This window comes from Strongylocentrotus purpuratus, unplaced genomic scaffold, assembly GCF_000002235.5.
Source record: "Strongylocentrotus purpuratus isolate Spur 01 unplaced genomic scaffold, Spur_5.0 spur5_scaffold_4, whole genome shotgun sequence".
Taxonomy (NCBI): domain Eukaryota; kingdom Metazoa; phylum Echinodermata; class Echinoidea; order Camarodonta; family Strongylocentrotidae; genus Strongylocentrotus; species Strongylocentrotus purpuratus.
This window is the reverse complement of record NW_022145610.1, coordinates 20,891,478-20,994,351: the sequence shown is the minus strand read 5'-3', so window position 1 is coordinate 20,994,351 and position 102,874 is coordinate 20,891,478. Positions and strand designations below refer to the sequence as shown.

Sequence of the window (102,874 nt, the reverse complement as noted above, 5' to 3'; positions counted from 1 at the left end):
GATAATAGTTATGATAATAACACTGATAACACGCAGAATCAATTGAAACAATGGTGTATCGATTTTCTACTAAAAAAAAACACCATACACCTGTTTCTCATAGTATCTTATTAATATATGTCACTCCCCGACCAAGATTGTTGTCGTAAATGAAAGCCAGTTGTTTTGTTTTAAATGGTGTTCTTTTTATATAATTGTAAATCGCGTTTGTTTGTGTATATTTTGTCACCATTCATCTGTCAGTGTATTACATGTGTGTATATATATAATACCAGTTTACACAAAAATAATAAAATCATTGCACCAATCAGTATTGATCAATGCCTTTTGATGTTTCATGTCTATGCTTACCCCACTTTCGAAACAATAGACCTAAATATAACCGGTACGCTGAATTTACATGTAGAAACAAACACTGTCTTGATCATCTTCGTTATTTATTTATTATCAGAAAGCCTATTATCGTTTAATCAGAAGAACAAACTTCTGGAAACACTGACGTAAACAATAAGTCATGGCTATAATGTATATAGTATCGTGTAGATACGGGGAGCGCGTGAAGCGATCCTTTAACCCCAAAACTTGAATACCAAGACAATGGAAGTGAGAGAGCTAGGAGAGAGGGAGAAAGGGAGAGAGAGAGGGGGGGAGAGAGAGAGAGGGGGTAGAGAGAGTGAGAGAGAGAGAGAGTGAGAGAGAGGGAGAGAGAAGAGAGAGAGAGAGAGAGAGAGATGGGAGAGAGAAAGAATGAGGGGGAGAGAGAGAGAGGGGGAGAAGAGTAATAGAGAAAAATGAGAGTGAGAATCGAGAATGAGAGAGGGGAGAGAGAGAGAGAGAGAAAGGGGGAAGAGAAATAGAGAGAGAAATAGTGAGAAAGAGAGAGGGGAAAGAGACAGAGGGGAGAGAGGAGGGGAGGGTAATAACATTAGCATTCGAAGATGATGGCAAGAGCACCTTCTACGTTTACTGGAATAACAGTAAGATACTAAAAATATGATCTGTACCATTCTCTCACTCGACAAAGGGGTTATTTAAGAATTTAAAAAGTACGAAAATGACTTTCAAGAAGTCACCCCATCAAGGAGAATTTGAATATCCTTCTGCATCACCTATGTCTCTGTCTGTCTCTGTCTTTCTCTATCTGTCTCACAATCCCTCTCCCCCCCCCCCCCCCCCCCCCTCTCCTCTCTCCTTTTTTCAGTTTCTTTTTATCTCGTATTCATCTCTCCTCCTCCTCCTCCTCCTCCTCCTCCTCCTCCTCCTCCTCCCTCCATTCTCCAAATCTCCGATTTTCAAATCCCCACCAAATAATTTCATGTGCAGACGGTGACAGCCTATGGCTATATGTGCAACTAGTCGTTGTATGAGGAGGGCAGAACATATAATTGATCGATCTTACAAAAAAAAGCAACATACACTCACTGAAAATCAATAAATCGAAATCATCCTCCGCCACAGTTTAAAGCTGTTTCATAATACGATCAATACTTGTGAAAAATCTAAAACCATAATGATCTTTTGTTAGATTTTGGAACGGTACTTTATATTGATTCGGTGAAAGTAAAAAAAAATGCCCTGTATGGCCATGCATTATGGCTCTAGGCATGGGCACACAGAAGATTTTTTTTTGTTGGGGACCGGGGGGAAATTCATTGAATTATTGATAATTTGTTGCATTTTCTTTGTTATTTTAATTTGTGGTAACTGCCCCCTACCCTAGCCCCCGCTGCGTACAGTCATGGTTCAGTGGCAAAGCAATGGCCTCGTAACTGTGAGGCCCCAGGATCAAAACCGTGTCGATATGCTATATTAGTGCCCTTTTATGGGGCATTAATCCTCTTCACTGTCTTTTATGACTAAAGGGCGTAGGTCCTCTAGTTGATAAGCATAGTAGCATACACATGCTTTAGCAGTCGCGCAAAACAAACACTGGCAAATTATTATTCAATAAAATCTGAGAATGTATACTATTATCTAGACCTATTAGGAATAAATCATTGTCAAATAATTCCATAAATTGGGGTAAAAAAAATATTCCAACGTTATGAGCGACAGTGTAATTTCTAGATAGACTGCGCTATAAAAAGGCCTATTATCATTATTATTATTATGTTCATCATTAGTAATTAGTGCGCCTCAGAATAGAATTTCTAGATAGACGCCGCTCTAAAAGGGCCTGTTATTATTATTATTCTTATTATTATTATTATCGTGTTCATCATTAGTATTGTCCATGATTTGTATTTCGCTGTCATTGTCGCCATCTTGAGACGGGATATTACCGTTATCCCAATGATGCGTGGAAACAAAATGTTCACAGACATCTTTATCTAAGTTCGGTAGGATATGTGTCAATAAATATGTAACGTAATCAATTCTGTTCGCGCTTGACAGACATATTCAAACCACTATGATTGATGTATCTCGGTAATTGACACCTAAAACTAGCAGACCCCGGCCTTCCAGAATGGGTATTACTTTTCAGTTGAGTCATGGTTTATAAACAGAGTTGTTATTTTGAACCACATGGTAGGATAATGTTTGAAGAGCATTTTCGAGCAAACTATCTCCTTACCGGTATATTTTCTCACCTTGGTTTTTTCCTTTTCCTTATTTCTCCCCTCACCCTTACCTCCACCCCACCCCCCCCCCCTCTTTTCTTCTCCATTCGTCTGTCCGAGCTAGCAGTAATAACTCCATGCTCGTAGTTATCGATTGACTTTGTACTGTACGAGCTAGCATGCTCACATATCCTCACGCTTCAATATTCTATTGTAGAGAATTGTAGGAAACGTTATCTAATCAGACGCAGAGGCATGTTTCTATTTTTTAAAGAGCCACAACGCAACTATATATGTGCGTGGCTGAGGTTGCTAATTTTCATACAATATCATTCTGTATTGTGTGCATCCGGTAGGGTTAGGTTTGTGTCTATTTTTAGAAACATTCCTCTACTACTGATTGAGTAATGACTATACCGTTTTAACGACCTTTTTTAAAGCCGGCCTGCAGTCTGTTTTGGGGTGAATTTACAGACATTCCCTACAAGATGTCCTGTCAACGTTCGACGTTATCTCTTCTTCGCATCGTTCTATTGGTGTTCATATCGATGGTGATTGTACTCATAGAGATATCTTCGAAGTGGCTGCCACATCGAAACTTTAAACATGATCATCCCACTTACAAGGTAAGTCCCTATTACATTATTTAACGTTCTTGCCGCCTGAAAACAAAACATGAAGGATATGTCCGTCGGACATTATTAATTGAAGTGACTGTCACATCCATGTATAAGGTCAGTCCCCCGAATATTACCTTAGTTCGTGCTACTAAAAAAAACTTTGGAAATTATCTAGGAGTATAAGTCCAACGAATATTACTTGAACTGCTTGCCTACTTTTTAACTTTAACTCTTTATGCGCCACTTAAAAAACCCCCCTGTGCCACATTCTTTTAGGGTCACACATTTCGAGGGAATCTTTATTGACTCTGCTGAATCAAGAGGCTATAACTCTTCACTGGATGATCATGATGAAAAATATTGTGCAGCAAAGTTGTAGACCGGAAAACGTGCTTTTCGATGAACCGTCATTTGTTATATTTTGAATTATCATTTTTATAATAATCATAATTATATAATGTTTAATTTTTCTTATTTACGGCAGTTTTTTATCCCTCTAGAATTTCTTATTTAGCAATGATAAGACATCTTCAAATCGAATCTATTAGAAAGGTGGACTTCTTACCTTTCTTTACATACCTTGCTCAAGTATTCTAACAATTCAGAAGGTTAGTATTTAGGTTGTTGAAGAAAAGAAGTTCAATAGGGAGAGACTTGAAAGTACCCCGCTCAGCCACCCTTGACAATGGGCTAATCTGCCCATTGAAATCCCTATTACCCCAGGTTATTGTCAATGTCCGGTTTAGCGGGGCATGAAAAGGGACGTCGTGGGGATGTTTTTCTTTGTTGTGCCATGATAAGTCAATAAGAAATAAGAGAATGTTATTGATTTTGCCCACTGGTATGAGCATGTAAAAATGGTATAGGCATAATATATTATATGTGATATACATGACATAATCAGCATCTTATTGAAATGTCTCATTATGAATGTTCACCGCATCTGTTCTCTCACCTTCTTTACCCCTCAATAAAATTGATTTCAAGTACACTGTTGCTCATAACGGTGGAATATGTTTTTTTATCCCAATTTATGGAATTATTTTAAAAATAATTTAAAAATACTAGATCTAGATAATAGTATACAGTCTCAGATTTTATTGAATAATAATTTGCCAATATGTGTTTTGCGTGACTGCTAAAGCATTTATATTATGCTACTATGTTTATTAACTAGGGGACCTATGCCCTTAAGTCATAAATGACAGTAATGAGGATTAATGCCTCACAAAAGGGCACTAATATAGCACATCGACACGGTGTTGATCCTGGGGCCTCACAGTTACGAGGCCATTGCTTTGTCACTGAACCATGACTGTACGCAGCGGGGGCTATGGTAGGGGGCAGTTTCCATAATTTAAAAAAAAAACAGAAAATGCAATATATTTTCAATAATTTATTGCATTCTACCCCGGTCCCCAACATAAAAAATCTTCTGTGTGCCTATGCCTTGAGCCATAATGCATGGCCGTCCAGAGGATTTTTTTATGTTGGGGACCGGGGTAGAATGCAATAAATTATTGAAAATTTATTGCATTTTCTGTTTTTTTTTAAAATTTATGGAAACTGCCCCCTACCATAGCCCCCGCTGCGTACAGTCATGGTTCAGTGACAAAGCAATGGCCTCGTAACTGTGAGGCCCCATGATCAACACCGTGTCGATGTGCTATATCAGAGCCCTTTTGTGAGGCATTAATCCTCATTACTGTCCTTTATGACTTAAGGGCATAGGTCCCCTAGTTGATAAACATAGTAGCATAATATACATGCTTTAGCAGTCACGCAAAACACATATTGGCAAATTATTATTCAATAAAATCTGAGACTGTATACTATTATCTAGATCTAGTATTTTTTAATTATTTTTAAAATAATTCCATAAATTGGGATAAAAAAAAATATTCCACCGTTATGAGCAACAGTGTACATTTATCACAGCCATAGATATACAAAGAAAGAATGAATCAATCTTAAAATATAAACTATATTGCATTGTTTTCCATTTACTTTATTGTGAGAGAGCTTATTATCAGAAATGATTGACGAGTGGAGTATGCAATGAATAAAATATGGAGAACGGACGTGAGAGACATTATGAGAGAGAAATAGTGATATGAAATGAAAGGACTTTACTGTGAATAAAGATTATAAGAGAAAGAGATAAAGATGACGGCAAGACAGGATACATATTGATACGAAAATAACAATAATAATGAGATAGAGATGACGGAAAGAAAGAGAGTAAACACTGATAGCATAAGAATGAATAAAGATAATAAGAGAAAGATATAGAGATGACGGCAAGACATAGGGTACATATAGATAGGAAAATGATAATAATAATAAGATAGAGATGACGGAAAGAAAGAGAGTAAACACTGATAGCATAAGAATGAATAAAGATAATAAGAGAAAGATATAGAGATGACGGCAAGACATAGGGTACATATAGATAGGAAAATGATAATAATAAAAAGATAGAGATGACGGAAAGAAAGAGAGTAAACACTGATAGCACAAGAATGAATAAAGATAATAAGAGAAATATATAGAGATGACGGCAAGACATAGGATACATATTGATAGGAAAATAATAATAATAATAAGATAGAGATGACGGCAAGAAAGAGAGTAAACACTGATAGCATAAGAATGAATAAAGATAATAAGAGAAAGATATACAGATGACGGCAAGACATAGGGTACATATAGATAGGAAAATGATAATAATAATAAGATAGAGATGACGGCAAGAAAGAGAGTAAACACTGATAGCATAAGAATGAATAAAGATAATAAGAGAAAGATATAGAGATGACGGCAAGACATAGGGTACATAATTATAGATAGGAAAATGATAATAATAATAAGATAGAGATGACGGAAAGAAAGAGAGTAAACACTGATAGCATAAGAATGAATAAAGATAATAAGAGAAAGATATAGAGATGACGGCAAGACATAGGGTACATATAGATAGGAAAATGATAATAATAATGAGATAGAGATGACGGCAAGAAAGAGAGTATTACACTCATAGCATAATAATGAATAAAGATAATAAGAAAAAGATATACAGATGACGGCAAGACATAGGGTACATATAGATAGGAAAATGATAATAATAATAAGATAGAGATGACGGAAAGAAAGAGAGTAAACACTGATAGCATAAGAATGAATAAAGATAATAAAAGAAAGATATAAAGATGACGGCAAGACAGGATACATCTTTCTTTCATTAGTTTTATTCATTCTTATTCTATCACTGTCTACTCTCTTTCTTGCTGTCATCTCTAGCTCTTTCATTAATTTTTATTCATTCTTATTCTATCAGTCTACTCTCTTTCTTGCTGTCATCTCTATCTCTTTCTTTCATTATTTTTATTCATTCTTATTCTATCACTGTCTACTCTCTTTCTTGCTGTCATCTCTATCTCCTTCTTTCATTTTTTTTATTCATTCTTATTCTATCAGTCTACTCTCTTTCTTGCTGTCATCTCTAGCTCTTTCATTAATTTTTATTCATTCTTATTCTATCAGTCTACTCTCAGGGAACACTTTTATCACTAGAGTCTTCGTCACTGCTCGATTCGTCGGAATCAGAGTCCATGCTCCATGCTTCCATAGTAACAAGATCTCGAGCCTCCTCAACACTAAACACACGTTGACGTTTTCCAGCAGGTGCCATCGTAACATCAGTAAAAAAAATCCAAAGAAAACCGCTAAATACACGGTAATTTCGAATGTAACACTATGAAGAAAAACAGTTTACCGGAAAGTGTGCGATGTATACAATGTAAACAATAGTAAACGCAACGCGTGGCTACACACTGCGAGCGGTATTATGAATGTCTAATTGACTCGTATACATCTGTGCAAAAATGCGAAGTTGGCACGCCTACGTCCGTGCAAATCGGCGAACAAAGCAAACAAAGAGTTAAAAACCCCACTTAGGTTAAATCCCCTGTGCTTTGCTTGCAGTGCTTGCTCACCGCTTTAAGACTTTAAAAGGTAATGGAGAAAATGTCCCTCGAACATTGATTAAAGTGTTTGCAACTTCAAGACTTTAAGAGATAATGGAGGATGTTTTACCTGAACATTCTTTGGCATTAGTGCAACTTCCAGGCTTTACAAATCAATAAAGGGGCAGGTCCCTCGTAGTGCATTATACAAACTTGGAACGCTTGAAAATTCAAGACTTTAGAAAGCATCTATAGGATAATCACCTCGAATATTACTTGGAGCTTTTGCAACTTCAAGGCCTTAAAGATTAATTACCTGGGATAAGTCCATCGTACTTGACATAGAGTCAGGTCGCCAGCCACATCCGAACTCAGAGGCATACCTCGACCTAATTGACCGCCTGGGGGGGGGGGGGGAGGCAGTGGCGTACCCAGTATTTTTTCAAGGGGGGGGTTCAAATCGGGCCCAAAATTTCGCAACGACTCAGCCAGTCGCTGAATAAGCGGGGGCGGGGGGGGGGGGGGGGGGGGGGGGGGGGGGGGGGGGGGGGGGGGGGGGGGGGGGGGGGGGGGGGGGGGGGGTAAGCGTACACTTTTTTTTTTTTAGAGTCCCAAAAAAATCGCAACGACTCAGCCAGTCGCTTAATAAGCGGGGGGGGGGTAAGAGGACACTTTTTTTTTTTTGGTCTCGAAAGTTTTTTTTTTTCTATTTATCCTCTTTCGAGGGACTTTATTTGTTCATATCATAAAATAACAGCTATTTACAACAGTGTTTAAATACAAAATTCATGCAATTGTAACATATCATACATAGTACAGAACATGAAACTAATGTGACATAATCACTAACTAAAATAATGAAAACATTTTTGTAACTTTTGTAACTTCGTTTGTATCGAATTTCTTTTGATTACATTTCATATTGAGATAGGTGCGAATTTCCACCTTTAATTCTTTTATCCAATATACAGCATGTTTCCTGTGCTTTTCACTTCCAAAACATTCTCTAATATAGTTCCTATAGATAATAAACTGAGCGAAGTTTAAAATAAGATTGACAAGATTCATTTCTCTTCTCTCTATTTCATAACCTATTAAAAGAATTTCTTCGTTCAAAAGGATTTTAAAATTAAACAAAGTATCAATTAATTTGGATACAATCTTCCAAAAAAGCGAAACCTTCTTGCAAGCCAGGAGAAGGTGGTTAGTTGTGTCTGGAATCTTACATATATCACATAGATTATTATTTTTAATCTTCCATTTACATAAATTGTCTTTACTGGGCAATATTCTATGAAGATATTTAAAATTAAACTGCTTAATTCTGTTGTCATTTATAAAGTAAAATTTATAATGGAGCAACGTTTTCCAGTTAAACTCATTGGGTAAATCAAAATAAGCGTTCCAAAAATAAATGCACGGCAGATTCTGTCTATTTTTTACTAACATCAAATTATAATAGTGTTTGGCTTTCATGACCGCTACATCAATGGAGTCACCTGTTACTATTTCTATTGTACTGGATTCCACTGCAGACGGTGGACTATTTACATATTGTAACCTATTACGTAATTTCTGCAACCAAAAATTCGGGAGTGCACTTTTTAACTTTGCCAATTTGAAGGCGGAAAGTAATTCATTTTCTTGAAAATTAATACAAATAGATTCAACTTCTTTCCAGATACCGTTAACTAAGACTTGTTTCACTTTAAAAATATTGTTTCTCATCCAGTTTGGAAAATACAATAACTCATTCATAGCTTTAATATTGCTATTATACCAAATCATTTCATTTTCAATATCTGTTACTTTAAACATATCAATATATTTCAATTCAGCCCAAGAACAAAACATGTCAACATAAAAGTTAGGCAACTGTTTTTTTCTACAAATACGAAACATATCGCTCTTTTTGCAATTAAAATGCAAACAAAGTGGCAAATCCCCAATTTTCTTGATCCAATATTTAAACAAAATTTTCCAAGCACTTTGTTCATCTCTTAAATATTTATGAATCCATGAAAGACGGAGTGACCGGCATTTTGACTCTAGGCTGTTCACAACGCAATGAGATAGCGCGGTCTATCGTAGCACCCCCTTTTTTCTAGCGCGCGCTAGACCGCGCTATCTCTCGTGGACCACCCCCAAGATCGAGGTGCTCTAGTGGCACGCCGTTTTGGCTCGCCGTGGCTCGCTGTTGGGTGGACCGAAACGACGTTGTACCTTCCAAACCGCAGAGATAGCGCGCGAGCCAAAACGGCGTGCCACTAGAGCACCTCTTGGGGGTGGTCCACGAGAGATAGCGCGGTCTAGCGCGCGCTAGAAAAAAGGGGGTGCTACGATAGACCGCGCTATCTCATTGCGGTGTGAACAGCCTCTTTGTCGATCATTCCCAACCCCCCTTCTACTTCAGGATTGTGACAGATGTTTCGTTTCACCTTTTCTGTTTTAGAATTCCATAAAAATGTGTAAGCCAGTTTATTTATACGTTTAATTATTTTAGAAGGGATCGGAACTGCCGTGGCAGTATGTACTATCTGAGACATAACTAAATGTTTAATCACAACAACTTTTCCGTACAATGTAAGTTTTCTCATTTTCCATAAATCCAAGGTATTCTTTATTTTCTCTACTTTACTTTCCCAGTTTAAATTTTGAACGTCAAAAGAATTTTTACCTACATAAATACCAAGACATTTTATAGGGTCTTCAGTGAAATGTAAATCTTCAACTTCATCGTCATTTATATTAAGTTTCATAAGATTTGATTTGGTCCAGTTAATTTTTGGTCCCGCATGTGCTCCAAACAGTGCTACTTCTTTCATTATTTCTTTAACAAATTTTACAGATCTAGTAATAATCGTCGTATCGTCTGCATATTGAACGATACGTATATCTTTAAAATCAGCTTGATCTTCATTGAAGTCTGGGACTTGGATTCCCTCTATTTTGGTCTCGAAAGTTGAAAATTTGACATTTGTCCGGTTGGGGAGGGTAAGGTCACCTTTTTAAGGTCAGCCATTGGCAATTTTTTTTTGTATTATTATTTTTTTTTTATTATTTATTAAAAAAAAAAAAAAAAATCTCAAAAGGGGGGGGGGGGGGGTTTCCAAAATAACATACATAAAATATACACATAAAAAAAACTCGAGGGGGGTTTAACCCCAAAACCACCCCCCCCCCCCCCCACCCCTGCGTACGCGCCTGGGGGGAGGTATAGGTCCCATCTTAATTCGATCGATATAGCTAAATGAAGCCCACCTATTAGGTTTCCTGGATGGCGTATGGGCGATCTCATAATGATTGGGGGGGGGGGGTGGGGGATGCAATTCTTTTAAAATTGTGCCTATATATTTCATGATTTTCCGCGTTCAATCGTACACTTATTGATTTATAACTACGATCATATGATTCAGTGGCCACATTTGTTTTTAAAGGACATACATTATACAGAATGGAATGATAAAAACAAACAAAAAACAAGATAGTGATTAAAACTACAATGGCAATTTATAAGAGCATGTGGGATAGGCAGAAAGAAGGGATTCCGTATATGAAAGGCTACCCCTCAACACACAAATACAGGGGGGAGAAGGAAAAAAGAACAGAACCTCATGTACAATCAGAATACAAATAACTACAAAAGTTTCGAAGTTGCCCTTGCTATTCTACTGTTTATTGTACTTATTTAAGAAAAATTGCTTATATTAAATAATGAAACGATTGAGAGATTTTTGATTTCATAATATCCAGAGGTATACTATTCCATACTACTGGTCCTTTAAAAATAATGTCCGTCGTTTTTATTTTTTGGGGAGGTGACAATTTAGGGAATTTCTAGTATAGCAATAAGGCACATCACAATTCACATTAAAACATGTTGACAACAAAATTGGCAGATGACCATTAAAACATTAAAACTGCTATATAAAAATTCTGCGTATCGATTACATTAAAAACTCCAAGTTTACAAAATAAAGGAATACAGTGAGCATAATATTTAGAATGAGTTATAAATCTTTCCGTATCTTTTTCATTACAATTTGCCCATGCGACCACACAGTGATTAAAATACGGTGATATTAAAGTATAATACAACATTTTAAAAATGTTTTTTTAGGGATAAAAGTGAACTTTATATAAAATACCGATATTTTTGCTATCTTATTGCACATCACGTTTATATAACATGCCACTTCAATTTATGATTAATTACAATACCTAAAAACTTCAGATTATCTACATGTTCAAAATGATAGTCATTTACTCGTTAATGAACGTTGTTAGAATCAAAAATTTTGTTTGTACAGACCATATATTTAACTTTATCGCAATTTAAAACCAAAATATTATACAAGGACCATTTTAAACGTTTCAAGAATTCTTGCTTAAAAACATCTTGTAAAACCCGTCCATCAGAATGAGACATAAAAAACACTTGCGTCATCAGCAAATCAAATGAACTTATAATTATCAGAAATACTGCACATGTCATTAACATAAATAAAAGAGGTCGAAGGATGGATCCTTGATGCACTCCACATCCAAGTATACCGGTATTAGACTTAACTGTATTTATTTGTAAAAATTTGGTTCTATTTTCTAAATAACTTTCAAACCAAAATAAAGTTACTCCACCAATACCATAATGATATAATTTTTCAAATATAATAGTATGATCTAATGTATCGAATGCTTTACTTAAATCATAAAAAGGCCCATTAAGATATGATCATTTCAAATGTTTTCAAAACGTTAAATAAAATTCATAATTGGCATGCAGTGACAATGTTGCACTTATTTAAAAACATAAAAAGGCGATTATATACTGCTCTTTTCATTTTTTTTTAAAGAAAACAGTGAATAGGCCTTTAGATACATGTCGATAATTGGAAACATTATCTTTAGTACCATTCTTTAAAAAAAGGAATAACCTTTGCAAGTTTTAATCGATTAAAAAGTTTTAACCTCTAGACAAAGAAATATTAAATATCGCACTTGAAGGACATCATGAACAACTTTTTCAATAATTGAAAGAAAATATTATGATCCAATGACCATAACATATATAGAAAATACATACACTAACAAAACTGACAAGGTTTGTATAAAACGATTGAGAAACATTGCATTCATTTTGCCTTTTAAAGATACGTCCGATTTGAGAATGTCCCGAATTGTACCCTTGATCTGGTCATTTTACAAGAGTGTGTATGTGTGTGTGTCTGTAACGTGTGTTTTTACAAACGTGAATCAGTCATATATATGATTGTTTACGTCTGGGGACCATCCGAAAGACGTGACTCGACCAGTCTCGAACCAGGGTCCACTGAGTCAGTATGTAGGCAAAGACAGTGAGTTGATGACCATACCAATGACATTACCGCTAGACCGACTCACATCTCCCCAAGACAGTTAATTATAACGTTTTATTTTGTCTGTAGAAAATGGTGTTCACCAAGCCAAATGAAACTAGTTTAAACTGGTCAAACGACCCGTTCACGTGTTTGTCACAAAGCATTAGCACAAACATTGCGCCGACCAGCAATGTCTTCTCAACGGCAGAGGTCATCAACGCCAAGGCATCGCATAAGGTCAACGACACTCTACAGATCCGCATCACAGCAAGAGATGTAAACAACGTCATCAAGACTTGCGGAGGTGACTACTTCCGGGTCAAACTATACACTGCAGAAACACAGTCATCCTGGAGCATTGACGTCACAAATGACCTGGGAAATGGTTCCTACATTGCTGATGTGACGTTACGATGGCCTGGGAAGGTTGCAGTGATTGTGACGTTGGTTCATCCCAGCGAGGCTTTGAGGGTTCTGCGAAGGATTCGAGACTTAGAGCCTGGTAGGACGGTCTTCAAGGGGCGCTACCTGAGAACTCTTGACTCTGGGATGGACATCTCTGAAGATGTAATGTGCCTACCAAAGGTCATCCGTAATGTAAGTAGTTCATCTCTCTTTCTCTCTCTCTCTCTCTCTTTCGACATTATAGCCTTCGTTCTGAGATGTACAACAATGAAAATGGAACAGAATAGTGCAAACAATTTTGACAAATATTTTAAATATAATTCTTGAGTATTATTTTGTTAATTTTCCTCGTCGTACAGCCCTCGACGAAGGCTATGATGTCGAAAGCTTGGCTTCAATAAACAACGGTGATTGTATCCATTTTTCCACAACGTAAAGAAGTCACGTCATGTTCCACAGTAAGATTTTACAATTAAATATTTATCTACACATACATTTATATGTATCGGCAATCTATATTCCCTTTTTGTGTAAATAACTGCCAGGGTTACAAAAGCTGTTTCTGGAATGTATCGTGTAAGACTTGCGACCTTTAGTACAAAACTATGGGGGCCCTTAATGGGGGAGGGGGATTCACTACTGTCTTAAACCTTTGCTTTTCTGAAGAAGAAAACAAATGAAAGCCCTATAGAGCAGAATTAAGATATCTTGCCAAAATCTGAATTATTGCTAAATTTATGCATATCAATTATGAGCCTACTTGTACGTACGTATATTAAATGTATGTGTATCAATTGTATATTAGTGTACGGTATAATGTGTATCAATTGTTGGTGTGCGCGTGAGAGTGTGTGTGCATGTATGTGTATTAATTAGAAAGTATCAATTTGTTTCGTTTTCCTTAATGCTGACAGCATTCTCTTTGTAACTTCACGGATGAAAGATTAGGCTATCCATGGTTCTGTGTAGCGCCCTCTAAAAATACTTTATCGTGTGATGACTGGAAGCTGTACGTAAATGATCCCAAATTAGGCGAGAAGTACACGATGAGGGCCGTCAGCAAGGAAGAGCTAAACATTTTCAAGATGTAAGTTATGCTTTTATTATGTCATCCTATTTGCAAAGAAACCGAGAAGAAAAGTTTGAGCCTAATAGCCTTATAATGCTCGGTTAATTCATAGCTAGCATCAGGGGCGTACGCAGGATTTTTTCAAGGGGGGGGGGGGGGTTTAAAATCTGGCCCAAAATATTTTGCTCCCGAAAATTTGAAAATCGCGCCAGCCGAAAAGTCGCTCAGTTGGGGGGGGGGGGGTAAGCGGACACTTTTTTTTTGGGGGGGGTCTCGAAATTTGAAAATTTGACATTTTTTTTCGCTGGGGGGGGGGGGTAAGGTCACTTTACGTTAGCCGTGGGCATAATTTTTTTTTTTTTTTTTTTAATTTTTATTTAAAACAAAAACAAAAACAAAACAAACAAACACAAAGGGGGGGGTCTTAGTTTTTTTTAGGGGGGGTTACACACATAAAAATACCAAAGGGGGGTTTGAACCCCCCCCCCCCCCCCCCCCCCCCTGCGTACGCCCCTGGCTAGCATGACAGAATAATCTAGACAGCGGAAGTCGCATCTGATTAGTCACTTATTAATGACATTGATTCTCTTTCCAGATAAATCAATTCAATTTCATTTAATTAAGTTTAAAAAAACATTACATATAACAATCAGATATAATACACAAAATAAACAAACATATTGGAAAAGGATATACAAATGAACTGAATAGGCTTCAGTCTGAAAGGAAATATAATCCTTATATAAAAGTGGACCCGTTTTTATAATAAAAAGTATGACAATTGCCGTAAGGAGTTAATTGTCCGGGGGTAGTTGCCCTGGTGTTTGATGTCAGGGATGAATTGTCTTTATTCTCATTCCAGATGACTCTGATTCTTGTCTTTATCCACCTAACCGTACCAGCATCGGCGGAGCTACAATGGGAGAGGGGGAGGGGATATGAGACAATTCCCCTTTGAACATTAACCCCCCGGGCAACTATCCCCGGTCAAATACCTCCCAAGAGCAATTTTATATAATTCAAAAAGTACCTTTATGTGGAAGGGGGATCCCAAACCAATTTACATCCCCCCTCCACCCCCACCCCCCCCCCCCCCCCCCCCCCCCTCTTCCTGCTCTCGTCACTTCCTCGTGGAGACCTCGTCCCCAGCGATAATCTCCTTGTAATTATCCGGGGGCTAATTTTCCTGGGAGTAAATGTCCTGGGGTAATTGTATTTCAGGGAATTGCCCTTAATAGGCCTTGCTAATATAAAATCATAACATATTATGTTATGCAGGGCCCGCTGGAAGAGCAGTTTCATAACTGAAGTGGCTACCCTGGGTAAATACAACGTTATCATTATATTATTATTATTATTTTCATAACACGGTGATTTTGCGATGTTTTTTTTTTCAATTAAAAACACATGATACATATTCTTGAACGCGTGCTCATCACATCATAAAAAAAAGTTTTGTTCTTTTAATTGCAGACATAAGTTGCCTATCAAACACCACCCTCCTCCCCTCAACGTAGTTGGGGACTCTAACAGTAAGTATAATGATCTTTCATTTTGAGAGAGTAATTTTGCATTGAAATAAGTTCCTGCATTAAAAAAAACCTAGGGAAAACGCGAAGTGAAATAAATCAGTAGTAAATATAATAGTCTTTTACTACAAAAGATAGAATGAATATTGGAATGCCAATATTTAGCTTTTGTTGATTAGTTTCGGGTTTCATGAGGTCTTGGGAAAGGGTCGAGAGTAATAATATTTTTTACGGGATATTATCACATTATATACGCGTATACTATAGTATAGAGGTGTTGTTCATAATTGCAATCCATTGTAATTTTTTTTTTTACTTCTAAAACCCTACAGGATGGAAGAAAAGCGTGTTTGCCTATCAAGATTCTCTACCTTCCTGCAGACCAGGACAACACTTACACAACCCTTCTCCTTCGGGCTTCTACAGCAATAACATCTGGTTTTCAGATCAATGCAAACTCCGTCGATTTACCAAAACAGATGTCTTACAGTGCCTGCAGAACAGAGCAGTTCATATTTTTGGCGACTCCACTGCTAGACAGTTCTTTTGGGAGTTTGCCGATAACTACAAACCTAATATTGTGGCCGGGAAGATACCAATAGATTTACGTAAGGGTTTAGTTAGGCCTTTATATGCTAAGGGTGCTAAGTTTAACATCTCAATAGATTTCAAATTTCACGGCTTTCCTAATCGTCCATCGGATTTTATAAGCAAGGAGACGATCACTTACATTGTCAATGAATTAGACGGTCTCAAAGTGGACTCTAGGTCGGTTATCTTGATTTGCGTTGGAACACACTACACGACATATCCATTAGAGATGTACGAAAAGAGAATGAGAGATATCAAGGAGGCTGCTCAGAGACTACACAAGAGAAGTCCTCAAACATTGGTAGTCTTCAAGAGCTCAAACACCCGAGAATATAATAACCGCCTTCATCAGTTGCACAACAGCGAGTGGTATATTGTGACGTTGGACCTAGCGTTGAGGGAGGTATTGAAGGATTCTCCAGAACTGGCCTTCATTGACGCATGGGATATGACCATAGCTCAGAATTCTAAAGACAGTGTTCATCCCCGTCAAGCAGTTCTCTCAAATCTGATTAATAATTTTCTTTCCTATATTTGTCCTGATGCGCCGAGTCCTCTATAAAACCATTTTTAACTAAGGAATGCTTAATTTGGTTTATTATTAATCATTAGTTTGATTTCGAATTAGGTATAATAGTGGGTTCTTATACAGTTATTAATTCCTACCAGGTAACCGTTTCCCTCACCTGGGTGGAAAGTGGCATATTTAGATTAATAAATTGGACTTTGGTGCCGCGGTGACCCGGGACGCGATCAACAGTCCGGTGACATATCGACTAGACCACGACATTCCTCCAGAAAGAAATCCTTACAATTAATAGCGCCCTTTCATGGCATGGGAAGTTCACATTGAAATTGGTTGTAAATAGAAGAAGCAAAAGTAGATAAACAGATCAATTGGGGTTCAGCCAGATGGTGTGAAGAAAAAGCATAAAGGTAGGTTTCATTGTTTGAGATTGTAATCGGTGAAACACAAATTGGCAACTCTGTGGCATAGACACTTTCAGAAATTCTCCCGTCGCCTACATAACGATTAATGTGCCAGGCTAGGGGTGTCACACAAATATTTGTATGCATTACTTTGTTGTGTTTGGAATCGGAGTGTTACTCTTTTTTTGTTGACGAGGTGATGCTGGAGAAAATCGGGTTTCCTTTTTTTTTACGAATAAGGTGTACACCTTATTACTGGCCATTCTAACCATGGAACCTTAGTTTCGAATTCACAAACTCTTGATGGAAAGTCAAGTGAACGACCGACATCACCGCGAGGATTCTATCTCCACTAGCATGTTCCAGGGTCCCATTTGATAATATTAGTCATCAATAGCAACCGCCGGAAGTTACCAAATCTGCTCACAGCCAATCGAATTCAATGATTTCAGTAGCTTATAACCATGACTTCGGTTTTGTTATTGATAACAAGGTTTGTGAAACATGATACCTTGCACACGATCGCAAACTACTCTCGAGAGATCAAGTCCAATATTAATATTCTACGGTATATCCCATACATATATACATAGTTTGTAATACGTCATTATAATGTACGCCCATTTCAATAGGTGTTGGAGAATGCGCAATATACTATTTTGGTAATGTAAAATAATGGCCTATTGAAATAATGTTTGTCCGACTTAGCAACAAATACTGTATGCAATTCGTATGCTGACTATTGAGATACAATTATTTGTAACAGGGGAATAAACTTATTTGTATCGAGGCACTTCAGAAGGATGCATGCATTAAATAGCCTATTGCTAAATTAGGTTGATTTTTCGATATTATTTCCATTCATGATCATGCTCTTGTTTCAAATGTATATCAGCATTGATTTAGCAGTTATTGTATCACCATATTGTATGACAGCTGGGATGGATGCATCACACTCTATGACAGACAATGGAAGGTGATTAGAGAAATTAGCATACCTAGGATTGGCAGCTCTGATGATGCTAGTGTGTACGTTGATATCCTACTATATTTACGTTTTCTCATCTTCGAGCACGTTAAAGGTACTATGTCCCATTTGCAGGCCAAAAAATGAAAAAGTTAAATTCCAACTGCATTTGAAAGATAATAATAATTTAGAACTTCCCTAAAAAAGGTGGGGCTTGAAAATGTCTTCAAGTGGGAAAATAACGACTATTAGTTGTCAAATCGACTTTAGGGCTATAGAGCCCAAATGTAATAGTCTTGATTTTCTGACAATTGTACCGAATGGTCATACGTTTTATGCTGCGCAAAGATTCAATCAGTTTAATCTTGGCCATCACAAGAAGTGGGTTTTTGATGTAGACAAATGCTCATGTGCCCTTTACAACTCTTTTCATGTATGTTATTACCAAAGAAGAAAGAAAGCCAGTGAGTCACTCGATAGTGTCTGACAGTGAAGTCTAGCAAGTAAACGGGTTTCCTTGCATAATTTGAATATGAGGACACTGCTAACGTTTAAATTTTACAGATAGGACATAAATGACATATTCATAATTCCTGCAAAGTTCTACAGCATTTGAGGTTGGCTGCAAAAGGGACATAGTACCTTTAAAGCAAGTGTTCGAGATGCGATTCATTTCACGAGGGTTGCAGGGGGCATACATTTATCCGGAAGTCTTGCAATCCTTCGGTACACTGCAGTGCAGCCGACATTACAATTAGTGACCATGTTTACCATTAATCAATTTTTACCAATCAAATTATTGTGTCTCACTGGTAATTGATGACTTAAAGACTGATGATGGATTTTTTAAATATAAAGAGATGGTATTAAACAAAGGCTTAACCGCCCAAAATATCAATGAACGCATTCGAAGTAGTTGTTTATTAAAATATGCATTTGTCAAAAGGTGAACAGAAGAAAAGGATTTCAATTTTGGTCGGTTGGTTTGTTTTACCTAAGCATGTTTTTGCTTGTAAGTAAGCTACGAGGGGATCAACGGCTTTTTATGTCCTCTCCAATGGACTTGGTTAAGAAGATTAATGCCCTACCAGAGGAAAAAAGCGCATTGACTTGGTTTCGAACCAGGGACCCACGGGTTATGAGACCACTGCTCTACCACAAAGCCATCGCGCCTCCTTCGTTCCCAATCTTGTGGAAGTTCGACTCATGAACCTTCCCAGGAGTTATCCGGAGACCCACATGACCAAGGATCTTCGGGCTCGTGGGTCCTGAAAAGGAGTCGTGGTGTATAGGACCGTCGTCGGACTTTGGAACACATGGTTCGCGGTTCGAATCCCACCGCGGCACGAATATCCTTTGCCACTCTCCAATCAGGTGTTAAAGGGACTTGGTAACATTGTTCAGATGAGAGAAAATGGTGCTAAGGTAGTGACTTCAATGCTAGATGTACAAGAGAGAGAGAGAGGGGGGAATAGAAATAGAGAGAGAAATAGTGAGAGAGAGAGAGAGAGAGAGAGAGAGAGAGAGAGAGAGAGGGAGAGAGGGGGTGGGTAATAACATTAACATTAGAAGATGATGACAAGAGCACCTCCTTCGTTTACTGAAATAAAAGAAAATGCTAAAAATATGATCTGTACCATTCTCTCACTCGACAAAGGAGTTATTTGAGAATTTAAAAAGTACGAAAAGGACTTTCAAGAACTCACCCCATCAGGGAGAATTTGAATATCATTCTGCATCACCCATGAAAATGGGTGAACGGTACATTGACATTAGGGACTTTTAGATTTGCACGACGAGAACGTGGACTGCTATGTGTGACATCCTTTTAAGGCAATGTGACCTCCTTCAAGGCACTGCCGGGCACTGCCGCCTGCCGGTGTCTTAAAAGGATGTCACATTGCCTTAAAAGGATGTCACACGTAGAAGTCCATGTTCTCGTCGTGTAAATCTGAAAGGCCCTAATATCTCACCGATAACGGCCAAGGCTGGACAATACATGAATTAGACGCAAATATATAATCCATCAGAGCACATATAGGTAAAAGCCCAGCAATGTGCCCCGTTGAGTATTTTTTTTCCTTCGGAATTCTGCACCCCCGCCCTTACAGAAATCCCGGATCCGCTTTTGTTACTGTTAATCATACCAGGGCAATCTGTACTGGTTGGCCCTACCCCCCCCCCCCCTACACACACATTCACACACACTTGCGCACACACACACACACACATCCCCCCTCTCTCTCTCTCTCTCTCTCTCTCTCTATCTCTCTCTCTCTGTCTCTGTCTTTCTCTATCTGTCTCACCGTCCCTCTTCCCCCTTCTCCTCTCTCCTTTTTTCAGTTTCTTTTTATCCCTTATTCATCTCTGGTCCTCCTCCTCCTCTTTCTCCCCAAGCACCTAGCTCCTCCTCCTCCTCCCTCCATTCTCCAAATCTCCGATTTTCAAATCCCCGCCAAATAATTTCATGTGCAGACGGTGACAGCCTATGGCTATATGTGCAACTAGTCGTTGTATGGGGAGGGCAGAACATATAATTGATCGATCTCACAAAAAAAGCAACATACACTCACTGAAAATCAATAAATCGAAATCATCCTCCGCCACGGTTTAAAGGTGTTTCATAATACGATCAATACTTGTGCAAAATCTAAAACCATAATGATCTTTTGTTAGATTTTGGAATGGTGCTTTATATTGATTCGGTGAAAATGGTAACGGATCCGTTCGTTTGATTTGCATGCAAGATATGCTAGAACTTTGATAAATAGGGGGTGCAAAATGTATGTTTACTTAGTTCGCTGGAAATATTTACATGATATACATGACTGTATAAGGTTATACATGAAAGGCACAATTTGTTATCGATTGTTATCAGGAAAGAAACCGTAATCAAGCGAATGTCACACGACGTTTCAAACTTCAATTGCCAATTGTAAGATCCCACTCCAGATAAATAACACACCGGTAGATTTTTATAATGTTTTAAAATGTAATGAGTGCTATCAAAAGTGGTTTTGCTCCTTGACCTGTGGCGCTGGAATATTATCTATCAGACACCATGTATATGTGCACGTAATCACGGCAGGCAAAGTAATGCAGATGACAATGATTGACATGTATTAGTCATATAGATAATTAGAAGCTCTATAAATACATTTCGATTTGATACAACACCGCATTGGATGACTCTAATAGCTAAACCCCCAAAGTCTTTAAGAGAAAAACACTCAATTTTGTCATTCCATTTTTTTTCTCTTCATTTTGTGAAATTATTTCAAATATCATTTGCTGACCAACTTTATTTACAATGTAAAGAAAGAAAAATATATAAAGAGTTTTTGACGGCGTAAATTTGTATTTAAAAAATGTTAATGAATACGAAAAAAAATGATTTAAAAAAAATTACTACTCTACCTCCCCCCCCCCCCCCTCCTCTTTTCTCTCTCTCTCTCTCCCTTTCTGTATTTGTATGTTATCCTTTTCTCTTTTCTTTCAATTTCTTTGTATCCTTATTTATCTATCCTGTTATCAATTTCCTCCTCCTTTTTTTACCTCATTTTTTCTTCTTACACTCTCTTTCTGTATCCTTATCCCTCCCCATCTCTCTCTTTTTATATTTATGTCTACTTCTCTCTCTCTCTCTCTCTCTCTCTCTCTCCCACACGCATGCACGCACACACACTCACTCGCATGCAAACACACACATACTCTCTCTCTCTCTCTCTCTCTCTCTCTCTCTCTCTCTCTTTCTCCTTTTGAATGTCATTCTTATTTGAGGGGAATTAACCCTTCATGAAACCTAATCTGAATGAAAAAGGAGACACGCAAACTAAAAATAAATACCGCTGACAATTTCGGAGTAAATCAAACCGAAATTGAAGAAATTTATGAATTTTGATCCCTTACGGCACGGGAATGTTCCATTATTTGTTGCTAACGATAGTGTGTTGCACAAGCAGAGAAAAAATTCCCATTCACTATACATAAATCATTGCAATGACCCATTTTCAGTTTTTGCATGAGGGATGATAAAAAAATGCATGGACATTATATTTCTACGTGTCATTCCAAGATGCAAAGTATTTTCCCCTTGATTTCCTTTTCTTGTTCTCCTTTTATGACATCATTATAAACCGCATTGCCAATTTGAGATTTCCCAGTTTCAGTAGCGGTCTCGACTTTCAAAATTTCACTTCTTTTTCTTTATCGACTCTTTCTGGGGGAAAAACATTCATCTTTGGATTTTTTTTTCGTCAGCATCCACCCAGCAAACATTCTGTGAATGGTTTATTCCTCTACATGATTAAAAACATGAACAAAAGTATAAAAACAAAGATTTTGATTTGAATTGTGAATTTATATTACATTTTTTATGATAAATTGGTAATCAAGTACAGTTGCAAAACTTCACCGTTCACAATAAAGTTGAGATTAAACGAGGAAGCTGTCAACTTCAACGGTTCATTCTAAATAAAATGACATAATTTAGGCATTCATCGAATCATTGTGCACGTTATTCGTGTACTCAAAGGGTTAAAATTATTTTGTACATGGTATGATTATTCGCATTTCCCTCTCTGTGGCTTGAAATATCAGTGTATGTGTGTAATTGCAGCTGTTGTCTTTCACATAGTTCCAATAAAGTGCGATAAATGCAGCGATCAATTTCTTTAAGATGACACACAAAGTAAAGCATTTCGAATTTCAGCTTCTCTATTTATCAGAATCGGAACTTAAAATAGCAATTCTGAATAAATTTGCCGACACAAAATATCTATTAGTTTGCTTAAATTTAACAGTTTGTTGAAGTATCATGAAGGCAAAATTTACAGAAAGAGGCTGATGATATAGCATCCCTACACTAATTAAAAATTATGCAATCAAACAAGTATTTGGCACAACAATTCCATCGTCAAACATGATATCATTGAAATGTCATCAAGTTTGGAGTATACGAAATGCATTGTTGTCAACTATAGATGGATGCAAATTACATTATGCAACACGAATGAATAACCGAATGTTTAGGGGGTGGGGTGTAAATTTATCATGACATTATGGTTTAAGCAAGCTAAATGCGATGTTTTGAAAATAAAAAATAAATCTTAATGTTTATATAACACGAATAACACGATATTCTCAAATTGCTTTAGAGATATCATTACTACCCCGTTCATCAGATTCATTCATGCACACAGTATGCACCATTTCCACTCCCTGTGGAGTACTCCTACCATTATGGTCACTGTGAGGTCATATGGCACCTGCAATGTGCACGACTTTAAAAATGTAAGATTACGGGATAAAAAATTGTTTGCGTATATTATATACAGCCAATAAACTATTTTACTCGAGAGGTTTAACAATCATATAACCGGCTAGTCTTATTCCAGGGCCCGTACTCAATAATTTTTAAAGCATGAAATTTAAAAACGTTTCCTTATGTTTTTGCTAAGAAAAAAGTCTTAGCAAAAATGTGATTTCTATAAAAGCATTGGGGCTAAGAATATCGCAATGAGAGTAAGTATATATTCTTAGACTTTATCTAAGAGAAAGTGCTTAGTATATGGCTATGGCAACTTTCTTAAACAACACAAATACCTAGACATTTTTCTTAGACTTAAGATAAACATCTTAAAGGTATTTTGGAAACGCCCCTCTCTCAAAAAATGAAATGAAAGCTCTTAATACCAATCATGTGAAATCGCATGTTTTGACTAATACGTGATGACACCAATTTTGTCGGGAAACCGCCTACTAATTGGTATATTTGGTAAATTATCATATCGATCCGGCCTGGATAGATATCGCGAATGCACTTCAACATTGAACATTTGGGCATATATTTCTGCTTTTTTTTGGAGAACTTAGGTTGAATATTTGCCATCTAAACCTCTGAAGGCAATATTTAAACAATATTGAATGGATATTTTGCACCCAAAACCCTTGAACTGCAATTTTACCACTACCGGTCTTTACCTTTAAAGTTTATTGAATACTTGCCCTGGTGTTCAATCAAGTAAAACAATTTCCGTCAAGATACAGAATGGTGTAACATTTCGTCTGGTGAACATAATGTACATGCGTATTTTTCATTAACACGTATTGGCGAAAGTGACATCAAACAATTGACACCGATGAATTCGGTTGAATTTGCCTTATATTTACGATAACAAAAAGTAAAGTTGACCAAGAGAAATGTTTTTGATGAACACTTTTGGCCGTTTAAACCGTATATAAGTGTCAACCTTGTCTAGATCTCTAAACATGCTGTGCTACATTTTTACCCATAGTCATGTTTTCTCAAAAAGGCCGCACTTCAACAAAATGCAGCAGAACTTCCCTTTCGGATGATTGTTTATTTCCAACATTCAGTGACGTAGCTACATGGTACCGTCAGCCCCCCCCCCCCCATTCACTGTTGTATTAGAAGCTATTTGTGCCTTTGGCGAATATTTCAGAAACGGTCAATTCCCGTTCTCTGTTCGTTTCATTGGGATCCCTCCACCTCAGGTACCTTGCCTGTCTGGCCTGTGAAAACGCGTTATCCGCAGGCGGCAACATGTGAACGGTCCTCAACGCACCATCGGGAGCGTACTTCTGCTGGTCGAACACGATATCAGGGTTTTCAATGATCTCCTTCACACGTTTCGCGTCGCGACCGAGAACGGCAAGGTTTAGTTCAGATTCCACGGATAGCTTTGCGGCGTCGCCCTTGCTGTTGTTGTTCCTACTGGAATCTTTTGAATCTTTAGTAGTGGCGTATTTGTTCTTCTTTTGGTCGTTTCGTTCCAAAATGGCGACTTGACTCTGTCGGCGGATGACAGTTGGTCGAGATGGTAGTGGAGTTGGGACTATCTGCGTGTTCGATATCGTGGGTAGAACGTCGTCGCGTTGAGTTAGCCCGTGATCGCTACCCATGCCATTCACCTCGACGTCTATGGGCACTAGCCGAGTGTTCGAAATGTCGAAATGTCCCCTTTTCTTTGCCCCCGGTGGAAATGTCGCTCTAGGACTAAATACATAGTCAGACGACGTAACGTCGACATCATCCATTGTTGGATGTTTGTCCTCGGGCTTTGACGTTGGGCTATGAACGGGTGATCGGCCCGGTGACCGAGCGCTTGCGATAGAGACTGGGGAAAGAGATCGAGTAAACATGTCTACTTTGAGCGACAAAAGTTTCTTCTGTTGCCCCTCGTTCTTCTTCAGTTCGTTAATTTTCGTTTTCGGGTCTCTTACTTCATCCTTGAGCCTCCTGGAGTCCAGCTCTCCTGTCAACGGTGTTGCCATGTACCCGATCTGAGGAAGTTCCTTATCTGGGTTCATACTCGAGCCCAACTTCGTGTTGGTCGTGTTCCGTCGTAGAACATACGGCGATGTCGCTCTCTGTGGCGATGTCGCCGTCGATATTCGTAGTCGTGTTCGTCGCTGACTCGCTCCTTTATCGTTGGCAGTCGTCACGAAACGACTCGACAGGAGTTGGGCATTTTTGCTTGCTTGGCTCATTCCTGCTTTTCCTCCTCCTTTGACGCGTACACGATCCAACTCTTCTTGCAATCTCATCTTCTCTCGCCGTATCGTCATCAGATGCATGCGTTCGAGATCGCGCCTCGCATCCGATTCCCGCCGAACCCGTCGCCCGCTCGTGGCTGTTCGTTGTCGATAAAAATCATCTCCCATTGTTAAAACCATATCAGAAAATACACTGGCAATCAAATAAAATCTATATTCATCCAATAAATATATCCAAATGCACTTGCATCTTCAAGCTCGCTGTAGCACATCAATCGGTCGAGGAACTGTCATCGGGTTTCCACTGACGTACACAAGACGGATGTCAAAACATCAAATCATTAAGTTAATAAAGTGTACATCAGCGTTTAAACTTAATCCAACAAGAAATATTCAAACATATTTCGTATAAGATTCAATAAAAATATCCTTCAATCGAGGTTCTATATACAACCGTCGATGAACTGTTCTGTCCACAACACCATATAACAACACTTAACGAATGCAAATCTGTTACTAAGATTAACAGTCGTCTGCAAAGAGGAGGCGAATAAAGAAGGCTCGACTCATGTGTCTCAAAAATCAATACTACTTGCTTCACTGATTTGCCGTTGATTCATCAAACCTATTTTTTCTTTACCCCCTGCTCTTTTTTTCTTCTTGAGTTCCTCTAATTGAAAAGCTCCTTCCAGGTGCCGCAGAAGACATGAAAGAGACTCCCTTTTTTTTTTGCTGGGATTCACTTCCTGTAACAGAACAGTCCCCGGTGAGTCGTGATGGCCGCGCGTCTCCGCGCGATATGAAGCTCCTCTCCTTTTCTCCGCACGCACTGACCTGTACTTTTCTCGCGAACAAATTTTATCGATCGCTGTTCCTCTTGAAGTTTTCTCAAGCAGACAGTGACGATATCATGTGATAATGGTGTTGCGAGTAGTTATCTGACACAGGGCTTAACGTGACGTCACAATGTCTTTCAACCCATGTAGCATGTTGACGTGTTAAAGTCAAGCAGCGTGATCAAAGTGAAGCTTGAAATTCTGTAGACGAAAGAAGAAAGAACAACAAAACATTGTCGATAAATTTAAATATTTAAGGGAAAACCTATGCCCGCCATGCACAACCTCTATATGAGGTTTAAAAAAGTATGTGCAATAATGGGCAAACATAAAACTTTAACAAAGATAGCCCTATTCAACTTTGGAAAATACCAGAATGTGAATTGATGCTTTTGTATGAGTTTATCAATAATTGTGATTATCAGTTTCTGACAAAAGTGCAACAAAATTATTACCAAACAATATTAATGCACAGCTCATGTCAATCGTAACATTATATATATATATAAATGAAATTTGTGGTATTGTTAATCGGGGCGACGATACATTTTTTTTTGGGGGGGTGGTAAACGCATCACCATTGATTAATGATTGATGAAACGAATTTATATTCCGTCTGTGTGTGTGTTTGTGCATAGCTCATATTTATTGCTGTATCATCCTGTTGCATTCTGAAATTATTATCCTTGCTTATGAGTTGTTTTTCTATTCTGCCCACAATGACTAAACAGCCTTAGCAGCTAATAGAAATACATTCTGTGATGTGTTTATTTATAACGATTGACGATAACGACAACTTCGGATTGAATGCCTGGTATCAACTAATACACACGGGTCAAGGATTCGAACTCTAAACATCTAGATTGAATGTCAACTCAATGAACTTCCATTCCATATTATCACAATGTTTAAGCTAGAAAAAGCCTATCGAAAAATATGTGCTACATCAAGATGAAATAGGTCGGGTCTTGGTGTGTATATCGCCTTCAAGTTTCGTCGAACTCTCAAGCTATAAGCATGGAACAGCAGAGTGTCACCCCTGTAAATTTATTCATTCATTTTAAAAACTCAAATTAAAAATCGAAACTTCAAAGGGCCAATGAGTGACAGTATTGATTAACACTTTTAACATGGTGTTATTAACCTCAATAGTGTTGAATCAACCATGATAAATGTGTTATCTACCATTTTGAGAATGATTTCACCCCTCGTCCCTTCTAATTAAAAATGTCGATTTGAACACTTCAGATTTTATAATGTGGCAGAGACAAAAAAAAGTGATCGGGTGAACCTAATTTAGCCTCAGAGCAAATTTTTCTTTCTTTAAATTGGTAGCAGGTTATGAGTGCGTATTATAATGATTTCATAATACACTCTATATAATACAAGGAGGCAGGGGCGTACGCAGGGGGGTGTTTTGGGGGTTCAAACCCCCCCCCCTTTGGTATTTTAATGTATGTAAACCCCCCTAAAAAAAACCTAAAACCCCCCCCCCCCCTTTGTTTTTTTGTTTTTTTTTTTTTTTTTTTTATTAAAAAAAAAAAAAAAAAAAAAAAAAAATTATACCCACGGCTAACCTAAATAAGGTGACCTTACCCCCCCCCCCCATACGTAAACAATGTCAAATTTTGAAATTTTGAGACAAAAAAAAAAAAAAGTGTCCGCCCCCCCCCCCCCCCCCCCCCCCCCCCCCCCCCCCCCCCCCCCCCCCCCCTGGTACAGAGAAAAGGATCTTGGGGGTTCGTTAGAATAAAGAAGACACTGCGCAATTGTCAATATTATAATCTGTATGACAGCAGGAATTACCATAATTTATCATCTGCATGCTTGTGAGGTTTTTTTTAATACAGTTTTTACCTCCCCCCCCCCCCCCCCCCCCCCCACCACCACCACCCTCCCCTCCCCTGTGATTACAGAATGCTCTCATCAAAAACAGCTGTCAAGAATCCCTATATAAATTACAAAGAATGTAATGAGTTTGATCCTTAACGTGTCCATGCAGTGTAAAAAGATGGCTCGGGTTGAGCTAGGGGTGTCACTTAAAGATATTACAAAGTTTTGGTATGGGGGTCATGAATTTGGTTCAAAAGAACAAATTGGAAACATATGCGGTCCTACAATAAATTATTCAGTGATCGTTGTCGCGGTTGAAATCAACTCTAAAGTGATGATATTGTAAATAATAAGCTCTTTATGTTGTATAGCTCCCTCTCAAGGTCAAGATATTAATTTAGCTATAAACAATGTTTCCTGACTAAAATCGACGAATTGGCTTATCCCGTTTGGAAATTACATATCACAAATACACATTCTGAGATTTTCATGGTCGCAGCTACCATTGTATGGCCGTAGGCGCTATTTGATATTTATCAAAATTTACCGGGAGCACCGGTAAATTTTTATATTCAATTTTTCTTTGAAAGCAGAAGTGTTTTAGGGACCAAATTTTCTGGTGCTTATAATACATCCACAGGGGCATCCAAATATATCAAAATTATAAAGAATCATTATCCAGCCAATTTTCCATATTTCCCAAAACTTTGTATTACCTTTAATGTAGAGAGAGAGAGAAAGCATAATGAACGAGCATAAGCACCAGACATTTTGTATTAAATGGAACAGCTGAAATTTTGAATTCAGTTGAGAGGCATTTTTTAAAATGACACAATATGAAAAAGGGGTGATAGGACGGTAGAAAATTAAAAGGGGGACGAGAGGGGAGAGATAAAGGAAAATATATGTCGAGCAAAAATATGAGAGATAGCAGGTGAGAGAAAAATAGTAAGCGCCAAGCGCAAGAAAGAGAGAAGAGGAGAGGAGAGAGAGAGAGAGAGAGAGAGAGAGAGAGAGAGAGACGGTTGGGGGGGGGGGGTAGGTTGAAAACCCTGTTGAAATGGGAACGAGACACAGAGGGAGGGGGAAACGTAGGATGAAAAAGAGAGAACATAGACGATAAGCGAGAGAAATTAAAATCGAGGGTTAGATAAAAAGAAAAAAAATAGAAATGAGCTCATAACTCCAAATAGTCACGAAATCCTATCCCGATTCATTTTTAATTGATAAGACTAAGAGGCTCATCAAATTCTAAAGACACGTTTCAGTCAGTGAAGTGGCAGTATCTATACCGATCAAAATAGCTGATACAGTATGTAAACAAAGCCATGAAACAATGGCGATTATTTGTTATCTCTAATATAAAGTGTCATAAAGGTTGTATCACTTATTTGCACAGTATTGTATCACCTTCAGTTCTATTTATTTATTTATTTATTTATTTATTTATAATATTTAGACAGGGTGACTCATTATCACCAATAATGGTGGTGGTGGTGGTGGTGGTGGTCTTTCATTACATTCAGTTATCAAAATTCCATAATGCTGGTATTGAAACTTCAAGTCCACTCCAAAGGGCACGGGAATGAGGATTAAAGCCTTCCTAATAAAAGCAAATACGCAGCAAATTTTGTTAATACTTAATTTCGATCCCTGGATCTCCCGGTTACGAGACCACTTCCCTACCACTTAACCATCGCGCTTACAAATCTCTAACATTACAGTGACTCTTTTCTTTCCACGCACATGCTTCACAGACAAAGAAAAAAACGAAAACATAAACAAAACACAACAACCATGATAACAACAACACAAACAACATCAAAGCACGAAAACTGATACATTACCGCTCTATTGATGTTTATAACAATTTTCGATAGTTACTATCTGTGAAGGGATCTGTGCATATCAGTCCAATCGATGTCATACTAGATATATCTACAAAACCTTTTAAGCCTGCACTGTTAACTTGCTTAATTACCACTGTTACTTATAGGATTTAGATCGTGAGAAACTTAGTATCATATTCTACGTCTTGAAGAATGACGATTTTTAAGTGGTTCGAAAGGTCAGAAGTAGTGATTTTATGGAAGAGTCAATAATATTATCGACTAATAGTTTAGATAAGATCTATCCTGTATTGATACAAGACAATATGATTCTATTGTTCATGATGTAAGGGGAAAGACTGGGAAAGATACAGAAAATATATATGATTTAATGCTGAAAACGATGGCATTGACTGAGTGTTTCATAAAATGTACCGAAAGGGTTTTTTATTTCAGCATCGATCTTTACTTAGTTATCCGCATTTAAAATATGAAAACCATTTTCCTGCTGAAGCCGTATTACTCTACGTCATAATACCTGAATCTACGTCATAATTATAAGCCCCGAGAGTTTGAGTGCGTCTTCAATTATTGTCAAGCAAGCCCCATGCAGTTATACTATTGGCACTCGGTTACCCTCCGCTGGACACATACAATTTAACTAATTAATCCTACTCGGGACCTTGCATGAGAAGAGTAGGCCTATACGGTCAGATAGAAGCATTAGTATACAGCGGTCCTGACAAGATCTCGCATTACATCAGAGGAAGATGTTTGGGAGATAAAGGTACCATTTTTAATTACATTCTAATACGTTCAGGAAGGGGATACTGTCCCCTACCTAAGTCCAATTCGGTTCATTTTAAAATGTCGAATTTTTGAAAAGAAGAAACAATTATGGATACCCTAAACAGCTAATCATATAACTTCAATATTTTTTGCAATTGAGCTCAACTGCAAGTTGTAATAAATTTATATCTAATATGGTAAAAACGAACACTGAAGACGACTTAATTCTGTAGACACATGAGGACAAATATCATGGAATCATTTTTTTATTTTGTCGACCGAAATTCCCATGGTAGGTCTAGGCATACCTGAATCCCAAATTTATTTATTATCAATTATTATATATTTAGTGATTAATTTGAATCTGTATCTATTTGGTATACTGTTTTTCCCCTCTCTCTCTCTCTCTCTCATTCAGGGTCATTCCTGACAAGCATTTGCTTTCCTTTTGGTCTTTTCCATAATCAAGACTGTATTTTAATTTGTATGTTTTTATGGCTATGGTTAAATAAAATATCTTGAACCTCGAATCTTGAAATTTCCCCATTTTAGGAAGTGTTGGGTAAATTCAAGTTTCTAATTATCACGGCTGTTTTGTTTCGTTTCTGGTACCCAATATTCATATCACGCTTTAAAAAAATATAGTTTTAATTTATATGCCTACCCAAAAACACATCTCTTTGAATTCTTTCCCTCCGGCAAATAAGACACATTTTTTATACTATATAGACAAGAAACCAGTACGAGCGACCACTGTGATTTAGAATACATCCCGTTACCTGGGTTATACTACCTTTTTATCAATCCTTGTTTACTCAGAGCCCCAATTATGCCAAATGACCGTCATTTAGTCGACGGGACGAAGGAAAAGAATAAAAGAGACAAAGATATATATAGAACCTGTCATAAAAGTTAGGGTGATTCTTGCACAGAATAATTACTTGCTGACCCAATGGACGATCAAGGATTCTTTGACTGAAGGAAGGGGGCAGAATAACTGTGTGTTATCGCATTACTCAGAACCATCAGTACATCATTCTATTTATACAATAAAATGAATAATGTTTTTTTTAAAGGGGGGAATGGTTCGGAGTTTGGCAGAGAGCATTTGTTGTATACTGTGAACGGAAGGAAAAGGGAATATACAAGGAATATATGATTTACAAGCTTAGATTTTTACTATAGATTCTCCCATACTTCACCACAAATTCTGTTTGTCTAATTTCAGTTTAATTACCATGCACTTGTACTTATATCTACGTACGTTATTTCGACTGTTTTATTACTGTCATGGTCTGATGTTATTGTATGTATTTTTACACCTATTGAAAGAATAATTGTTTTAATTCTTAATATTTATTGCTTAGGATTTATGTAATGAATGTGAATGTAAAATATGAAAATAAACTAAATTCAAACTCGAACTGAAATAGCACACGCGAGTATTAAGTATTTGACGATTTCGATGGGGGACAATAGCCCCCCCCCCCCTGAAACCCCCGGAGCCCCCGATTCCGCTACGTCCTGTGATCAGTGGATGGTCGTTGATGTATTAAGCGCTATATAACAGCGGAATGTTATTATTATTTTATTATTTGTATTAATCACTGACTTAAAAAAAAAACTCCGACAAATTATAACTACGAGTTCATGAGGAAGTTATACGCTTTATACACAAACGATACGAGTAATTCTACTTGCTTTCATGTGAAGAGGTTCCGGTAGACGAAATGGCTGAATAGTTTCCTGTTAATATACGGGTATCGTATAAAACGCTGAAGTGTGTATCTAGACGTGGAAATGCACAACCCTTTTGCACTTTGTAGCATAAATTTTCGAGGCTTTCTGTTTATGGTTGCTAGGACACGGCACATGTTTAATGCCGGTTTGGTGAGAACTGTAGATTGGTGTCAGTTTTTTCGCATCTATCACACTTCCTCATATATAGTCATACGAATTATATGGCAAAAAGCATTATATAAATTGTCCATAAATAGACGGTTGAAGATTTAAGAGGGAACGGCAAAGTTCACTTCCCAGTATATATGATATCCTATTAAAACTAAATTTACAACCAACTTTAGACCTCACGCGTGGTTGATGATGCCATAATATAAGAGATAAAGTGCGTCGCGAAAACCCTTTTAATATATCTTTCAACACTTTTAGTCTACAAAGCTGTGGGTAAAGTGTCTCCGGATTGATGTACAGACCTTGTATAGTGTTTTAAATGTAATAATTTTCATAGAAGTAAGCATAATTTTATATCACATGTCTTTTTTTTAAGTTAAATTTAAGAAAAATTATCACATTATCATTTATAACACTCTATGTTTAGCACGGTAATGAAGACTTTTTATTCATGGAAAAGTCTCCAAGTTTCAGTTATATCCAATAATCATTTGAAATGCTTGGTTAGGTTTTTAAACTGACATTCTCTTTAGCTATATTTCATATAATGGGTGTTGGAATTAGATATGGTTAGATTCCATGTAGCCACTTACCATTATATGTCACTTTTAGCTAATGGAAGTAAAAGTCACTATGACAGAAAGGGAACTATTTATTGGATTTATTTAATAACGTTTATAAAAGAAAAGAGTAAGAATGAGCAACGTAAATTAGAACAAATATAATCATATCAACTTACCAGAATCATATTCGCTTCTCAGCAACTTGATTTGAAAGATTTCCAACGCAGTTTTCTTCACTGTCGAAAACTGTATCACATCTGCACATCTGCACATACGTACAAAACGTTATCGAGGCCGACATGTCTAACTATTTACTGTTCGGCTTTTATTTCTAAAATATTTGCTCTGCAGAGTTCTTAAGAGGGCAAGCCTATGCTAAGCTCATTCTCGCTGTAAAGTCTGCCAAAGTTCTCCGAACTAAAAAACAAAAACACACGTGTAGGCCTTCATATATAATTAGTCGTTGTTTAATTGTTCAGTATGCTGATAAATAAGCTTCTTTGGGTACATACAATCCAGGTATGGGTATATCTGAGAAACTTTCTTTGTTATTGCAATTTTCACGAATAATACATGGCGAGAGGCAGTGTCGCGTGACCCTTTCTATAAAAGCTTTTAACGATTGCCTCAAAGAATTAGTCGTTATTTGAGTAGAACGTGACGTGCTAGAAATTCACTGGCGCGGTAAAGAAGAAAAAAGCGTGAAACAGCAAATCCCTAGCAACCGCTTGTTTTAATGATCGTCTGGTTCGGTAGGCTTACTCTACGGTGGCGGTATTGTAGCCGGTATTTGGGAAGAAATCAAATGGGATTTGTTTGCTTTTGAAATGGCGAATGTCGTTCTTAAATGACGTGTTAACCAAAGAATGAGGAACATGGGGTCTTGGAAATGAATCCATATAAACTGTTCAATATGCGTCAGAGGGGCAGAGAGGACAGAGGATATGCTCCTAACTGGAATTTAGCTCAGTTCTGTGAAACACAGTATCAATGAACCTAAGTAATATAACATGGCCCCGGACCAGTGATTCTTTTGTCATGATACCTTTGGGGTATAAAATATTTTCAACGCAATTGAGAATCTAAAAATAATATGTTATTCTTTTATATACATCGTACAAAGGCATGAATTGCGTTAATATTTACGAGCTATAGAGCCTACTCATAAAACTGGTACGTATAAATTCCAATCATGCAGCGCAAATTTGCGGGGGGCACACACTCTCACGTCACAATAGGTCATGAGAGGAGGGGTAGATGTAATAAAGAATACATTAATAAGAAATTAATACAGTTAAAACATGTTTAGTTATTAACTAAATTATTCACACCCTTACCATGCAAGTTTCGTAATTTTTTAAGTATGTGAAAAATTGAATTGTCATGATTTATGTTCCTTGAAAATGAGACATATTAAACCATACATATAGAACATAATTCAATAATTCCGTCTTTCATTCTTGAGTAACAAAAAACCATATCAAATTTACAAAGGGTATATGAATGTTTAGTTAATTGTTAACTGTAAATATATATAAGTACAACATGATAACATGATTATATTGATCATTTGATCAAACATGATAATCATGTTTAATTCATCACCATTATTTGGTACAGAGTATAGCCACTCGCAAAAATGAAAGCATGAATAAAAAGAAAGAAGGCAATTACAGCAACTCATTCTCCTCTCTCCGAGTCGGCCATTCTATGACAGTAGTGTTTTTATAAGAAACCGTTACAAACAATGATGAAGCTATACGGGGGGGGGCTGGGAAATGCGCCCCCCCCCCCCCCAACTTCAAATGAAGAAGAAGCAAAGGAACAGAAGGGATAGAATGGATGAAACGGGCATGTGAAAAGAATACTAAAGAACCCATGTGCACTCCCATATCCTTCCCCGATGAGAGGCATTATAAATTGGTATATCATTTTCCGAGTGTAACAGGTGCCCCCCCCCCCCCTCCTTCAGTGGCTGGACCTATGCTCAAAAGTAATACATTGATCAGGGTTTGTATAATTAATGCGTCATATTGTTATTCACGTCTATTCTTAGTGTCATGATTTTCTTTTCTTTTTTATATTACCCTGAAATGAAAACAAATACTTAAACAAATTATCAGAGTATAATGTGATAAAAGAGAGGGGGAGAAGGTGGAGAGAGCAAACACGATAAAGGGGGAATAAGAAAGAGAGAGAGAGAGAAAGAGAAAGAGGGAGAGAGGCTGAAATAGAAGGATATTATTCAAATTAAACATTTCCACTGCAAAATTACTGCTTATGTTTTTCTAGTTATACTTGATTCAGATTATGCACAGAAACGATTATCATAAAGTTAAAATATAAAATAAGATATATAAAGCATGGATAAAAATAAAACTAGAAGGAAGGATGAGTGGAGAAAAACAATGAGTTTTGTGCAGGAGAGAATATGCACAAGGACATGTAAACAATTTTGGACACAGATACATTTGATTAATTGAATGTCTACATATCGATTATTTTATTACTTCTTCAAAGAATAAACAATGTAGACATGCAGACGTACATGATATTTTCATACTGAGTATTGCAAAAATTACTGGCATTGTATAATTTCTTTGATTTTGTTGTGCTAACTAGTATACAAACTAAGCCCGAACAAAATGTTGCATAAGTTAAAAATATATTTACACTTATCTACAAGAAAAACAGATTCATGATTAAAAAAACTAAACAACAAATAAGACAGAAATCTGCCTGGAAAAAGGCTAAACATTTAAATATTTATGGTTAAGTATATAAGCCAACTCAATAGATGCAAATTAATAATTTGATATAAACTACAGGCAAGTTAATCTGACAATGAATTAATAACTCTGGTTAAGTGTAAACGACGATGCTTCATATTTACAAGTTGTTTGTCTTGCAGGCATTATGATTGATTTAAAATCTGAAATAGCATTCAAGGTGGGGGAGAGCAGCTTCGAGGGTGCAATTTATTTGACAATCTGCACTGCTTAAAATTTTTTCTGAAAACATCTTTGTAAACTAACAGTTCAACCTGTTGCTGACATCTCAATCTAAATCTTGGAGGGGGAGGAGAGCACTGACTATTTTCAAAATCTATAAAGATGTTCTTTGATATTTAGGTTTTTTTTTTTTTTTTTTTTGGGGGGGGGGGGAGGGGGGGGGGGGGGGGGTAGAAATCATATCTTCTAGGCTTGAGACATACATTAAAGGACTATTCTAGGGTACATGTATTTAATATAATTGTGTCCCATTTCAAAATAATTTATAAGTGTCATATTTCTTGATATATTTCCTCTGATCTAAGCTAAAAATGAAGAAAAAAATCTACGAAGGTCAAAAAGCTTCAACATGGAGAGAAATTGTAGTCAAGCATAAAATGATGATGTCATAATGATATCAAGGTACAGAAATCAAATGATAATTCACTTTATGCTTCTGGAGAACAGGAGCTGTACACAAAAAATGTGACTTAGTGCACATAAAACCATTTCTTTCAATAAAAGACACCATCTGGCTAATTGTTTTCTCCCTTTCTGGGACCTACCCAGCCAGGGAAAGCAACCAATTATAGTCGGCTTGAGCAAACCTTGAGATCGATAGGTCATGCAATATGCAGTATGTGATACATAGCCTCCCTGGTAAAAACTTTAAAAATATGGTTGCTAAGCAACTTCATATATACATACACTCAAAATGTTCAGAATTGTTACATAACAATGATAAACCAGTCATATAATGATGTCACAATGATATTATGGAACAGAAATCAAATGACAATTCACTTCATGCTTCTGGAGAACAGGAGCTGTAGAAAAAACATGTGACATAGTGTACAAAATCTAAACCATTGCAATCTTCAAAATGGCTCGGAAAAGAAAAAAAACGTTGGGATAATAAATGTTGGGGTTAGGCAAGATCATCTCTGAAAGGTGTACTTCATTGCAATTTTAAAATAACAAGATTTTTCCAGTTATTCTAAGTTTTTATTAGATAAGGATTTTTTTTTTCTTTTTTTCTTCATGATCTTTCAAATGGAAAGCATGATGAAGAAGCTCCAGAGAACACTAACAAATTAAAACAAACTGCCTCAAAATATTCGAACTATTCACCATATTTAAGAATCCTGGGCCCCTGCCTTACAAAGAGTTGATATTAATCACAACTTACTCGCGACTGATATCAATCGCAACTACACGTATGTACATAAGAGATAGGAGACTGCAAACTTGCGATTGATTGGAAGAATTGTGATTGATTTGGATCAATTGCAACTCTTTGTAAGATAGGACCCTGATATACCATTGGGTTAGTGGCACCACAAAATGTTATCTGATATGAAAAAAGAGTAGTCCAACATATTTAGGGTAAAGTTTGCCGGATTCTGAGGAAACAGGATTGCAACGATTTCCAAGACATCAACATAACACAATGTCAATAGCCATGTGCGTCATCTTTTAAAAGTGAGATATTACAATGACATCAAATGATTTCTACTGATGATAAAAACAGGGCATTTAAGCATTGATTTCTAGAAAGTCTCTGCAATCATGATATTGAATCCTACTATAATCAAACCTGCTTTAGCAACCACCTGTATAAAAACACACCCTGTCTGTAAAGACCACATTATTTCCCCTCAAATATGGTTTCTCATTGAAACCTCTACTAAAGGGACCTGTACTTAAAGACCACCTGCCTATAAAGACCACTTTTCTTGTCTCCCTTGAGTGGTCTTTATAGACAGGTTTGACTGTACTATTATTGAATCTGAACTATTTTAATCGTACGCTTGCAAGACTCCAAATTTTCTATGATGCAGTATGCTATGGTGAATCACACATCGTTAACCTCTGCTTCGTCTGGGCTTCAAAGTTGAAATCGTAGTAAAACTGGTCGTTGATTTCCATCTCTGATTTATACGGGATACGAGGAACATCAAACTGTCAAAGAAAATATACAAAGAAGGACAATTGAAAAGATTTGAGTATGATAAATATTGATTACAATCTTGGTATTCTACGGGGCTGAAAGGGCGTCATGCGACACTCAGCGTTTCGTTACATGTGCATGTGCGTGCCATATAACAACCTTTTTTGCACAGTACAACATGTTTAGAAGTGAATTAGACTGCGCATACCCATTGTTTGCCTTGTCATAGCTGCACGCATCTAATGCGAAGACAACCCGAGTGCAAGTGCAATCAAGAAGGCCCGACTCCAAAGAGTCATAAATACCCTCAATTTTATACAACAAATATTGCATGTGTTCTGTGGCGTTGTTGAATATAACATTTATTCACCTCCAATTCCAGAATTTCCTTGTGCCATTACATTTCTACCTTGTGGCTTGCGGCCTTGAGGTAATATAACATCACTCAGGAAATTCAGAATTTGTTTTATTTTTCCATATAAACACGGGATCATGCAATATATTTGTATACTTTATTTTGCAATGGTAAATATTAGCTACATAATGTTATCATTACCCGGTAGATTATTGCTGATAACAAGTCAAGCTATTAGTCCCTACCAAAAGAGTCCTGAATGGTAAATCAAATTGGTTTACTGCTTGTCAGATGATGTAACATATTCCTAGGACAGGATTCAAGGCTAATTGGGCCAAGAGTATATGTTAACCACTAAACCAGAACAAACTCCCAATTGTAATAACAAAAAACAAAAAAATAATAATTCACAGTATCACTTAGTTTTAAAATGTCAATGGATTGTTTTCAAGAGTCAAATACTAGTAAGTTACCTGTTCTTATTATAAAGACAGGAGATGTTTAAGGTAGAAAGTTGGAAACACTATCTAATACTCACAGTTGAAATAGTTGTTATGGCTTGAAGGGTCGGGTCAATTTGAAAGGGTACACCTTCAATAGCTGTTGGATATAGGGACAGAGAGACAGAGAAATGATAACAAATCCTATATACATGTATATATATATTTATATAAAGAAAACAATACATCAATCAACTTTGTACACATATATGTATGCAAACAATGTGTTAAAATTATTGTATTTGTATTAGAATAATATTAATTTACTGGTACATGATTTATCAAAACAACACTTTCTCCAAACAAAACAAGACGTCCACAAATTTTGCATGATAAGAACTGGATAAGAACAGCTTTGAATTCTCTTAAAGCCCCACTGCACTACTTATAGCTACTTGTGCCTCTATATAGAAAACAATGCCTAATCGGTGACCTTTGGTGCCCCATGGTCCCCTTTTTCTTATGTTGATTGAGAGCTGATTTGATGAGATAACCACCTGTCAGTGATCATGCAGGGAGTTCTTACCCCTCCTGGCCAAGCTAGTGCAGATAGGCTTTAATTAACAAAACTTAATAAATGTCACAAACGACTGTCTACAAGACACTGTTACCTGAGAGTATATCCGTTTCTAAGCTGAGGGACTGTGACGTGCGTAGCGTTGATTGACGGCTGGAACGTGCCTTATCCCAGGAGTACGGAAGCTGTGTCGGACCCGACTGCTGTGGCAATCTGGGTAGAGAGGTCAAAGGTTAGCAATTAATTGAAAATGTTTAATAAACGTACATTTAATGGAAATATCAACACTTTAGACCTTCTTTCTGAAAGTAAGTACTACGTAGTAAATCTATTTCATCATATAGAATGAAAGTTTAACAGATCCAATCGTATTTATTGTTGATTTGCGTGATGGAGCCAATATTTGCTTCTTTACGATATTTGCTCGTATCTGCTTCTCCTTTTAGAAAATGTTGAAAAATGCACAAAGAGTAAACATTTTGGAAAGACATACCCATTTGACTCTTACCAAAAGAAATTAGGGTGGAGGGGGATGCTGTCAGTTACTCTTGGACCAATTTGGCAAGTTCATCTCAACTACCGTTATGTCATGTATATAGTTGTGGTCCCATGATCATTCATGTTGTAATACTGATTCAACAAAAGTACAAGCAATCAAGGGAAATTGACAAACAAATATCACATGAATTAACATCAAGTCAACAACATGTGCGCATACAGATCACAAGTTTAGCAGGTGTTCTGGATACAGGATGCAATTTGGGATTTAAATCAAGGCCTATTCAACAATAATACAAGGTTTAAATACATGTACTTCAAAACATGCTCCATTATAATCAAACAGTCCTTCCATATGTATATGTAGGCCCAAATTTGTCTTTTCTCAAAAAGGCAGTTACCTTCTTCCATCGATCATGACTACCAGGTATCAGTTGCCTTACAAATCATATATATTATTCATATACCACACTTATGACCACTTTCAACTTAGTCCCAAAATTCCATAGCTGCCACTGGCTTAATTATACTGTCGTAAACAACAGATGGCGCTGTCACCAGATGATTTAAAGGGGAAGTCCACCCTGAAATTAAGTTAGTTTTAATAGGAGTAGAAAAATGAGAGAAACAAGTCAGTGAAAGTTTGAGCAAATTCCGATTAAAAATAAGGAAGTTAGGATTTTTGAAGTTGTGATCAATCAAACACAAATTGGCAACTCTATGACGTATCATGCGAGCTCAACTTCCATTTGCTCAGTACTAAAAAAATCTAAAATTTTCATTTTCCCTCAAGAAAATTTTCAACCATACATGCACCCTAAATATAATAATTGCAAATATGTTTCTATACCCCCCCCCCCCCCCCTGCAAGGAACAAATATATATTCCGTCATCAATAACGAAGAAAACATGATTTTATGGAATATTATGCACAAAGCAAATGAAGGAGAGCTCGTATAATAAGTCACTGAGTTGCCAATTTGTATTTGATTGATCACAACTTCAATAATTCATAACTTTCTTATTTTCATTCAGAATTTGCTCAAACTTTCACTCACCTGATTTTCTTATTATTCTGCCTCTATCGAAACAAACTTATTTTGGGGGTGGACTTTCCCTTTAAGAAGGGTTTTATTGGAAACGTTAACCCTCTACAGACATGTTTCTTTTAAAGGAATTCGGTAACTTTGCCTCAGATTCTGAAACAAAATCATGGATTTAGCTCATGCCGCAATGATAATTATAAACCTTTAGGTCAGTTACGGACCCCATGACTTTTACAAGCTGATTGCCTGTCTGATTATCAAGATATTTATGATTGGAAATCGAAATTCAAAAAACATTTTTTTTTTATAACACTACAGTCTATGGGGGAAAATGAGTATGGTAAATCCGGTCACTCAAAGATTTCTACTTTTTTGAGGCACTTCATGATTAATGCAATTTTTGTTAGAGCTTCAATATGACACCATATCACAGACACTGATAACATGTTGGGCCATGCATCTCAGATTTAACATTGTTAAACAATGCCTTTAACGGTCTTCAATGTGCATTTCATTGGGTTTCAATCCAAGCATACTCCAGGGCCATATTTCACAAAGACTTTTGTTATTAATAACAAGTTCCAATAACTGTTATAAGCTACTGAAATTGTGGCCTTTCATTGGCTGAGAGCAAATTTGTCATAGAAATTTAGCGTTTGTTACTGACAACAAGTTTTATGAATCAGGGCCCGGCCAGCTCATATGTCAATGGATTAAAGAAGGATCATATCAGAAGCCACTGCAACAATTAATACATCGATCACTTTATGTCATTGTTCAGATTCTTTAGAATATACATGTATCATATTCTACAGTTTACAACTGCATTATTGATACCCCTTGAAAATTTGATGTTTATTGTGTTTTTCATAACTCAAGAATGTATTTTGCATTTATTAGAAAACTTCAGAATGAAAGGTGGACTGGTTGAATTAGAGCCATTGTTGAATACTGTTTGATGTATTACCTTTAATTTGTCACTTTCTCAAGTCACATAGAATGGGACAACTCAATTATTCACATACTTGCAAAATTTCAAAACTTGGTAAGGGTATGAATAAATTAGTTGATAACTGTATGTTCCAGAAAACGACATGCATCTATCCTTGACTCTGATAACACCTTTACATCACAATAACCACAAAGGCATCATGCTTACGTACCCATCAGTATACATGTACATATCATATGCTCTGTGAAAATTGTGGAAAGAAAATAGTCATTATTCAACCAAAAGTAGATAGCCATTTGATGACAATTACAAAGAAGGAATACAAAAGAGAATATTATAAGTCCTAAAGAAGATATTGAGAGTGAAGAACGAGAACGAGAAAATTTCATAAGGCAAAGAATAGAAAAGAGAACAAGAATAAGTGGTTTTAAGAATAGAAGAAAAGAACTGCCCATTAGAATGAAATGGAGGGGATCAAAAATATTATGCCCTTAAAAGTTGTATGTGCACGTAGTATGCCATTCTAGGTTAATTGCAGTTAAATCATATCGACTGTTTAAAGCCAGAAGGGAGATAAAACTTACACAGTTACTGCCCTTCTGGCTCAAAAGAGTCAACATACATTACTAAAAACGCATTCAAGACTGACCCATCAACATATGAACCCGTTGTGACTTAAAGGGGGTGTAGCATGGCAAATACTGGTTAACGCCATCCACGACTTTTTTTTGACAACTGCACGTAAACGAGTAGATTTGATTAACGGTCAGCGCGCGCTAGTGTTCGCTAAACAGACTGAAGTTCTCCTCACGTTTCGGTTTTGCGTATGTTGCACGCACATGAATACTGCAGACGCGTCGTCAGTAGTCGTATTATACCTGATTGGCCACAAGTCAGGCCACAGGAAAAACATGTAGTCTCATCATGCTACACCCCCTTTAAGACAATACTTTAAACTTGAAACATCTGTACTCACTCTGTTGAGCTTTGCGGCTGGATGACGTTTTGTCTGGGTGCTGGGACAGGAGCCTTGCGAACCGATGCAATCGGTATGAGCTGCATCACGGGACCCATCCTCAGGAACATGTTGATACCGTTAATATCCCTGCATCAAAAGTGGATTTTAAAAAAAAGAATAGTGAAATGAGAGTAATATTAATAACATGTCCATTTATATAGCCTAGCTACCAGTTGAATATACTCTACTGTGCTAAATACAAAGTATCACATTATTACCCCAGCTGTAGCCGAGCTGCCATGATAAGGCGCTAAAAAAACATTCAAGGAATTTCTTCCTACTGGGCACCCATTTGCTTCACCTGGGTGGAGAGTGGCAAATGTGCATTAATGTCTTGTCAAAGGACGTTAGTGTCAGGGTGGGACTTGAACCACAAACCATGCGATCCACAGTCCTCTGACATATCCACTAGACCACGGCACTCATTCCTGTACATTTTGACAATGGGGAAAGTCTTGTGTTTAAGCTTATTCTTCACCAATGACTTACAGGTGGCTCCTGCATTAAAGTGTTCCAATCACCAAAAGATGTTTTTTTCTTGAAGGTGCATGTATGTTCTTGCCATCATCACCATCATCGTCATCATCATCATCATCATTATTAATTACTATTATTATTGTTGTTGTTGTTTTTGTGAAAATTAGACAAATTTACCCTCTTGCAGACACCTCCACAGGCTTAGTCTTTGTCTTGGAAGAGGTGAGATAAATCTCAGTGATAGCTTTCTCCGTTGCTTTCCTGTTAAACAGCTGAATGACGAGCAGCTTCTTCTTCAGCACTGGTTCACCTATACCATGATAAGCAAACATGGATTAAAATGAGAAAAACGCAATATGAGAGAGAAACAGAGAGAAAGCGGGAGAAAGCGTGAGCGAGAGAGAGAGAGAGAGAGAGAGATAGAGATAGAGATAGAGAAAACAAGAGAGCAAGGGAAAGAAAAAAAAGAATGTGACGGGGAACGACAGGCAAGGCAAGCAAATAAAAGAAAGGAAAAAGAGCAAACTCAAAAGAGAAAAGGAAGTCAAATGTAAGAGGAGAGCAACACAGTTTTTAGACATAAGTAGTGAGAGAGAGAGAATACAGAAATAATTAAAGACAAACAACAACAAAAATGTCTTTTAACAAAATATAGATCACAAAAATGATAGTGGATTTTTTTTTAAATATTTGAACATGACTATTCTCTCAAACAACATTCTTCACAAATGGCCATTAAATTCATACCAATTAAATTTGATGATCTCTTGGACTTGATTTTTCTTAATACACTACATATTTTCTTGGAAAACATGTTTGTTACATTTGGGGAATAAGCAGAAATGTTGACACCAGATTCATAGTCCATGTGGGATATATACTAATTGCGAAGTGAGTTGTAACTGTACAGAAAGGGCAATACACAAGATACTTTGTGGATTGGAATGGGGTAGATGAATAAATTGACAGAACGTTACTTGTATCATGGGTGTTTTGTATACAAGAGTAGCCAGCCGGGATCGATTCATTCTCCTTGATGACCATGACATCAACCAATACATTATCTCCTGCCAACTGTGGAAGAAAAGAAGAAAAACAAAATATGTCACTAAAACTCTGGGTACCGGTAGGTATTATGTCGTAAGTAAGGCAGTAAGTACAAGGACATGTTCAAAATTGTGCAACTTTAATAAGCAATTGTCACTCGTTACTGCACCTGTTAAAATTATGAAGAAGAGTTTAACCTAATTTTATAAGTCTATTTATTTCATGTTCTGTAATTTCGTATTAAAGCACTATGGTACTTTTTGTTTCTAGCACTCCAAAATGATTAATATTATTATAGTCGTAGTACACTGTAGTACATTCTAGAGTTTGCAGATTTACTTCTTGAAACTCATTCAACTATTACACATAATTGTCTTCAAAAAAGATACCACACTATTTTAAAACAAGATAGTCAAACTTACGGGATTAAGATTCTTGGTGTAACACATGTACCTTGTGATCTTTTTCTTCAAGAATTTATCCTTCCATAGATCTGCATCCTGGTTGTCCGTTGTGGTTTCAATCTGCAATAGCAGAAGTGTCGTAGTCGAGTGGTTAAGCACTTGACTTCTAATTCAAAGGTCATGGTTTGATCCCCGACACGTCACTAATGTTCTTTGGCAAGGCATTAATCTACATTTGCCACCCTTGACCCAGGTGAGATAAATGGGTACCTGGCAGGAATTAATTCCTTGAAATGCTAGAGTGCTGTCATGGCAGCTGGGCGAATGCCGGGGTAATTATTGAATAGTGCGCCTCGGAATAAAATTTTGAAATAGACGGCGCTATATACATTCCTATTATTCTTATTTTAGTTATCAATATGATATCGTTTCAGAATCAAAATAGATGTATCAAATGAAGTATTGAGTCATGGTGATTACAACAAATTTTACAGGGTTATTTTTTCAACCAAAATTTCTTTTTTTACGATAATTCGTAGTGGCAGTTAAATGGCAGTAATAAGCATATAGCCGTGCACCCTTCACATTTCTCTATTTTTAAAATTGTTGTCCTTTGTTTTCTTCATAGTCCTGAAACCAATAAATCAAATCAAATCAAATCAAATTAACCTATAGAATGCCCCTACAGTTTGTTTTTAGGTTGATTCAACATTCTAACCTTACACACATTTTTGTTCTTCAAAGTGGTTCAAGGAAGTTTTACAAAATGTGTTTTGTACTTATCATATTTCAAGGAAATAAAATTGTCTGTAATGAGTGCTCCAGCACTGAACCTAATTGCCAATTACGCATTCAATTTCAATACCTTTTATTTTCTTCATTTAATTTGAAGTACTTGATTTCAATAAAAATGTGTACTGCATCTTTCATCTCCAGTAAGCCATGTGTTGTTATTCATTAGATTCTTGGTAAAATAGTCAATGACTAGCACAGTAAACATAAGGGGGTTATCAATATTAATTACAAAATGTATTGTCAATAATAAATTGATAGTTGATACATTAGTTCGATTTATATACCAAACTGCTCAGAGTTACGTATTCTTTTATTTATTTCATTTCTTTATTTATTTCTGACATTTACACAGGGTAGCATATATTTCACCAATAGTGGTGGTCTCTCATGAGGCCCTGTCTGGTAACAACAAAATGCATTACCAGTTACGAATATAAATACAACAGTAACAGAACAAAATACAGAAAAATACAGTATACAAATTTGTTGGTATCCCCATAATAAATGTAGAAGTTTTTTAACAAAATACTGTAGCATATTTGTAAAATTGTATTTTATGTATAAACGGTAATCTGCTTTTAATTCATATGAAATATATATATAAAATTGTATAATTTTATTTCGGAATGCCATTAACAGAAAAATCTTGTGAAACTCAAACAGACATGCAACTGCTGAATATACATACCACTGTGTATCCGTCTGGGCATCTACTCTTATCAGCTACAATACAAATGCCTGTAATGGGATATTCCGTCATTCTTACAAACTGAAACAAAAAGTAGAAAGATAATACAATTTTAATCGTGTCAGTGAAAATGTCAATTTTTTCATTTGTAATTTGACTAGCAAGAATTTTCTCATGTTTAATTAACTTTAAGAAGTTTTCTTATTTTCATCTTAAAGATTACATGTGTTTCTTTAAGGACACCTTAGAATATCCAGGACCTGTGGGGAAAAAGTAGGTCACAGTAAAGTTCATAGCCACATCAAGACAGAGAACGGACATGTTTGTCCACCGTCCTAAAAGATAAGGATTGTCCGCATTTTTGCGGATGATTTTTTTTCTTCGGCGGTCTACGGGTATGGGGTCCAGATCAGCGCACTGGCGATGCAAAAAACAGATTCTGCGGAATAAAATACCCCCAGTTCACTGTCTACTTTTGAAATTGGTCCGGCTTCCCGAGGTTATATTGTTCATAATGTGAAAGTCTCTGCGCTGCGTCACTGAGAAATGCATTATCGCGGAATCAGTTTTTCACATCGCCAAATTAACGCGCGTATCCACAAGGATCGTCCACGAAAATGCGGAAGATCCTTATTTTTAGGAAGTGATTTGTCCGCGTTAACGAGGATATCCTTGTTTATGTGGCCTGCGGACGATCCTATAATTATTCTCGGCCTAGCGCCCCTACCACCCTCACACATAGAAGCATCACTATCCTGGCTGTGTAGTAAAAGCTGTGCTTTTGATTTTCAACATTTCAAACACCACTGTAGAAAACTCAACTGATTTCACTCAAAATCGGTACTTTAGTGACAATCGATGGCACCTAAATAGCAGTAAAATACATTTTTTTCAACTTACAGATGTTAAAAAGAATAATTTAAAAATTCAAATTGTATTAGTCTACTGTCAAACTTTGCTTACAGCCGCATTGGCATGATTGCAAGCAGTCTATGCAATATTGTGTGGTGTGTGTATTTGTGTATGGGTCTAATAATACCTACCTCACAGCAAGCATGCAGTGCTAGGGGTCACTACGCATTAGCATTGACTCTCTATGCTTTGCTGGAGTGACCGCCCTAGGATAGGCGCTTATTGGCATGGCCCTACCGTCTGTCCTGTACTTCAACCAGCCCCAAAAATACATGGGGGTGGAGGGCGGATTCGCCCCGGAAACACCATAAACAGCCCCTGAAATAGGCTCAAAATCAGATTTCGGGGGCGACATCAAAAAGTGAAACGATCTCAAATCGCCCCCGTAACGATTACGAGCGGCCGCGCGCTCTCTTCTAGCTTTGTATTCATTGTGTGCATTTCTTGGTCCGCGCGCTGAATCTCCGTGTAAAATTGTTTACACAGAAATCGGTCGTAAAAAAAATGGAACCCTATTCCATACCTTACCTGGCTTACCAAGTCGCACGCAAGTACGCCAAAACACATTTTCGCAGTTGCGAGATCGAGAAGGGGCGTAGGGGTCGAGTTTTTGGCAGTCGATTTTGTTTTGGTAGATCATATTAGCTGAACCTAGACCTAAACAACGCGAAGCTGCAATCAATTTCCATCACAAATTCACGATTGCCGCAATTTTATAAAGTTTCCATAAATAGAGGTATGAAATTAAAGCCTATTTTGTGATTATTCTCGCCATGTTTACGTAATTTTGATAATCATTTCTTCAAAGTAAAGAAAATCAGACAAAATCTCTGTGACTGACACGCATACAACACAGTGCATTGCCGCTGTGCGGTGTGTGTCAGTTGAGCTGAGCTAAGCTAGCTGAGCTCGAGTCGAAGAGATTTGACACTTTGAAATTGTTATCTGTAGTTTGCATCATTATTGCCGCGATTTCAATATAGTTTCGTGAATAGATGTACGAAACCCGAGCTTAGAATTAGTAAAAGTATTACTAATGTCTACGTTTTTAAACGATGGTCTAATTTTCTTGTGAAAATTTGACTTTGAAAAATGATTATTGAAATTCATGGCCAGAAATAATCACAATCTAGGGTCTACTTAGACAGCAATAACCATCTGATTTGGGTCATTTCTTTAATAAAACTGACATTTGTTGTCATTCCCCAATACAGATGGCAACCCAGAGATCTCGTACCGTGGGGCAGGCTATGTACATATTTTTGTCCACGACATTTTCTCCCCGATTTTCTTTATTTAGATCTAATTTCCTGATTTCTAAATCAGATGTAAATTAGGTCGGTATGTCATTTGTCCTAATTACAGTTATCAAAATTTGATAACTCAATATTAAATGGATAAATTACGGACTTACTTATATGAATTATCCAATTTGTATCTCCGAACGTTCATGCACTCGGAACATAGGGCTATATGACCCGGCGGCCAAAATATTTCCGGGTCAACCTACCAAAACATAGCCAAATGGCCAATTAGAGCACTCGTTTCGTGGGAGTTCGTTGGTCAAGCTGGGCTTACTCATACGTAGCTACGGTAGCTATTGGACGTTCGAAAAGAAAAAATAAATATTCATCAACTAACACCAAGACAGATAATGTTGACGACGAGACTTTCTCGGATTAATCATTAATTTAGGATCTAAATGAGCAAGCTATCGTAAGTCAAATAAGCTATATATATGTTATTTTTAATTTGTGTTATAATTGCAGCAGTTATTTATGAGGATGTAAAGAGTGAAAATCTCGTTGCATATCTCATTCATCGCGGTCCGGTCGAACCGAACCATTTGTTCCGTACAGTGCCTCACAGAAAGAGGTCCCCAGACTTCAGTCTCTATAATCGGAGGTCTAGTGGAGCCAGACGTAGTCTCAGTGGAACAACCGACGATTAGAGAGACTGAAGCTTTCGGTCTAGGGTCTACTAGACTATGTTACAGTTCCTGCATCAAATCAATGCATGAAAACTTAGATCTAGCTATTGAACTAGAAAAAGGGGTTTCTTTTTTAATAATAATACCTAGGCAATTATGAAGCAGGAAGCCCGAAACCTTAGCCTACTAAACAAATCTTAACAAACTGTAGGCCTATCCTTTTATGAATTAATGAAAAAGTAGCCCCAGAAAAAAGAGCCCCCGAAAATTTCCCAAAAATTTGAAATGGAGCCCCAGAAATGAAAAACTTTTTTTTTTGCCTGACTTTAACACTACATACCCACCCATCCACACACAAACACACCCACAAAAATCAATCAGCTTGTGGCTCGGACCAAACACTCTTCTACCATCTGATAAAGAAGAGCAAAGGCAACAAGCAGCAAAACGTAACTACCTCCATTGATTATGATGGCCACACATTTGATGGTCCAGAAGTCATACTTGGATGGCACAAGTATTTCACGGACCTGGCACATAATCCCTCCCACCTCCTTTCATCTGAGGAAAGCAAGGACTGTGCAGATATGCCTGTTGAGAGTACCCAATGTGCCTCCATGAAAGACCCTTCGACATCCCAGTGCCATCATGTATCACGTCTGAAGTATCCTGAGCTACAGGCTGCCATTGACTCACTCAAACCAGGCAAAGCCAGCGGCCCTGACAATATCAGCTCTGAACACATCAAACATCTCGGCGTGATTGCACAAAGACTCCTTCTCTTCCTCCTGAATGCTATCCTACAAAGTGGTCACTGCCCAAATTCTATGAAGACAGGTATCATTCTGCCCTTCCACAAAGGCAAAGGAAAAAGTATGCAGGATCCTCGCAACTACCGTGGCATCACTCTAACTCCAACACTCACAAAGCTGCTCGAAACCTGCATTAGGCCTCGCCTTGAGGCGCAGCCGTCCATCAAAGACATCCCTGACCAACTTCAGTTCGGCTTCCGCAAAGGCTTCTCATGTCAACTGACTGCGTTGTGCCTTCAACTCACAATCGAGATCTCAGGAGCTTCAAAGAGACCATTGTATATTTGCTTCCTGGATGCAGAGAAAGCATTTGATAAAGTTTGGCACCTTGGCTTACTCCATAAGCTAAGGAATTCTGAAGCTGATCAGGACATCCAGCACATCATACGCAACCTGTATAATGGAATGGAAAGTCAAGTCCTCTGGGATGGCAGAGTTACACAAACCATCCAAATCCAACAGGGTGTTCGTCAAGGTGGAGTCCTTTCTCCCACGCTATATACTCTGTTTGTCGATGGCCTGATCAAGAAGCTCAGAGACAGTCAGCTAGGATGCATCATTAATGGCCGCTACTCCGGTGTCATTGTGCTTGCAGACGATGTCGCCTTGATCAGCAACACACCATCACAGCTGCAAGAGATGATCACGGCAACCCAAGCCTACACAAGAGAGTGGCGCTACAAAATCAATCCCGCCAAGAGTGCAGTTGTGGTGATGAATGCTCGTAAGTTGGACAGCCAACAGGAATGGACCATGGGTGACCTCACTATATCCCGTAAAGACTCTCACGTTCATCTTGGAATCACAAAGTCATCATCTCAGACTGATCCGACTGATTGCATCATCTCGAAAGGTCTTCATGCCTTTTACGCCCTCTGCGGTGTAGGAGCCCATACGCTAGGTCTTGTCCCTCTCCTCTCTGTACGCCTTTGGAACATCTACTGCATCCCCAGGATGCTCTATGGAACATCTATCTTACACCTCAATAAGTCGATGTTATCCAAACTAAACCGTGCACAGACCCATCTATTCAAGCGTATCCTTGGCATTCCTGTCACAGCTGCTGATGAGAGTGTATCCCTCCTAACAGGCCTCATACCAATCAGCCATAGAATTGGCCAAGAAAAGCTACTGCTTCTTGGTCAACTACTGGACCTCGACTCCACCAGATTCGAGCGGCGGACCTTTCTTCATGCCCTCAGCATCGGCACTTCCTCAGTAAAAGGCCTGAAAGGTATCCTGGATTTGTACAAGCTTCCAACCATTGAGGACCTTATTACAAATCCTATTCCCTATGTCTCCTGGAAGCGCAGAGTTAAGAACTCAATCTCTGCTGCAGTCGAGGATGCTACACAGGAAGGAGCTGCCACCAAGTCGTCCCTCGCATTCTGGCATGGCAAATCCATCAACCCAAGGAACCTCTACCCCAAGGACCCACCATCAACAATAATCAGACAGGCACTGACCATAAGAGCACAGCTTCTCACATCAACCTACCTCACCCGAACCCGTCTTACCAAGATTAAGAAAGCAACCAACACAAAGTGTCCTCTCTGCAATCTTGAGGAGGATACCGTAGTTCACGTTGTGGCTTCCTGCTCGACTACTGTCAACCTTCTGGAAGACCTTATCGACAGAGCTAGTAGACTCCTGCATAATGTCCTCTAAGGATTTTATAACATATTTACAGCAGCCTACTACTTCGAATGCGATATACTCGCTGATCTCCGAAAAGCGGAGGGACAACAACAGAGAGGTAACAAATTACCAGATCTGTACACTGCCTTCTAAACAAATCTATGTAGGTCAAGACCTAGGCCTACATCAATTTACACGAGTGGGTCTGACTCTGACTCTGAGTCTGATGCCGGTTACACTTACAATACAACTTTACAATTCAAAGACTCAAGAGTCAACATCGATTCTATACTAAATCTACATGAATAGTCCATATAAAAATATGCAGATCGGTTTAATAAATTCGGCTATATATTTATAACATCCAATCCTTTGAAAACAAACAAGTAAATGTATCTTACCAAAGCCAAAGGTGCTCCAGGGAATTGATTGCTGATTAGATCTATTAGGAAATTCCTAAAAATAGACTCTAGAACTAGTAGTCTTAATTCAATGCACTGGGAAATCAACAGTGCTCTGCTCTTGAACTGAACTGAAAATTTATCTTCCATAAGAATATACAACCAAATATCGTTTAAGCTAGGTACTACTAATAGATGAATCTGACCTTAATTTGTGAAAATTAGGTTCAGAATGTTAACACTATATAATCAAAAGTTGCAATTTAGTTGGTCACCGTCAGATTTATAAGACTAGCGATCCCGGCCCCCCCCCCTTCCCACTCTGTGTTATTTAGGGTACGCATATGCTTGTTCCCTCTTTTTGAAAGCACCCCCTATCTGAGGACTGCCAACATTTCCAAACCCCCCTTTCGCGGGATTTTCGCGGGCTTTTCCTGCCTTGGAGACCCCCCTAAATTATGAAAAATGCTCAATGTACCCCCCTAATTTCGGAATAATTTCTCAGGAGTCCAAACAGATGAGAGAAAAAAAGAAAAAACACCCCCTTTTTAAAGAAATCTCTGGGTGAAAAGTTAATACACCCCTTTTTTTACAATTCTCGGCCGGACTTTGTCGCACGAAAAGAACCCCTTTACCGGACATTTAGGTAACACGCATGGGGTCCGCCCGTTCTCGGAGTGGGGGGGGGGGGGTGGGCCGGGCTAGCAATAAAGACATAATTTTGTTGATCTCTAAGATTCGAAGATAGAGAATTGATTCTCTATCTTTAAATGAAATAAATTTCTATCAATAAATAAATAAATTAATAAATGAATAAATTAAATGAATTAAACTTCTATCTAAAAAAAATTAATTAAAACCGGCGAAGTTCTAAGAGAACTCCCTCAAGGATTTTTATTTCAATTGTTTTAACTATTATTTGTAATTTATAATGATTTTTGAATTTAGAAAAAGATAGAGATATGAGAAAGAGAGAGAGAGAGAGAGAGAGAGAGAGGGGTGGAGAGAGGGAGAGGGTCGAACAATTACGAGGAGGAGGATGTGAGAGATGGAGAGCCGGGAAATATCTAGGAGGGATTTGATTTTTATTTCAATTGTTTTAACTATTATTTGTAATTTATAATGATTTTTGTTCTCATATTGATTAGATCTATAGGTAGCGATAGAAAAAGAGAGAGATATGAGAAAGAGAGAGAGAGAGAGAGAGAGAGAGCCTGAGAGGGTGGAGAGAGGGAGAGGGTCGAACAATTACGAGGAGGAGGATGTGAGAGATGGAGAGGGGAAATATCTAGGAGCTAGAACAATAAACAAACAGAGGATCGAGGGATTAACGTGTAAAAAGAAGTATGTCTGATACAAAGTGGATCGAATATGGCTGTGACTTAACTCCTTAATTTGTGATTCAGTCATCAAAGATATCTCCTTTTCATGCCCTTACAAAAGAGTACCATGGTAACCATTGCTTTTTTGTCCAAATTACCATCCACCATGGTTATCGTGCTCAGTTAATTTGTAATAATATTCAATCTACAAATAATGAGAGTATCACAATTATATCTCCTTAAAGTCCTTTTTAATCATCAATTATCACTTCAATAGTATCATAGGAACTCACTAAAACAAGACTTGAGGCGGGGTCTATAAATTGAATGAATTTTTGGAACACATTTTGATCCAAGACTACGCGGAACACACTGATTCGGCCCCAAGTATATCGACCGCTGTAGAGCACGACTAATGATATCGAAGTTTTGAAATAAATTTCTTTATCAAATTAGATTTAAATCATATTTTACTGTAAAACTAAATAAAGACATAAATTATCAATACATTTACTCACGCTCACATTCGTTTAAAAGTTAAAACCTTAGAACTAGAAATGGGTCGATTCTTATAATTTGAGTTGTGGTTGGTCGACAGTTTGGATGTTTAGTGTCCTCTCATGCTAACTCTTTCCTTCTCTCTCTAGATCTACTGGAAGTTCTAGCTACAGTAAAGGTCTACAGACAATCAAAAAAGAAAATGGCTTCACTTGTACGGTGTATCTTTGGAGCAAGGCTGTACAGAACGAATTCTCATGGAACAGTTAAGGTGAACATCACAGTATTCTATAGACCTCTATTTCTTTCTAAAAAAAATTGTAATATGTGACTGTGCTGTGATTGTGAGCAAGCATTTTATAAGGATGTCCCACATACCGCATTTTGTGTTTGTAAAAATATGGTTAGACAAACGTTAGAGCAATTATTGAATAGTAGCATTAGTACTACTATTAGTAGCCCTAAGGGCGAGGTGATAATATTAAATATGATATTGATATCACTCAGCCTTAATTGGCACCCATACTGTTCTGCGTAAAGAGTGATGTAAACAAATCTAGTAAAATGCATTCCTAATCACCCATACCGCACCCGATGAAACTTGCACATGCACACTGGCTTCAACAGTAGGGGCGCTGGCCGATGGTCCGAGAATTTAGATCGTCTTCGTTAATGCGGAAAGATGTGTCCTAAAACATAAGGATTGTCCGCATTTTCATCGACAATCCTTATATTTTAGGACGCGATTTGTCCTTGTTTACGAGGATATCCACGTTTTTGTGGACGATCCTCATTCTCGGACCAGCTCGGACTGTTCAAAGTTTGCTTTTTACTGAAAATGTGAGTAAATATCATATTTTCAGCAATATTCTAGACCCTTCGCCATCATCTCCTACACCCTGTAAGTCCTACCTGTAAGTCATTATGCACATATGATTGCTGATTTTGTTTAGATATGCCAGTTAATGATTGATCTTTTGTAATCTTTATTATTCTTTAGGGTCATGATTACCAACCCAATTCTGTTGAGAAGCACAGTGACAATATCATCAAGCTGGTAAGTTAGTAAGAGGTTGAATGAGCCACTTTGAAGATACTGCATGTGCTCATGGGCAGATAAAGGTAGTTTGTACAAAACTGTAATACCCATCAAGATGATTAATGGATATGGTTCATGAAAGTTATGTAATCATTTATGCACCTGCAGTACATTCAATGATACACAGGTGGATTTTTTTTTCTTCAAGAGGGCACACAAAAGGTATTCATGAAGCAGCTCCATCACTTTGGCAGTGATTATTCGAAACTGCACAAAGTGGGAAGTCTCTATGTGTAAAAGATCTGTAGATATATGGGGGTCATTTGTACAAGTGCCATCTCCGAGGTGGCTTATTGTATTGAAGAATTGTTATCATACATATGAAGACAGTATCAGAGATGCTCTCCAATTCAAAACATTTCCCTTTCACAGTACATAATGACATAAAAACAGTTGTTTTGAAAGAAAAATTAAAGAGTATCTGAATTATTGGGATTTGGTCATTGTTCATTTGTACCATGAAATTATGTTTTTTGGATTAACTGTTTCATTCACTTAGAGGAAATTTAAAATGTATGTGATAAAAAGAAAATACTTTTGAAAACATTTTTATTTTTCCTAATCCTACCCCCCCCCCAAAAAAAAAAAATCATTTTGCTTTGGCAATATTACATTTTATTGTGATTTAGAACTTTGTGGAATATGATGATCCCTATCAACTAAAGAATGGAAAGAAGGAATACAAGATTCTTTTCCTTCCTATTTTTATTTTATTTTTATCTTTTCAGATTTCATTTTGCTGGTCATTTGGATACTACACATCTCCAATAATCTTAACGATCTTGTATCGAAGAGGTAAGAATCTTCAGGGGTCAACAAAAAATGACACACAATACAGATTTAATGCCATAAATAAAAAAAGAAATAAATTAAGGCCATAATGTTATTGAAGAAATATCAAATTAATTATTTGTCAACCAGATAAGATTGTCATCTTGACAGAAAGCTGTTTTAACAGTAAAATATGTGAAATTTTATTTACAAGCAGAATCTAGAATATGTATATTGAAAGATTCTAAACAATCGGTATATAATTTTTAATGAATTATGGAACTAGTGATAATTTCTGAAATGTAGCCATTTATTTTTTAATAAAAAAAAAATGAACCAAAACAAACAAACGGACATAAGACTTCCAAAGAGGTGTCATAGTCGAGGGGTTTTATCACGTGACTGGAATTGCAAAGGTTGTGGGTTCTAACCCCGGCATGGCCCTTATGTATGTCCTTGAGCAAGGCATTTTTATCTACATTGCTTCTCTCCACACGGGCGTTAGGATGCAAGCATCGATGGATTAGCATGTGCGGCCCTCGTAAAAAGCGACCAGCCTTAATGCTCCCCAGGGAATGCAGAATGTGTACCGTAATATGCAGAATTGTAGTTGAATCCAATGACAGGGGTAATAAAAAAAAAACAGCAATCATGCTTGAAGAGGTTCATCTGAATGGTAAAAGATGATCAGATGATAAAAGAAAAGCAATATATATAAGAAACTGGTATTATTATTGTTTTTATTATTATTGTGCTTTAATTGATGCATGTTTGTGTCATGAATTCAATCTTTTTAGGTTACTTCAGCCTGGATGGGGCTTTGAGTCTTGGAAAGTTTGGTGGCATGGTACTACTTGCATTATGTGGAGCCTACTATGTCAGAGGTAATTTCTTAGATATTGAAATTTGAAAATACGGGGGTGGCCCAATGAAAATGGACTAGCATACTTTCAATAATACTTTCAATTTGTTTAAAGTTGTAATCACTATACGTATGGGCACTTCAAATTGGCTGAATCAATCATGTCACTGTGATGTAGTGCTGGACAACTTTTCTATTTGTTCCAACACACACACTAACTAAAATTTACGATTCGGGAGGGTCTTTTCTTTCTATAGGACCTATCATAGTATGCTAACCATAATATATATTGAGTAGTGCCCCAAAGGAGAAGGCAATGTGCAGAAAAATAGAAATTAATGATATTTGTGTACACAATGTATGGGATAATTGTCCATAAATATGTCACAATCCACTGACAAAATTGCGAATTTGAGATTCGTATAGCTTTTGATAGTGATTATTTCAAACATTAAAAACTCTCCTATCATTAATCCGTTTTATTTTAAACTTTCGCCATTCTATTTCTCTGATTGTTCTGCCTCCATAAAAATTAACATAATTTGCACACACAAATAAAGTTTTTACAAAAGTTGGATTACCCTTTAATAATACAACAGAACAAAGTGTGTGTCATAGAAAAGAAATAAATGTTCCCTTCAGACACCCAATTTTTTTTTTTACCCCAGTCGCACTAACATAAAAAATGAACAAAGAAAAAATTTAATTCCCTCAAATAGCCAAGATTTGTTGATTATTTGCCAGTTTTAGTTCGATTTCTCACTTTTAATTGGGTATTCTCCCGTGCTAACGCTCAATGATGTAGGACACTTTAGAATAAAAGATTGTTTCTGATTAAAAAATTTTTTATTTTTTTATTTTTTTTAATAATAATTTAGGTTTAGGAAGAGTTAGTAATCCAGAGTACGGGACTTTCATCAGTCTACTGGATGAGATCAATAGGAATGAACAGAATGAGAAGAGGGTGAGTAAGACTTCAGGAAATTTCTCTCATTAATACAGTGAAACCTGTATATAAAGATCACTCGCGGGAGACTAGAAAAGTGGTCTTTATAGACCGGTGGTCTTTGAGTACAGGTTTTTTTAGTACATGTTTCAATGATAAACTATTTCCAAGGGAAACAAAAAATGTGGTCTTCCTAGACTAGTGGTCTTTCTGTACAGGTGGCTGTTAAAGCAGGTTTGACTGTATGCAAATCTGTCTGAAAAGGCCACCGCGTACCTGTCCATAATAATATGATAATAATGATATTCTGCTTTTATAGAGCGCCCAATACATCGATACAACGATGTGTCTTGTGCCTTACAGATATAGATGAAGGCCACCTCGGGGAAACGGTAAAGGTAGCCACTGTAGAGAGGTGGCCTTTCTAGACAGGTCTTACAACAGATTCTTCTGAGACATAGACTGTTCTATACTACTGAAGACACGTGGCTGTTACAAAGAGATGGCCGCCATCATAGTTTATCGTGCTATTCATGATGATTTTAATACCAAATGGTTACCAAAAAGAATAATGATAATAACAATTTGTGAGAAATTTGGATATGGACATAGTTGCATTTGATTTCTAAGTAAGATATTTCACTGTAACAAAGGTATTAAACTTCATGCTTGTTTCAGTCAGTGTTGCAATGAGTCTTGGATCAATTGATCAACTACTAAATACTCTTGTTTTTTTTTTTTTTTTTTCAGAAAGAGTTGCAGATCTATGATTTCGAATTTGCTGCTTGGCCAGTCGATTATCAGTGGAGTGAAAGGTATATAATGAATACACACATGCAATGTTTATTTTTAACAATATTATCATTGTATTTTTGTGCAACAATAGGCGGTGATACAATGACAGTTAACTCTCAATAACTCATAGTCACACAAGTCCAATCAATTTTTTGTACCAAACTCATGCAAAATATGTGTTATTTACACTTTCCAAGTTTTATTTGCAGTCCCAACAGTTTTGACTTGTGCTGCAGAGTTAATTTTATTGAGAGTTAACTGTACATGTCATTTGTGAGAAATTGATTATGCGCCGCTAAAGCTATATGACTTGCGAAGTAATGACCATCTTTTGTTATGCCTCTAGTTATGGGGAATATGAGTGTTACTGTAGCACAGTTCTCCTGACTATATTGTGTTTGATGTTCAGGAATTTAAAAAAAGGACAAGCTTTAAAATTCTTAAATTGGCAGAGATTGCATTGTTTATCAATAAAATTTGGCAATTTTTCTACTTTTTTACAACATTCTTGCCAATGTATATTGTGTTCAGATATATTGAATTTTATTTTAACGAGATAGCAATAAGAGAAAATATTATTGTTGCCAATTTTGAAGAACAATATGTGATCAATTTTAATAGCCCTAAAGATAAACCCTTTCCTGAAAGGGTTACTCTTCATACAGAAACATGAGTTAACTATAAAAATGAATGCAGTGTGTGCAGTACCCTTAATTGATCCTCATGCTAATGAACCCCATACAGTCTGCTCACACCTTATTGTAATCGGCTTATTTTCATTTGCTACCATTCAGTGCCAGCCAGCCGCTGTGGAAGGACCAGTCCTCTCCAGGCTCCCAGAGATCCCGGGGTGCTGTTGAATGGCTTGGTGGGTTGCCATGCCAACTGCTTGGTTACCTGGCCATTCACAGCTTTGGGTGCAGGATAGTGTATCCAGGAAGCACAGCTCTGCTCAATGCAGCGATAGGTATGTAAAAATCCTGTTATCTTTTACAGGTCTCCACTTCTTATCTCCATTTGCTCAGACGATGAAATATTTCGTGAATTGTTGCTTCGTATTCTGATGCTCTTCGTTCATTCATTGATTTCCAACATTTTATTCAACAACTGTCATCTCATCTTACTGTCATACTCATTCAGCCTACCATTTACCTTCTTTCCTCTCTCTCTCTATCTATTTTCTCTTCATCATGTAAATTGTAAAAGTGAGTAATGTTCTCCTTTGTATTATCTATGTTCTATACAGTATGAGTATCATGTATTGTACTTTGAAACGTAAGTTATATCACACTGATCGACATTATGTATGTTTGAAATATGATGTAGAAATCAATAAATCAAATCAAATCAAAATCAAATCTCTACTCTTTCCCACCTTTTCTATCTCACTACCTGCCTCCTATTCTCATTTTCCACCTCCTCTTCTCTTTGCTCTAGTTATCTTTCTCTCTTCTGAAATTGCTGTTAGAAAGTATGTCGAAAGTACAAAGTAATATCTTTATAACGTTTATCGTTTGTTATATTTTCCATAGATCATGCAGTTCTTTTCTTTGTATGTTTGTTTATCTGAACCTATTCCATCAATTTAATCAAGTTTATTTTTACGCCTCTGAGGCAGAGAGCAGCTAATTTACAAATATACTCTATTGCGCTGTGATGAAAACAAAACGCCCAACAATGCTACTTTCAGACACAATACAAAAAACATCTGATAACATGTTCGTCTTTAACAAAACTTTGAAGACAGCAACAGATGAGGCTTTTCTTATGTCTAGTGGTAGTTTATTCCAAAGCTTAGAGCAGGGCAACTGGAAGCCCAATCTCTAAGAAAAACTTTTGTTTTGATGTGAGGTAGGTTTAGAAGCAGCTTGTCCTGTGTACTGTTTAAATTATGTGCATATGGATGTGATTTTAACATTATTATTATGTAATGTAAACATTATAATTTACTATGTTCCTTTTTACTATGTAAAAAACTAAGTTCTCTAATTTGGCCGGTTGGCCCCAAATTATTTTTACAATAAATCATTACCACAACTACTGTGAAACCTGTAAAGATCACCCAAGAGAGACAAGAAAAGTGGTCTTTATTGGCAGGTGGTCTTTATTTACAGGTTCCTCTAGTACATGTTCCAATGAGAAACCATTTTCAAGGGAAACAAAAAATGTGGTCTTTGTAGACAGGTTGTCTTTCTATACAGGTGGTCACTAAACAGGTTCGACTGTACTTCTTTCACCCTTCTACATCCTGTCCCTGTTCCCTTGTCCACTCAGGTTCTCAGCTTCTTCTCGGGAGGATGAAACTGGTTGAGAAGGACCACGGGAAGAGAGCTAAACTCAGGACCAAAGATGGCAACTCTATCGACACCATGTTTGTAGACAGGAGACTCAAGACAGTATTCCCCAATGGACAAAAACTGGTACGGTACTGAAAAAATACATGAAGAGTAAAAACTTGACATTTGATGTACCTCTTGAGGATAAAGTTGAGGTCTGGGCATGCGATTGCAATGTGAACGAAACACTGGAATCAATCAGAAAAGATTGATCATCTAGCATATAAGTATTGGTGTGTACCGCAAGGTTCTGATGTTCTTCCACACTTGCATAATAGAATGATCACGCTCGAAAATTATTTTTCACCTCTTCCAAGAACTCAACCTTCTCTTTAAGATCAGGGTTATTTGTTTTTCTATATTTTCTTCTTTACTCGTCCGTTTGCCCATAAGATGACAGATAAAGTTTTTTGAGGTTCATTTGATACATTCTTGCTATAAACAAATCATATTTTCAGGTGATTAGTATACCTAAAAATTCTTTTATGCCGTCTTATTTTTTGCTATGTAGGTGATTACGAGTGAAGGAAATGCAGGATTTTACGAGATAGGGTGCATGGAGACACCCCTCAAAGGTGAGTTGTTGTTGTTTACATGATGAGTTCTTTTGATGAACTTGATCTTGACCTTGTGGATCCTTGTTATTTGATGTAAAAAGAACTTTGATTATCGCTGATAAATAAATTCTGATATTAATAGGCTTACTTTAGCATGCACACAGAGATAAGTTTGATTATCGCTGATAAATAAATTCTGATATTAATAGGCTTACTTTAGCATGCACACAGAGATAAGTGCACTTACCTCTAGACGCACGTATGCCCAGTGCTACGCAAGTATAGGCCCACACACAGTAACAGCACTAACCTACGTACTTCCTTGACCCAACACACTTTAAGATTCCAGGGTATACATGATTGGAATTCCTTAAGCCCCAGTCCCATATAAAGCCGGACCAGCACGGACGAGCACGGACCACTCCGGACCATCCCGGACCATGGTCTGGGGTGATCCGGGATGGTCCGGGATGTTTTGTTCAAAAAAGTGTGATGCTTTTAAGCTACAGTCCCATATACGTCCCGGACCGTCCCGGACCATCCCGGACCCCATCCGGGGTGATCCGGGATTCGGTCCGTGTTGACACCGTGTTGGCACCGGGGTGGTCCTGGATGGTCCTGGGCGGTCAATAACTCACTCCCGGACTGCCACGGATCAACACGGACCGCCCCGGCGCCACTACGGATGACCCCGGACCCAGCACGGTGGCTACACGGATCACCCCGGATCAAACTATTGTCCCGGACCGTCCCGGACCGTCCCGGACCACCCCGGCAGTTTTTGACCGTCAAAAACATCCGGGGTCGACTCCCGGACCGCCCAGGACCATCCAGGACCATCCAGGACCATCCAGGACCATCCAGGACCACCCCGGTGCCAACACGGTGACAACACGGACCGAATCCCGGATCACCCCGGATGGGGTCCGGGATGGTCCGGGACGGTCCGGGACGTATATGGGACTGTAGCTTTACCTTATAATTTAAAAAGTAGTTCAACCCTATCAAAGTTTAAATATTCATGTAAACAGTTCTTGTTTAAATCAAATGAAGTGCACTGAGTAGATTTTTTTTTTTTTTTTTTTCTTCTTTTTTTTTTCTTCTTTTTTTCTGTACAATGTTCTGCCTGCGGTGTGTTGGTGTGTCTGTATGCATGTGAATGAATGAGGGTGGGTGTATGTTTGTTTTGATAAGTTTTACAATATTTGTTATAATAATTTGCTTGTATGATTACTTTTGTACAGGGCCCCATTCTCACAAGCTTTGCTTTTCTTGGGGTCCTTCCGATTTTGCTGTTAATTTGATATGTATTTTATTTTGAATTTTAATGGAAAATAAATGAAATGAAATGAAATAACCTCTGCACGCACTCGCGCGCATCATGTACTTAAAATGTTTGGATAGTACTGGAAACTATTGCATGCTTTTTCATTGAAAACGTGGGAAAGTCTCAATAAATTAATCACATGTGACCACATTGTACCAATCAATTGATTAGGATCTAGGAGTGAGTTGGATGTGATAGAATTGCACTTTTTGCATGTTTGATTAAAGAAAGTGCTTTTTTTCCTCCAAATGATGAAGGATGGTAGTGTAACAAGGAAGTCATAATATAGTTGCAAAGAAACTTTATGTGGTAGATGTAGCTAAATTCAGAGAGTTATTTTACTGATGAGGACTTATATGAATTCTTGTTTTGCTAAACCCAAAAGATTTTCTCTCTGTTTTGTAGCTGGATATTCTGTGCTTGGATGGAACCACCCTGGATTTGGAGGGAGTACTGTAAGTTCATATCCTCCTCCTCCTCCTATTCTTAAACCCTGTCTGTACTTTACTTCTTCCTCTTTGCTTCTCTTTGTCACTTTAATTATCTTTTTTTTATTGTTCTCCCATTAGTGTCTTCTAGATGTGCTTCATGAATACCTTTTGTTTGCCCTCTTGAAAAGAATACTTCCACCTGCGTATCTTAGAATGTACCGTTGGTGCATAAATGAATAATGTTACATAACTTTCATGAGCGCATATCCAGTATTCATCTCTGTGGGTTTTACCTTTTTGGTACAAATGACCTTTATCTGCTCATGCTCAGACTGCAACCGTAAACTGGCTTATTTGATTGCTTTAACGTTCTACTCTGATCAGACCACCTCAAGAATGAAAGGCGAATTGGTCAAATTAGGGTTGTTGTTGAATACTTTTAGATGTAACTGTCAATATTTTAAATGGGGACAAATCAATTTTTCACATGCTTGAAAAATTACAAAACTTGGTATTAAAGGGTATGAATAATTTTGTTGTATGTATAGACGCATCAAATGTAGTAGTCAAACATTTTGTAAAATTTGAACTACACTCTGGGTCAGCCGGGTTTGCACTTTCCATGAAGAGGTCTCCAGGGACCTGTTTCACAAAGCGTTTTTTCAATGACAAATGACAAAATTCAGTGACAAATCTGCTGATAACCAATCAGAAGCAAGGATTTCAGTAGCTTATAACAAAAACTGTCATTTGTCATTGATGACAAGTTTTGTGAAACGCCCCCTTCAGCTATAATCTCTTGGAAATATTGACAAAAAAATTTCCCCTCCCAATTCTCGCCACATCCTTATTTTAGGGGTCACCGTTTCCCGAGTCTGAAGGCAACGCCATTGCAGCGGTCATGCAGTACGCAGTGGACGAGCTTGGCTTTGCGTACGATGACATCAGTCTGTTTGCCTGGTCTATAGGAGGATTCGCTACGTCATGGGCGGCCATGAATTATCCGCAGCTTTCATTTGTTGTAAGTTGCTTCTCGGTTTGTTTTTACCAAAGTGGAAGTGTGTTAGTTTGTTGCTTTAGGTTTTGCTGCTGATGGCGGACACCGTCTGTTTGAGGATGATAATAGAAATGAAAAGAGTTTTAAAGAAGCTCCTTGATATGTAGTGATGACAATGATGAAGATGGGGTTTATGAAAATGGTGATGAGGATGAGGAGGAGGAGAATGATCATGATTGTGATGAATATGATAATGATGATGATCAGTATCTGTTTTCAAACATAACATTGTTTATTTGCCATGACGACCATGGTTGCATCGGACATGGGGTTCACCAAATTTAAGTTTATCTCTTTATGGCCCAAATTTATAAATGACGATGTAACACTGGTTGAATTTCAAGCCTATTAAAGCCCCACTGCACTAATTTGGCCAGGAGGGATTAGACCTCACTGTAAGGTCACTGACAGGTGGTTATCTCATCAAATCAAATCTCAATTAACATAAGAAAAATGGGATCATGGGGGACCAATGGGCACCAATTAGGCATTGTTTACCCTATAGAGGGCACAGAAGTGCAGTGGGGCTTTAAAGTGACCCTTATCATCGTACTGCAAAAGCAACAGCGCCAGCTACGACATAGGTCTGAAGAATCTGCAGCACGGCAAGTTGAAGTTTACCAAAACAGATTGTTTTTTCACTGATTGTGAAGAAAGAACTATTTCTTTTCAAAAGTTAAATTTTTATTTTGATGATAACTTGACTTTTTTTATCTGTTTGTTTCCCCTTATAGATTGTAGATGCAACATTTGATGATCTTATACCTCTTGCTATAGCTAAGATGCCGCAAAGTTTGTGTGAGTAATTTCTATTCAGTCAAAACTATGTTATGATACGTCCATGAACTCGAAAAGTCTTCATGTTATGTAATGTTTGGTTATGTTTATTCTCTTGATGTTGTTCATTTCAATATTAATAAAGCACTAAAATATTTGTGATACATTGATTTAAAGCATACTGTTCCTTTCTACTACATGTTCATACATGTACAAAGAAAAAAGAAAGAATTAATATTTCTTGTAGTACAGTACTGTCTAAGTAAGAAGGAATGTTTACAGGCAAAGGTTCCAAAGATATTTAGGAACATGATTAGAAATTTAGCTTACAGTTATAGCTATTAAGTATATGTAGAACAATTTTAAAATGTATGGTAGTGCCTCAAATCAAGTCAATCGCTAAATATCTTTTTGTAGCAACAGGAAATCACGTTTTTGAAGTTTAATCTCTCTGAAGATTCGTAATCACATCCAGAAAACTGTTAATACTGTATACTGTGGTACCTGACTGACATGGCATTATAGAACCTGTGTATCAGTGATATACTTATCGATTTATTGTTGTTGTTTGTTTGTTTTTTCTTTAGCATATTTTGTTGCTTCAACAATAAAGACATACATGAACATGAAGATAGCAGACAACCTTAGCAAGTAAGTTGAAATAGAAAACACAATATTCATGGAACTTTAGTGGAAACATGAATGGAAAAATTATCATAATCATTACTGGTCAGATAAATTGTTGTTTTCATTTGCTGACAAATTTCACAGGCATGGTGTGGTTGATCAACAAACTGACACAAAGGAAAATGTTTTTAGATGTTTAGATGATAGCTAAGACTCTTTCTTAGCTATTTTCATTTGTTTTATTAATCTTGTTACTATTCTCTCTATTATGATGGGATAATTTTTCCGAAGTTTTCTGAAGAATTTCTATGTTTTCATGTCTCCTATTTGATTTTGTTTGATGCAGCTACAAGGGTCCCCTGAGGATAGTTCGAAGAACAAAGGATGAAATCATTATAACATCGTAAGTAGCTAAAGGCTCCAGGGAAAAAATTAATATTTATTTTGAAAATAACATTCTAAAATTTGTTTTGCATTGAACTCTATGCAAATTTACAGGGGCTCTTTTCTGATTTTATGGGGGGCTATTTTGGGCATTTCGGGGACTAATTCGCCCTGAGCCCCCATGTATTTTTTTCACTGAAAGGCTCGTTCAGATGTGATGCGGTAAATTGCCACAAAAAATTACAATGTTTTTTCCACTTGTAAATGAATGGCAACTGCAGGTATTAACAGAGGTTCTTCGCGTATTCACAGAGCTCAGTGCTATAAGATAGAGAAAGGAGATGCCTATTCACGTCTTTATGTCTTCATTAAAAGACCACCATGGTTTTGCCACGTCATATCTGAACACAACCTTAGATCTTAAAGTAACATGGTGTTAAAGATAAAGATCAGTTCTGGTCGTGCGATTGCATTGTGAAAGAAACGTTGTGGAATCGATCAGAAAAGGTTGATCATCTAGCATATAAGTATTGGTGTGTACTTCAAGGTTCTGGAATCATCAAAATGATAAGAAATACCGGTATGGCCCAGTCTTGGTAAAGGTACAAGCACTGTGCACAGGAAGATGTATATGGGACTACGCGAAACGTGCGCGATATCTATCAGGTTCAAATAGATATACTAATTTACCAAATATATCAACTAGTAGGCGGTTTCCCAGCAAAAATTGTATCATCACGTATTATTCAAAACATATTCTTTCACATGATTGGTAATAAGAGCTTCCATTTCAATTTTTGAGAGGGGGGCGTTTCCAAAACTGGTCTTTACCTTTTAACAGCTTCAAAATATTGAAAATAACATCCTTTCATTTATACTGTTCAAATTCTTTAAAGATTGTGATTTACTGGAGATGTATTGTTGCACTGTTTATTTGACTGTACTTCTAAATTTCTTCTAAGACAAGTTAATTCTTTGAATACTTTCCGAAGTTTGTAAAAGGAAATTTGGTTACAGTTCTCCAATTCGTTCAATTCACATTTATTACACATAAAAATGTTTAGAATATCCATGGCAAAGTTCATAAAGGAAATTCATTCAATTCAGCAATTATGTCAGATAAAATAATGTTTAGAAAAAAAATTGAATTGTAGGTCAATTGGAATCTATGTATGTGCTGTCTGAAAGAAAAAAGTTATTATCCTTCACAATCCCAAAAGGATGTATTTAAGATATTTTCCTTAAAACTCCTTATCCATTTTTTTATTTCAGTGAATTTCCTGATGTAGCATATAACAGAGGGAATGATCTACTAATCAAGATATTACAATCAAGGTAAGTTGTCTTGAGCATTCTCATCGCTAATAAAGCACATGTTTTGAACTTGTGTATATGATCATTTCAAGTGATTATTCTCTTCATCTATTATTGTTTGTTACTGTCAATTAAACTCTTCAATATCGCTAAGATTGTTGGGATTTGTTGTTGAATAATCACATGATAAATTGTTTACATCTACACCACATTTATTATAGTATTAGCAGATGTTGATATGAAACCATTGTTATTGTTGTTCTTATTTAGTTTTTATAATTATTTGAAACTAGATTTTAAAAATTCTGCAAGAGTGATGAACAATGCACAGAGCCAGATGTTGGTGGTTCAAATCTAAAAATTATGTGTGTATACCATAATGCATTTTGCATCTTCTTCTTCTTCTTCTTTTTTTTAAATTAAAGAATTTAATAAAGTGACAATAAACATGAATGATGCCAGTTTACATCAAACTCATCATGGCTTCTAAGGACTATTAACCCCTCAAATACAAGTTGTTTATGTGTATCATGAGACGTTTGTCACCTTTGAAATTTGTTGCAGATATCCGAAGCTGTTAGATGAAGAGGTGACAAAAGTTTTACGGCAATTCATCAGCATTTCAGATCAACTTAGCATGTGTAAGTAGTCTACCTATTAATGACATTTTTTTTCTGTGTATGTTGTTCAATAAAATGTAGTTAAAAGACTCCAGAAGTAGGGGAAAATGAGGCTATTTGAGTATAAATGTGGAAGTGCATGATTTTGATATTTCTCCGACATTTAGTAATTCATAAATATTTGAGCCAAGATTTGACTAAATTTAAGATGATGTAATGTTTGTTATCCCAGTGATTCAATGGCTGTTGTATTTAGTAATTGGATTAAAGTATAAAACCAACATTTTGTTTTGTGATTTGTAATATAACTTTATTGCCCAAATCCTGTTTCGCAATCTTATTGATAACATTGATATTAGGGGGAGATGATTCCACATAATTTAAGGATCAGACTTTCACCTCACGCTAAAATACAAATACTTGAAAGCATTCGTAAGCAAGAAAAATAACTAGGTTTTACACATACTGGGTGCTTTAATTGATCTCCCAGTCACAAACTTACATCAGCAGGGCCCCTGCGCAATATTAACATATTTCTAATATGAATATTCATAAGATCTGAAGTGAAAAGTATTCTTGTTTACTCTGTGGAGTGATCTTTGCATTTTCTTGTAAACGTGCATGTAATGCTTCCTTGGAGAAATTTCAATTATTTAAAGAGAAGGTTGAGTTCTGGGAAGAGGTGAAAAATAATTTGTGAGCGTTGTCATTGTTATTATGCAAGGGTGGAAGAACATTAGATTTAAACATGTTCCCTGAAAAACATGGCTGTTCAAATGCCTTGATATTCTAAATATGACATGAAAATCGTAAAAATCGGGGGAGGTTTTTTTCGCCATGTGCTCGTGTAGTCCCATATACATTATTCTGTGTACAGTGCTTGTAACTTTGCCAAGATTTGGCCAAATTTCTTATCATTTTGATGATTCCAGAACCTTGAAATACACACGAATATTATACTAGATGATCAACCTTTTCTAATAGATTCTACACCGTTTCTTTCACAATGCAATCGCATGACCAGAACTCAACTTTATCTTTAAACATATTTGTGGCTTACACCCAGTAAATAAGATCGATTGATCGATCTGTAATTGAAAAACAAGTCAGAAACAATCTTGGAAGCAGCGGGACTTGAACCTGCATCTACTGCTTGACGGGCAGCGACTCTAGCACCAGGCCATCACTATTCCATGATGCATTGTTGAGATATCTTTTCATTTTGTCTCTCTTACAGTATCCATGTATTCAGCGTTTGACGTAGAAGACTCCGCCTGCTTACGGGTTCTTAAAGACTATGCTGACAAGCACTCTACCAAGTTCCCCATGCTCATAGGTAATACAGTGAAACCTGCTTTTTTAATAGTGACCACCTGTATAGAAAGATCACCTGTCTATAAAGACCACATTTCTTGTCTCCCTTGAATGGTCTTGATATACAGGTTTTGCTGTACCATAGCATGTAAAGAAAGAACACCTGTCTATAAAGACCACATTTTCTGTTTCCCTTGAATATTGTTTTTCATTTGTGTTTTGCCATTGAAATGTGTACTAAATGAACCTCTACAAAATGAACCTCTACATAACAACCACCTGCCCATAAAGACCACTTGTCTTGTCTCCCTTGAATGGTCTTAATATACAGGTTTCAATGGACGATAGCATATTGAGAGAGATAGTTGTGACACGCCCACATGGACACGTTCAAAGGTCAATTCATGGAGCTTCAAATAGTTTCCTCCCATAGAGATTGTACTTGGGAAGAAACTACAGTGTATTGGGAGCTCCATGTATGGACCTTGATCACGTACATGTTGGTGTGTCGCAACTATCTCTCTCTCTCTCAATCCGCTATGGGTGATACCATCTTTTTCATTATCCTGACCAATTGAGATTGATTTTCTAGGCTTAACTTATTTTTAAGCCCTTGTGTGATAAGGTTCTAAAGCAATTTTTCAGTCATTGTAAAACTGCTTGCTGTCAGAGGATAGAAACGGGATTGTTAGGTCAGTGACTTCGAACAAAAAAGGGGATTTTCTTACAGAAATTTCTTGATGGATACTTTGGCATCTATAGACATATTAATTTTTCCCCCTCCAATCGAGGGGCCCTAGGTCTTGAGCGATTTTGTTGTGATTAGGATGATTGTGAAATTTACAATCAGAGTTTCTATTTTCTGCAGAATCACCCTGTCAGAATGGCTTCGGGAAAGTTTCAAATTTAATTCATATTTCAAATCACATAATACAATAAATACTAAGCCTCATTCTAATATGTCTGTGAATGGGATACTGCCTTTTTATGCTGTTTCCTATGATGATGTTGTTCAAAAATTATATTTGCTTCATTTTTTCAGGTGAAGACATGACTCATGCAAGGAAGGTGCAATTGACTTTGTACTTGGTGAGTTGAAAATACTTTTTTTATTAATTTGACATGATCTATTAATTTTAAAAAGTCTTTGCAGTCATAACAACTCAATTTTGATATTTTTTTGGAGCAATTATAATATCAATTAATAAATACTGAGATTATGTACAGCTTTATATATCTCATATTTATCAGAGAATGTTTGTTATTTTTTGGAGGATAACATAAAAACGTGTTGTCCACCGATCTTTCTCAGTTAAACTTTAGGGCCTGGGTGGACATAAAGGTCAGAGGTTATATCTACTGATCTTGCCATATAGGGATTTCAATAGCAATACATGTACCCGTACAATGTTTTGGATGTCATTTGTGTGTCGTCAAAAGTAAGTCTTATGATGATGATGAATAGATTGAAGATTATATAGGTCACTTAAGTTAAAAATCCTTCTACAATCATTGCTCGAAAACTGTAAATGTTGAAAGAACTGTTATATCCCATGTGACATCCCATGAATTCAACAGATTTTCTGTATTCTTTATCTTCTTCTTTGGTTTTTACTTTTCAGAGCACAAAGTACATGACAGACTTTGACTCCACTCACTGTTCCCCCCTGCCAGCATCTTACTTCCTGCCCCCATGGTCTCTGGACGACGAGATGAATTGATAGCCGCCCCACTCCCCCCCCCCCTTCCCCCTGGTTCACTCTCGGTGGCAAAACCTCGCCCCTCTTCCTACCCCCATGGACTTTGGACGACGAGATGAATGGATAGCCCCCTCCCCCGCCCCCCACCCTCCCCCTCCCTCCCCCTCCATTCTTGCTTCACTCTCGGTGGCAAAACCTCGCCCCCCTCTTAACACACTCGCCAGGATCAAGTACAGTACCATCTTACCCAATTTTGACGAGATGAAATCAGTGCCCCCCCCCCCTCCCCTTATTGCTTAGTTTCAGTCCCGCATTCGCTTCTCTAAGCACACCATGAAAGGATCTTGCTGAGATGAAATAGGGCTACCCTCTCTCCACTTTGGGTCACTATCCTTGCTTCTCTCAAATCACCCAGCATATTACTTCCAACCTCTGGGGGCTGTGGATAATGAGATGAAGTATAATTACCCCTCCCCCACCTCCCTCCCCTCCACTCCAATCACTGTCAGTCGCACATCCGACCCTCTAGCACGCCGCTGAAAGGATGTCGTACCTCAATGGACCGTTGTAATGAGATGCAAAGAGCAGCCCCTTATCCCTTATCCCTTACCCATTTCCTTGAGGGTTTGTATCATCAGTTTGCTGAAATAGTACGAAAATAGACTGGATCTAAGAGCTTCGTGTTGGGGCTGGCAGCATGCACAGAGACTGAGTAAAGCTTTATTTCTTGGGTTTTGACACGATTGTGAAGAGTAGTGCTTATCAATGAGATTTAAACCTATTGAGGCTTCATGCACGAATAAATATGATCCATTGACATGTCGTGGGATCTTTGTGTGTGCAATCTAGTTCTTCACTAGAAATAATAATGATGATTGTACAATATATGTAGATGACACGTCACCCAACTATGGATCACATGGTTCAAGTCCTGTTGCAACAATAACGTCCTTTGGCAAAGACATTAATCTACATTTGCCGCTCTCCACCTACGAGTTCAATAGATACCCAGAATACTCCCCAGGGTGTGGAGCGTGTGCACTATCATGTTCGGATTAGCAATTGAATCCTTTAACCGGGATGATCATAATTACAACATAAAGCGCTCAGAAACGTAATATCAAGCACTATCCGAACTTGAATATTACTATATATGAACGTGCATGGGTCAATAGGAGGATAAGCAAGAAATCAAGTGGAATACAATGTGCTTGATCCAAAGCACGTTCAGATATGGCGCGGTAAACCACCGCATAAAAGCAGCGGCATACTTATAACATGTAAATGAATGGCGTACATAATAATAATAATAATAATAATGAACGTTACTTGTATAGCACATATCACTAACACAAAAAAGTTCCTATGCTCTTAATAGGAAAGAAGGAAATAGAGATAGGGCAGAATAAAAATAAACATTTATGCCTGATATGGGAGTTGTTGCTACCTTGTTTGGCGTTCAACAATAAGGGATAGAGCAACGTCGATCTGGCGCTGCTCAGTGGCTGCCGGGCTCACGATCAATTGGGCAAAAAGAATTTCCGTTTTGGTTTAAGTCTACAGGATCACACAGAACTCGCTCTCAACTATCAATCATCATTATTTAATAAAATTTGGATTGGACTATTAGGCTATTATTATTATTATGATTACATGAAAAAAATTAATTACAAACAACGACAATGATATACATAGTATGCATGCCTGGTTGCTATCTGATTTTGCAAAAAGTAAAAATTTAAAGTAGAATAGATCCTGAAGAAGATGCATGTAAATTCTTTCAAAACAAAACAAAGTGTGGATTTGAAACTTTAGAACAGGGATATGATTAGAATTATATGAAATTTATGTTCTTTCCATGCAGATATTAATATGCAATACATATAAAGTTTGTCTGCTTTTGATATAAATGTAGTTATTTCTCTTCTTTGAGATACATTTAGTTAATGAATAAATAGAATGTGTTAAAACGGTGTTGCATGTAAATTATATGTGAAAATGGTAATGATATTTATTTGAGTCTTTTCTTTGATCATGTTTGGCTTATATATTGAAATTAATAAAAATTCATCTTTTTGAAGCCAGAAGGGCATTAACTCATATACATGAACAAAGATTTAAAGCCCTTCCGGCTCTCAACAGCAATATTTCCTCTTTGGTCATCATGGATGTTGACGTTTCGCTCAATTTTCAAGATTTTGCTGTATTTAAATATTCTGTCGAATTCCAGCCAAATGTGAACGATGCCAAATGTTGTCTCCGAATTATTATTATTTTGTTTTTGTTTGTTAATAAAGTGAGTCACTGTTCTGTATAAAGCTTTGAGAGAATCATTAACGAATATGTCATGTCACTCATAGAGGTGCATACTCTTGAAAGCTGAATGTATTTATCTGAATTTATGCAAAATAGGGCCAAATTTTGATGAAAGATTCTCTTGCCGAGGCGCTATCAGTAGACACGCTTTTCTAGATGATATCGTTTGCATGGAGGCACTTGCTGCTTCCCTAGCTGCGCTGTTGGTTGTCGCATCGGTTCCTCAGTCTGCGAAGTGGAAATTAGACATTGGGTTACGCACTGTTGGCAAGTTGACCAAGAGATGGCGCTGTGCAGTAAACTACACTAGGACAGAAATTTCATCAGTTCAGTATTGCTTTACAAGACCTGCATTAGAGCATTTTAAGTTGCTTTTTTTCATAAGAGTGTGTTTCATTTGTATGCCTTGGCTCATACATGTTTGTACAATGTATATAGTACAATGTTTATTTGTGATTGTATATTAAAAGTAATACGGAAAAAGAATGTCATGAATATATGGATCTTATCTACGTGTGATTTTTGTTATCTATGGGCGTAGTTCTTATACTATATCCAATATTTATTTATCTATTTTTTAAAGGTATTTTCTCATCTTTTCTAAGTATGTTAATCAAATTTCACAGGAGATAAAGAAAAATAGAGCCAATTAGTTTCATGATAATCTTGGGGTTTTAACTAAAATATCAAAACTCTGTCACCTTACTTTAGGGACTAATTACTACCAATATTGATACTATTACTAGGACAAGTTACATTTAAGTTTTACAGGGCAGATACAGCACAACGAGATTGGAAATACAATATTCAGGAGAAACCATGTTTCATGTTCCAGAATGGGAATATTTATTAATATACAATTATATAAATGTAAAAGATATCAGTATATCAAGATGATAGAAACATTGCTTTTGAAGGTAAAGTGCTTACATGTACATGAGGCATTCATCTACAAATGAATACAATGTACAAATTTCAAAGGAATCGATCACACAAAATTATACTGCAATGTAAAACATAAATAGCGCCCGATACATCACACGTGGATACATCAAGAAAATTCTCCTTTAATCGATTCCAGTTTATGCACTTCAATCATTGCACCACAATACATTGGACGGAACTGCTTTATTTCATCTCGTTTTCTCTTTGATATTAATATATCATGATCAAGATATGGCCAACTGAATATTCAATTTATGAAAATAATTGAAGGAACAGAAATTCCTGTCCAAGTAAAAACTATATTCTAAATCTCTGCACAGATATTTTCAAACATTAAAGGGGAAGTCCACGCTGAAATTAAGTTAGTTTTAATAGGAGTAGAAAAATGAGAGAAACAAGTCAGTGAAAGTTTGAGCAAATTCCGATTAAAAATAAGGAAGTTAGGATTTTTGAAGTTGTGATCAATCAAACACAAATGTGCAACTCTATGACGTATCATGCGAGCTCAACTTCCATTTGCTCAGTACTAAAAAAATCTAAAATTTTCATTTTCCCTCAAGAAAAATTTCAACCATACATGCACCCTAAATATAATAATTGCAAATATGTTTCTATACTCCCCCTGCAAGGAACAAATATATTCCGTCATCAATAACGAAGAAAACACGATTTTATGGAATATTATGCACAAAGCAAATGAAGGAGAGCTCGTATAATAAGTCACAGAGTTGCCAATTTGTATTTGATTGATCACAACTTCAATAATTCATAACTTTCTTATTTTCATTCAGAATTTGCTCAAACTTTCACTCACCTGATTTTCTTATTATTCTGCCCCTATCGAAACAAACTTATTTTGGGGGTGGACTTTCCCTTTAATTACAGATTGAATTGAGAGCAGGGAGCAATATCCGAGCAGATTACAACTTCTAAAATACTTTATGCATTCATCTAAAGTATTCTATTATACCTTTCAAATATTACATTTTTAATCGAAATATTAAATACATACACCAGCTGCATAAAACTTGTATCCTTATATTATCTTATTACAAATAAATACCAAGTTGTCTATAAGAACAGGAACAGAATAAATAATTTATTTAGATATATAGTAGGAGGTAAAACTGGTCACTTAAATAATATTTCATACTTATAATGATCACTATGGGTATACTTGAAATATAACTAAATTCATGATTCTAAATTGTTTATCTCTCACTTCTATGAATGCTGTTTTACATACCGGTAATATATTTACTTGTATCATGAACCTATAAGTTGAAAACTAAGCTATAAAAATAAGAATTACGTGCTCTATTTATATATTATAGATCCATTTCTTAATCTTTCAATGTTCTTTCTCTCTCTCTCAATCTACTTCTACATTTCCCTTTTTCTTCTTCTCTTTTCTTTCAGTATGTTGCATAATCATTATCTTGCACTATCTCTTTTTACTAGACTATATGTACATGTAGCATTCTCTCCTACATGTATTACTGTAATTAACGGTGTATAAATCGCACCTTTTTGCCGCCGAAAAAAATTCAAAGTCTGGGGGTGCGGTTTATACACGGTACACCCCAATTTTTTTTAATTTTTTTTTTAAAGTTTCGATTTTTGCCCCTCCACCTGGCGCTATGCCTGGCAATGTCTCCCAGCTCAGTAATCGGTGTGTTGACTCACCACTCGGACACTAGAAAAACACTCAAATTTGTCTGTCAAATTTGTCTGTGATCTCAATATGTAGTTTATAATAATAATAATTCCTCCAATTTTTCTTCTATTACATGGTGTACCACAAGGTTCTATCCTAGGTCCTCTACTGTTTTTTAATTTAATTAATGATCTTACACATCCAGCTGCACCTCGTAGTTAAATGAAAGGCCTTCCCGCATGGGTTTTTTTAACACGGACCAGGCTTGCTGCCCACAGAGTCGGCAAAAAAAAAGGGGTGCGGTTAATACACGAGGGCGGTTTATACAACGTTAATTATGGTAACTCACTTTCTAATCCTGTTTTTCTCCCATGCTCTCAATTCTCAACTCCCTTCCGGCCCTCTTCCTCTTTCCCATTCTTCTCCTTCTCCTCTTTCTGATTCTTTTCTCTCCCTCCCTCTTCCCTATCTCTCTCACTATCACACACTCTCTCTCTCTCTCTCTCTCTTTCTCTATCTCTCTCTCTACCCCTCTCTCCAATGAAATAATACATTAGAGTAGCTTCAACGTAAGAACTGAGTTAACACTACAATGCCTACTACCTCAACAACCCTGGAATGTTCTTATCTTTAATACTTATACTTAGAAATAAATTGTGCTCCCTGAGGACATATACATAGAATATATTTTACAACTCACTCCTAGATCCTAATCAAATTATTATGTGTGAAGAGGCAAGTGCGCCTATCTCTGTGTACACGTTAGAGTATTAAAGCCTATTAAACTTGGGGTTTATTTGTCAGCGGTGACCCGGCCAAAACAATCTTGAAATTAATTATTTTTACATCAAATAAAGAGGATCTAGGAGTTTCATTGTACAATGTATAAAACAAACTTTGAATGATGCACGTTTCGTTCATTGGTTACAGGATCTATCAGCTCTTGTTGAGGCTTTTATGCACCTCATGTACTCAGCCTGATGGCTTAATTTGTACGATAGATGCGCACAGCCTTGACTCGAGTGCGGATAGACCGTATAATGAACTTATGCGCATGCATCATTTGCATACTATATAAAACCACAAACCATCATGAATTGTTTATGCATGCCCGAGAAACTTACATCCTGCAAGTTCCAATGTTGTGTTATAGCGACAATAAACTTTTAGCAATTCTGGACCATTCACAAAACTTGCCAAAGATTAATTCTCTTGAAAGCTTCTGCTTTTGAAGAACACTACCTGAAAACCAAACCACTACAGTGACATCAACTCACAAAAGCTATGACGGTATATTCAAACTAGATGGAATTTCGACTGCGCGCAGTCGAAAATGATGCCTCCGTCATAGAGCAACTTTACAAACCAAAACAGAAGAAATATTTTTAAATTCAAGTTCAATTGTAATCCATTAACAGGTTCTCAGAATATCGTGATTACAAGCAATTTCTCACGTACATATATGACCCTTTGATCTTTGACCTCATGACCCTAAAATCTACTCAGTTCATTGGCTCTGCAAGATGTCCTGAGTTAATAGTAATCCATCCGTCAGTTCTAATGAGAATGCGTTCACAAGCTATTTTTGCATACATAATGAGCCCATGACCTTTGACCTTTGACCTTATGAACCAAGAATCTACTCACTTCATTGGCTCTGCAAGATACATGAATGATCTTAGTTTGGCAGGAATCCATCAATCTGTTCTATTGATAATGCGATCACAAGCTATTTTTGCATACATAATGAGCCGCATGACCTTTGACCTTGACCTCATGACCCCAAAATCTAATCAGTTCATCAGCTCTGCAAGTAACATACATGACCTAATGTTGGCAGGAATCCATCAATCGGTTCTCGAGATAACGCGATCACGAGCTGTTTTTGCATACATAATGTGCGCTGTGACCTTTGACCTTTGACCTCGTGACCCCAAAATCTAATCAGTTCATCGGCTCTGCAAGTAACATACATGACCTAAGTTTGGCAGGAATCCATCAATCGGTTCTTGAGATAACGCGATCACGAGCTGTTTTTGCATACATAATGAGCCCTGTGACCTTTGACCTTTGAACTCGTGACCCCCAAAATCTAATCAGTTCATCGGCTCTGCAAGATACATACATGACCAAAGTTTGGCAGGAATCCATTAATCCGTTCTTCAGATAACGCGATCACGAGAACGGGACGTACGTACGTACGTACAGACGTACGTACGTACAGACGGACGGACGGACGGACAACCCGAAAACATAATGCCTCCGGCTACTTCGTAACGGAGGCATAAAAAACAAAATTAAGGTACCCGGAAGTCTTTTCCAAACTTCCTTTCAAAATGAGTATCTAGAATATCCTATCACAACTAAAATTGAATTACATTAAAAATCAAATTTTCAAAATACCAAGGCAAATAGAACACTGAATTACTCAGGAACCTAATGCATCATTGAAATACCATGGTAATTTTGTTCTAAATTTATTCTCTTTTGAAATTACCAAAACAGTGATTTTGAGGAAGAAGATCATTTTAAATCATCATTATCTGTGTGAGAAATATCACATTTCTCTGATTCAGTTTCATTTTCATATACTGCAAACCAATGACACTGTCTATATGACAGTTCGTTCTAAATTTTAACAGAAATCATACAAAAACAGGCAAAATCTTGGAACTGTTAAATTTCATGATTAGGTAGCTAGGAAACAAGTAAAATAATCTTTGGAGGAGATAATAATTTTGTTTACCTAGCAATATGTTGGGAAACCATAACAATGCTAATAATCCGGTAGGTTTTGTGCCATATTAAAATGTTCCTCTAGAAGATGGTTCTCTAATGATGATGGGTGTGGTCTTGGAGGAAGGAGCGATGGTGTCGCCTAGCAACAGGGGGTGACATCATCCCCGAATGACCACTCCTTAATCTGGGGCCATGGAGGGCGTGTCTAGAAGATGGTTCTTTAATGATGATGGGTGTGGTCTTTGGAGGAAGGAGTGATGGTGTCACCTAGCAACAGGGGGTGACATCATCTCTGAATGACCACTCCTTAATCGGGGGCCATGGAGGGCATGTCTAGAACAGGAAGGAAAAAAAGAAGACGATAATCAGGATGAGATGTTTGATAAGATGGCAACAACAAATAACAGCGGACAATATAACTACTGCTATTAACTCTGTTTTCCAGACTATGATTATTTTAGGTATTTCTAAAAAGGCCCTCATTTAATAATTTCCAAATTGTTAATATTTTTTTTTAATTCTGCTACAATGTTTTGACTTTGACAGCTGTTTTAATTTCTGTATACCTATTTTTTTCCTTTTTTTCACGACAAGAGACCTGTGGGAAAAAAAACTTGTTAAGTTGGATGAACACCTGAATTTTTAAGACCGAGAGAGAGATGTGTGACAGTCGCTTACTAGACGGGCCGCTTCTACAAGATTCTACAAGCTTCTACTGTATTTTTTATCAATGATGACAATATGACATACATTTCAATGATGAGAAGATAATTAATTCATCAAAGATATTTCCAATACCATCCAGTGTCCAGGCAGAGAGAGAGAGGGAAAGATGTGTGAAAGTTGCTTACGATTCGTGTTTGTGTGAATAACGGAGAGAGGCGAGCTTCTACAAGATTCTACAAGCTTCTACTGTATTTTATATCAATGATGAGAAGATAATTAATTCATCAAAGATCTTTTTACTACCGCCCAGCATCCAGCCCGAGAGAGAGATGTGTGAAAGTCACTTACGATTCATGTTTGTGTGAATAACGGAGGGAGACGGGCTTGGGGTCTGATTCTTTACCACAGTCATTGCAGAATGGAGCTGATTTAGCACCTGGAGATGATGACAAATGTGAAAGGGCCTCAAGCTTCCGTACAAAGGCACCTGAACAGAAACAATAGAAAGTCAGTTCACATTTGCTATGTAAGGCGGACTCTGCATATTTAGAAACACAAAAATAACTAAAGGGAACTCACTCTTAAAACAAATTTTTCCAAAATTCAATCAACCTCAAGATTCTTATTTATATCCGTAATTAAAATGGAAACTATTTTCCTTACAAACTGAAATTCACATTAGAGCTACTACATGTATCTCAAAAACGCCAAATGACTACAACGTATATCATTTGTAAGAAGTTTTCAAGAATTGTTCAAATCTCTTCATGAACTTCAAACTTGTGCATTGCAAGAAAACAATATGACAACAGTTATCAAAAGTGCTGATTCAGTGATTTTGATATTGTGAGTAATCATTACCGCAGGCACAGACTCTAATTCAACACTTTACCACAGATATTATTTAAAGCCTTGAGCAGACCCTAGCTAACTCTGTCAACTCTCTGGCTGCATGTGTCAAATGTACAGCAGCTATTCGTAAAGAGTATTGTTTGTTTGTTTGTGTTATTGTTTCACATCTCACAAAAAACAGTTTACATATTATTAAAGGTCAGCAAGATAAAGCATAATGACAAAAAAACAATGATGGCAGTAAATAATCAGTAACATGAAATATTATGTAGTACGCTGGCAGCATAGTCTCACACTCGCAGTGCAGACACTGTCATTAAACTAAAGCAAAGCGACTAACACGGGGGGGGGGGGGCTTGAGTTAATACCGGTATTAAAGTAGAAAATGGTACAAACAGTTTTGTGAAGGATGCCAAAGTGTGAGAGCCGACGGGAATGGGGGGGGGGGGCAAGGGGGAAGGAGTGGGGCATATATCATGAGGGATTGAGAAACAACAATAAAATCACATCAAACCATTTCATTCCGACAATCAATTAAGACATACATCATAACATACTTCCTATTTCCTGTGTGAGAACATATTACTTGCTCAGTGAACGGGACCTTTTCGTTTTCAAATCTGAGGACCAAATAGAATGAGCAAACTAGATGATTCAAAGCTAAACACTATACATTCCTATCAGTGAGGGTGACGTTACATGTAATAATTATAGTGAGAACATAATAAAAACAAAATATCCTACCACTTTGCTTATTGTGGTGGTGGTGGAAAGTGATAGAAAACGAACTTAATATTCTTGTATTTTCAGTATGTCTTCTCCTCCGTCAGTGACCAAATGATAGAGAACGATGTTGTGTTCACGATCATTTCCAATTTTGATAATCATTATGATAATCAACATGCCTTCTTTTTCTTCTTTTTTGCCATGTTAACGAGGAATATGGCTGTCATCAAAAAAGGTCTACGGCAGTAGACTAATAAACCTTCTAATACAAAAAAAATATGATACGTAACTATTGAGATATGTCTAATCATACTATTAACTGAAAAGAAATACTCAGGAAATCACGACTAGCACTCTTAAAAAAAAAATTAAAAAACAAGCATAATTGAAAAAAATATTTATGGTTATTAAAAGCTGATATGAGGTATTAAATAAAGCTTTAGTATTATAAGTATAAGTTTTATTGACAAATCTCAAGACCACATAGTTTCATTGTTAGCTCTACAAATAAAACAAAGTGGTGAGTAACTTACAGTATTAGAAAATAAGGTAGCACTGCTAATTGTTATAAAAACAGAAAATTTTAGTTGGAAAACTATAATCTAGCCTTTAATTAAAGTGTTACTGCTTTGGAATAAGACTGGTAGTTATCAATCGCACAATCAGCTGTACGATCATTTTCTGGACTGTTAGCTCTACAAATAAAACAAAGCGGTGAGTATAACTAACAGCTACTGTTAACAAAATTAGCTAATAAGATAGCAATGCTATTAAATTGTTATCAAAATAGACAATTAGTTTGAAAACTATAATAGCCTTTCAAGTGTTACTGCTTTGGTAAATAAATGGTAGTTTTCAATCGCACACAGCCTTACGATCAATTTCTGGACTAGTATAACAGCGTGCGAGCCTTAGATTGGCCGGTAAGACTACAAAATGAAGATGAAGAAAGATTGAAGGACATACATGATTTGTGAGAAGAGTATCTCACAATGATATAAACTAAAGGGAGATAATGACACTATGAACTAAATGTACATGTGAAGAAGTTTTTAAGTATACTGTGTGAGGAGATATATATCTCATAATGACACATGTATAAAACTTTGAGTTAAGACTATGAAATAAAAATGAAGATCATTTATGATGTTTGATGAACGGATATATCTCTTAATGAGTAGTGCAATACTCTTGATAAGCTATATACTCTATTTGTGGAATGAGAGGATGGATGTGAAGATGATTGTGAAACAAGATGTTCTTTTACAAGGAAAATGATACATAGTAAAAATGGAAAACACAAATCATGAATTGCAGACATGTAAAATGAAGGAAAAAAAATTACAAATGCGGGGTCACTGTTTCAATTTGGAGAAAGAGACAAAATGTCACAAGATGGTTTGATGTAAATGATACAAAAATCAAAAAGACTGAAAGTCATGAAAATGGAAATCTAAAGTATGAAATTGGTTGTAGGTTACAAATTTGAATACAGTATGTCTACAAAATGAAATGATTGATTGTATTAAAATATGAATAATGTTGTTAAGATCGTATCATCTGCCGAAAGCTCGAGGGGAATCAACTCATATCCTGTGACTCAGAGTCGACGCCCTTATGCTTCTCAACAGACAATATCTTCTGTTAAGAGCCAGAAGGGCGTTAAACTCTATAACAATTAACTTCCCTCTTCAAAATATGTTTGGAGCCCGCAGTAATCATCTCTCAATAATGATAATTTTGAGATCCAGATTTTCTGCCTTCAGCTGTCCTCCGTAGAGCGTCACATGCGAGACACACAGCCACAAATTGCATTTTACGCCTTTCCATGATATCTATATGATTTTTCAGCAAATTATTCGTGTTTTTTTTAAGAGAAAATCTTTCCATCCATATATGATTTGTCCATAATTATCAGTTGTCATGAATGTTCTTTGGGTGACTACTTTAATGTCCTTGTGGATCTGGGCACACAATATTTTCTATTAAAAATGTAATGAACATCACAGAATTACAGGTAGATGAATGCACACACAAAATCACTGTTCGATGGAATTTTCAAAATACTTTGATGGAACACTTACTTCTGTCTTGTAAACTGGCAAGCGTGTTTCCCCTGGGAAGGAGAGGGGTGGGTAGGTTGACCGGCTGGGTGCGGAATTGGGTGGGGATGAACTGGTAACTATTGGCCCCGCCCCCAGACTTCTTGTTGCTAGGGAACTCGGGGTCATAGGTCGATGTCTGAGCGCTGGACGGAGGGGGCATGTTGTGGGGGCCAGGGGCTACTAGTCTTGCTAGATTCTTCTTAAGGGTGGGCCTGTTAACATAAAGACAATTTAGACGGTGAAGACTTGTTCAGATAAGGCACGGTGAACCGCCACAGTTTTTTTACATGCAAATGAATGGCAACTGCCCGTATTCACTGAGCTCTGTGTGTTACAAGATACAGAAATATGATGTATTTTGCACTTTACGTCGTCATCATGAAGAAAAAAAAAGCCACCAAGGTTTTGCCATGTCATATCTGAACAAGGCATAAAGCAGGGAAGCCAGTGAGAATTGATCGGAGGGCTCGAAAACCCCCTAGAATGAGCTATCATGTACACAAAAAAGCATTAACTATCATGGCTTGAAAATAACTTGTAAGGGCCTGAATTCAGGCTTTTGCCTGAAAGCTGGTATCCCTGATAAAAGTTTCTAAAACAAATGTGTTTTATTTTGTTTGAGTAGTTTTTTTTAAAGGTTTGATGGCGGAACTTGATTTCCATCACCATATGAAGGCCACCTGACGCTGTCTATAGTGGTCACATATATAAATTGCCTCCCTCTATAGGAGGAAACGTGTGTTAATGAACCTGTCTAGAAAGGCCAACTGCCTACAATGGCCCCTGTTTGTGTTGCCCATGGGTGGTCTCAATCGACAGATTTGACTTTGACTGTAACTGGGAAACCTGAAGAATGCCACAATTTTTGTTTTCCTGGGGGGTGTTTCACAAAGATCATAAGTCGAACTTAACTCTAAGTTTGACTTAAACATTTTAGAGAGCCATTTGTAGCCTTAAAATAAGATATATTCAAAAGCAAAAATTCAAGTATTTTAGACTTTTCATAAATTCCACATCAAGAACACGAAATCTCCTTGACGATAGAAAATATGAATGATTTGAATCAACATTTATGCCTTTTAAAATAAACTTATACAGTATATTTTCAAACATGCTAACAGCTTTCCATAAGTCCAACTCAGAGATAAGTTCAACTTTGGATCTTTGTGAAACACCCCCCCTGCTTCCTTACCGATGGCTTGAGATGAAGGTATTGGTTCTCTGATAGAAGGAGCCGTGGTCAGCTAAGATGCTCCGTGATGGCAAGGCGTGATCCATCAGTGGGTTCCTGCATAAGAAATAATTAGTCAACTATTTTCAATCGAATCAAACATCTGATTAATCAAAGGAATTGATGAGATGCTGCTTATAAGTACGGCTTGCATGGTGATGTAGATATACAGTAGGTTTACAGTTGCACCATGTGAGAGAGAGGGAGGATCGAGGATTGGGGAGACCTGAAAAGAACTCTCTCTGTAATCTTTGTTTCTGGAGTGTGTGTAGTCGTGAAAAGGACTGTTGGTATTCTTGAAAAAGACTGTTGGTAATCTCTCTCTCACATGGTGCAACTGTATACCTACTGATTGATTGTTGAAAATTGAATGAGACTAGCATGGTTATGTCAAAAATTCATCCTATATCACAAGTAAATTTAACAAGATAAATGGTGAAGATCAATTGAAAAGTAAGTCTTCACCTGCTTCCATCAGCTAACAAAATGGACTGATGCAGTCAACACATACTATATATGAACAGGTATCCTCTAAACAATGTAGCAATCTAGCCAAAATAAAGAGTGAATGATTAATTGATGAAAAAAATATTCCATAAACTCCCTAGGGATTGGAGATTGTGCACACATTGTGTGCGGGCAAGCACTTAATCCAATGACCGGGGTAATAGTATATTTGTAAAGTGCATAGAGACATTGTATCAAGCACTATATAAAGCTAGATATTATTATTATTATTATTATCATTATTATACTCAGATATAGGTCAATTCATGACATTCATGATATAGCTCACAGAATCTTACCTGGAGAGGATATCCCGTTTGAGTCCCTTGTTGATGGCAGAGAGTGATTTATCTCCTCTGGTGCTGCTATTGCTGTTGTGGTTATTGTTATCATCAAGAAGACTAGGTGCTCCACTGACCATCCCGCCCGCTTCGTCAAAGACATCGTTATCACTGTCGCTAAACCCAAACCTATCGACATCATTCCAAGAGCCTCTGAGGGATCCGACGTCCCTGGGCGACCTGTCAGGCAGCTGGTCCGGTAGCTTCTCCACGTCGTTGATGTCCTCTTGGACAGATGACTTGCGCCTCATCGGATGCTCCTTCTTCTCGGCAGAGTCGGGTTTCTCTTGGTAGACGACACACCCATTGGCCATCAAGGTGAAGTCTTTGTTCTCCCCAGCACCGGATGTTGGATTGTTTGAGGTATTTGAGTTCTCCTGCAACCTGAGGTCTTGCATGGCAAGGGAAGGGTTGAACGATAGGCGGTTGCCGTGGGCCAGAGACTCAAGCTGGCGCTGCTTCTTCGAATTGGAATCCTGCTTGCTGGCATGGTGCAATCGACCAGTCCTCTGAGGAATATGAGACGACATGACGTCTCCGGGATACTTCAAACCTTCATGTTCCACTCCTAGGGCAGTCTGTTGTCTCTTCATGGACATCGAAAGACGCATCAAGGCCCTCCTGTCCACACTGTCCGCAGGGAAGTGCTCTAGGATTCCTTCGCTAGGCAAACCTTCTCCATGTGCTCCAACGGGATGCTGCTTTCTCCTGTCTCTCTTTTCAGAAAACACTTTGTCGTCAAATGTAACGTCCTTCCGAGACACCTTATGCTTTCTCCTGATCTCGTTTGATTCCGCCGAAGCAGATTTCTCAGTAGCGCCCTCTCTGTGAAGCGCATCATCATCGCTGCAATCCTTGTAAGATACGGTGACACTCAAGAATTCTGGCTCATCCTTTGGCTCACTGTGTCTACTTGGATTCACTGTGGTGTGGTTTGAACCAGCGACCTGCCGGTGTGTAAGTCTTTTCCACTGGTCCTCCTCAGACCACTCTGAGGACTCTTCTCCTGTAGATGATTTCTGACCTCTCTCCAGCATCTTCAAAGCGGCGATGTGACGATTCTTACGGGCATCATCCTGAAAAAAAGAGGAGCAGAGAATGGTAAGCCGTTTTAAATATGAACGGCATCTTCTCATACTATTAAAAGAAGATCAACCTTTTTCATTCAACAATCAGAATGCATTCCCTTATCTGTCTATCATGCTTTTCTATCATAAAACACATCACGTTTACAGGCTATGAAACTCGGATAAACATTTTTAAAATTATAGTGATTTTGAAAGGCCTGCATGTAACTCTAATGCTAATTGTCTCTTGGTTTCAATTTATATCAAAGAAATCTGCTTGATGTCTTATTCCTACAGCTCGCACAGAATTGGATAGTCTAAATGAAATATAACATGTGACTGAATGTAACACAAGTATCAGTGCAACAATAATCAATTGCACCCGCCTGTAGAGGTGTCATGGTTTAGCAGATATGTCACCGGACTGTGAATCTCATGGATTGCATGGTTTGGGATTCGAGTCCAGCCGCAGGAACAAATGTCTTTTGGCAAGATATTAATCCACATTAGCCACCCTCAACCCAGGTGAAGTAAATTGGTACCTGGTACGAAGAAATTCCTTGAATGCTTAAGTGCCTTTCATGGTAGTTCAGCTAAAGTCGGGGACAATAATACAATTGCAGGGCCCTCAGGGAGATCAGTATTAATACTGATGTAGCTACCCTGGGTTTAATAACAAGACATATTATCATTATTATTATTAATATCATCATATCAATAACGGATCATCTTACCGTGCTCGATTGATGAGACTCCCTCTGTTTCCGCGCACTACGAACTCTAGATGACCTCTTTTTGTGATTCCCACTCCATGAGCTGGATGCAGCTACAGCATTGACATGAAAATCAAAAAAATCTTAGAAAAATTGGAACAAATGGTAAAATATAATACTTATCTTCCAAGTGTAAGTATAAGTATATAATTTATTTTCCATATCAGGTAAGTTCCATTTCCGGTGGTTAGTAATACAATATAAACATAATTCCATCAGAAATAGCTTGTATGGAGTGCATTGGTCAATAGGAAACTGAAATTAGAGTGATATAAATGTACAAGTAACAATAGTATCATAGTAATTGTCACAAATGTTAGAAGTTGTTGATACCCTAAAACAATTGAAACACACATTATTTGATTAGAAGTACCAAGGATCATGGTAAATAAAAAAACTGAAATTAAAGCTACACAACTAGTAAATACTTACAATACTTCCATCTATCTATGTTAGAAATGGTTGATTCCTATATCATAATCATACCAATAGCAATAGATTTGATATTAATTGTTGTATATTCACCTGATATGGGTCTTGAGATTGATGTATCAAAGCTTGCAGGGGAACTCCCTGGCTTCAACTATTGGTGAAAACAAAAAATGAAGAAAAGATTTATACCAAACGTGTTTTGAGATGTGTTGCTAGGTTATTTCATGATCAAATACTTGTGAATCCTTAACAAATTGTCACTTCATAATTATGGTTCAAAATTCAAAGGAAGACAAATCAGCTGACCACTACTTGCATAAAAAAGGTGCTTTTATCTGCTTTTACATTTTATATATTTAATCAGAGGTTAGCACCATTAACAAGAAGAATTTATCTATTTTTCATGAGGTAGACACAGTAAGCTGGGCTCTTACATTGGGTGTTACAGAACATTTTCTATAAAACATACTGTCAAAAACAAAGCTCCTGTCATACGTCTTTTAAAAAATGAACAATCAAACAATTGTCAAAATGCCTGAATTTTAGAGACTAACTTGACCTCTGACCCCTGCGAAGAGAGATAGACACTGCGTACGAGCATCCTTTCTACAAAAGTGACCACTATACACAGGTTTTACTGTATACTCACATGATGTTCTCTCTTCTTACTGTGCCTTGAAAGAGATCGAGGATGTGATCTTTCCATGGCTTTGTCTGGAGAAAAAAATTGATAAAATTACCCCAACTGAAAATAAGCTTATAAAAAAAGAAGAAGAATTAAGACAGAAAAAGGATCTTCCAAATCAAAGATATCATATATAAAGAAATTTAATTATAGAGTACCTCAGCTGCATTCATACAGTTACACTGATGACAATTTCTGTGAAATGGGGCTCAGATGTACACATTGGGGAAGTCTTTACCAGTTAATTTGCGTCTTGTTTAAATAATATCCCACTATTTCCCAAATAGTGGGCTAATTTGCAACTGTCAGAGCTACTTTGTGATGAGCGTATCGGTCTAGTGAAGACGCAACTTCGAGCTTCTGGATAACATCCCGAGTCTGAAAAATAGCGGGTTATTTGGCAAACTCGAGCTGATGAAGACAGGCCTTTTGAGACTTACTGCTTGGCTTTGCTTCTAAGGATACTTTGGTTGGGTGAGAGAAGAAGACTGGGGCTGTAGACTGGACATTATCTGGATGAACAGAAGAGAAAACAGTGAAACATTACTAAATTTTTGCATTTGCCTTTGGCTTTGACATCTCAAATTCTCTTTATTTTGCTCTATTAATTTTTTTTTTTCTTCAAGAAATTACCCTACCACTTTCAACCCATTGTTTGTTTCAATATTTGTATATTTTTATTTTATCATTGATATCCTCACTGCAACTTGAGATTCTTTTGCTACTAACCCTCTTAATTCCATATCTTTGTATATTTTGTAGCAATATTTATTTTCTTCTCCCCCTTCTTTAACACAACCTTCTGTATACATTTCTATATAATTTTTTCAACATGTGTATGCATTTATTTTTAACTGTTTGAATCGTATTTATAATGGAATTATGGAATAAATGCCCTGAACTAATTAACATTATCTGAACATTGAGAAAAAAGTGAAACGTTTGGAATCGCCTCTGTGGTTTCCATTTTCATACCTTTGTAAAATAGAACGCATCGTTCAAAAAACTCTCTCACCATATACCAGGACTAAAAACACAATGACTACCTCTACTAGTACAACATTTATTTTATTGGAAATAATACACCATTCTCTTGTATCTCTTCTGACAGTTTTTTAAGAAGAAAAAAAATCACTTACATTCATCCTTTCCAGTTTTCTTCTTCACTGGGTCACTCTCACATTTGCCTTCACTGGTCACAGCGATCACCTAAATAAAAGAATCATAATAATAATAGTAATAATAACAATAACAATAATAACAATAACGACAACAATAATAATAATAATAATAATAATAATAATAATAATGATAACAATAACGACAACAATGATAATAATAATAATAATAATAATAATAATGTTAATACTAATAACAACAACAACAAAAACAATAGTGTGCCTTCCTTACGCAGGAAAGCCTCATTGGTATCAAAACTATTTTCCCTACTGAGGGCCCTGCAATCAAATTCATTCATATACTTACACACAGAATAAACATCGTTTTGGTTCCAAACAGACAATATATGAATTGTATTTTTGCTGATACCTTCCTTCTAAAACTACTACCACTACTTCTTCAATTTAGTAATCTTAACAACCATATAGTTGACTTACCGTAAAGGTATACTCAGTATTAGGAGTGAGATTCTTGACGGTGAAGCTCAGATCTCGTCCAGAGTAAACCATGTATTTATGAAATCTGCTGCTTTTCCTTCTAAAACTACTAGTACTACTACTACTATCGTTTCAAGTTAGTAATCTTAATAACCATATGATTGACTTACCGTAAAGGAATACTCAGTATTAGGAGTGAGATTCTTGACAGTGAAGCTCAGCTCTCGCCCTGAGTAAACCACTTTACCGTTCATGGTGACTTCAAAACGGTATATCCTTCCTAAGGGGTAATCGGGCGGGGCCCAGGTCACGTGGATTTGACTCCGCCCACGTGCCGTCAGCGTCGGTTTGCTAGGTGCGTGCTTCCCTGAATAGGGTAGAGTTACAAATAGCAGATGAAATAATCAACGATTTGTCACAAACCAAAAAGACAAAGACTTTGTTAATTATACATCCCCTTTCAATGGCAGTATAACAACAAAATAATCCCCTTTATATCCAAATTAAAGTAAATTTCAACAGCTATAAACTATTGTACTTCACAAAATTATATATTCTAATATAATAAAATCTTGCAACCTCTATCACTGTGGTCTGCTTTTGAAATTATATTATACAATTATATAAATACAAAAAATGTGGAGTATTAATTAGGCAACCAAGAATGCAAAAAGTGAAAAGTGAAATTCGATATAATCAAATCTTGTAACCTATACCACCGTGGTCTGCTTTTAAAATCATGTTATACATAAATTATAAATATGGATTATTGCCTTTAGGCAACCAAAAATGCAAAAAGTGAAAAGCAAATTAAATTGCCAGCAAACGTAACATACTCACCAAGTTCTTCTGTTGTTGCAGAGATAGAGGATTTAGGTCCTTTCCCTTTATGATTACATGCACATACCTAAGGCCAGGAATCAAGTATCAAAATATAGTTAATCAAATGAGTGTGTGTGTGCGTGTATAGGTTTTTTACAGACGTGTATCAATCAGATATGATTATTTACGTCTGGAGACCGACCTTTAAAAGTCACCATCCGAAAGACGTGACTCAGTTTCGAACCTGCATCCTCGGCTGAATCGTCCTCAGTTAATCACATGAGACATTCACTGCGTATTTTTATAGAAATATCTCACGCATGGAGACAGATAATGATTTCCACCACTTCATTTTGTTCTGTATGTAAGTTCTTAAATTACAAGATAAAAAAAAAATTAAGGTCATAAAACAACTCTACTTCTTCATGAACATAAAAACAAAACCCAAACACACAACTTTGTAACTCACATGAAGCTCATATGTGGTTTTTGGAGCCAGGCCGCTGATGATGGAGTTGAGTTCAGAGGTCATTTCCACCTGATGCTTGCCGTTGTAGACCACGTATCCCTTGAGGCCGCCGTTGTTGTACTGGGGCGGGGCCCATCCTAGTCTGATCTGGGAGGTGGTTATACCCAGGATACGCAATGCCTCTGGAGCATCGGGAACTGATGGAAAGATGGAAGGGGAGTGTGTCGTGACAGAGCAAGAAATGATTGTAAAATATGATCAGTTGGTCAAATTAACACTCATTTAAAGTTAAAGGGATCGTTAACAACGCTAAATCTGAGATACACGGCGCTACGTGTTATCAGTGTCTGTGATATGGTGTAATATTGAAACCCTAAAAAAAAATTGCACTTCAAAACGATCAAGAAGTGCCTCAAAAAGGTAAAAATCTTTGAGTGACTGGTTTTACCATACTCGTTTTCCCCAATAGACTGTAGTGTTATAAAAACCGTTTGGCAAACGGTTTTCGAAATTTGTAATTCCAATCATAAATATCTTGATAATCAGACAGGCGATCGGCTTGTAAAAGTCACGGGGTTCCTGACTGACCTAAAGGTTTATAATTATCATTGCAGCATGAGCTATATCCAGAATTTTTTTTCAGAATCTGAGACAAAGTTACTGGATCCCTTTAAAGTGTACCAATCACCAAAAAATATATTTCTCTGTAAGTAAGTATAGTTCCATGTCATAAGACTATATTCAAAACATGAGCATGAGACCCAAGTCCAATTTGGATTCTGCATCTGCTGTTTTATATAATTTTTTATTTTCTCCACAATCCTTATCCTTTTAGCCCATAGAATGCCAGATGAAATAAATTGAGATGGATTTTGTATATTCAAGCTGCATACAACTTTTTAGCTAATTGATAAACTTTAAGGCAGTGGCCAACTTCATATTGTATTAAAACTGCTCTTTCTTCAAAATATTTTCTTTTGGAATAATCAAATAACAATTGAATGATATTATGCACACTCATTTGATCTGGAATGGTTTTATGCAACTTTATTCATTGTTAAAAAATAATAAAAATCCTTAAATCCTTTGAGGCAAACAACGAACAATAAACAAACTCACCAGCATCCTGTGTCTTAGCAACACAGTCGTTGCTATGAGGACTGTCATCCCCCTCGGTGTGTATCTGAAGCTTGAAGGAATACTTGGTGAAGGGTCTGAGATTAGAGACTAGCTGCACAGTGTCAGGACCATGATACACCTGCTTGCTTTCTGGAAATTTAACCAACAAAAAAAAAGAACACTGAATACAACAGAAAGTAGTATAAATGGCACGTTAAAGCCACACTGTACTACTTGTAGCTACTTGCTCCCTCTATATAGAAAACAATGCTTAATCAGTGACCATTGGTCCCCCCACGATCCTCTTTTTCTGATGTTAATTGAGAGCTGAGTTGATGAGATAACCACCTGTCCAGTGACCTTGCAGGGTGGTCTAATCCCCCCTATAAACTAGTACAGATGAGCTTTAATAGCTATACAGTCAACCTGGTTTAGCGACCACCCGTCTACAAAGACCTCATTTTTGGTTGAAAATGGTTTCTCATTAAAACATGTACTAAAGGAACCTGTACATAAAGACCACCTGCCTATAAAGACTACAGACAGGTTTCACTCTATATGTACAGTAATGGCCCGAACCCCCCACAATGATATAAAATAAAATATGATACTGCTCACCTTATCTAAAAATATTTTTACAGACTTCTGTGCAATTACAGTGCGGTAAGTTTGCACACAGCCAAAGTTCATTAAGAGCCTTGCTTTTTGAGCTCTGTGATAAAATTCACCAAAAATCACGGACAGAGCATAAAAATACATTGTCTGATAAAAAATAAACAAGACCGTGTCCATTATGTTTTATCCAAATTTCCTCTTCCTACCAAAAAGAAATGTCACACATAATCCTTGATCACTGTCCTGCGTGACTAACTCACCACAGAACAAGGTGTATGTCACAGGCGATCCGCTCTTCAACTCCACGACCGGCCAAGTGACCTCTATCTCATGGGGACCTTTGACCTCTAACCCAGGAGCTTCGGGTCTGGCAAGGTGCTTCAAGAGTTCAAGGGTCAGGTCAACTTCTTCCAAGAGGTCAGGGTTCACGCTAGGCGTCAGGGATATTTGCTGTGAAATGTATGTACATATATATATATATATGTATATGTTGATAATGCATGCACATAAATGCATAGAGATAGTAATATGAACTTTTTCGTTAACTGCAGAATAATGATTATAATAGTACAAATAATGGTGGCTTCTTAGAAAGTGCTCAAGTCCTTCAACACTCCTAATGCTCCAGGCAATCCAAGATTATTAATGTCTCTTTCATAGTGAAATGTGTATCCTGTTAGTATTTTGGGTACTAATCTATAACTGGGTAGAAAAGGGGCAAACAAAGACTAATGTCTCGCCAAAGAACGTTGGTGCTGGGCTGGGATTTAAATCCTCACCCCTTGGATTGAAAGTCAAGTGAATGAACCATTATACAGACAATGGTTATTTCAAAGCTACCTGTACCTATGGTAGCTTAGAACATACCTTTAGGAGTGGTACAACATCGGCATGGTCTCTAAGTCTGAGTACACCCTGTCTCTTTCCAGCCAGAGTTCGAAGTGTCCTGCGAAATGAACAATAACAAGATATAAAGTACTCTCTACATTAAGGAACCACAACTTCTCATATGATCCTGTACTTTTTCGGTATCTCGTTTACGTTATACATTTAAAGAGAAAATAGAAAATCAGTGAAAGTGCATGACTGTGGAATAACAAATGAAAATTCTATGATGCTTTCTTAAAAAATACTGCTAAAATCATAATGGATTCAATGAAACAACAGACCCTACCTTTTCACTGACTTCGAATAAAGACAAGAAAAAGATCAACAAGAAGAACAAGAAGAACAAGAAGAACAAGAAGAACAAGAGGAAGAAAAAGAAGAATAAGAGTAAGAAGAAAAATTACCGGCGTGAGAAAATGAAAGCAGAAAAAAAGAACCAAAAAATAACCAAAAAATAACCAAAAAAAGAAAGAAAGAAAGAAATAAGAAGGAAATATAGAAATATGAATCAATCAATTAATTTGAGAAACTCTAGCTACATGACTTACATAGCAGCAAACCATGCTGTCTCTCCATCGTCGTTACTCAGCTGCTGAGCCAGCAGATGGAGCATCAGATCCGAGTTCTTGTGAAGCAATAGCCGCTTGTGACCCTGGTCACTGCTTGCCAGGCAGCTCAGAGCGTAGCAGGCGTTCTTGCCACAGCCGGAGTCTTTACTGGTCAACATGCAACACAAGCTTTCCAGCTTTATTACGGTGGCACAAGAAATAGAAAGAAGATAAGATATCTGTTATCCTTTTTCAAAGATCGATCCCACCGTTGCCACCATGATGAGTTTGAGGGTCTTAGTAATGGTAGATAATCTACAAATAATACACAGCAGTGAGGGCATTAGCAAGAATTACCCACACGATCGAGGTACCTTTGGAACAGTCTAACACGCCCGAGGCGATAGCCGATGGAGTTTGGACTGTTTTAAAGGTACAGAGTGTGTGTAATTACACTAATGCCCGAACAAAATGATGTGTATTATTTGTTTTATAAGATAATGTTGTTTTTTTTTAAATAAAATGATGTTTTATAACATAATTTTGATGATGACCGGTCAATATCCAAATTATGCGTTAGGCAAAAGAAATGACTGGTCACGTGTACGCTTTCAACCAATCATTTGATTAGGATCCACGTCATCATCTTATAACTCAGGATAATAGAGAGTCGGCAGATGGGTTTGTTATGGTAGACATGTTGTTTATTCAACTACGACGGATTACGGATATTCGGATATCGCATATCGTAACAAAGATAAGATATGATATGTCATCCTAGTTGTTATGATATCAATATAACCAAAAATAAAATAAAACTGATGTCATTGTCAAGTTGATGCAGTGTTAAATCTAAATTTTGCTTGCTAGGCAGCTCAGAGCCTACGTAGCAGGCATTTTTGCCACAGCCAGAGTCTTTACTCTTCAACATGCAACACAAGCTTTCCAGCTGTAGCACGTGGCACAAGAAAGAGAGAGAAGATAAGATATGATATCTTAGTTGTCATGACATCAATATAACCAATAACCAGAAATAAAAGCCTACCAGAAGGGCGTAACTCGGTGTTAAGGTCAACGAGTCAACGCCCAACAGATGATATCATACAATTCAGTTTCTTTAGGTCAAAGTACACAAAATAAGTTTTAATGCCATTTTTTATACAGGTATTTCTTTTCAGGCAGCAGACAAATATTGATACGCTAGCTCTTACCATTTTCTCTGAGTCTCTGTGATTCAGCAATCTCAGTCGGCCATCATCAATGTCACAGAGACGTCCAATGGCAAATGCTGCATTCATCCCCCTTCCTATAAAAAGAAAGGAGCAAAATTCTGAGAGTTGGAATATCGTTTGTCCATAAGTCAATGGTTACAAATACAACTTCAAAAACAAAACAGAACTAAGAAACAAATAGTTCGCACACCCCACGCCTTCTTGTTTGGGATCTACACACAAGAAGAAGAAGAACATCAACAAATGAACGGTTATGGAAAGAAAACGGTACCTTTAATTGTACCAATATCCAAAACATGTTTTGCTCTTGATGTAAGGGGTGCCATATCACTGCTGCATACATGTATGTACAAAGTATGAGCTTCCAATTTTACTTCTACAAAGAGATATTGCAGTTTAGATACACTCTTAATAAAAAAAATCATTTACACTTTTTTAAAAATGTGGCAGCTCTTTTGCAGTGGTTTACTGTGCCATATCTGAACAAGTTCTTTACACACATAAAGCATCGTTATTAGATGCTGGTCTCTCAATGTACATCATCTTTCCTCAGTGACCTTTGACCTACCTGCTTCGTCCATTCCTAGAGATTCGACCAGCTTGGTCAAGATTTGCAGAGAGCTGTAATGATTCAACACGCGCTGACATCCCTGCTCTGCTATCGATAACCTGATCAAGAAAAAAATAAAAACAAAGCTGTTTGTTACTGGTCAGATTTCTACATCATGGAAGGGGCTTAGGTATTTCACTTCTTCATTTTGTCAAAAATTACGTTTTTTTAAAGTAAAGTCTAACAGAGTTTGAGAAAAGGTTAGATTGAAATCTTAATTGTCAGGGAACAAAACTGTATCCCGATCACACTGCAGGCTACCAATTTTCTTGATACTATATTCATACAGGTCTTTTAAAATAACAAATATTATGATATTTAGAACCAAAATAAGATATGGAAAAGAAAGGTAGGGAACGGTCAATACCTGGCAAGAACAAGAGCTGCATTGCTAGCGGTCCACATGTTAGACGAGGATAGGAGACTGGTAACCTTTCTCAGTAGATCATCTAAGCATGAATCCCCCAGCATCCAGTCTCTACCAGCCTTGCTCTCCGCCTGTAAAAAGGATGTAATACGAGCTTAGGACATTTGATTAAGACACAGGAGGACTAGGGTGAATCCCTAGATCTACTGAATGACTTTTGGTGAATACTGCAAATTGAATAGACATACCGGTGCAGTTACCGACTGAATTCATACCCCTTGTAAATTTGATGTTTTTTTGGTTGCGTTTTTCATTACTCAAGAATGATGGACTGGTTGATTTAGGACCTTCTTTGAATAATTTTTAGATGTAAGCTGTAGTCACTATGAACATGACGGACAAAGAAAGAGGACAAAATATACAGTTCCTCATTCTACCCTCAACAATTGCTGTGGTAGACAAAGGAACATCCCTTCACTGCTATTATGTACAAAATGTGTAGAACAGGTGAATATGCATGTGACACCTGTTCTACACATTTTTACATAATAGCAGTGAAGGGATGTTCCTTTGTCTACCTGAGGAACTGTGTATTTTGTCCTCTTTCTTTGTCCGTCATGTTCATAGTGAGTACCGGTATGTCACATTCTCAAGAAACATAAATCAGGCAAATCAATTAGTTAACATACCTGACAAATTAGGAAACTTAATTGGTAGCTCAGTATGAATAATTGAATCGTTAACTTTATACCCAGCTAGCATCATGTTTGTATTTTTTACCCATAACAAAAATTATATTCAACTGATTGAATAACAGATAGCTGGAGAAGAGTGAAATTGGGTTAACCCTCACATGTACAAGTAGTGAAAAAGTTTTTCATTTCATTAAAAATTCATGACTTTGTTATTATAGATTTTGCTTAATTTTTTTTTGATTGGTTTGTCTGATTTTTCTGCTTCTTTTGTAAGTAAGTTATTTTTGGAGTGGACTTGCCCTTTAATACCTTTCTTTTGATATTTATACATAGCATCTGATGACTTTTCTTACCAATGTTCCCATGGTTCCAGCAGCATTCATGACACACTCTGTATCGTCGTAGGAGAGCATCCCAGTGAGATCGGTCAGTATGTGATGAGGCGAGGACCCCTTGACCAGTGACATCACACGAAGTTGACCTACGTCATGCTCTGCTAGGGTACCAAAGATGTAGGCAGCATTCCCAGCGACTCTGTAAAATAATTGTTTTATTGTCAAAGTCAGTTCTACATATTATTTGTTTTTATTTGCTTTACAAAATGTGAGAAATTAATCATCAATGATAAAAAACAGCAACACTACTACAAATGAAAATGATGATGAAAATGATGATGATGATGATGATGATGATGATTGATGCTGTTGCTGCTGCTGATGATGATGATGATGATGATGATAGTGATGATAATAATGATGATAATAAGAATAAGAAGAACAAGAAGAAGAACAAGAAGTAGAAGAAGAAAAAACTTGGCAAAAATGAATACAATAATAATGAAAATAATATATTTGATTGAATCCCATGTATGATGATATAATAGCTAGCGGAGAATAACGAACGAATTAAAACAAGAAATAAACATTAAAAGTCAGGGAGCTATATAATATTATAACACCTAGAATTTACCAATGACTTCATCATTATAGATAAAAAAAGAAGGGTTACATCACATGTTTGCAGCATGTTAGAATTGTGTGTATCGATCTTGCACACATCCTTTTCAAAATCTAACAAATTTTAAGGCCATATGAAAATGTAGAAAATGGACTTTTTTGTTTTAGCCTGTTATTGTATAATGGGTGCATGTCTTTTTCCTTTATGTGTCCTTAATTTTCAAACAAGTAAAGTCTCCATGTAGTCTTATCGTACCATTATACACAAAAACAACGCTACAAGATCCTTTGTCAGCTAGAGTTCGGAGAAGCAATTCTCTACCACACCCCTATTGTATAGCAGCTATCCACAAATAGTTTCTACTAAATGTTTTGTTCAGATAATCAATAAGGACAAGAAAATCCTTTGTGACGTTACACTTCTTGTCATCAAAAGACCCAGATATCGGCCCTAATTCAAGATAGTTGGATCAATAACGAGGTCCCAAAGTACAGAGTGTATAGTTAGTGCAGGAATAATCTATTTTCAAAACTGCTCTATCGTGTCAAAAGGGGAGTTTCTCTGAAAGTTATGTTGTTGTTTTTTTTACATTAAATTGCATTTAATTTTTTTGTTTTCAGTTACTCAAAAGAAAATGTACAGCTGCATGGTGCTCAAGATAGCATTTGAAACAAAAAGATAGTAAAATGAAGAACTAAACTATCAGTCTGAATTTGCATGGGCAGAAAGATACCAAAATTGACAAATCAAATTTGTCAATCATAAATTCCATATCTTCTTTTTTATTCCTGTGTTATGCTTATTATTACCAAACAGATTAACAAAACGTAAGGCACCACTTTTCTCAACAAAGAACATGTACAATTTGTACAGCACCACTTTTTCTAAATAAAATAAAAAATACAATTTTGCATGAAACTTCCAATCTAAAACTCATACATTTGAGAATAAATCAATGCATAATCCATGCACACTTCAACCAGAAGGTCTCCAAACCATTATGCTTTAATATCCATTAGAAATTAGTGACACAGAACCCTTTTGGGAGTTAAAAGTTGTTTTTCATCACTCTTATATATACATACATGTACATTGTGTACACCTGCCCAAATATATAAATATAATTTTTTTAAAAACCAAAAAGAATTGCATTTCTAATATATTATGGTAAAAATTGTATTAATTGTCATCAATACACTCAAGATAAGAAATTGTAATTTATTGGGGAAACTAGATACCTTAATAAGTTGATATTCAAGAATCTCATTACCAAGAATCATCTTTTTTGGATTTGGTAAGCGAGGAGGAAAAGGCACTTTACAGGAGTAAAATTTTCATTTTGATTAAAGAAAAACAATGTGACAATATTCTGACATTCCGGAATAGGATGGTATTCATGCAGCTCAATGCCTGCAACCATAAAGTTTGTGAGAGAGCGAAGTATGCAAAGAAAATGGGGCTCTTTATAATGTTATTTCATCATCAAAATACACAGGATGATGTTTTGGGGCATCTTGTGCACTTTGATTTTACAAATTTGACGTAATTCCAAAATAAATTGGTAATCATTCTCTTGCGGCACACCTAGCAATTAATGCACGTCTTCTAGCATCTTGGTTGAAACATGCTGCATTAGAATACCAATAAATCCTTACTTAGCATGCAAGCTGGAATTCTATTTTCACATATTTGCATTCGGGATTTACAATTCAACAAAGAAATGTCACTTTAAAATACTATTTGCCCTATCTCTAGACTCTTTCACCAGCACAAATACAGACACAAATGAATTTCTGTTTCCCCTCAAGTCAGACTGCATTCAAATCAAGACTACCGTACCCTTTATCTCAACTCTTATACTTTCAAACACAGACAATGGGAAAGTGAAAACACTGTTTGCAGGAAGGCTTTGCTAAGCCTATGATATACCATCAACAATAAAATGTTTACAGCCGACATACATGTATAATGTCTCTCACACCATCTCACTTTTTACTCTTCAACAAATCCAGTACAAAATGTTGAAGTTATCTCTGACAGTAAATTGGGGATTCGGGAAATTCTATCTCAGGCATATTTTGACCTCCAAATATACAAAACAACACTCTGCCAGACAGTCAGCATATATTACACATGTACATGATGTTGTAACTTCCATATCAGTCCACACATTGAAGCACCATGAGGGGCATTGTATACATTGTAACAGTTCGAGACTATTGGTAATTTAAGGTATTAAAAATGCATTATATTTTCGAAAGACACAGTCCTTCATCAAACAGTATACATTTGGGCAATATCATATTCCCCCTTTCTTATCCTCTCTCTCTCTTTCTCTCTCTCTCTCTCTCTCTCTCTCTCTCTTTGATGTATTTACTATCATTTAAATAATACTTTATTTTTCTCTTGTGAAATGTATTATAGGGATTTGCTCCTCTAGTCTCACTGTACAGTGTAGGTAAAGAATTTCATTTTCATAGAGATGGTAAACGTAGATGTACACGTATAGATCTACCTCTAGAGAGCAAAAGCTTGAATTTGAATATTCTTTCAAAAAGAAAAAGGGAAATCAATATACAACACTGTACATATATTTTGTTATTGTGAATGACTCTCCCGGCACCCCTGTCTGTGTATATGCAAACAATATATTCGTCTTTACTACAAATTCAACAACAACAAAAGTACAAAACTAGTGAAAATAGTGAGAAGTTTCAAATTTAAGTACATTTGATCAATAAGCTTTGAAATGCTATCTTTCAACAACAAAAAATACTGTACCGATGGCATGGGGTGCGGGCGCGCGCGTGTTCAGTAAGCGACTGTAAACTAAGATTACAGTCGCTAACTTAACACACACGCGCGCCCGCACGCGCACCCGACTGTCGAGACGGTATGTAATTGTATTGTGCTGCAGTATGCCGTGAATCCTTTGAGAGAGTGCATATTATAAGTCTTTGAAAAATACTCCGAAAAAGATAAGAAAATTGCAACGAAACAGGTAACAAACATAGACTATCAACTTTTAAATCATGACCGTAATTATTTGGACATTTTATGAATATTTACTTCATTTTAGGTATGTTTTAGTAGGGTATCTCCACGCGGGACTTCCGGGTCAAATTTTGGATACACTTGAATCTGAACTAGCGCCTAATTCTTTCTGGGTTGTTTATCCTGCAGTGGTTGTTCGAACCAGTAAAATAAAAAACACAACTCTCTTTTGCACATAATTAATAATGACCTGTGTTTGGTTAAGCACATGGTGTATGGTCGGTTAACTGTTAATATGAATGTGAATCTACCTTGCATTCTTTTCAGCCAGTAGCCGGACAATACCCCAGAGAAAGTCTTCGGAACCATAGTGAGAGATGAAAGCATTGATGGTCTTTTCCTTGTCTTTGTGGATATCATCCACCAGCAGCTCCAACGCCCTGTGTGCCTCCGGGTCCTCGGGCTGCGCCAGCAGCGACTCGAAGTACTCATCCTGCCGCCAATTTAAGGTCATCTCCGGTTAATTTTCGTGCTCTAAATTACATTATTACGGTTTAAATATGATCCAGGAGTAATTATGAAATAAAATATAACAAAATACAGGAGTTATTCATAGTTAACCCTATGTTGCTAGGTCTGTCTCTTCCGTACACAACTGTCGTCGTTACGATGCGAATTCACATTGCGTCGCGAATTTGGGGGCTCCGAAATTCGGCCAAACATAACTCAGGCTATAAGCATCGACCCATCCTTCAGCGGGCTCTTCAGTTGTTATGTTTTAGAGTTTCTATCAAAATATTACATTGAAAAGTAATTGCTTTTATATTTTACTTAATTTTGAAGAGAAATACAATTTCAAACCGATAAAAAAATGTATTTTAATATTCTACTTATGAATCGAGTTGATTGGATGTTCAGTCGTCCTCTTAGCGGTCGAAATAGTTAAGGCCGAATCAGCAGGTTCCAAAGTTAGTCTTGGATCATAACACACGAGACTAATAAATATATTGTAACGGACACGTATTCGCTACCTTGGCTTGACACGGAATATTTGTCAGGATGCCCCGTGTCGGCCAGGCGCTCTCCGTCCGTTTGGACAAAATATATGCCCGTAGCTTAATGGCTGGAGTTATTAACTGCTCACACGTATCTCAACAATCATTCGTCCATCGACTACAATCGGTCACCTAAACGTCTCGTTCACAGCATCAATCAATTGAGCATCCTTCGAACAATCAATTTCCCTTATCAACACTTGTCACAGGTTCTCGTCCCTTGGTTTCACTGCTCCAAGAAATCAAACCAATCATGATGTGTAGGTTGAAAGTCTTTATTGCGATCCATTCAACAATCGGGTAAACTCAGTACAAGTACAGTGCAAACTATGTGAGACTTAGCGTAGAGGCTTAGGCCAGGCCAACTATCAGGCCAACTATCAGGCCAACTATCAGGCCAACTATCAGGCTAACTTTCAGGCCAGCCTCGGTGAGGCTGGCCTGTATCGGATACAGTGCAGTGGAAAGCCCTAGATGCACAACCCTGACCATCGAAACAATTTCCCTATACATAAACGTGTAAAAGAACAATTATGTCCTCGTTAGTAAAACAACACTTCAACACAATATTTCTGCTAATCCCATAAAATCTTCACATATAATCTTCAGTATAACCCCTTATTCCTGATTAGATCACTACTATACAAGTAATATCCCCAAAAGAAACATGATAATTGCACCAACATGATTGTTATATGTAATTTATGCTCATTTTCCTTCAGTTTGGTAATTGCTAAATCAACGATGCGCCATATTGCTATAGCGCATGCTCGTACAACAGAAAATGCTTAACCTTCGTCCAATACTAAAACCCTGATTTGTTACACGATTCCCTTCCCTCCCAAGCTTGGTCCCCAAGCTAACTTATCTCTAACTTATGCAACAACAACAAAACAAATCAAAA

At 37.0% G+C, this 102,874-nt stretch overlaps 5 protein-coding genes across 8 annotated transcripts; 2 read left to right on the top strand and 3 right to left on the bottom strand.

The window, feature by feature from the left end:
• Positions 1-2,833: 2,833 nt before the first annotated feature.
• On the top strand, positions 2,834-17,452 carry LOC577194 (NXPE family member 3). Its single transcript, XM_030998034.1, has 5 exons — positions 2,834-3,187; positions 12,591-13,100; positions 13,823-13,995; positions 15,451-15,509; positions 15,839-17,452. Exons 1-5 carry the CDS (start codon positions 3,050-3,052, stop codon positions 16,657-16,659), a joined length of 1,701 nt encoding a protein of 566 aa, XP_030853894.1. The 5' UTR covers positions 2,834-3,049; the 3' UTR covers positions 16,660-17,452.
• Positions 17,453-23,838: 6,386 nt separating this feature from the next.
• On the bottom strand, positions 23,839-33,897 carry LOC100891419. The gene is made up of 2 exons (XM_003724228.3): positions 33,450-33,897; positions 23,839-26,549 (listed from the first exon to the last, which is right to left on the bottom strand). The coding sequence occupies exon 2, from the start codon at positions 25,690-25,692 to the stop codon at positions 24,424-24,426; it is 1,269 nt and encodes a 422-aa protein (XP_003724276.1). The 5' UTR covers positions 25,693-26,549; positions 33,450-33,897; the 3' UTR covers positions 23,839-24,423.
• A 4,033-nt stretch (positions 33,898-37,930) lies between these two features.
• Positions 37,931-52,260, bottom strand: LOC581629 (multivesicular body subunit 12B). Its single transcript, XM_030997681.1, has 9 exons — positions 52,205-52,260; positions 46,512-46,592; positions 45,047-45,148; positions 44,555-44,651; positions 43,755-43,887; positions 43,059-43,187; positions 39,681-39,799; positions 39,108-39,169; positions 37,931-38,225 (listed from the first exon to the last, which is right to left on the bottom strand). Exons 2-9 carry the CDS (start codon positions 46,581-46,583, stop codon positions 38,109-38,111), a joined length of 831 nt encoding a protein of 276 aa, XP_030853541.1. The 5' UTR covers positions 46,584-46,592; positions 52,205-52,260; the 3' UTR covers positions 37,931-38,108.
• Positions 52,261-54,159: 1,899 nt separating this feature from the next.
• Positions 54,160-73,757, top strand: LOC105443846 (phosphatidylserine lipase ABHD16A-like). Its single transcript, XM_030997716.1, has 19 exons — positions 54,160-54,295; positions 55,025-55,081; positions 55,852-55,918; positions 56,692-56,778; positions 57,635-57,720; positions 58,453-58,517; positions 59,292-59,464; positions 60,772-60,917; positions 61,345-61,408; positions 63,123-63,172; positions 64,005-64,169; positions 64,940-65,003; positions 65,570-65,633; positions 65,956-66,012; positions 67,266-67,328; positions 67,872-67,948; positions 69,165-69,263; positions 70,284-70,330; positions 70,864-73,757. The coding sequence occupies exons 1-19, from the start codon at positions 54,227-54,229 to the stop codon at positions 70,960-70,962; spliced, it is 1,599 nt and encodes a 532-aa protein (XP_030853576.1). The 5' UTR covers positions 54,160-54,226; the 3' UTR covers positions 70,963-73,757.
• A 4,593-nt stretch (positions 73,758-78,350) lies between these two features.
• Positions 78,351-101,615, bottom strand: LOC581522. Of its 4 annotated transcripts, none has more exons than XM_030997564.1 (23): positions 101,227-101,615; positions 97,318-97,498; positions 96,270-96,400; positions 95,861-95,961; positions 95,272-95,366; positions 94,061-94,257; positions 93,492-93,570; positions 92,885-93,074; positions 92,010-92,159; positions 90,891-91,087; positions 90,440-90,506; positions 89,770-89,966; positions 89,123-89,192; positions 88,424-88,495; positions 87,948-88,012; positions 87,392-87,449; positions 86,828-86,919; positions 84,985-86,102; positions 84,140-84,235; positions 82,927-83,159; positions 81,718-81,771; positions 79,613-79,751; positions 78,351-78,803 (listed from the first exon to the last, which is right to left on the bottom strand). In XM_030997564.1, exons 1-23 carry the CDS (start codon positions 101,427-101,429, stop codon positions 78,692-78,694), a joined length of 3,897 nt encoding a protein of 1,298 aa, XP_030853424.1. In that variant the 5' UTR covers positions 101,430-101,615; the 3' UTR covers positions 78,351-78,691. The 4 variants fall into 4 exon arrangements, with proteins under 4 accessions (XP_030853424.1, XP_030853426.1, XP_030853427.1 ...); XM_030997565.1 differs by having other exon boundaries at positions 78,687-78,931; XM_030997566.1 differs by lacking the exon at positions 81,718-81,771.
• Positions 101,616-102,874: the final 1,259 nt, after the last annotated feature.

Excerpts from the sequence above, each read along its gene's own strand:
- LOC577194 (XM_030998034.1), top strand. The coding sequence starts at position 3,050 with ATGTCCTGTCAACGTTCGACGTTATCTCTTCTTCGCATCGTTCTATTG. Across the intron at positions 3,188-12,590 it reads ATGATCATCCCACTTACAAG|AAAATGGTGTTCACCAAGCC; the intron begins GTAAGTCCCTAT and ends TTTTGTCTGTAG. Across the intron at positions 13,101-13,822 it reads TACCAAAGGTCATCCGTAAT|CATTCTCTTTGTAACTTCAC; the intron begins GTAAGTAGTTCA and ends TAATGCTGACAG.
- LOC100891419 (XM_003724228.3), bottom strand. The coding sequence starts at position 25,692 with ATGGTTTTAACAATGGGAGATGATTTTTATCGACAACGAACAGCCACG.
- LOC581629 (XM_030997681.1), bottom strand. The coding sequence starts at position 46,583 with ATGACGGAATATCCCATTACAGGCATTTGTATTGTAGCTGATAAGAGT. Across the intron at positions 39,800-43,058 it reads CAGCCGCAAAGCTCAACAGA|ATTGCCACAGCAGTCGGGTC; the intron begins GTGAGTACAGAT and ends CTCTCTACCCAG. Across the intron at positions 38,226-39,107 it reads CCATAACAACTATTTCAACT|TTTGATGTTCCTCGTATCCC; the intron begins GTGAGTATTAGA and ends TTTCTTTGACAG.
- LOC105443846 (XM_030997716.1), top strand. The coding sequence starts at position 54,227 with ATGGCTTCACTTGTACGGTGTATCTTTGGAGCAAGGCTGTACAGAACG. Across the intron at positions 64,170-64,939 it reads ATCCGCAGCTTTCATTTGTT|ATTGTAGATGCAACATTTGA; the intron begins GTAAGTTGCTTC and ends TTCCCCTTATAG. Across the intron at positions 66,013-67,265 it reads GATGAAATCATTATAACATC|TGAATTTCCTGATGTAGCAT; the intron begins GTAAGTAGCTAA and ends TTTTTATTTCAG.
- LOC581522 (XM_030997564.1), bottom strand. The coding sequence starts at position 101,429 with ATGACCTTAAATTGGCGGCAGGATGAGTACTTCGAGTCGCTGCTGGCG. Across the intron at positions 95,962-96,269 it reads GCAGCTCTTGTTCTTGCCAG|GTTATCGATAGCAGAGCAGG; the intron begins GTATTGACCGTT and ends TTTCTTGATCAG. Across the intron at positions 84,236-84,984 it reads AAACGGGATATCCTCTCCAG|GAACCCACTGATGGATCACG; the intron begins GTAAGATTCTGT and ends TTTCTTATGCAG.